Below are 115,917 nucleotides of genomic sequence, written 5' to 3'. Positions count from 1 at the left end.
TTTTCTAATTGTTTTAAGCATTAAGGAGTGATACAGCTGGCACAACCACTTAGTTTTAAAAACATAGAATTTATTTGCAAGATTACCAGATGAAACAGAAACAAATGAGAACAGAACATAGAATAAATTGACTATATATAAACCCAGGTGCTTTATTCCTGATGAAGGGCTTTTGCCCGAAACGTCGATTTCGAAGCTCCTTGGATGCTGCCTGAACTGCTGTGCTCTTCCAGCACCACTAATCCAGAATCTGGTTTCCAGCATCTGCAGTCATTGTTTTTACCTCGTTTATATATAAACCCAATTGACTATCACAACTTAATGATGCTGTTCCAAATAATTGCAACATTCCCACAAGCATACCCTTGACAAAAGAGATAAAATCAAACACAGGTTCTTACGGGAGAAATGTCAGAGAGGATCAGCATGGAACGGTTTATTTGACCAGCAGCCCCAAAACACTTCATAAAACCAAATTAAACCAGAGACAACGGAGCTGGGAGAAACTGGTCAATCCACTTTCATTTTACCAGTGTATATTTTTTTAAAAGCCTAACGTCTTTTGCCTGAGGCAGTATATGTTAGCTGTAATCAAATTGGCACTAAAACCTATACAAACCAGACACATCATAATCCATGCATTTACAATCCCTCTGAAAAATAACCCAAGGACAACCTAACCTTGTAAAAGGAGCAGCGTCATCACACTCATGTCAGGAAACAAATTAACAAGCCTTTCACTCAACTTCAGTCTAGCGATATACTTCCTCAAATATGGAAACTGAAATTGCACGAGTCCCCATGTACTCAAAGCCTCCTTTCTTCCTAATTGCTTACTGAACTTGCATACTAACTTTCTGAGTGCCTTGTCTAACATATATAAGGCCATTTCAACCTCAATACTTGTAAGTTTTACACTTTTTAACAGATTATTCTGCTAGTGCTGTTGCAAGGACAGCATCAGTGACCCAAGTTTGATCCCAGCCTCAGGCATCTGTATATCTGTGTGGAGTTTGCGCATTCTCCCTGTGTCTGCGTGGGTTTCCTCAAGGTGCTCCGGTTTCATCCCATAGGTCCAAAGATGTGCAGGTTCAGTGAATTGGCCATGCCAAACTACCGACGTTGTTCAGGAATGTGTAGGCTGGTTGCATTAGTCAGGGAAAATGTACAGCAATAGGGTAGGGGAATGGGTTTGGATGGGATACTTTTCAGAGGGTCCGTGTCGATTTGTTAGGCCAAATGGCCTGTTTCCACACTGTAGGGTCTCTATGAATTCTTCTGATTAAAGTGAATATCGTCAAACTTCTCCACATTATACTCCATCCACCAGTTGTGTCAAATCACTTAAAAGTTCATATCTCTTTTCAGCTTCTTTGTGTACCACTCCTCACAGCTCACAGTCCCACCCAATGTTCTACTATAAGCAAATATAGATGGATAATCACTCCATTAAAGTCATTAATGTGCATCATAAATCTCTGCCTGTCTCAAACATAAGGATGTTTCATTACACTTACCTCTTTGATCAAACATTTGGTCAAGTGTCCTAATGTCTTCTCCTTTGGATTGGTGTCAATTTACTTTCCTATTTGGTGCATTGGAATGTTTTGTTAAAAACACTACATAAAATAGAATCACTGTATGAAAGTTTAACTTAATTTGTTAAGGCTGTGTGGGATAGTGGGTCACACAAATAGCTCAGGAAAATCACCAATGTGATTGCATAGAACTTTCATTCCCTTGGTTATTCATATCAACATATATTGGTGCATTTTCCAGTAAGTTAGCAGCTGCCTGTCATGTCATATTAGTGCAGAAAATTCTGTTCTTTAATTCTGCTGATGTATTTCTTTTCAGGAAAATCATCCCTGAAATTTATTGTTGATGATGAGAAAAATGATAAAGAAGCAAGTGAAGAATTTGATGTAGAACATGCAACAATAGCAAAATACTATGATAAAATGCACGTTTTTGAGGAAAATGATCCCAATGACCAGAATGAATGGAACCAAGAGGAAATTTGTAACTTCAACAGATATCTGACGGCTTTCAATAGAATTATAGTAATTAGTACCTTATAAAGTGCAATCAAGTTTATTAGGAGAAAGTGAGGACTGCAGATGCTGGAGATCAGAGCTGAAAATGTGTTGCTGGAAAAGCACAGCAGGTCAGGCAGCATCCAAGGAGCAGGAGAATCGACGTTTCGGGCATAAGCGCTTCTTCAGGAATGAGGAAAGTGTGCCCAGCAGGCTAAGATAAAAGGTAGGGAGGAGGGACTTGGGAGAGGAGCGTTGGAAGTGCGATAGGTGGAAGGAGGTCAAGGTGAGGGTGATAGGCCAGAGTGGGGGTGGGCGCGGAGAGGTCAGGAAGATGATTGCAGGTTAGGAAGGCGGTGCTGAGTTCGAGGGATTTGACTGAGACAAGGTGGGGGGAGGGGAAATGAGGAAACTGGAGAAATCTGAGTTCATCCCTTGTGGTTGGAGGGTTCCTAGGCGGAAGATGAGTCGCTCTTCCTCCAACCGTCGTGTTGCTATGGTCTGGCGATGGAGAGTCCAAGGTCCTGCATGTCCTTGGCGGAGTGGGAGGGGGAGTTGAAGTGTTGAGCCACAGGGTGGTTGGGTTGGTTGCTCCGGGTGTCCCAGAGGTGTTCTCTGAAACATTCCGCAAGTAGGCGGCCTGTCTCCCCAATATACAGGAGGCCACATCGGGTGCAGCGGATGCAATAGATTATGTGTGTGGAGGTGCAGGTGAATTTGTGGCGGATATGGAAGGATCCCTTGGGGCCTTGGAGGGAAGTAAGGGGGGAGTAAATGCAAAAAAAACGACCAACTCCCACAGCTACCTAGACTACACCTCCTCCCACCCTGCCCCCTGTAAAAACGGCATCCCATATTCCCAATTCCTTCGTCTCGGCCGCATCTGCTCCCAGGAGGACCAGTTCCAAATCCGTACAACCCAGATGGCCTCCTTCTTCAAGGACCGCAATTTCCCCCCAGACATGGTCGACGATGTCCTCCACCGCATCTCTTCCACTTCCCGCTCCTCCGCCCTTGAGCCCCGCCCCTTCAACCTCCATGTACAGCGGATCATCCGCCGTAATTTGCGCCACCTCCAAACAGACCCCACCACCAGGGATATATTTCCCTCCCCTCCCTTATCAGCGTTCCAAAAAGACCACTCCCTCTGTGACTCCCTCATCAGGTCCACACCCCCCACCAACCCAACCTCCACTCCCGGCACCTTCCGCTGCAACCGCAAGAAATGCAAAACTTGCGCCCACACCACCCCCCTTACTTCCCTCCAAGGCCCCAAGGGATCCTTCCATATCTGCCACAAATTCACCTGCACCTCCACACACATCATCTATTGCATCCGTTGCACCCGATGTGGCCTCCTCTATATTGGGGAGACAGGCCGCCTACTTGCGGAATGGTTCAGAGAACACCTCTGGGACACCCGGAGCAACCAACCCAACCACCCCGTGGCTCAACACTTCAACTCCCCCTCCCACTCCACCAAGGACATGCAGGTCCTTGGACTCCTCCATCGCCAGACCATAGCAACACGACGGTTGGAGGAAGAGCACCTCATCTTCCACCTAGGAACCCTCCAACCACAAGGGATGAACTCAGATTTCTCCAATTTCCTCATTTCCCCTCCCCCCACCTTGTCTCAGTCAAATCCCTCGAACTCAGCACTGCCTTCCTAACCTGCAATCCTCTTCCTGACCTCTCCGCCCCCACCCCACTCCGGCCTATCACCCTCACCTTGACCTCCTTCCACCTATCGCATTTCCAACGCCTCCTCCCAAGTCCCTCCTCCCTACCTTTTATCTTAGCCTGCTGGGCACACTTTCCTCATTCCTGAAGAAGGGCTCATGCCCGAAACGTCGATTCTCCTGTTCCTTGCATGCTGCCTGACCTGCTGCGCTTTTCCAGCAACACATTTTCAATCAAGTTTATTATGCAAGCTTTCATTTTGCATCAGCAAAATAGCCAAATACATAATTGCTTATGTTGGAATAGTAATAACTATTTTAATTTTGATGGTTGAGATACCCTTCAGGTTGTGAATTTTAAACTAAACAATAGAGCTATGGTTGCAGAAGATTTCAATCTCCTAAAGTCATACATCAGAAAGAATCCACTGGAAAACCATGTTGAACAGCTACAAATATTTAGTGTTAAGAGAAAGTAGGGAAGATGGTGTGAGCTGAATTATAGTTCTGCCTGATGGAAGAGGTTGTAAGAGATCACCTTTCATCTATTTAATTACTTCTGCTTTCACCTGTTCACAGTCCGTCCATTTTCTAGTATATTTTCCTCCCTTGTGCCTCTTTCCTGGAACCCAATTGCTTAAAATTATGTCTTTTTTTTCGCACTTTGCAGTTTAACTTTTACAGCACTGTACTGGGAAGTCACTCAACATATTGAGAAAAATGGCTGCAGTTGCTATTAAGACTTTTGCATGTAGTTTGTAGAGGTTTTTCTCAAATCAATTTCCTGTCATCTACTATTTAACTAGACTTTGCCATATGAATCTGCAACATTTCATTTGAAACACAGTTTTTCCCTGAGTTCCACTCTGTCTCCAAATCATTGCCTGATGCATGGTTTTAATACGAGGAAGTGAGGACTGCAGATCCTGGAGATCATTCTTGACTTGCATTCCTGATGAAGGGCTTATGCCCGAAACATCGACTCTTCTGGTCCTCAGATGCAGCCTGACTTGCTGTGCTTTTCCAGTGCCACACTTTTTGACACATTGTTTCAATAGCCATCCAGGGAATTTTTAATCCGTCTAAATGTAGAAATGATAAAACAAAATGAAGAAATAAAACAAATAACAGCAGGTGCTGGAGATCTGAAATAAACAGAAGCATAAATTGCTGGAGAAACTCAGCTGGCCAGGGAGCCTCTGTGAAGAGAAAACAGAGTTAATGTTTCAAGTCCAGTAACCATTCTTGAAGAAACATTAATTCTGTTAAGTTTGAAGCATTAAAATGTTTTCTCTTCACAAATGCTGCCAGAGCTCGAGTTATTCCAGCACATTCTGTTTTTGTTTGTTTTGATTGCAGAAGTGATGGCTTTTAATTTGTAATGAAAATGCTAATTTTAATTTCTCCACTGATTAACTCAGCTGAAATATCCTAATGCTCAGTCTCTACTCATTGTTCAGGGTTGGACCTGACCGTGGTGCTGTCCATTATTTTTAGTGTGACTGGTAAAGCTAGCATTTGCTACCCACCCATAATTGTCCTTAAATAAGAGATTGTGAGTTGAACCATTATAGTCCATGGAATACTGACAGTACTGTTAGCAAGGAAGTTACAGAGTTTGATCTTGTGCAAAGGAAAAAGCAGAAATATAATTCCAGGTTTGATGGTGTGTTAGAGATGATGTGAAGAAAAGCAAATAACAATGTTGAGATGCTCTTTATAATTTAATGTGATTTACAATGCATGAAGATGTTTTTCTTTCTTTAGCTAAAGTTTTACGTGGCGGAAGTGTTGTTCTTCCCGGATGTGAAGCAATAGTAATTTTGATACATTTTACAGAAATAATACTTTTCAGCATAAATCAGATTTTCAATTGGATAACACAAACATAAAGTGTTTCCTTCATGGCCAGATCAATTCGAGTTGTTATCCTTTCTTATATAGTATCAAAAATCATTACTAAACATTTAGAAGAACTTTCAACTTTTATTAATGCCATTTTGTATAACTGACACAGAAAGCATAAAAAGTTAAATAACCAAATATGTTTACGAAATAAAGTTTCAGTGTAAAGACAAAACAGTAAATGAAGTACAACTGTGACATCAGATAATTTTCTATATTTGATTAGTATAAGCAGCATGACTGTGACATTTCTTTAACATATCCTTTACACGTTTACCAAAGGTGTTTGTACTGAGTATTTGGTATATTTAATGTTCAATAATCTTGCCCAATCGTTTGCACTCTGGATTCAGAGTGGGTATTTTCCCCACCTTTGATGCTAACAAGGTCATGTAATGCCATGTAAATCCATTAAAGCCCTGGGGCTTACTCCTTTATCCAAGTGTTGAACAGTTAAATGCACACTTTTAAAAAATACATTTCTTAAGAGAATAGTTTATCATGGTCAACTTAAAGCCCTGCGGTGAAAAAATTTTCAAAACACCCTTACTGCATAGATTGAATTGCACTGGCTACACCTCTGCACAGTAAAAGGAAGCATGTCTGTGAATATGAGATTAGTAGAACAATTGGCCTGATTTGCATTATTCTGGTTTTGAAATGATGCTTTAAGATTAAGTCTGTCAGATTTTGTTCCTATTGCAATTTGTGGTGGCTGCTTATAAATAGCTAATTTGCAATTTGTAATTTATAAATAGAACAAACTTCCCAGTGTCTGAATGACGACATCAATAATGAGAAATTTGAAAAAAATGCAGCAAGGATGAAAGAATGAGCTTTTTGATATCCATTCTAAAAATGTTTAATTTTCCCCTATTTGAAAACCATGGTAATGAGAGGCAAGGATCCCCATTCCTTGTATTTGCATCTTATTAGCAGCTAAGTATCTCTTAATATATGTAGGAACAAATTAGTGCAGAGCTAGAATCTGAAAACAACAAATGCTGGAGATCACAGCAGGTCAGGCAATATCCACGGAGACATAGCACTGATGAAGAGTCAGCTAGACTCGGAACATTAGCTTGCTCTTTCTCCATGGATGACCCATTGCGACCTTCAGCATTTGATGTTTTCAGTCCTTCATTTATATGCCATTTGTGATTCTCCCGGGTGAGAATCTAGATGGATTCAAATTGAAAAATGGCCAAATGGAAGTCTGTATATTTATCTGTTGGGGATTTTCTCTGCTCTTTATATTGACCATCATTTTCCAATATCTCTGCTGGATGACTGGGGTTTGGTTAAGAGAAACTGGGGTTTGGTTAAGAGAAAGAAGGAAGCATATGTTAGGTATAGACAGGCTACATCTAGTGAATCCTTAGAAGAGTATAAAGGCAGTATGAGTATATTTAAGAGAGAAATCAGGAGGACATAAAGGGGACATAAGATAGCTTTGACAAATAGAGTTAAGGAGAATCCAAAGGGATTTTTACAAATACATTAAGGAAAAAAGGGTAACTAGGGAGAGAATAGGGCCCCTCAAAGGTCAGCAAGGTGGCCTTTATGAGATGCCGCAGGAGATGGGGGAGATACTAAACAAGTGTTTTGCATCAGTATTTACTGTGGAAAAGGATATGGAAGATATAGAATGTAGGGAAATAGATGATGACATCTTGAAAAACAGAAAAGGAAGTGCTGGATATTTTGAAAAGCATAAAAGTGGATAAATCCCCAGGTCCTGATCAGGTGTACCCTAGACCTCTGTGGGAAGCTAGAGAAGTGATTGCTGGGCCTCTTACTGAGATATTTGTATCATCGATAGTCAAAGGTGAGGTGCCAGAAGACTGGAGGTTGGCACGTGGAGCCACTGTTTAAGAAAGGTGGTAAGGACAAGCCAGGGAACTATAGACCAGTGAGCCTGACGTTGGTGGTGGGCAAGTTGTTGGAGGGAATCCTGAGGGACAGGATGTACATGTATTTGGAAAGGCAAGGCCTGATTAGGGATAGTCAACATGGCTTTGTGTATGGGAAATCATGTGTCACAAACTTGATTGAGATTTTTAAGAAGTAACAAAGAGGATCAATGTGGGCAGAGTAGGACATGGGAGACTGGTTAGGAAGGTTAGATCTCATGGAATACAGGGAGAACTAGCCATTTGGATACAGAACTGGCTCAAAGGTAGAAGACAGAGAGTGGTGGTGGAGGACTGTTTTTCAGACTGGAGGCCTGTGACCAGTGGAGTGCCACAAGGATCGGTTCTGGGTCCTCTATTTTTCATTATTTATATAAATGATTTGGATTTGAGCATAAGAGATACAGTTAGCAAGTTTGCAGATGATACCAAAATTGGAGGTGTTGTGGTCAGCGAAGAAGGTTACCTCAGATTACAACAGGATCTTGTTCAGATGGACCAATGGGCTGCGAAGTGGCAGATGGAGTTTAATTTCGATAAATGTGAGGTGCTGCATTTTGGGAAAGCAAATCTTAGCAAGACTTATACACTTAATGGTAAGGTCTGAGGGAGTGTTGCTGAACAAAGAGACCTTGGAGTGCAGGTTCATAGCTCCTTGAAAGTGGAGGCATAGGTAGATAGGACAGTGAAGGCGGCGTTTGGTATGCTTTCCTTTATTGGTCAGAGTATTGAGTACAGGAGTTGGGAGGTCATGTTGCAGCTGTACAGGACATTGGTTAGGCCACTGTTGGAATATTGCGTGCAATTCTGGTCTCCTTCCTATCGGAAAGATGTTGTGAAACTTGAAAGGGTTCAGAAAAGATTTAGAAGCATGTTGCCAGAGTTGGAGGATTTGAGCTAAAGGTTAGGGCTGTTTTTCATGAAGCGTCAGATGCTGAGGGGTGACCTTATAAAAGTTTACAAAATCATGAGGGGCATGGATAGGATAAGTTGACAAAGTCTTTTCCCTGGGGTGGGGGGAGTCCAGAACTAGAGGGCATAGGTTTAGGGTGAGAGGGGAAAGATATGAAAAAGACCTAAGGGGCAACGTTTTCATGCAGAGGGTGGTACGTATATGGAATGAGTTGCCAAAAGAAGTGGTGGAGGCTGGTACAATTGCAAGATTTAAAAGGCATCTGGATAGGTATATGAATAGTAAGTGTTTGGAAGGATATGGGCTGGCAGGTGGGACTCGATTGGGTTGGGATATCTGATTGGCATGGACAAGTTGGACCAAAGGGTCTGTTTCCATGCTGTACATCTCTATGACTATCTCCAATTCAGTGATCATCTCCAATTCATCGAAGTTGGCAATGGCAATACACCAGCCTCGCCATACCATCATGGCTAATCTCAGAATTGCAATGCACTTTGGCATTTCACCACTGTCCAATGGAGCACAGAGACCTTACATATATTCACCTACATGGTCACTCTGCATGTAGTGTCACGCACCCATCAAATACATTAGGACAGGTTGAGTCTCATGTCCTTTAGCTTGCACTCATAGAACTCACTCTTTTGCACCGAGTTGGATGCTTGTAACATCTCTGCCTTGAGCCAGGCAGTTTTTCACGTTTGGAAAAAGTGAGGACTGCAGATGCTGGAGATCAGATTCGAGAGTATGGTGCTGGAAAAGTCCAGCATGTTAGGCAGCATCCAAGGAGCAGGAGAGTTGATGTGTCGGGTATAGGCCCTACATGCAGAGTGACCTTGTAGGTGAATATATGGAAGGTCTATGTGCTCAAGTTTGTCAGTATTACACAGTCAAGAGGGTAGGCCACTTGCAAAGGTGCAACCCTTTTCTGCAGTCTTCATTTGGCTCATAGTTATTACCAGTTTCTAATTCTTTGTTGGCTTGTTGTATTTGACCTTTTTTTTGTAATAAATTACTGGTTTATTACTAAAACCAATTTGTAGCATTGCCTAATTGAATTTCAATGATAGACTATGTAATTAAATGAAAAACAACACAAAATATAATGTCAATCCAGATTTCAGTCTGTGATCATACTTGTTTTGTTTTCGATTGATTGATTTTGTTTGAATAATGAATTGATTGATTATTTGTTATGTGTACTGAAGTACAGTGAAAAGCTTTGTTTATGAGCAGTATAGGCAGATCATAATAAGCAAGGATGTACAGATCAAAATGACTTAGACAGAGCATACGTTGCACAAATATTACATTGCAAAAGGTGCGCACTAGGCAAGATCAGCATCATTTAAAGCGAGAGAGAGTCCATTCATCCATCTAAAACCAGCTGGGAAGAAGCTGTTCCTGAACCAGCTAGTGCATGTGTTTCCTTTCCCTTACAGAAGAAGTTGTAGGAGATCGTTACCGGGGTGCAATTGGATATCAATTCGGATCATAAAATTTTGCACGAGCAGTTTTCAAATCCTCTAGAACCTTTCCAGACTGTAATGATTATGTATTGATTATACCAATGTTTCTAGCTTTCCTGTAGCTAGTTTCTTTCATATCTAGGTTATACTTTATCAGTCCCAAAGGTCTTACTGGTGTTCAGCCCCAGTAACTTCTCAAGTACTTTTCCCTCTAGTTATAGTAACTGTATTTATTACCTGACCACCCCACAATCACATGTACTTCTTTTATTATGTCATATTTTTGCACATCCTTGAACCTCATTTACTGGATCAATGCTCTCGAGGTGGTTCCTCTCCATCAGAGAGACCAAGCACAAACTCGCAGAATGGTTTAGGAACATCTCTGGTCATATTTTGCAATTAGTATTTATTTGCTGTGGTTCTGTTCACCGAGCTGGAAGTTTTTGTTGCAAACCTTTCGTCCCCGGTCTAGGTGACATCCTCAGTGCTTAGGAGCCTCCTGTGAAACGCTTCTGTGGTGTTTCCTCCGGCATTTATAGTGGCCTGTCCCTGCCGCTTCCGGTTGTCAGTTTCAGCTGTCCGCTGTAGTGGCCGGTATATTGGGTCCAGGTCGATGTGTTTGTTTATGGAGTTTGTGGATGAGTGCCATGCTTCTAGGAATTCCCTGGCTGTTCTTTGTTTGGCTTACCCTATAATGGTAGTGTTGTCCCAGTCGAATTCATGTTGCTTGTCGTCTGCGTGTGTGGCTACTAGGGATAGCTGGTCGTGTCGTTTCGTGGCTAGTTGATGTTCGTGGATGCGGATCGTTAGCTGTCTTCCTGTTTGTCCTATATAGTGTTTTGTGCAGTCCTTGCATGGGATTTTGTACACTACATTAGTTTTGCTCATGCTGGGTATCGGGTCCTTCATTCTGGTGAGTTGTTGTCTGAGTGTGGCTGTTGGTTTGTGTGCTGTTATAAGTCCTAGTGGTCGCAGTAGTCTGGCTGTCAGTTCAGAGATGTTCTTGATGTATGGTAGTGTGGCTAGTCCTTTGGGTTGCGGCATGTCCTCGTTCCATTGTCTTTCCCTTAGGCATCTGTTGATGAAATTGCGCGGGTATCCGTTTTTGGCGAATACCTTGTATAGGTGTTCCTCTTCCTCTTTTTGCAGTTCTGGTGTGCTGCAGTGTGTTGTGGCCCTTTTGAATAGTGTCTTGATGCAACTTTGTTTGTGTGTATTGGGGTGGTTGCTTTCATAGTTCAGGACTTGGTCTGTGTGTGTGGCTTTCCTGTATACCTTTGTGGTGAATTCTCCGTTTGGTGTTCTCTGTACCATCACGTCTAGGAATGGGAGTTGGTTGTCCTTTTCTTCCTCTCTCGTGAATCGGATTCCTGTGAGTGTGGAGTTGATGATCCGGTGTGTTTTCTCTATTTCCGTGTTTTTAATGATTACAAAGGTGTCATCAACGTATCTGACCCAGAGTTTGGGTTGAATTTGTGGTAAGACTGTTTGTTCTAACCTTTGCATTACTGCTTCTGCTATGAGTCCCGAGATTGGTGAGCCCATGGGTGTTCCAAAACACTATATAGGACAAACAGGAAGACAGCTAACGATCCGCATCCACGAACATCAACTAGCCACGAAACGACACGACCAGCTATCCCTAGTAGCCACACACGCAGACGACAAGCAACATGAATTCGACTGGGACAACACTACCATTATAGGGCAAGCCAAACAAAGAACAGCCAGGGAATTCCTAGAAGCATGGCACTCATCCACAAACTCCATCAACAAACACATCGACCTGGACCCAATATACCGGCCACTACAGCGGACAGCTGAAACGGACAACCGGAAGCGGCAGGGACAGGCCACTATAAATGCCGGAGGAAACATCACAGAAGCGCTTCACAGGAGGCTCCCAAGCACTGAGGATGTCACCTAGACCGGGGTACGAAAGGTTTGCAACAAAAACTTCCAGCTCGGCGAACAGAACCACAGCAACGAGCACCCGAGCTACAAATCTTCTCACAAACTTTGAATTAGTATTTATTTCCTTAAAGGGTAATACAAAGTATTTATTTAATTTCTTTGCCATTTCATGGTTGCCTATTATTTTTACCCAACTATTTTTTGCTAGTTTATCCTCAAACTTTATTTTTCCCCCCTTTATTATTTACTTGATCATTTGTCCACCCTTATGTTCCTTAGCTAATTATGGTTAGTTTATTTCTTTCCGAGGTTTCTTCTTCCCCACTGAAATATATCCAAGTTGTGAGTCATTAAGTATTTTCTTAAATGTCTGCTGTTCTTCCTCAACTGTGTTCTTTGCTAAAAGCCTTTTCCCAGCCCACTCCAGTCAACTCCTCTCTGAGCCATTGTAATCAGCTTTTGCTTTTTTTTTAGGTTCAGCACAATTCTTGCAGGTCCTAGTTTCTCACTCTCAAACTGAGTAAGGTATTCTGCCATTTTATTATTCACTGTTTTGAGAAGATCTTTTACTCTGAAATAATTTATTAAACCTGCACATTACCAAATCTAGAACAGGTTGATCTCTAAATTAGATCTACAATTTTTTTTCAAGTCAACTAATCTGAACAAATTCCATTTCTTCTTTGTGGCTCCTTCTGGCAATTTGATTTTCGAATCGTCATGAAGATTAAATGTAGTGCCTTTATTATATGCTCTCATTATCTCTTAATATCCTGTACATATTTTAAATCCTACTGTAGTAACTATTATGGAACCACAAATTATATTCACCAATGTCTTATTCCTCTTTTCATTTCTTACCCCAACCATAGGATTCTACAACTTCTGATTCAAAAATGTCAAAGATAGAAGATTGGCTGACTGGTAGAAGGCAGAAAATAGGAATAAAGCAGCCAGTGACAAATGGAGTTCCGCAGGAGTCAGTGCTGGAACCACAGCTATTCATATTATACCTTATCTGGACAAAGGAACTGAGGACATTGTGACGATACAGCGATCCAAAGATAGGTGGAGGGACAGGTAATGGTGAGGAGATGGGGAAGATGCATTAGGATTTGGACAGACTAGTAGACTGGGCAAAGACTTGGTTGATAGAATACAATATGGGAAAGTGCAAGGTTATGCACTTTGGTAGGAAGAGTAGAGACATAGACTATATTCTGAATGGGGAAAGGCTTCAGAAATCTTAAGGGACTTGGGCATCCCAGTTTAGGATTCCTTTTAAGGTTAACATGTAGAATCAGTTGTCGATTAAAAAGGTAAAGTCAATAACTGTGGCACTGGAAAGAGCATAGCAGGTCAGGCAGCATCTGAGGAGCAGGATAGTCAATGTTTTGGGCTTAACCCTTCAAGACTGAGGAGGGAATGTGGGGGCTGAGAAGTAAATGGGGGGTGGACTAGGGGAAAGATTGTTGGGATGGTGATAGGTCAGTGAAAAGTGTCGAGCGGATAGGTGGGAAGGAAAATTGACAGGTCAAACAGGTCAAGAGGGCAGAGCCATGTTGGAGAGATGGATCTGGGATCGGGCTGGGGGGAGGGGGCAGGGGAGACAGGAGGGAAGATTTGGAAACTGATGAATTCAATAATGAGGCCGTGCGGTTGTAGGCTCCCAAGGCAGAACACGAGATGTTTCTCCTCTACTTTGTGGGTGGAGGAGGCCCCGAATGGACATGTCATAGGGGGAGTTGAAATGCATGGCCACAGGAAGGTGGAGTTTGTTGATGTTTATAGACCAGAGATGTTCCCTGAGCCATTCTATGAGTTTGTGCTCGGTCTGTCCAATGTAGAGGAAACCACATCAAGAGCACCGGTTCAGTAAAAGAGGCTCGAGGATGTGCAAGTAAATCTCTGCCAGATATGGAATGATCCTTTTTGGCCTTGAATGGAGGTGAGGTGGGAGGTGTGGGCACAGGTTTTCCACCCCTTACGGCAACAGGGAAAGGTGTGGAGAGGGGGTTGGTTGGTTACACCTAACAAGGGATTCACGGAGGGAATGGTCCCAATGGAATGCAGATAGGAGTGGGGAGGGGAAATATATTTTTTGTAGTAGGTCTGACTGTACGTGGTGAAATTGTGGAGAATAATATGCTGGATTTGGAGATTAGTGGGGTGGAATGTGAGAACCAGGAAATTCTATCCTTGTTATGGTTGGGGGTTGAGGCTCGAGGGCAGAGGAACAGGAAATGGAGGAGATGCAAGTAAGGGCATTGTTGATAATAGTGAAGGTTAATTATGGTCCTAGAAGGAGGAGGACATCTGGGATTTCCTGGAATGGAATCACTCATCCTGGGAGCAAATACAGTGGAGGCAGAGGAATTGGGAGTAAGGGGTTGTGTCTTTACCGGGGGAGGTGAGCTCAGGGAAGCTGTGGGACTCAGTGGCTTTGAAGCAGATGTCAGTGTTAAGTTGGCTGCCAGAGACGGAGACAGAGAGGTTCAGGAAGGGGAAGGAGGTGTTGGAAATGGTCCAGGTGAATTTGAGGTCAGGATGGAAGTTATTGGTGTGATAGATAAACTGTTCAATCTCCTCATAGGAGTACGGGGCAGTGGCAATACAGTAATCGTGTAGTACCAAAATGGCTGAAAAAGTAGGGATGGTGCCAGCGTAGCTGTGGAAGAGGGACTGTTCCATATAAAGAGGCAGACATAGGTAGCAGGTACCCATAACCACCTCTTTGGTTTGCAGGACTTGCGAGGATTGAAATAAGTTGTCCCTAATCAGGACATGCTCCAAACATCAACTCTCCTGCTTCTCGAATGCTACCTGACTGGCTGTGCTTTTCTAATGCCACACGTTTTGTGACTCTGAGGACCAGTTCCACCAATCGAATGAGAGTGTAGGTGGAGAGGGATTGGGTGGATCAGTGGGAGAGGAAGAAACAGAGGGTTTTGGGGCCTTCCTCATGGAGAATGCAGGTGTAGAGGGACTGAATGTATATGGTAAAGAATAGGTGTTGGGGGCTGAGGAATTGGAAATCCTTTCCTGGAACTCTGTCCTGTCCTCCTTGGTCCAGGGACTCCCCACATACTTTCAAGACTCCATCCCTGCCTTCCAGCTCCTCCACAACTTCTTCTCTCGCTGACCCACCCAGGCCTCCTCCACCGACAGTCTCATTAGTAAATGTTTAAATATCTGACATTTCTTGCTGGTTGACAGAGTACTGGCTCAGAATGCTCTCTTGGCTAGGTTGGCTCAATAAATAATTGTTAAAACTGTACCTAAGATTATTTCCTAAAATAATGTTGGGTGGCATGGTGCCTCAGTGGTTAGCACTGCTGCCTCACAACTCCAGTTCAAACCCACCCTTGAGTGACTTCCTGTGTGTAGTTTGCACATTCTCCCTGTGCCTGTGCAGGTTTCCTCTGGATGTTCTGGTTGGGTTGCTCTTCCAAGAGTTGGCATAGACTGAATGACCTGCGACCACATTTGGGGATTTGATGATTCTGAATGTCCTTAAACAATTGGTACTGCAGGCAGGTTGTTCATACTGGATCATCAGAAAGTGACTGCAAAAGGGGTCAGCGTACTTTATTTACTATCCATAGTTAGTGCAGTGGGCCTGAAATTGATCTGGTCAAGTGCTAAATCAATTTGAAAGGAGTACTCAAGTTAGGAGATATTGGACAGAAACCCAGAGAGGTTAAACCAATTCCGCATTGGATAATCCATGCTGGGGTCAAGGGTGTGAGAGAAGCCAAATCAACGCTAGACAGGCCATGCTGGAGTTAGTCAGATCTGCGTAAGATTAACTGCACCTGGACCAAAGATAGAATTGTGCATGTTCAGGCAGGAGTAACTGTGCTAGGATGGGAGGAATTCAGGAAAGAGGTGCAGGCAAGGTTATCTTATGTATATAAATGATTTGAAAACCGACCACAAGGCGATAGGCAGGAAAGTGAAAAAGGAAAATCGGAATATTCCATCACAAGTTTCATCACAGAACAGGCAAAAATTAGTTAAGAAAATGCACAATGATGGTGGAACCCGTATAACGCACTTGCGGAACAGAGTAGCTGGTGGATAGATCAAAAGAGGGAAAGAGAAGAGAAGGAAATGATCACCACCATTTTAAGTTTGCAATTATGCGGATGAGTTCATGTTTATATAAGGTGAACCTTTAAGTCAGTTACTGCAGCTGGTACCAATGACGATAAGGTAGAAAATACAGGGAGAAGGCATCCACCCCGATATACTAAATCACAACCACCCACTGCAATATAGTGTGAGGTGGTGGTAACCCACCCGATAGTTAAAAAGAATTCAAGGAAAATTAGGGCATCCTTCATAGAACACTTGTTAAAATTTTTGGAAATACTTGTAATGTGTTTCAGCTTTAATTTTAAAGCAGAAGTTTATGGTTATAAACTGAGGATGTTCTCACAGCATAGGTAAATTCATTTTAGAAACATCTTATTTGTATTTAGAATTTGGAGTAAGAAATATTTTGTCCGTACAAAAGTGCTGTAGTTGATTTGTTCTCAAAATATAGAGGTGAGGGGAAGGTGGAGGGGAGAGAGGGAGGGGATGGTGGAGAGGAGAGGGACGGATGGGGAGAGGGGCAAGGGAAGGTTCTGGGGGGAGAGAGGTGGGGGAGATGTAGGAAGGAGGAGGGAGGGTATGTGAGGGAGAGGGCTGGGGGAGGTGTGTTGGGGAGAGAGGTAGTGTGTCGGGGAGAGGAACGAAGGAGGTAGGATATGGGTGAAAGGGATGGGGGAGATGTGTGGGGGAGGAGGGAGGGGCATGGGTGTGGGGGAGGAGACATGGGGGCAAACAGGGGTCATGGTGGGGCAATGAGGGGATGGGATAGGGTAAGTGGGGAGGATCAGGTGGGTGGGAGGGAGGGGCAGGTGGGATGTTTGGTTGGAAATCGGGAAGCTTGAGAGAGAGCTAGAGGCGTAAGCATATGTGAGGGGAGAGCGATGAAGTGGATAGGGAAGGTGAGAAGGTGTGCGGAGTTGGGAATGGGTGTAGGACCAAGTAAGAGCAGGAGAAAATACAAAGAACAAGATGAGAGAGCAAGACTCAAAGGGAAGAGATGGGGAGTGAACATAGAAGTTGATAAAGCGAGGGGGAGTGACACAGGAAATGAGAAAGGAGAATCGGGGAAGAGGGAGGAAGGGTCCTTTTACAAAGGGGGTTGAGATTGTGGGAGAAGGAAATGTTGTTGAGGAAGATGGAAGGTCAGGAATGGAGGGCGAGAAAAGGCACACAAAAGAGAGAGAGATTGAGGACGGGAAATAGGAAAAAAGGCAGAGTCTGGAAAGTAGGGAGGAGGGAAGAAAACACTTGGGACAAGGTGTTGTAGATCGTGGCTAAGAGAGATGATTTGGAGATGCCAGTGTTAGACTGTCCAGCTTTCAGGACAACACCATACAATCGTGGTTAGGAGACATGATTTGGAGGTGCCGGTGTTGGAGTGGGGTGTACAAAGTTACAAATCACACGACACCAAATTGTAGTCCAACAGGTTTAATTGGAAGCACTAGCTTTGGAAGCACTGCTGCTTCATCAGGTGGTGCTTCCAATTAAACCTGTTGGACTATAACCTGGTGTTGTGTGATTTGTAACGTGGTTAGGAGAGTTTGAGTTATGGGATGGCTTATAGGGATTTGGGGGAGGGTTGTCAAATGTGGGATATAGGTAAAGCAGTGTTACTTCTGCAATCATAATTGCTTATGCAAGGTAAAAGAACTAACACCAGTGTATAATTGTTTCAGCCAAGAGCTGAGTTAACAAGAATAAAAACTATGTGAAGAAAATACATAATTGCTTTTGCATTAGCTAAAATGTGCATACAAGAATGAAAACTATGCGAAGGAAATACATAATTGCTTTTGCATTGGCTAAAATGTATATACAAGAATGAAATGTGCCTGCAAACAATGGAAGATGTTACAGGCAAATAGATAAGGTGCAAAGAACATTGCGTTATGCCAACTTGACATATTGCCCTCATGTAAGCACTGAAACGAGCCAAATTAGCTACAAATAAGGGATAGAGTAAATAAGAGTAAGGGTCGCCCGGCTTGGTGTAGGGGGAGAAGTAAACAAGGGTGGAATGCAACTAGGCGGGGCAGAACACAATAAGGAATATTGATAGGCTGGAAGGCCAATGAGGTAAACGGGGAAGTACTGAGAGAGACTCAATTAAACTGTATAAACTGTGGAGTAATTTTTGGATTGGGGTGCCTACCTGTTCGACACCCGTCTTGCAACAACGTTTCAATAAAATTTGCTGCTTCAGAATTTGACTCGGACTGAAATTTATTACATTGTGAGCTCTGTTTCTCACAATTTGAGCGCTCGTTCAGGGTGTCCATCATCACCAGTGAGGTAGGCACCGTCGATGGCTGGGAAGACGCATCCCGTTCCTTTTAGAACGGTCCCGTGTTCCTCGGAGGTGGGTTCCCCCTTCTGGTTGACTGATCGAGATCTGATGAGAGTCTATCTGAACCAGGCGAAAGGTTGTGAAATAGAAAATTTAAGTAGGCACAGGGGGACGTTGAGCCAGGCAATTCTGTGCACGGACCAAGGTAGGAAAATTGACTTTTAAGTACTGCCTTGGTGGCTGGGATTGAGTTCTAGTAGTTAATAAGGGACTAACGAAGGAACTCAATCTGGGCTGTGCCGAGGGTAAAGAAAAAGCCTCTGGTAAAAAAAAGGAAATGGAAATGGAGGCGGGGTCCCTGACAACATACCTCCAGAAAGTCCGTTGGGCAGGATGTTGTGGAATTGGAAAAATAATACTTGTACAGGGGGAAAAGTTATGAAAAGGGTGATGAAATATTGTTGCTTTGTATGGACTAAGGAATCCATTCTTCATCCCATCATCTTCTGGCCAAAGTACGGGTCGGACGAAGACTATGTTTGTAAATATTTGAATTTATATGTCAACAGAAAACAGCCTTAGAGTCAGGAGGGATCAGATTATGCTTTGTGTCGGAAGGGCTAGTAGCTGAAGGGCTACTGAGGGTACGCTTTGTAACTAAATCATGGCCAGACATCCAGAAAAAGATTCAAAAGCTAGAGGGGAGGAGCAAGGAGCCTCTACAGGAGTTGTTGCGGAAAGCTCAGAAAGTGTCTGAGATATGGTATGTGTGTATGTGTGAGAGAGAGAAAGGAGCTGTACAGCTGGTAGAAAGTTTAACCCTTTGTGATTCGGTTTCAATGCATATTTGTTTGTTGGTGATTGAATGTTTGTGCTTTGTTCCCTGGAGCTTGAGATCCGGGACTGTTTTGAATCTGATTTCTATTATGGAAATTTAACATGATTTCTTTTAACGTTAAGGACTTACGGCGATTATGAAATAAAATGTTAACTCCTGTTCTTTTTATGACTGCCTATCAGTTTCTAACTAATCTCTTTTAAAAGTGATTTATGGAGGACAGTTGAAGTTTCAGTTCAACATTAGGTTGCAATAAATTATCAAAAAAAATCCTACACTTAATATCTGTGACCTTGGATTCGGCCATTATTCATGCACTAGAAGTCTTTTTTAACTTGAATAGACACATCCTTTTAAGGCAGCTCTGGTTATTTAACGGAGTATGAATTATGGGATGGCTTATAGGGATTTGGGGGAGGGTTGTCAAATGTCAACACCACGGTCACTGGAGAGATTATCTACCAATTTATTTTTCACCTCAGGCAGACCGAGTCACAAAGCAGTTTCGAGAATTAAGATTAATTCTGACCCACTCCGGTATCTCATTCTCGCGCATCACTTACTTATCGATTTCATTCGCTTCGCTCGACGCGCTTCGGGTGTTTTGCTTTTCCTCTTTCTGGGATTTCTTTCATCCGAGATTTCTTTCTTCCTGATTTTTGCTTTAAATTACTCTGTTTGAAGGAATGGGGGGGTAAAGAGAATTCTCCGTGATGGTACCTGTGGGATATAGGTAAAGTAGTGTTACTTCTGCAATTATAATTACTTATGCAAGGTAAATGAACTCACACCAGTGTGTAATTGTTTCAACTAAGAGCTGAGTCAACGAGAATGCAAACTATGTGGAGGAAATTCATAATTGTTATTGTATTAGCTAAAATTGTATGCAAGAATGAAACGTGACTGCAAAACAATGGTAGATGTTACAGACAAATAGATAAGGTGCTGTGAGGATGTAGATTAAGCCAGATATGCTTGTACAGCAGTAGTTATAAGCATCTTTTTCCCACTTTTACAGAAACACAGGAACAAACCCCAATTAGAAGGTCATAAGGATCAGTATGGTTGGGGAAAGCACAGATGGAGGGAGTAGATAATACCTAACAATGGGCCACAGTGGGATGTGGTCAAACGGCCTTGTGAGGCCAGAATAAGCATTTTGTCACAGACAAGGCCGGATAAGGCAAGAGATAAACAGGAGTAATGGGCGCCGGTCTTAGAGAGGTGGGAGATGTAAACGGGGAGGAGCAATGGGATAAAAAAATAGGAACCAAATTACATAAATATTGTGTATTCGTTGAATTCAGTGTGTGTGTCCCTGCCTTGTAGACAGTGGACATCGCACCCTCTTGCAAGGGCAACATAAATGACACAACTGATTCAGATCTTGTCTCAGACTGAAACTATTGAAGTGAGTGAGCTTTGTTTCTCACAGTACCCGCTCCCCATCCATCTCCTCCCCTCTCCTCCCTTGCCCAGCTTTCCAGTGACCGTGGTCGCTCCTTTGCTCCTCGGATTTACGAATGTGAGCGGAAAGGGTTTTATATTTCGTTATCAGCGGAGGGAGAAGGGGGAGGGGGAGGACATCGCCACCTCCCCCGCGGCACAGACCGAGTCAATTGCCAGGTCGGCGGAGCTCGAGCTCCAGGTTCAAATCCTAACGGAACGGGAGGGAAGGGCGCGCGAGGGAAGGGGGACTGAGGCGCTGATTGGAGGAGCGGAAAGCGCGGGCGGTTTGAACCCCAACGGCCGAGCCTCGAGCGCCCCGAGGGAGCGGCGGCGGGTTCGGGGAGAGGAGAAGCCGTGAGAACCAGCAACAGCGTCAGACCCCCCCGCCCGGCTACTGGAGTCTACTGACCCTTCCTTCCAGCATTCCTGATGAAACATCGATTTTCCTGCTCCTTCGGATGCTGCCTGGCCTGCTGTGCATTTCCAGCACCACTCTAATCTTGACTCTAATCTGCAGTCCTCACTTTCGACATTCCTTCCAGCTACAAACCGGATTCCTTCCTCCCAGCTCTCGTTACATCCACCGCAGTTCTGAAGAACCGTTACACCCGAAACGTTCACTTCACTTCCTGATGGTGTCTGGCTTGCTTTGTTCTACCAGCCTCCTGCTTGTCTACTTCAATAAGGTTATGGCTGATGTGATATTCCTCAAATTCCGCCCACCCTTCCACCCCACACACACGGATGAAGAGTTTTAAATGTACACAGTGACTCTGCCTCAGTAGCTCTCTGTGGCAATGAGTTCCAATGACACACATCCCTCCAGAGAGAAGATAGATGGTGACATCTTGCAAAATGTGCAGATTACAGAGGAGGAAGTGCTGGATATCTTGAAATGGTTAAAAGTGGATAAATCCCCTGGACCTGATCAGGTGTACCCGAGAACTCTGTGGGAAGCTAGAGAAGTGATTGCTGAGATATTTGTATCATTGATAGTCACAGGTGAGGTGCCGGAAGACTGGAGGTTGGCAAACGTGGTGCCACTGTTTAAGAAGTGTGGTAAAGACAAACCAGGGAACTATAGACCGGTGAGCCTGACCTCGGTGGTGGACATGTTGTTGGAGGCAATCCTGAGGGACAGGATGTACATGTATTTGGAAAGGCAAGGACTGATTCAGGATAGTCAACATGACTTTGTGCGTGGGAAATCATGTCTCACGAATTGAGTTTTTTGAAGAAGTAACAAAGAAGATTGATGAGGGCAGAGCAGTAGCTGTGATCTATATGGACTTCAGTAAGGGGTTCGACAAGGTTCCCCATGGGAGACTGCTTAGCAAGGTTAGATCTCATGGAATACAGGGAGAACTAGCCATTTGGATACAGAACTGGCTCAAAGGTAGAAGACAGAGGGTGGTGGTGGAGGGTTGTTTTTCAGACTGGAGGCCTGTGCCCAGTGGAGTGCCACAAGGATCGGTGCTGGGCCCTCTACTTTTTGTCATTTACATAAATGATTTGGATGCAAGCATAAGAGGTACAGTTAGTAAGTTTGCAGATGACACCAAAATTGGAGGTGTAGTGGACAGCGAAGAGGGTTACCTCAGATTACAACAGGATCTGGACCAGATGGGCCAATGGGCTGAGAAGTGGCTGATGGAGTTTAATTCAGATAAATGTGAGGTGCTGCATTTTGGGAAATCAAATCTTAGCAGGACGTATACACTTAATGGTAAGATCCTAGGGAGTGTTACTGAACAAAGAGACCTTGGAGTGCAGGTTCATAGCTCCTTGAAAGTGGAGTTGCAGGTAGATAGGATAGTGAAGAAAGTGTTTGGTTTGCTTTCCTTTATTGGTCAGAGTATTGAGCACAGGAGTTGGGAGGTCATGTTGCGGCTGTACAGGACATTGGTTAGGCCACTGTTGGAATATTGCATGCATTTCTGGTCTCCTTATTATCGGAAAGATGTTGTGAAACTTGAAAGGGTTCAGAAAAGATTTGCAAGGATGTTGCCAGGGTTGAAGGATCTGAGCTACAGGGAAAGGCTGAACAGGCTGGGACTGTTTTCCCTGGAGCGTCGGAGGCTGAGGAGTGACCTTATAGAGTTTTGCAAAATTATGAGGGGCATGGATAGGGTAAATCGGCAAAATCTTTTCCCTGGGGTCAGGGAGTCCAGAACTAGAGGGCATAGGTTTAGAGTGAGAGGGGAAAGATATAAAAGGGACCTAAGGGGCAACTCTTTCACGCAAAGGGTGGTACGTGTATGGAATGAGCTGCCAGAGGAAGTGGTGGAGGCTGGTACAATTGCAACATTTAAGAAGCATTTGGATGAGTATATGAATAGGAAGGGTTTGGAGGGATATGGGCCAGGTGCTGGCAGATGGGACTAGATTGGGTTGGGATATCTGGTCGGCATGGACGGGTTGGACCGAAGGGTATGTTTCCATGCTGTACATCTCTATGATTCGAAGAAAATCATCCTCTTCGCAGTCTCAGCTTCTTCCCTGCTGCTATTAGCCTTATTAAACTCACTAACTTCAAATAAAGTTAAAAATCACACAACACCAGGTTATAGTCCAACAGGTTTAATTGGAAGCACACTAGCTTTCGAAGTGTGGACTATAACCTGGTGTTGTGTGAGTTTTAACTTTGTACACCCCAGTCCAACACCGGCATCTCCAAATCATAACTTCAAATAATGTTGATCTTGCTTGGAGGCACCTCCTGTGCAGTGTAACCTTGTATGCCTCACTCTGTCTAAGCATCCTGTGATCTGTATGTCATGCTTACATAAGATCTACCTGTACTGCTCACAAACAAAATTTTTCACTACACTTCGATACACGTGACAATAAATTAATTGAAGGTAGTACACCTTTACTCTGAGATTATGCCCCCAGTCTGAGACTCTCCTATGAAGGGAAACATTATCTCAGCATTTTGGTGTTTAGCCCTTTGAGACTCCTATATGTCTCAATGACATCACTTCCCAATCTTCTAAATTCCAGTGAGTGGAGTCCAAACCAGTCTAACCTTTGCTCGTAAGACAATCCTTCAAATACTGTGGATCATCCCAGTGAGCCTGCTCTGAGCTGCCTCCAATGAAATATCTTTCCTTAAATAATGGAACTAAAATTGCTCACGGTTCTCCAGGATGATCTCACCAGAACCTTGTACAGATGCCACTTTCTCCTTTTTGTCGCATCTCTTCTGATGATACCACCATCCATCAGGCTGTCTCTGACATAACCTCATTTTATCCTCAACATAGGACTCCCTCCACACATTGAGGTTGACAGAGCATTCAGTTCCGTCCAGCCCACCTCCGACACTTGCACCCTCACCGGCACTCTTCCTTTCCAGGACAACAATAGGATTCCCCTTGCTCTGACTTGACAATCCACTGATGTCAACATTCAAAGGATCATCCTCCACCATTTCTGCCACCTCCAGCAGCACTCCCATCAAACACACTTCCCCTTTTATCCACTCAATATTCTGCAGGAACCATTCCCACTGTAAAACCCTTGTTAACACCTCCATCACTTCTCACACGTCCTCAGTTCCCCATCGCAATTCCAATGCAATCACATAATGCATAGCACTTGTTCATTCACCACCTCCCTCATCACTGTCCAAGACTCCAGAGTCAACGTTCAAGTGAAGGAGGTATTGTTTGTAGTTTTTTCAATGCAGTTTACTGAATTTGGTGTTTACAATGCAGTCTCCTTTTACATTGATGCCACCAAACACAGACAGGGTGACCACTTTGTCTCTATGTCTTCAGGAATGATCCTGACCTCTCCAGTTGCTTACCATATCACTAAACACCTTGCTCTCATGCTAAGACTTCTGTCCCTGGATAGCTGAAATGTTCTAATGAAAGCTCAAGAAAAAACATTTTCCACTCGGACACTTAACAGCCTAAAGATCTTAACATTGAATAATTCGAGTTCAGAAACTAACAACATTATTTTGTCACATTATTTCCTCCCCACTCCCTCCCACAGTCTTGTCTGTGTCTTGAGAGAAACAGAATTAATGCTTCAAGTCTTGTATGACTACTTCTGTTCCGAAGCAGAGTCATATCAAACTCAAAATATTAACTATTTCTCTCTCCATAGATACTCCCAGTTCTGCTGAGTTTCTACAACATTCTCTGTTTGTTTCAGACTTGTAGTCTCCACAATGTTTTGTTTAGATTTCCAGCTTCTGCATTATTTTGCCTTCATATGTGGCTGTATTTTCTTTGCTCTTAGTAGAGATGATTCATTCTGTTCCTTTCACGCCTTCTTTCACGTCAATTTAACATCTATTCTTGTTTTTCATCACCATTATCAAGCCCTTTGACATAAACCAACCTCTTGCTCTTCCTCTGTCTCCATCAAAAGTATAAAAAGGATAATTTAATCAAAAACATAAGTAATGTTTAGGAAACATTACTGTTGAGGAATGTAAAGGAAGTAAGAAATAAATCAAACAAGAAATTAAGAGAGCTAAAAGTCACCATGAAATGTCCTTGGCAAAAAAATTAAGGAGAATCCTAAGGCATTTTACATGTTTATTAGGAGTTAGGGTGTAGCTAGGCTCAGGGTAGGCCTATTCAAGGAGAAAGGAGGGAATTTATACATGGAGCCAGAGGAAGCAATTGAGGTCTTTAAGTGAGTACTTCACTTTCATTTTCATTAACAAGGACATGGATGATGGTAAGATTGAGGGGAGGGGGCGTATTTTGACATCTCGGGGTGTGTCGATATTAAGAAGGAGGAAGGGTCAAAAACTTTAATGTAAATATTTCCTGATAGCCTGATGGGATCTTTGAAAGGATACTGAGAGAGACAGAGAAAGAGATTGCATGGGGTCTTGGCAGAGATCTTTATATTCACTTTAGTCACATGTCACATCCCAGAAGAATGGAGAATAGCCAATGTTCCTTAGTTGCAATTCACATGGAATTTATGGTGAGTTGTGATGCTGGATACAAAATTGGCTTGTTTGTAGATACAGAGGATAGATGTGGAGTTATGTTATGAGGGTGTCAGTCTGACTAGATGTCTGTGATAATGCTCTGATTAGTAAGTTTGCAGAAAATTAGTGGAGTTGTAACCAGCAAGAATGGTTATTAAGGAATGCAGGAGGATATACATCATTTGGAAAGTTGGGCAGAGAAATGGCAGATGGAGTTTAATCTGCTCACGTGAGGTAATGCCTTTTGCGCGAGTAAATGCAAGAGGAATATAAACAGGAACTGACAGGACCCTTAGGAGCATTTATCAATGGAGGAATATTGGGGGTTACATGTCCTTGGTTCCCCAAAAATTGGAACACAAGTGGTTGAGGTCATTACAAAAAAAGATGCATGGCATGCTGGCATTAATTTGTTGGGGCATTGAGTATTAAAGTTGGTAAGTCATGTTGCAGCTGTGTAAAACTTTAATTAAGCTACATTGCAAGATTGTGTGAGGTCTGGTTGCCATGCTGGAGGAAGAATGTGGAGGCTTTGGAGTAAAAGAGTGTTTACCAGGACTTTGCCCGGACTTGAATGTATTAGCTGTAAGGAGTGGTTGGACAAACTTGGATTGTTTTCGCAATCGCATCAGAGGCTGAGGATTGGCCTGATAGAAATATGTGAAATTATGAGGGAACATGAGGGTGAATAGCCAGAGTTTTTTTTTCTAGAGTGGAAATGTCAAATAGCATATGTTTAAGGAAAGTGAGGAAAAGTTGAAAGGAAATGTGCAAGGCAAGTTTTTTTACATGGGGGTATTGGTGCCTGGAGCACATGGTAAATATGCTCCATAAGTAAATATAATACCAATATTTAAGAAACGTTTAGACACACATGAACAGTAAGGGAATAGAAATATGGACCATGTGTAAGCAGATGGGATTAGTTTAGACTGGCATCATGGTCAGCACAGATGTGGTGGGCCGAAGGACCTGTTCCTGTGCTCTACTGTATTATGCTCTATTTTCCGGTTTGAAGAAGAGTCATACTGAATACAAATTGTTAATTCTGTGTATCTCTCCACAGATACTGCGAGACCTGCTGAGTTTCTCCAGCATTTTCCATGTTTATTCCTTGAATTCAACTCCTTTTTTAACCAAGTTAAGAGGGAAGTGGGTATGATAGTACTCAAACTGAGCATCACTGAGCAGATTAGTGTGGTTATAACTGCTGTTGGATAACACTTAGAGGTACCACTCATTCCCCTTCATGAAAACCTTGTGCTAAATACATAAAGGACACTAGAGGGCAACAATTTGCAACAAGAGATACAACCATAAGAAAGAAAAGTATAACTATAAATCACTGAAGTATCTTCTAAGTGTGGAATAATATTGGGATTTTGGAAACTGCAAGGGCGATTTAACATTCTAGATATATGCAAATGGTCTGGGCCGAAAAAAAGTTAACATTTCAGGTCGAGGATCTTTATTTCAGGTCGAGAGAGAAGCAACTGGTGGTGATTTAACCTGAGGGCCACCAGACCTCAGGTGAAGGAAGACAGGTTGAGAAAGAGAGTCCTTCATGGTAACCTCAAATCGGTGATGGAAACACAACCTATGCTGTTAGCATTAGACTGCTCTGAAGACCAGGGATCCAGCCAACTGAGCTAAATCAATTCCCCATGAGATGCACAGTTAGAAGCGTACGAAAAGTCTTTTCACTAAAGTAAGGAGTTCAAAAGTAGGGAGTATATTTTTAAGGTGAGAGCAGAAATATTTGAAAAGGACATGCGGGGCAACGTTTTTTACACAGGGAGTGGTTAATGTGTGGAATAAACTGCCAGAGGAAGTGAAGGGTGCAAATATAGTTCCAATATTTAAAAAGACATTTGGATAAGTATATGAATAAGAAAGGTTTGCAAGTATATAACCAAATACAGACAGGTGGGACTAGTTTAGTTTCAGAACATAGTCAGCATGGACTAGTTGGACCAGAGGATCTGTTTTCATGCTGGATGGCTCCAATTACCCTCCCAGGGAGTGCATTTGATTCCAATCACCTTCTGGGTGAAAAACAAATTCCCAATTCCCCTCTAAATCTCCTGCCTTTCACCTTAAAGTTATTTTATTGACTGTTCATACAAAGTAAATCAAAGCATTACTTAACAAGCCAGGTTTCTTTCTGGAATCTGATTTGTTCAATAATACCGTCAGTTGGAATTATTTTGTTCATTTAATTTGTTAGAAAGGCAAGATTGCACAAATAATAAATATTGCACAATTATTATACATTTCCATTTCAAATCTATAAGTACATATTTTGCTAGCTTACGATAAATAGATTTTTCACATGTTGGTTCCAATATGGGGTCATGAGAAAAGCTGAACTAACAAAGTTGACTTTGAATGATTCAAACTGAACAGATGATGAATGAAGATAAAAGTTTCCAACTGAAAATCTGATATTCAGTTACAAATTGGGGTCCATTCCAATGTTTTCACAAGAAAAATATCAAATAGGCACAGTCATTCATCTTCACAGTGATACACATTGTAAAGGATATCGCTGCTAGACTTGGTCTGCAGCAGAGCCAATAAGATAGAAAACATATCTGACCTCATCCTCACCAATCTGCTGGCTGCAGATGCATCTGTCCATGACAGAATCAGCAAGAGTGACCACCGCACAGCCCTTGTGGAGAAAGGTCCTAGCTTCACATTGAGAATACCTTATATTGTGTTGTGTGTCACTATCACCATGCTAAATGGGACAGACTTCAAACAGATCTAGCAACTCAAGACTGAGAATCCATGAGGTGCTGTGGTCCATTAACAGCAGCAGAATTGTACTCCAGTATGGTTTGGTATATCTCCCACTCAGCCATTACCATCAAGCCAAGGGATCAACCCTGGTTCAATAGACAGTTGAGGAAATCATGCGAGGAACAATAGCAGACCAATTTAAAAATGAGGTGACAACTTGGTGAAACTACAAACTACTGCCATGCAAAACAGCATAAACAGCAAATGATAGACAGAACTAAGCGATCCCACAACTGATGGATCAGATCTAAGCTCTCCAGTCCTGCCACATCCAGGCTTGAATGCTGGTGGACAATTAAACAACTCATTGAAGAAGGAAGCTCCACAAATATCTCCATATATCAATGATGTAAGAGATGAACACATCTGATAAGGCTAACCCATTAGAGCAATCTTCAGCCAGAAGTGCCAAGTTGAAGATTCATCTCAGCCTCCTCCAGTGATCATGTGTTGCTGGAAAAGCGCAGCAGGTCAGGCAGCATCCAAGAAACAGGAGAATCGATGTTTCGGGCATAAGCCCTTCTTCAGGAACGAAACGTAGATTCTCCTGTTCCTTGGATGCTGCCTAACCTGCTGCGCTTTTCCAGCAACACATTTTCAGCTCTGATCTCCAGCATCTGCAGTCCTCACTTTCTCCTCCTCCAGTGATCCGTAGCATCACAGATACTAGACTTCGGCCAATTCAGTTAATTCCACGTGATATCAAGAAATGAATAGAAGCACTATATACTGCAAAGGCTTTGGGCCCTGACAATATTCCAGCAATAATACTGAAGATGTGTGCTCCAAAACTTGCTGCTCCCCTACCCAAGCTGTTCTAGTGCAGCTACAACACTGGCATCTACCTGACAATATGGAAATTTATACAGGTATGCCCTGTACACAAAAAGAAGCACAAATTCAAACTGATCAATTACCATCCCCTCAGTCTACTCTTGATCATCAGTAAAGTGACGGAAAATGTCAGCAACTGTGCTATTAAGCAGCACCTGCTCAGTGATGCCCAGTTTGGGTTCCACCAGGACCACTTCGCTCCTGACCACATTACAATCTTGGATCAAACATGGACGAAAGAGCTGAATTCCAGAGGGGAGGTAAGAGTGACAGCCCTTGGTATCAAGGCCTCATTCGACCCAGTGTGGCATCAAGGTGCCATAGCAAAACTGGAATCAATGCATATCAGGATTAAGCCTCCCACTAGTTGGAGTCATAACTGACACATAGGAAGGTGGTTGTGTTCATTGGAGATCAGTTTTCTCAACTCCAGGACATCTGAACTCCACCCCTACATTACTGCACGCCAGTCCCAGAGTAACCTGCCACACAGTGGGTATCCTAGAATTCACCGGCCTCTCTTGTATCTGCACCATCTTTAAGAGTCCATTGCACATCTGGAGTCAGGAGCTGTCATAGAGTGGTAACGTCATGGAAACAGATCCTCCGATCCAACTCATCCATGCTGCCCAGACAACCCAATGTGATCTCGTCCCATTTGCCAGTACTTGGCTCGTATCCCTCCAAACTCTTCCTATTCATATACCCATCCAGATGCCTTTTAAATATTGTAATTGTACCAGCCTCCACCACTTCCTCTGGCAGCTCATCGCATACATGCAACCACTCTGCGTGAAAACGTGCCCCTTAGGTCTCTTTTAAATCTTTCCACTCTCACCTTTTAACCTTTACTCCCAAGTTTTGGACTCCTTTACCTTGGGAAAAGACCTCTGGCTGTTCACTGTATCTGAGCCTCTCGTGATTTGAAAAACCTCTATAAGATCACTCCTCAGCCTCTGACACTTCAGGGAAAATAGTCCCAGCCGATTCAGCCTCTTCCTGTGGCTCAAACCTGGCATCATCCTTGTAAATGTTTTCTGTGCCAAGACCAGAATTGAACACAGTATTCCAAAAGTGGATGAACAAATGTCTTGTACAGCCATAGCATAACATCCCAACTCCTATACTCAATGTTCTGACCAATCAAGGCAAGTATTCCAAATGCCTTCTCAATTACCCTGCCTATCCACAACTCTGCTTTTAGGGAGCTATGAACCTGCATTTCGAAGGTCTGTTTATTCAGCAACACTGCCCAGAACCTCACCATTAAGTGTGTAAGTCCTGCCTGATTTTCCCTCCTGAAGTGCAACACTTGACATTTATCTAAATTAAACTCTGTCTAAGAGTCAACGTCATAGCTGTGGGTCTGGAGTCACATATCAGCCAGATCAGGTAAGGTCAGCAGATTTCCTGTCCTCAAGGACATTAGTGAACCAGATAGGTTTTCCCCTACCAGCAGTTTCATGGTCATCATTAGACTCATCATTCTAGATTTTTGTTGAATTGAAATCTCACCATTGGCTATGGCAGGATTCAAACCTGAACCCTCAGAACATTGCCTGGCTCTCTGACTTAACAGTCTAATGCCTTTGGCTGCCCAGCTCAGGTGAGTGAGTGTGTGCTTTGACAATGAGTGAACAGCCCATAGATAAGGCCTGGTCCAATCTCTGAGCTGGGTGTATGGCACTCAGTGCACAGTGTCTTTGCTGCAGCATTACAATAATAGTTGCCAGGGCAGCCAGAGATGCAGCATGTCAATCCAAAAATGTGTTGTAAATGGATGGGAGATGTCCCATGAAGTTCTTCGGTGCATTGCATGTGACTTGGTGTCCATGGAGTGCACCCTGAAATGTTGATGTCTGGTTTCCAACATGGAGCTAGCTCAGAGCAAATGGTGAGCTGAAGCAGCCGGGTAGTGTGACAGTGTAAACATTAGAAATTTAATAACTGTTCATAGATTGAAAAAGCAACAGGATCTCTGTCTGCCATGAAGTATTAAGTGACAAAGACAAACTTATACAAGAATTGAAAGCTGTTACCATGCCTGGGAGAAGCAGGAATCTAAGCTACATCAACAAAACTGTTTTTGACATTTGTTTGTTCACTGTTTGTTGTATGTCACAAGGACAAACATTTGCCCTGCAGGATTGTAAGGAGTTAATTTCAGGAAAGTTGACTCTTTCAGCAGACGGTCAATGGCAAATGTAACAAGGAACAAAGAAGTTACTTCTGATTAGAAGGCAAGCTGTACACTCAATGGTTTCAGAGAAATGGTTAACATTTTGAATGAAAGAATCGAGAAGATCATCAATAATGTCACACCATAGACCTGAAGGACGAGAAACCATGAAAGAATCGAATGCCAGGACCCTTTGACTGCAGAGCCTTGAAGAGCAACACTGCATGAAGGTCAAACTCTGGATGTCAGAGACAGACACTGGTGGTTAAACTCAGCCAAACTACACTATTAATCAGGTAATAGCCAAATTGGGTCGTAAGGCTTAACTTGCTTACTTGATGGGTCTTACTTTGTATGCTACATGCAATGAAGATTAATCATTGGTTCATTATTTGATTGCTTGTGAGATTTCTTCATGAGCAGCCAAATTAAAGGTAGCTCATGGTGATTTACGCAGAACAGTAGCCGCTCTGATTTCTATGTCAAGTTTTCTGGAATTTGGTAAGATCAGAAGCAAAACATTAATGAGTTGACAGGGGGATTAATAAGGAGATTAATCTGTCAATTAGAAACCCTCTGCTGCTTAATGAGTATCTCGCTGTGCCTCTTGTGCAAAGCATAAAAGATGGAGCCAGATTGTTGAGATCAAGGTTGGCATTACTGCATTTCTCATCTAATCCTCACTTTAACCCACTTCACTCTGACCCTGATAAACATCTGTCCCTGGAAACTGAAAGGTTGCTGGGATCACAGAATCCACTGCTAACGCAAATTATGCTAAGGTCTTTGCTTAAGGTCAGTCAATGTCACAATCAAAGTCAAAATTTAATATTGATCAAATTAGTGATGCTGAGAGGGCAAAATCAAACTCATGGAAATAGGGAAAGATACAATGTAATGGAGAGAACCCAGCAGAGAGATTAGTCGAAAACATGTAGAACGAAGAAGATAAAAACTGTTTCTTTCATTATTTCTTGTCAAATGATGGTATGTTTGTCAACTACACATTAGTGTGAAGGAAGAATTATTTATACATGTAACTTAATCTGCAAACATGGGTCATTTGTCTGTCATAGTTGTAATTATATACAAACAAATGTGCAACCTAATCTGTAAAATTGCAGGCAATTTTGATATCGGTTTCGTCTTACATTCTGGCAAATTTTCTTCATGTACATTTAAATTGGTTTTTTTTCAGCAGGAAGGAAATGTTATTGGTGCCTCCCTGCTGAACTCTGATTGCAAGGCTGGGAAATGGCTAGTTACATTTCAAACACACAGAATGTTCAAGTTTGCTCTTAACTTGAAGAAGGTGTTCTGAACAAGGGTCACTGGACCTGAAACATTAACTGTGCTTTCTCTCCACGATGCTCCAGACCTGCTGAGTTTTTCCATCAATTTCTGTGTTTGTTTCTGATTTCCAAAAGCCACAATTCTTTGGATTGTTTGTTTGTTTCTCTTGCCCAATTTTGGTTTTGAATTGATTTGAATTCTCATTGATGCTTCCTTTTCACCTGAACTTCCCTCAGAAGTTTTGATTTACTTTAGTCAACTTTCTGCAGTCAATTCTTCGCCTATGCCAAGTATTGAAATTCTCACTCGAGTTCCAGCCACATAACCTCTAATCCCAGATACTTTTACAGTTACATACCCAACTGAATCCTCAGATTCCCCTTTTAACATATTGCTGCCCTGGTTTTTTATTCCTCCATGACTATGCTCCAATGAATCCCACAGCCTTCTTTGTTTTTATTTTACTTCATTTTGTAAGAGCATCTGTTTGGAGTTTGCTCCAAAGTAATGCTAGCATCAGAGCGCTGTCACTGGATCTACCAGCCTTGATTTAAGGTAACATTAAGATTGTCAACTCCACTTGTATACTGTATATTCTAGGATGGTTGATAACATGACCAACCAGTTTCCAATCACTCTGCCCAAAACCATCCTGTCATTGGCTTTTTTAACTTATCAATCTTTGTGGTGCATTGCCAATTGAAAAGTGAACATTAAACATAATGTTGAGCATTAAAGAACTGTAATCCATCCCCCTTCTATCCAAAGTGTAAGATAAACATTGGTACTCTCACTCATTGTTTATGGTCTTGCCACAGGCCCGTACGTGTTGGAGTTCTGTGGCAGGGGTTATAGAGAGGGTCTTGAAGGCCAAGGTTAAGACGGCCCTTTCTCTCTCTTCCTGGGCCGACCCAATATTCCCTCTCTGAATGCTCATGGGAAGAAACTTTTTAATACCTTCACTTTCTAGTCTAGGAAAAATATTTAATGTGTTGAGTTTCTGAACCCCTCCCCGCCACAGGTCTGTTGGGTTGGCATAGCCTTATTATGGAACATATCCCTCTGTGCTTTTTTTCCAAATATCATAGAATTGAATCCCTACAGTGTGGAACCAGGCAACATCCAGACCGACCCTTCAAAGAGTAACCCACCCAGACCCCCTACCCTACATTTACCCCTGATTAATGTGCCTAACCTATACCTCACTCAACACTATGGTTAATTTAGCATGGCCAATTCACCTAACTTGCACATCTTTGGACAGCGAGAGGAAACCCACGCAGACTGGGAAGAACATAGACAATCACCCGAGGCCGGAATCAAACTCATGTCCCTTGCGCTGTGAGGCAACAGCACTAACCACTAAGCTACCTGAAGTGGGAGATGGCACGGGGCAGGGTGACACTAGGCACACAGACACACAAGATGGCCACTGAGCCATCAGTTGGCCACTTGACACACAAGATGGCCGCCGGACCACAATATGGAGAGAGACAGCAGAGCAAACTGATACTGCCTGGAGCCACCTGGATGCAGCACAATGCACCCACAATCTCTCTCTCTCCCCCCAGAGCACTGGTATTTCCTTGTACAATAAACTCTGTTGTTGGACCCGACTCTGGTTCCAAGGCTGATGATTTTCCCCACAATGTTCCCAAAATAGTGCACTGGAAAACAGGAAATCTCTGGAATATTCCTGTAGCCCTTCCTGGAATACTTGGATACAGATTTATCTGCCATTTTAACTAGGGCTTTCATGTAGCCATGACATTCTAAGTTAGTATACTTGATGTCCTTGAAGGAAGGATTCCGAATATTGTGTGTACAATACTGAGCATTCCTGGAGGCGAGAGCTAATGTTTTGTTGTGCTGAGCAGTTTTGTTTATCTGTTCATTAACTTCCTTTACTGATGTGTCTGTTTTGCACATGGTAGAGTTGTGTTTTGGTTGTATTGGTTGTTGCTGTTGATTTTTGTTGTTAATTGTATATTGAATAATATTTGCTGATGTAAATTTTTTATGGTATATTGTAAAGAAAGAAAAGTTGAATTAAAAAGAATCGATGTTAGGGAGGGAGTTCCAGGATTTTGACCTCACCACACTAAATGTACAGCGATATAGTTCCAAGTCAGAATGGTGAGTGGCTTGGTGGTGGTGGTGCTCGCATGTATCTGAATTAGTGAGATGTGGTTTTTTTTGTGTGTTTCAAAGAGTTTGATGACTGATTTGTAAGTATGTATGGAGCCATGGCAATTCTTTGAAAACAACTTGATACAGAGGTAGCTTTCTGAATGAATGGAGTTTTATTTGTACATTAAGAGAATTTACTAAGAGATGTAGGAGCAGATGTAGGCCATTCAGCCCATCAAGATTCAATGAGATTGTGGCTGATCTGATTATCTTCAATTCCATTTTCCTGCTTTTTCCCCACAACTCTTGATTCTCCAGATTTGGAGGTGCTTGTGGCGGACTGTGGTGTACAAGATTAAAAATCACACAACACCAGGTTATAGTCCAATGGATTCATTTGGAAGCACTAGCTTTTGGAGCGCTGCTCCTTCATCAGATGGTTGTGGAGTATAAGATCATAAGACACAGAATTAATACCCAAGGTTTACAGTGTGATGCAACTGAAATTATATATTGAAAAAGATCTGGATTGTTTGCTAACTCTCTCATCTTTTAGAATGAACATGTTGGTTTCAGTTCTTTCATGTGTAAATCACAGAACGTTTATGAAGTTACATTCTCAAGTGAACTTTAACAATTGGTGTCATGTCGGTCCAGATAATGCATTGAATGTGTGTAGTGCCCTGTGTGTGACTGTCTGTGCCACAATGTTCAGACTGATTCTCATCTAAAATATGGATTTACATAATCTTACATGGATTCATGCAGTTTTTGAGCAAAATAAAATGGAACTCTGCAAGTACAAATTCACCCGAACAAATGTATATGTGTATGTGTGCATGTAGGTGTGTGTGTGGGAGTGGGGTTATGAGTGTCTGTCAGAGAGTGTGTGTACATGTGTGAGTGTAAAGGGATATAAGTCTGTGAGAGGGTGTGTGTGTGCATGTGAGTGTGGGAGTGTATGTGTGAGTGTATCAGAGAGAGCTTATGTATGAGAGAGGGTGTGTATGGGTCTGTAGGAGTGTGTGTGTGTGTGTGTAGTGCAGTGGGCTCACCTGTAGTGTGACCAGGTTTGTTACCCAAGGGGATGGCCTCATCCAGGAACTTGGGTTCATATCACAATTCAGGTGACCCCACTGCACTACACAGACACAGAATAGAGTAGCTTCTATTTGTCATTTCTACCATATACAGCTGATTCGGTGAAAACAAGACAGCATTCCTCCAGGACCGAGGGTGCTAACATGGACAGCACAAACTACAGAATCGTACGCTGCATAAAGTGCATACAAAGTGCAAAACACACAAGTTATGATGTAATAGAAGAATGATGAACAATAGACATTTTCCTAGCATCAATTCAAAGTTGTGCCAAGAATTGCAGATGGGAAAGAACCCAATCTTACAGTGTTAAGGAGCCTGATGGCCTGGGGGAAGAAACTGTTGCACAGTCTGGCCATGAGAGACCGAATGCTCAGGTATCTACTGCCAGATGGCAGGAGGGGAAAGAGTCTGAATGAGGGGTGTCTGGGGTCTTCCACCATGCTCTTAGCCTTTTGGATGCAGCGTGTGGAGTAAATATCTGTAATGGAGGGAGGAAAGACCCTGATGATCTTCTCAGCTGAGCCGGAAAGGAATTTTCACTCAGAGGTTATGAGCCTTTGGAACTCCTTGTCACAGAGACCTGTGGTGATGGTGTCCTTGTGCGCATTTAAGGCTGATATAGATTGATTGTTGGTTAGTAGCGGAATCAAGGGTTATGGGGAAAAGGATGTGGGGTGTGTGGAATTAGCTAAATTCCTATTGAATGGGGAAGCTGACTTGAGGGGCTGAACGACCACTCTTCTTCCTATTTCTCATGGTGTTCTGGTTGGAACTATTGAGATAGTTCTTTTAAAGAGCTGAACAGGCATGATGGGCTGACTGATTGCCCTCTGTATTTTGTTTACATTGTATGACTCAAAGGATCATTGTTTAATTTAATTCCTTATTTCTCTACTCTCACCCTAATAGCTCATCAGTAGTGTGATATTGGTCTTATTTTTGCTTATACTGTCAGTTGCCCACTATCTTCATTGCAAGTGTAGTGACCAGAAAACTGAATATTGGTTGGAGTATGATTACAGCATGAAAAGGAGGAGAGAAATCTGATGAGGGACAAATTGAAAAAAAAAGCGCTTGATATCGCAGAAGACAAAAGAGAAAAGACAATGTCAGAAATGTTCCCATCTTCTCCTGAGTGTCAACAACATCGAGACAGTGAAAGTATTCCGCTGAATGAAACAGTAAGTATTATGCATGGGAATACTCACCAACATGATTGGAATGATTCTGATAGGTGCTGTTTGTGGAAAACAAGACTGAGACCTCTGCCCAGACTCCCTTGTGGAACAGCAGACACAAACTGATTCCATATTCCCATCCATCCTGATTTCCAGTTAGTTTTGCAGGGATATGCTGATAGATGGTAATGATGCTGGCAGCCTGCCATTACTGGGTTACTGGGATGGACAGCTCAATTCATCCCCTGACAATGTTTGTACATCCAAGCCCCACATATGAGCCATAGGCTAACCCCAAATGCAGAACAAAAGGGAAAGTAAATCACTTGGTACTATGCATAAATGGAAAAAAGATCTTTTTTCTTTCCAAACTCTAGATGTCATGATTTAAAGTGAATTAAATCTCCAGTCCTTTAAAAATTGAATGATAAGTCTGTCACTCTAACTGAGGGAAAGAACACAGACACCAGCTGCCAGAGTTCATTGGTTGAGGTGTGGTCTGCTGTCATTACCGCTGACAGCACCTTCCAAGCTCCTGACCTCTGCCAGTTAGAGGGACAAGAGCATCATCACCACCCATGAGTTCCCTTCCACGCCACACACCATCACAGCTTGAATCAAAATTGTGGAATTACCATTGCTGACACCATTCAGTCAAAGTCATAGAACTCCCGCCCAACAGCATCATGGCTACAACCTACAGCCCAGCAATTGTAACAGCTCATTACAACCTTCTCAAGGGCAATGAGGAATGGGCTGTGATTGCTGGCTTAGCTAGTGATCCTCCCATCCCATGAATACATATTACAAAGTTTAAAAAGCCATCTGTTTTTTGCAATTTAAATAGGATTCATTGACCTGTAGCTCCAAGGTTTTATTTATTGAAGCTGAGACTATTATGAATACTTGGCTGAGTCCCAAAACCTGAGGAATCATTTATCTCACTGAGACGCACAGTTGACAGTTTGATTGACAGTCTTAAGAAGTTATTAAAGGATTGCCTTTGATATATTTGGCATGATAGAGGTTAATATGCTTTTATAAGAGGGATATAAATATTTCTGAGTGACATTTTCAAGGAGAGAGCCATAACAGTTCCGTTTTGAGTCAGCGGTGCTGTCTCAATCGAGCTCTGTCTCAGTGTTTGGGTGTTCCTGATACAAAAAATATTAAAGGGTCAGCTTCACTCATCTTCTAAAAACAGTTAGATAAAATGCTTGTCCGAACAGCTGAGAAAACACAGGCAAAGCATGGATTTGAAACTGACTGAATCACAGGAATTATGGAGTAGAGATGATTGGTGGAGTTTTTCAAATTGAAACAAGTTATACAATAAGGCACCACAGGAATCTCTGCACAACCTTGACTATAACTAAGAGTTTGAGATTTGTGAACACGGCATAATTTCAAATTTTGTGGATGTCACCAAATTTTGAAGTGTGGTGAAGTGAGGAGGATAGGGAAAGGTCTCAACAGGAGGTAGATCAATAGGTGGAGTGGAGGGTGACCTTTTCATTTATTGGATGAGGTTTGACTGCCTGGGCCAGCATTTATTGCCCATCCTTCATTACCCAAGGGTAGGTAAGCATCAATCACATTGCTGTGAGTCTGGAGTCACACGTAGACCAGACCAGGTAAGGATGGCAGTATCCGTCCTGACATTACTGTACAGATGCTGATATCTCATCACCAAGTCACCCTTTATTTACTTGTGCAGTGGCTGTGACCAGCCAGCTCAGAGTCAGTCGCCTGAAGTGAGGAGGTTCTAGTCTCCTGATTTTTTTTTTGTGCTCTGTGACTTTCATTCTACACACAGGCTTTTGGCCTACACATAGTACTTTTGGCCTGCACATGGTGCTTTCAGCCAACACACGGTACTTTTGGCCTACACACAGGCTTTCGGCCTACACACGGTACTTTAGGCCTACACACAGTGCTTTTGGCCTGCACACAGTACTGCTTGACAGCAAGCAAAAGCCCACCATATACAATCGCAAATACTTTACAGATCATCTCCTAGTTTTACATACACACATGTAAATACATGTATTTATATCTTTTCAATTTTTAGCTGAACACAGCCCAAAAAAAACAAAACAAAACACAAAAACAAAAAAGGAAGGCAATGTCTCAAATCAAGAGAACTTCCCCCGCAGTACAGCCAGCTCAGAGTCACTCTGCAACTGAAGCGATTCTAAACTCCTGGTTATATAATTTCTTTTCTTATGAAAAACTCACACATTACAGCTTCTTTATTCCACAGCACCCATGTCAGGTATGTGCAGGCGTAGGACACAGTGAAGAAGCAATGAGTACAGAACACTTTATTCATATTCCGCCACCAAAAAAAACCCAGAATGCCAATGACAAGCAGTGCCCTGCTCATCAAGTGGTCAAAACAGTGAAGTGGAGGGGAGGGCAGGGGTCAAATCGAAATCGAACCAGAGAGGGAAATAAAACACTCCACACCCCACGGTGCCCACATCTCCCTAAAAACCTCGAGAATGTTGGTAGACACCGCGTGCTCCTTCTCCAGGGACACCCAGGCCTATCTCCCGATTAATTTTTTTTTGCAGGTGTGGGACGCAGTGAAAAACAACTCTGTTTCTCTCCATACAGTCTGCTGCTTCTACTTGTAACTAATCTTAATAGAAAATCTGGCATGGCTTGTCACACATGTCAGGCCCTCTAGGTTCACCGTTAGTACCACAACCATCATTCTCCATTATACCTGTCTCTGCCATTCTGCATCCTCCACAGCACAGTGCCCCCTTACGTTCTTTGATCAGATTTGGCTATTCTGCCACTCCATAAGTATCTTAGATGGCAATGATGTAATGATAATGAGACTGGACAAGTAATCCAGAAGCTAATGCTCTGGAGATGGATTTGCATCCCACCAAAACAGATGATGAAACTAGAATTCAAATAAAATTCTGGAATTAAAACCTAATCTAATGACGACCATGAAACCATTGCCATAAAAATCCATCAGGTTCACTAATTCTTTCAGGGAAGGTAATCTTTCAAAATTATCTGGTCTGCCTTACATATGACTCCAAATACACAGTAATGTTGTTGATTCTTAATGGCATAGCAAGTCACTCAGTTGTGAGAAATTGCTACATCTAATGGAAGGAATTAAACCAAATGGACTTAGACACATGAAATGACAATGACAAACCTAAAATTACTCCACAGAGGCCAGTATTCTGCAATCAAGTCACCCTTTATTACACGTGAAAAGTCCTTGACACTGATCCAGATTACTCAGAGCAGGCTGTCAGAGCAAACAGAATCTCTGACACTCCTGTTTATGTCTATCAGCTGGACCAGATTAACAGCCCCAACAGGGGAACTCATATTCTATCAGGTCCACTTGACTGACCTTATTACAAGCACTGCAAAACCTATCACTCCTAAGGTCTGTGCAAAAATTGGGAGAACAGTTCCGTTAGCCTGTTACAGTCATACTCATGAATTTATGTCTTACAGACAATGTCTAAAACACCATCCAATCCTATATAAGTCCTATCTTATCAGCAGAAGACACATACCAGAGAGGTGGTGTTACAAAGGATACAGTCAGAAGTGAAATGTGCTCTGCGTTCTTAACAGGACCCCATGAGCCCATGATGTCTCATGGCAACTTCCTTCTGATTTTTACCTATAATACCTCTTGAATGCTGAAACATGATTTCACACAATTAGACACCATTTGAAACAGCATTGAAGGTTTCAAGGGCACAGTGTGTACTCTGAAGTTAACACCAGGATTACTTGCGTACCAGGCGATGGAAACAGCTATAATGGAGAGGGTTAATGCATTCCACCATCAATGGATCATTTCTAAGCTCTTTAGTCCTGCTACATGCAGTTATGAATGGTAGTGGACAATCAAAGTAGGAGATAGACAGTCCACAAATATTCCCATCCTAAACAATAGAGGAGCTCAGCATATCAGTACAAAAGCCAAAGCTGAAAAATTTGGATCCATCTCCAGTCAAAAGTGATCAATGGATGATCCATTTCTGCTTCCTAGGATATCCCTAGCATCATATTCACTAGTTTGCACTCAATTTGATTCATACCTAGTAATAGCAAGGAACAGCTAAAGGCATTGGATATTGCAAAGATTATGAGTCCCAAATAACTTTCTGGCAATAGTATTGCAAACTTGCTAGCCAAAACTGGCAAGTTCCTGTACAGTTGCAAATCTGGCATCCAACCAACAATGTGATAATTTGTATACAAGAAGCAGGTCAAATTGAAGCTGGCCAATTACTGCATTATCAACCCTCAGTAAAATGCTGAAAGGGTTGCCAACAGTGCTATTTAGAAGCAATTGCTAAGAAAAGGTTTGTTCACTGATGGTAAGCTGGGGTTCGACCAGGGTCACTCAGTTCCTGACCTCATTTTGGCTTGGTTCATGGACATGAACTGAAGAGGTGAGATATGTGATAAAAAGGCATATAATATATATTATCTCATTTGGGGTGATTTTTTTTAGAATCGAGGCAGATGGATTTTGTCATTTGTTACACATCCACCATTGGAAAATTATTAGAGTTTATTATAAAGGATGTAATAGCTAGTAGGCAAAAGGTTGCCTAACTCATAGAAGACAGAGGTGGGATAAAAGGAACTATTTCAGGATAGCCACCTGTAACCAGTGGACTGCCAGAGTGATCAGTGCTGAAGCTACGATTATTTACAACATTAGTGAATGTACTATCGCCAAGATTGGGGATGATACAAAAACAGATGGGAAATCAAGTAACGAGAATGACAGAAGCAGCCTATAGAAAGATTTGAACAGTTTAAACTTGGCAGACAGAATATAATGTGGGAAAATGTAAGGTAATGCACTTTGGCAGGATGAAGAAAAAAGAGCTGAATATTATTTAAATGGGGAAAGATTGCACAATACTACAGCACAGAGGGGTTTGAGGATCCTAGTTCGTAATTCATAAAAAGGTAACACCTATGTTCAGTGCGTAATAGGAAAGGGAAATGGAATGTCAGCTTTTATTTCAAAGAGAGTTAAATATAAAAATAAGGAGGTCTTGCTGAAACAAGGATAGACAATGCTGGAGAAGCTCAACAACTCTTGGAACATCTTTGGAGAGAGTAACAGAGTTAACATTTCAAGTCCAGTATGACTTTGAAGAAGAGTCAGACTGAATTTGGATTATTAAATTTGTTTCTCTCTCCACAGATTCTGCCGGACCTGCTGAGTTTCTGCAGCATGTTTTGCGTTGGTTTCAGATTTCCACCATCTACAAGATTTTGCTTTGATTTGAGGTCCTGCTAAAATTATACAAGGTGTTGGTCAGACCAGAACTGGAATACTGTGAATATTTTTGGGCCCCTTATTTAAAGAAAGATAGACTGGCATTGGAGGCACTGCAGAGAAAGTTCACTCAGGTTTCTTCTGAGGAGAAGTTGAAAAGAATGGGCTTGAAGTCATTGGAGTTTAGAAGAATGAGAGGAGACCTTATTGAAACATTTAAGATTTAGAGAGGTTTCACAGGATAGATGTAGAGAGATTGCTTCCCCTTGTGGAGAGTCTAAGACCACAACATTTTCAGATTAAGGAGTTGTCAAATTTAAGATAAAAGTCATAGAGTCATACAGTATAGAAACAGGTCCTTCAGCCCACTATTTCTACGCCAACCAACAAGCACCAAACTGCACTAATCCCATTTACCTGCATTTGGTCCATAGTTTTCTATGCCCTGGCATTTTAAATATTCATCCAGATGTTCTTCAATGTCACTAGTAGAGCTGTCTCCACGAGCCTACGAGGCTCTTATTTTTCACACATTTTGGGTGAAATTGTCTTTTCTCAGATCTCTTTTAAGCCACTTACACCTCACCTTAAACTTTTCCCACTTGATCTGAGGCACATCCACCATGGTGAAAAGATTCTCACAATTTACTCGATCTATATCTGTCATAATGTTATATAAAACAATCAGATCCAACCCTCAGCCACCTCATTTCCAAGGAAAACAAACACAGCTGATCCAAGCTCCCCATATAACCGAAACATGTCATCCCAGGCAACATGCTAGTGAATCTCCTTCACACCCTCACCAGTGCAATGACATTCTTCCAATAGTGTGGTGACCAGAGCTGCACACAGTATTTATGGCTGAACTATAGGACTTGCTGGCTCCTATATTTTACACTCTTGCTACTGAAGGCAAGTATCCTTATGGTTTCTTCACCATCTTACCTACCCATGCTGACACATTCAGAGATCTATGGACCTGCACACCAAGAGACCCTTGTTCTTCAGTAGTGTACATCCTTCACTTATTAAACCTCTTAAAAAGTTCATGATGGCTCAGTGGTTAGCGCTACTGCCTCACAGTGCTAGGGACCCAAGTTCGATTCCTGCCTCGGGTGACTGTCTGTGTGGAGTTTGCACATTCTCCCTATGTCTGCATGGGTTTCCTCCGACAATCTAAAGATGTGCAGGTTAGGTGAACTGGCTATGCTAAATTGTCCAAAGTGTAAGGTGCATTAGTCAGGGGTAAATATAAGGTGGGGAAATGGGTCTGGGTGGGTTACTCTTTGGAGGATCAGTGTGGATGTGTTGGGCCAAAGGGCTAAAATTCCATCTGCCATTGCTCTGCTCAATTTACAAGATATCATTATCATTCATTCTGTAGCCTCAGACCATCTACAATTTCTCCTTCGACCTCACCCTTAACAATTTCTCCTTCGACCTCACCCTAAACAATTTCTCCTTCGAACCTCACCCTTAACAATTACTCCTTCCAATCCTCCCACTTCCTCCAGACCAAAGGGGTAGCCATGGGCACCCGTATGGGCCTCAGCTATGCCTGTCTTTTTGTTGGCGACGTAGAACAGTCAATCTTCCATAATTACACCGGCACCACTCCCCACCTCTTCCTCCGCTACATTGATGACTGCATCGGCGCCACCTTGTGCTCTCGCAAGGAGGTTGAGCAATTCATCAACTTCACCAACACATTGCACCCTGACCTTAAATCTACCTGGACCATCTCTGACACCTCCCTCCCCTTCCTGGACCTCTCCATCTCCATTAATGACGACCGACTTGACACCGACATTTTTTACAAACCCACTGACTCCCATAGCTACCTGGATTACACCTCTTCCCACCCTACCTCCTGCAAAAATGCCATCCCGTATTCCCAATTCCTCTGCCTCTGCCGTATCTGCTCCCAGGAGGACCAGTTCCACCACAGAACACACCAGATGGCCTCCTTCTTTAGAGACCGCAATTTCCCTTCCCATGTGGTTAAAGATGCCCTCCAACACATCCCGTCCACATCCCGCACCTCTGCCCTCAGACCCCATCCCTCCAACCTTAACAAGGACAGAACGCCCCTGGTGCTCACCTTCCACCCTACCAACCCACTAAATCATCCGCCGACATTTCCGTCACCTCCAAACAGACCCCACCACCAGGGATATATTTCCCTTTCCGCCTTCCACAAAGACCGTTCCCTCTGTGACTACCTGGTCAGGTCCATGCCCCCCTTCAACCCACCCTCCCATCCTGGCACCTTCCCCTGCCACCGCAGGAATTGCAAAACCTGCGCCCACACCTCCTCCCTCACCTCCATCCGAGGCCCTAAAGAAGCCTTCCACATCTATCAAAGTTTTACCTGCACATCCACCAATATCATCTATTGTATCCGTTGCTCCCGATGCAGTCTCCTCTACATTGGGGAGACTGGGCGCCTCCTAGCAGACCGCTTTAGGGAACATCTCCGGGACACCCGAACCAATCAACCCCACCGCCCTGTGGTCCAACATTTCAACTCTCCCTCCCACTCTGCTGAGAACCTGAGGGTCCTTTACCGCCGCTCCCTCACCACCAGAGAAGTGGAACCGCAGGATGAAGAATTTCCGTTAGGAGAGGATCAAGAATCGGAGAACTGTGCACTTTAGAACAGAGAAGGTTAAAGATAGTGCTGTTCAAAATCATAGCAGGTTTGCCAAAGCAGATAAGGATAAAATGATTCCAGAGTCTAAAGGGTGAGCAATCAGAGGACACAGATTTAAGATAATTGGCAAAAGTACCATAAGGCCGAATACATTATACATGGCTTTTCTGACATGGTATGCACCACCTAAAAAGGTGATGGAAGCAAAAAACAAATTGAAAATTTGAATAACCACTCAAACACATGAATCAAAATAAGGTTGTGAGTAAATAACAGTGAGCATAGTCTCGGAATTAAGACTGGGAGGAGGAGGAGGTGTTTTCAGACTGTTGTGAACCTTTGGAACTCCTTGCCATAGAGAGCTATGGCGATGGTGTCCTTGTGCACATTTAAGGTTGATATAGATTGATTGTTGGTTAGTAGTGGAATCAAGGGTTATGGGGAAAAGGAGGCGAGGAGTGTGGAATTAGCTAAAATCCTCGATGGTGAAGCTGACTTGAGGGGCTGAATGGCCCACTCTTCTTCCTATGTCTCATGGTATTCTGGTTGGGACTATTGAGATAGTTCTTTTAAAGAGCTGAGCAGGCATGATGGACTGACTGATTGTCCTCTGTGTGCTGTATGTTTCCACAGATTATTTTTTCATTCAATTCCTTATTTCTCTACTCTCACCTTAATAACAATTGGTGGTGTGGTATTGGTCTTAATTTTGATTGTACTGTCTGTCTCCATTGGAAGTACAGTGACTAAAACATTGAAAATCAGTTGGAGTGTAAAAATGTCTGTGAAAAGAAGGAAGTAGATCTGGTGAGGGAACAATTGAAAGGCAAAGCCCTTCAGGGTGTAAAAGAAAAATGTGAAAACATGATGTCAGCACCGTTCCGCAGCAACACACCATCTCCTGCTCTGGATCAACCAACATCAGACGATGAGAGTACTCTGCTAAATATAACAGCATTATGCAAAGGAACACTCACTCATGTGATTGGAATGATTCTGATAAGTGTTGTGTGTGGAGAACAAGACCAAAATCATTGCCCAAGTTAAGTTGACCCAGAAACCCTTGGGAAACAGCAGGCATGGCCTGACTCTAGATTCCCATCCATCCTGGTTTCCAGTTAGTTTTGCAGGGATATACTGAAAGAGGGTAATGATGCTGGGAGCCTGCCATTATTGGGTTGCCGCGATGGGCATTTCAGACGTTCCTCTGACAATGTTTGTACATCCAAGCCCAACGTAGAGGATTCACATGAGTCAGAGGAATCATGAACCATGGGGTAAACCCTGTCTCAAATGCAGAATAAAAGGAAAAGCAACTCACTTGGTACTATGCACCATCAGAAAAAAAATCTTTTTTTTCCAAACTCTAGGTGTCATGACTTAAAGTGAATTAAATCTCCAGTCCTTTAAAAATTGAATGAAAATTCTGTCACTGTAACTGAGGGAAAAGACACAGCTGCCAGAGTTCATGGATTCATGCACCATCTGCTGTCATTACCGCTGACAGCACCTTCCAAGCCCATGACAGTCTTAAGAAGTTATTAAAGGATTGTCTTTGATAAAGTTGGCATGATAGAAGTTAATATGCTTTTATAAGAGGGACTGAAATATTTCTGAATGACATTTCAAGGAGCTTTTCTTCAGGAGCTGTGTTTTAATTATAACATTAATAGGTTGTTTGATGTATTAAATTATTTTGGCACCCATATGAAAGACATAGCTATTGTGATCTATCTAATGTGGAGTCTGAGTCTGAGTAAATGGTTACAGAGAACACAAGGTAAGTGTGAAGGAATCATGCAGAATATGAGCAGGCATGAAAGAATCCGGTGCTACAGAAAGACATGGCAAGAAGGTGGAGCATTTGAGGGGGCATGGAGGCTTGTAGGATTTTGTTAAGACATGTGGAATATAACAGAAGATGGGATCACTAGGGATATGTGGGTGGGTTATGGAAGGGCTAGGTTAAGGAATATTTGAGGATCTGCTATTCATCATTAAAACCAGGCTCAATGTCTGAATGGAGCTTGGTAATCTGTCTTCCCCATTGCAACCACAGATCTGCCTTTAAAGGCAGTGGACACAACTCCAGCTCATTCCCCTGCCTCCACAGAATGTAGTGGGCCAGTTAAAGAAGGTGGTTAATGACAATCGATAATAAGTTTATGCCCAGAACGTCCGATTCCGCATTATCAGTGCATGGATATTGATTGTGCTTCTGAAAGTGAAATCAAGGAATCTTCTGATTTCTCTGTTCTAGATTTTTAAAGTTCATGTTTTTAGCTGTGATTGTGTTTTCCCAGCAGCAACAAAGCTCTGAAGGATAATTCACAACACCCCGGGGCAGCCAACAGAATGGACTCTATGATGAACAGTGTTGAGAGTGTGGCGCTGGAAAAGCACAGCCGGTCAGGCAGCATCCGAGGAGCAGGAGAGTCAATATTTCGGGCATAAGCCCTTCATCAGGAATGATGAACAGGCCCATCACAAATTAACATTGCAGTTAACAATTTGTAAATGATCGATTTCCAATTCTATTCTGTGTGAAGGCAGGAGGATCCAAAGTGAGAGCTCTTTTATGTCCAATTATTTCCCGAAGACTGTGTTGTATGTATATTGACAGTGGGCATTAAAAAACCCAATAATCAGTGAAAACAATCAACCAAGTTTTTTTCTATACTCCAGCTGCAGGAAATAGAGGAGCAAGTTTGCAAGTAAATTATCGAGAGGTGCAAGAATTTTAGAATACTTATAATAATGGATTGTAATTACCTGAATATAGATGGGATACATAATATTAGGGCAGAATGGGGCAGCGTGTGTAGAAGAGAATTTTATACAGTAACATGTGTCCAGTGCAGTAAGAAACCAGGTACTGCTAAACCTGCTTCCTGGGAATGAGGTGGAACAAGTAGATTGAATCACAGTGGGGGAACAGGTTAATCTTCATCACATAAGATTGAGGATGTAAAAGAGCAATGTCTAATTCTGAGTAAGAATAAGTAACTGGGAGAAAGCTAACATCAATGCGGCTGGGCTGGATGGCCCTGGAAGTCTGAAGGAATAAAACTAGCTGAATAATGGGATATCTTCAAAAAAGGTGGTGGTTTGGATCTAGTCAAGGCATAATACCTGAAAAGACAAAAGTAAGGCAAACAAATTCAGTACTCCTTGGGTGAAAAAGGAGCAAGAATGAAGATAGAGAACTAAATGTTTGCATATGACAGGCAACTTAAACCTGTCAAGGTGCTGGAACAAGGACGCTGGTGTTGTTTTCGGATGGCGAACAGGGTGTCTATGCCAGTCATCAAGCACCTATCTACTGTTTCCCAGCTTTGGTCCTTAGCTTTGCATGCTCAATCGTTCATCTAAACACTTTGAAAATGTTGTGATAATTCCTGGCACTACCATCCTTTGGGACATTTCCAGATACCAAACACCTTCTGGGTGAAAATCACATTCTCCTTAGAACCATTATAAACCTCCTAGCCCTTACTTTAACTGTATATACCCCAGGAATTGATTTTTTTCTGAAAAATAAATTTATTTTGACCCCATCTACACCACACATTAACTCTGTACAACTCAAGAGCCAGTCTCTCATTGGCGCGACATGAGTGCTGAGAGTTTACCCTGAGGGTCAACGTGCTCCAGGCAAGGGGAGAGGCTGAAAAGGGGAGTCCCTCATAGTAACTTCAGTTGGTGCAGGAATTGAACCCATGATGTTAGTATCACTGCATTACATTCCAGCAGTTGAGCCAACTGACATCCTTCAGTTCAACGTGCCAGGAGTGGGTTTTGGTGACAATATAAATGCTGGTTTGCTTTTCACTTAATAAAGAAGTATTTTGTAATGGAATTGAACTTCAAATGTGTTTAAAATTCTTTGAATTTACTTTGTATTACATAACTTGGTTTATTCTGTTTTATCTTCATTTATTTTGCTAATAAACTTTTGTTTCATTATGAAAACAGATGCTGCAGCACTGTGTGTTTCTGTTTCAGTGAGAGATCACTTTGTTAAAACTCAGGGAGGCATACAGCACAGAAAACGCCCTTCAGCCCAACACGTCTGCACTGACAAAAAACTACTCCAACTCTGCCATACACCGGCTTTCCAGCACTTGGCTCAGGGCCTTGCCTGTTTTGACATTTCAACGTTCATCCAAGTACTGTTTACAGGTTGTGTGATCTTGTATTTTGGTGAAACAAAACAAGGGCAAAACTTACACAATTCGTGTTTGGACCCAGAGTAATGTTTTACAATAAAGAGACCCAGGGGCAGGCAGCTAATTCTTTCAAACTTGCGTCACAAGTGGACAGGGTGGTTAAGAAGGTGTTTAGCCAGCTTGCTGTCAGCACTCAGAGCTTTAAGTGTAGCAGTTGGGACATCATATGGAGGTTGCATAGGATGTTGGTGAGGGCTCTTCTGAGATCCTGTGTGCAGTTCTGGTCACCCTGTTATGGGAAGGCTATTAGTAAACTGGAGCGAGATCTGAAAAGATTTGCCAGGGTGCTTCCAGGACTGGAAGGTATGAGTTATAAAGTTAGGCTGTAATAGGCTGGGACTGGAGGGTGCTGTCGAGGAATGAGTCCTTCGAGTGAGTGTTCATTGTTCCTTGAAAGTGGAGTGACAAGTAGACAGGGGAGTGAAGCAGGTGTTTGGTACGCTTACCTTTATTGGTCAGTGGATTGAGCATAAGAGTTGGGAGGACATGTTGTGGCTGTACAGGACATTGGTTTGGCCAAATTTGGAATACTGCATTCAGCTCTGGCCTCTCTGCTGTAGGAAAGATGTTGTGGAATTTGAAATGATTTACAAGGATGTCACCAGAGTTGAAAGTAGAGAGAGGCTGAAGAGGCTGGGGTTATTTTGCCTGGAGTGTTGAAAGCTGAGGGGTCACCTTATAGACATTTCCAGATACCAAACACCCTCTGGGTGAAAAACAATGTTCTCTGGAGATCCACGATAAATGTCCAAGCCCTTTATAAACTGGAGGTTAATAAAATTGTAAGGTGCATGGATAGGATGACAAGACAAGGTCTTTTCCCTGGAGTGGGGGAGTTCAAAACTAGAGGGCATAGGCTTAGGGAGAAAGAGGAAAGATTTAAAAGGGACCTAAGGTGCAACTTTGTCATGCAAAGGGTGGTGCGTGTATGGAATGAACTGCCAGGGGAAGTGGTGGAGCATGGTACAATTACAGCATTTAAAAGGCATCTGGATGGCTATATGAATAGGAAGGATTTATAAGGATATGGGCCAGGTGCTGGCAAATGGGCCCACATTAATTTAGGACTTCAACTCGGCATGAATGAGTTACATCTTTTCTAAGTCCACTCTATCCAGATCTTTCTTTATTATGTTGGTTTCAATGGGACCTCCCCAGCATCCTTTTGAGCTCCATTGTGTTAATGCTCAGTGTCCTCAACTGCTCTTCAGGTGACAAGCCCTTCATCCCCAGGATCATGCTTGTAAATCTTCTGTGGACCCCTTCCAAGGCCAGTACATTCTTCCTGAGATACGGAGCCCAAAACTGCTCACTGTGTTCCGAATGCAATCTGACTAGCGCGTGATAGAGCCTCAGTGGTACATTCCTGCTCTCGGATTCTAGTCCTTGCAAAATGAATGCCAACTTTGCATTTGCCGTCCTAACTGCCAACCGAATCTGCATGTTAATCTTAAGAGAATCCTGAACCAGAACATTTAAGCCCCTTTGTGTTTCAGATTTCTGAAGCCATTCTGCATTTACAAAAGAGTCTACGCCTCTATTCTTCCTATCAAGGTTATGGACCAGGCCTGACTCCTCAAGATATCTTTAAGCACGTAGCCTCGAGCGTAACTTTGCAATTTATTTTTGGTAAGTGTACAGTGAATATTCCCAGAGTGAATTAGCTGATCCAACTGCCAAGTTTCAATCAACCAGAATTTATTCACAAAATTACGGAATGAAACACAAAGAAAAGAAAATTTATCCTATCCCAAGAACCTGACAGACTATCCCGACATAATGATGCTGTTCTGAACAAGTACCTGTGCAGAATTTCACGAACCACTGACTACCAACCTGAAAAAAAACCCTTTATCCGCACTCTCTGCCTTCTGCCAGTCAGCCAATCCTCTATCTATGCCAGGACATTGCCCCTGACACCATGGGCAGATCCCTTAGCACAAAGAGTAAAAATGAAACAAACCAGGGCTTACAGGCTTGATGTTAGAGAGAGAGACTTGCCGCAGAAGCCTTCCTTCACACACATTGCTGCTGAACTGAATCAAAATAACTCTAATCTAAACAAAGGCTAGCTACACAGTCAGCTGGCCACTCTCCTTTGATTATACTGGATTTATTTCTAAGACATGAAAGTCTTAGGTCAGAGGCATTATCTGTTAGGGGTAAACAAGAAAGGGCCCAAACCCAGCCTAGTTGGAGCCTGGCCACTTACCCCTTCTCTGGAAAGAAAAACTCAAGGGCATAGTAACCTTGTAAAAAGACCAACGTGGTGACACCTAAATGCACAACCTCACACTTGTCCACAATGTTTTCCGTCTACGATGTCTTTGCCTACTCTCTCTCTCTCTGCCTTCCGCAGCTTGGCCATCTCAACAGCCACCTGTCCCTCCATCCATCCTTGTGACATCTGCAAACTTAGCAACCTCAATTCCTCCATCCAGAACATTAATGTGTCACATGAATAGTTGTTAACAGTGACCTCTGCAGAACTTCACCAACCACTGACTGCCAGACTGAAAAAGACCCCTTTGTCTGCACTCTCTGCCTTCTGCCAGTCAGCCAATCCTCTATCCATGCAGTACATTGCCCCTGACGCCATGGGCTCTTACTTTATTTCGCAGCCTGTGTGCAGCACCTTGTCAAAGGCTTTCTGGACATCCATTTGTTTTCAGTAAGGGTATAGTGCGTATTCCGAGTGAATTAGTTGATTCGACAGCCAAGTTTTATTCAACCAGAATTTATTCACAAAATTAAGGAATGAAACACAAAGAACAGAAAATAGAACTTATCCTACCCCAAAAACTCGACAGACTATCCCAACGTAATGATGCTATTCCGAACAAGGACCTCTGCAGAATTTCTCGAACCATTGACTGCCGCCCTGATCATGTCTATTGACTCTCCTTTGTCTAAACTGCTCATTATCTCCAATAAAAATTTGGACAGAACTGTCAGGCATGACCTTGATGAAATCATGCTGACTCAGCCCTATTTTACCAAGCACTCTGTAATCTCAGCCTTAACAATGGAATCTAGCATCTTACCTACGACCAAGATCAGGCTAAACAGCCTCTCGTTTCCTTGTAAGGTCTCCCTCCTTTTTTAAACAGGTGTGTCGCATGAACCATTTTCCAGTCCTCTGGGAACCTTCCTGACTCCAGAGATTCCTTAAAGGTCATTGCCAATACCTTTACAATCTCCTCAGCTATCTTCTTCTGAACCCTGAGGTGTTGTGCATTTGTTCTGGGTGATTAATTCACCTCTCAGCTTCTCCAGCACCTTCTCCTTAGTCCAGGTTCCTAATCTCACCTCTGCTCCCTGACTCTCTTGAAGTTCTCTTATGCTGCTGGTGTCTTGCACCATGAAGACTGATGTAAAGTCCCAACTCAGTTCCTTGACCATTCCTTATTTTTCAGTTGCGCAATGTCCACTCTTGCCTCTTCTCACCTTTTAGTTATCTTAAAATTCTTGCAATCTTCTTTTATAATACTAGCGAGCTTCCTGCATATTTCATCTTCTTCCCCTTGTTGCTACTTTACCTATTCTCTAAAGGCTTGGTTTCTCTGGCTTCCCATTGATCTACACCATATTGCAAGCTTTTTCTTCTGCTTTTATGTGATCCCTGACTTCAATTGTCAGCCATATTGCCTCATCCTTCCCTTTGTAAGTCCCTTCTTCCTTCTGATCAATTTCTCCTCTGCCTCCGAAATGACTCCAGAACCTCCTGTCGCTGCTACCTGCCTCCTTCCGTGCTAAACTCCCCTTCCATTCAACTCTGGCCAACTCCTCCCTCATATCTCTGTAGTTCCCTTTCCTCAACTATACTGCCATTACATCGGATTGCAGCTTCTCGCTCTCAAACTGCAGGGTGAGTTCTATCAGCAAATGGTCATACATGGACTTCACTAAGGCATTTAACAAGGTTCCTCATGGGAAACTGGTTTGATCTTATGGAATATAAGGAGAACTTTGGAACCATTTGACCTGAAGGTAGAAGAGAGAGGGTGGTGGTAGAAGGTTGGTTTTCAGACTGGAGGCCTGTGACCAGTGGAGTGTCACAAGGATCGGTGCTGGGTGCACCACTTTTTGTCATTATATAAATGATTTAGATGAGAACTTAGGAGGTATAGTTAGTAAGTTTGCAGATGTATTAGAGTCATAGAGTCATAGAGATGTACAGCATGGAAACAGACCCTTCGGTCCAACCCATCCATGCTGACCAGATATACCAACCCAATCTAGTCCCACCTGCAAGCACCCGGCCCATCTCTCCAAACCCTTCCCATTCATATACTCATCCAAATGCCTCTTAAATGTTGCAATTGTACCAGCCTCCACCACATCCTCTGGCAGCTCATTCCATACATGTACCACCCTCTGCGTGGAAACATTACCCCTTAGGTCTCTTTTATATCTTTCCCCCCTCACCCTAAACCTATGCCCTCTAGTTCTGGACTCCCTGACCCCAGGGAAAAGACTTTGCCTATTTACTCTATCTATGCCCCTCATAATTTTGTAAACCTCTATAAGGTCACCCTTCAGCCTCTGACGCTCCAGGGAAAACAGCCCCAGCCTGTTCAGCCTCTCCCTGTAGCTCAGATCCTCCAACCCTGGCAACATCCATGTAAATCTCTTCTGAACTCTTTCAAGTTTCATAACATCTTTCCAATAGGAACGAGACCAGAATTGCATGCAATATTCCAACAGTGGCCTAACCAATGTCCTATACAGCCACATCATGACCTCCCAACTCCTGTACACAATACTCTGACCAATAAAGGAAAGCATCCCAAATGCCTTCTTCACTAGCTTATCTATCTGTGACTCTCTTTGAAAGAGTTATTAACCTGCACTCCAAGGTCTCTTTGTTCAGCAACTATTCCGAGGACCTTACCATAAAGTGCATAAGTCCTGCTTTGATTTGCTTTTCCAAAATGCAGCACCTCACGTTTATCTAAATTAAACTGCATTTGCCACTCCTCAGCCCAATGGCCCATCTGATCAAGATCCTGTTGTAATCTGAGGTAACCTTCTTCACTGTCCACTACACCTCCAGTTTTGGTGTTATCTGCAAACTTACTAACTATAAAAGGGACTTAAGGGGAAACGTTTCCAACAGAGAGTGGTGCGTGTGTGGAATGAGCTGCTGGAAGAGATGGTGGAGGCTGGTACAACGACACCATTTAAAAGGTATCTTGATGGGTATATGAATAAGAAGGGTTTTGAGGGATATGGGCCAAGTGCTAGCAAATGGGATTACATCAGGTTGGGATGTCTGGTTAGGAACTATACCTCCTATGTTCACATCCAAATCATTTATGAAAATGGTCCTTTCGCTTGTGACCTGCAAATATATCCCCTACTTACCTTCAGTCTGAAAGTAACTAATAGTCCATAGTCAAAGTAGCTATTACTAACAATTCTTCATCTGTAATGTTACTCTTGTTTTGGGCTTTAATTTGTCCTGTTAAAGAGAAACCTTACAACTATGAAATAAACAAAATCAAGTAAAAAACACCTCTTCCTCTCTGCACCAAATTCCCATGTTGCTTCCAAATTCCCTGAACTATATCCTCACTCAGGCTGTATATCACTCCGGACATGATCTCTCCTTCCTGACGAAGCTTACTTAAATGTGTAAACACTTGGAAGTTGAACCTCAGTTGGAGTAAAGCATCTGGTTTTGGGGATGGGACTTTAGGAATGAAGTTGAGACAAAATGACTCCCAAGAATAATTCTCGGGATGAGAAACATTGGAGGAGTAAGGATTGTTTTGTGCCGAGAAGAGAAGGCTAAGAGGAGAGCAGGAAGAAGGTGCAGGGCTACAGGAAAAGTCAGGGGAAAGTGTAATGAAGACGTGGGTGTACTGTACCTTCAAGAGAGTTAAAAGCGAGCAGAACTACCTGACAGCACTAAGTGTTCTGAACAAGATATAGTGTAACAATTCGTCAAACAACTCAATTAACTGGCTGCCTGAAGACAACAAAACAAATTCAAATTAGGCCAATCAGGTTAAATTATACCCCAAAAAATACCAAACTCAAATCCAGTTTGAATTTAGTACATTGACAATCTTAAAAGCCAATGACACAATCCTTTGCTTTGGGAGTATAAGACCAGGGAAATTTGAACAGGTGGGGGGAGAACTGCCAAGCCACCAGCATGTGCAGACTGCCTTAAAAATAGCTCTCTTAAAGGTCCACTTTTCAATCTGTGACCTGTGAAACATAGTCCCTACGAAGAAGACAGAGAAGATATAAAGGAAAGATTCGACATCTAGCTGGTTTTGAAATTTGAATTTTGGTAAATACTAATCGGTGGGGGGGGGGCTTTTAACGGATTAATATTATTGAAGGGAAAGTAAAACATAGATTAGAGAAAGGAATTGTAAAACTAAACCTAACTGAATCGAGATTTGTGCAGAGACTAAATCAAACTGGAGTCCAGTTTCATCCCTGTTGAACATAACTATATCTGAAGAATGATTTGGAGATGCCGGTGTTGGACTGGGGTGTACAACGTTTAAAATCACACCACACCAGGTTATAGTCCAACAGGTTTAATTGGAAGCACACTAGCCATCGGAGCGCCGCTCCTTCATCAGGTGGTTGCATTTCTGTTAAAGGGACTCTAATTGAGTGAATGATTCACCCCTGTGTTCCCTGACTCTGACTGAGTGCGATTATATTTCTGTAATACTCAACTCTACCTGAGATACAGTTTCATTTCTGTGGAGTCATACAGTCATTCAGCACAGAAACAGACCCTTGGGTCCAACCAGTCCCTGCTGAACATAGCCCCAAACTAAACTAATCCCACCCGCCTCCTCCTGGTCCATATCCCTCCAAACATTTCCCACGCAGGTACTTATCCAAATGTCTTTTAAATGTAATCCTGCCCACATCCATCACTTCCTCAGGAAGTTTATTCCACTCTCTGTGTAAAACATTTGCCTCTCATGTCTTTTTTAATCTCGCTCCTCTCACCTTAAAAATGTGACCTCGAGTCTTGAAATCTCCCATCTTAGGGAAAAGTCACCTACCATTTACCTTATCTATACCCCTCATGATTTTATAAACCTCTATAAGGTCACCCCTCAACCTCCTACATTCCAATGAAAAAAGTCCCAGTTTACCCAGCATTTCTTTATAACTCAAACCTTCTATACCTGACAACATTCTGTTAAACCTCTTCTGAACCATTTCCAACTTAATAATATCCTTCCTAAAACTGTGTAACCAACACTAGACACAGCATTCCAGAAGAGCTATCACCAGTGATGTATACACTTGGCAAGCTCACCCTGAATCCTATGTGACCTAACTTTACTAATTAGTCCACCATGTAGAACCTTCTCAAAGGCTTTAGTAAAATCTAAGTTAACAACGTCTCACACTCTGCAGTCATCAATTTTCTTGCTAACTTCATTAAAAAATACACCCCAACTCTAACTGAGATACAGTTTCATTTCTGTAAACCTTGACTCTGATTCTGGATAAACTTGTGAAGCTTGACCCTTACTGAGACACAGTTACAGTGTCACAGACACTTGGGATACTGGCATTGATTGGACTTTTGCCCTTCTGATTTCTCTCACCTAAATTGTGAAGAACCATACATAGAAACGTAGAAATTAGGTGCAGGAGTAGACCATTCGGCCCTTTGAGCCCGCACCACCATTCAATATAATCATGGCTGATCATGTAATCTCAGTATCCCCCTCCTGCTTTCTCTCCATGCCCCTTGTTCTCTCCAGCTCCCTCTTGAATATATCTAATAAACAGGCTCCAATTGCTTCCTGAGGGAGAGAATACCCACAGATTCACAACTCTCTGGATGAAGAAACTCTTCCTCACCTCAGTCCTGAATGGCTGAGCCCTTATTCTATGACTGTGACCATTGTTCTGGACTTGTCCAATGTCGAGAACCTTCTTCTCGCATCCATCCAGCCCAGTCCCATCAGGATTTTATATGTTTCTATGAAATTCCCGCTCATTCTTCTAAATTCCAGTGAATGCGAGCCCAGTTGATCCAGTCTTTCTTCATATGTTATTCCTTATCATGCTAGGAATCAGTCTGGTGGACCTTGCTGGACTCTCACAAAAGCAAGAACGTGTTCGGTATGCTAGAGGTTATTAAGGTGGGCAAATCCCCAGGACTGGATGGGATCTATCCCAGGTTGCTGACGGAGGCGAACGAAGAAATAGCTGGGGCCCTGACAGATGTCTTTGTGGCATCCTTAAATACAGGTGAGGTGCCGGAGGACTGGAAGGTTGCTCATGTTGTCTCCCTGTACAAGAAGGGTAGTAAAAATATTCCGGGTAACTACAGACCGGTGAACCTGACGTCGGTGGTGGGAAAGTTGCTGGAGAGGGTACTGAGAAATAGGATCTATTTATATTTGGAAAGAAATGAGCTTATCAGGCAACATGGTTTTGTGCAGGGGAGATTGTGCCTTACCAATTTGATAGAGTTCTTTGAGGAAGTGACCAAGTTGATAGATGAAGGAAGGGCTGTTGATGTCATCTCCATGGACTTTAGTAAGGCGTTTGATAAGGTTCCCCATGGTAGACTAATGGAGAAAGTGAAGTCACATGGTGTGCAGGGTGTTCTAGCCAGGTGGATAAAGAGCTGGTTGAGCAACTGCAGACAGAGAGGAATAGTTGAAGGGAGTTTCTCATAATGGAGAAAGGTGAGCAGTGGTGTTCCACAGGGGTCAGTATTGGGGCCACTGTTGTTTGTAATTTCCATAAATGATCTGGAGGAGGGCACTGTTGGTATCATCAGCAAATTTGCAGATGACACGAAGATTGGGGGAGTAGCAGAAAGCAGAAGGGACTGTCAGAGAATACAGGAGGATATAGATAGATTGGAGAGTTGGGTGGAGAAGTGGCAGATGGTTTTCAATCCAGACAAATGTGAGGTGATACATTTAGGAAAGACTAATTCTAGAGCAAATTATACAATGAATGGAAGAGCCTTGGAAAAAGTTGATGGGCAGAGAGATCTGGGAGTGCAGGCCCATTGTACCCTGAAGGTTGCTGCACAGGTGGATCGAGTGGTCAAGAAGGCATATAGTATGCTTGCCTTCATTGGACGGGGTATTGAGTATAAGAGCTGGCAAGTCATGTTAAAATTGTACTAGATATTGGTTCGGCTGCACTTAGAATACTGTGTATAGTTCTGGTCGCCACATTACCAAAAGGATGTGGATGCTTTGGAGAGGGTGCAGAGAAGGTTTACGAGGATGCTGCCTGGTGTGGAAGGTGCTAGCTATGAAGAGAGGTTGAGTAGGTTAGGTTTGTTTTCATTAGAAAAAAAAGCAGATTGATGGGGGACCTGATTGAGGTTTACAAAATCATGAAGGGTATAGACAGGGTGCATAGAGACAAGCTTTTTCCCAGGGTGAAGGATTCAATAACGAGAGATCACGCTTTTAAGGTGAGGGATGGAAAGTTTAAGGAGGATACACGCGGTAAGTACTTCACACAGAGGGTGGTGGGTGTCTGGAACGTGTTGCCAGCAGAGGTAGTAGAGGCAGGCATGGTAGCATCATTTAAGATGCGTCTGGACAGATGCATGAGTAGGTGGGGAGCAGAATGATACAGATGCTTAGGAGTTGGGCGACAGGTTTAGACAGTAGATTTGGATCGGCTCAGGCTTGGAGGGACGAAGGGCCTGTTTCTGCACTGTAAATTTTCTTTGTTCTTTGTTCCTCAGACTAGGAGACCAAAACTGCACACAATACTCAAGGTGTGGCCTCACCAAGGCCCTGTATAACTGCAGCAAGACATCCTTACTCCGATACTCAAATCCTCTCACTATGGAGGCCAGCATGCCATTAATTTTCCTCACCGCCTGCTTCACCTGCACGCCAAGCTTCAGCGACTGTTCCACCATGACACACCCAGGTCTCGTTGCACCTCACCTTTTCCAAAACTGCCACCATTCAGATAATAACAAGCTGCTTCCTGATTTTGTGATGACAACAGATAACTCATATTTATCCACATTGTATTGTATTTGCCCACTTAGCCGGTCTGTCCAAGTCACCCTGCAGCCTCTTAGCAACCTCCTCACAGCACACTGCCACCCAGCTTAGTGTCATCTGCAAAATTAGAGATATTGATTTCAAATCCATCATCCACATAGTTAACATGTATTGTCAACAGCTCGGATCCCAGCACTGAACCCTGTGGTACCCCACTCGTCATGGCCTGCCACTCTGAAAAGGACCCGTTTATTCCAACTCTCTGCTTCCTGTCTGCCAACCAGTTCTTTGTTCAAGTCAATACGTTATCTCTGATACCATGAGCTTTAATTCTGCTTAAAAAGTCTCTTGTGTGGAACCTAGTCGAAAGCCTTTTGAAAATCCAGATACATAGCATCCACTGATTCACCCTTATCCTCTTTACTGGTCATATCTTCAAAACATTTCCTAACGGTTGTCAAGCATGATTGCCCTTCATTGAATCCATGCTGACTCAAACCAATCTTGTCACCATTTCACAAAAGCCCAGTTCTTATTCCTGAATGATCAATTCCAGTATTTTCCCCACCACTAAAGTCAGGCTAACAGGCCTATAATTCCCCGTTTTCTCTCCATCCTTTTTTAAAAAGTGTGGTTACGTGAACTAACCTCCAGTCCATTGGAACGGGTTGTACATTACTCACCAGTCCCGGGTACTAGGTGAAACAGTTGGCATTTCACCGATGCAAACATCCTTTTACAATTATTTGTGACCCACTCATTTTTAAAGTAATAAATGTTGCAGCTCACCACCACCTGAACAAGGGCAACTAGGGACGGGCAATAAATGCAACGTCACCCTCCACTGCATTTTCTGATCTATCTCCTCTTAAAACCTCTCACTCTCCTCCTCATTTCACAACCCTTACAAACGTGGTGGCATCCGCAAAATTTGAAATTTTGCCGTGTTCACAAATCTCAAGCTCACTCCTCTTAGATATTGTAAAGGTTGTGGAGAGAGCCCTGTGATATCTTATCATATAACTTGTTCCAAGCTGAGAAATGCAATTGTTCAGCACTACTGGGGTGGCACAGTGGCTAGCACTGCTGCCTCACAGCACTGGGGATCTAGGTTCAATTCCAGCCTCAGGCAACTGTCTGTGTGGATTTTACGTGTTCCCTGTGGCTGTGTGGGCCCACTCTGGGTGCTCTGGTTTCCCCTTACAGTCCAAAGATGTGCAGCTTAGGTGAACTGGCCATATTAAGTTGCCCATAGTGTTCAGGCATGTGGAGGTTGGGTGCATTACTCAACTTACCAGCCCAAGCCTGAATGTTGCCCAGGTCTGTTGCAAATGGAAACTGGTGGCTCAGTTGTTAGCACTGCTGCCTCACAGCGCCAGGGACCCAGGTTCGATTCTAGCCTGCCTGTCTGTGTGGAGTTTGCACATTCTCTCCCTGTGTCTGCGTGGGTTTCCTTCAAGTGGTCCAGTTTCCTGCCACAATCCAAAGACGTGCAGGTCAGGTAAACTAAACTGTCCCACAGTGTTCAGGGATGTGTCCGTTCGGTGCATTAGTCAGGGGGAGGGGGGAGGGGGATGGGTGGGTTACTGTTCGGAAGGTCGGTGTAGACTTGTTGGGCCGAAGGGCCTGTTTCTACACTGTAGACTTTTATTCTGCACTATAATTGCTGTGACTCGGTCAGTTGAATTCCATGCTTCACCTGTGCTTTCTCAGCTGTTCTGAGAAGCCGTTTATCAAACTGTTTTTGGAAGTTGTGCAGAGCTGACCTTTTAACATTGTTTGCAAAAGGAATACCCAGGCTCTGAACCAGGGCTGGATTGAGATAGCACCGCTGACCCAAAATGAAGCTGCCCATGTACCACAAATGAATAAAACAACCCATTGTTCCTGCAGTATCGTGGTCAGTTAATTCCATGACAAAGGTCACAGAGGGCTGTCCACAGGAGTATCATACCTTACAATTACCAGTCTGTGCAGCAATGTTTTTCTCTGTAACTGCACATACTGAGCTCCAGAAATCTTTCCTTCTGTTTGATGGGTAAACCTACCTTGGAATTTTGAATACACTGAACTCATCTCATTTTCCAGTCCTGCCTGGGAAAGGGACCTTCAAGGGACTCACACAATGTCTCATTATCATACCCACAATATGTGCACAATCTCACATCTCAGCTCGCACAAACCTCACACAAATTCATACACGTTGTGGTCAGTGCTTCGTGAGTAGACTGGGTTGCAAACTTGACAAATTTTCCATTAGCTCAGGAACTGTGAGATCGGTGCTGTATTTACAGTCTGCAGTTGGGTGTTTACAACAGTGGAAGAGAACATGTAGCTGCTGGCCTGTCAGGCTTTTACAAGAAGAGCGAGCAATTCCCGTAAACTGCAGTTTCATTTTTGCCGAGAGCCACTACAGTTTCGTTTTGAGTCAGTGGTGCTGTATCAATCCAGCCCTGGCTCAGAGACAAAAATTGTTAAAGAGTCAGCTCTACCCATGTTCCAAAAACAGTTTGATAAAATGCTTGTCCAAACAGCTGAGAAAACACAAGCAAAGCATGGATTCGAAACTGAGTGAATCACAGGAATTATAGAGTAGGGCTGAATGGTGGAGTTTCTCAGATTGAACCAAGTTATACGATAAGATATCACAGGAATCTCTCCACAACATTGACTCTATCTGAGAGTTTGAAATTTGCGAACTTGGCATAATTTCAAATTTTGCAGATGTCACGAAGTTTAGAAGTGTGGTGAAGTGAGGAGGATAGTGAAAGGTTTGGAGGGGAGGGTGACCTTTCCTTAAATTCATTTATTGGATGAGGTGTCACTGGCTGGGCCAGCATTTTTTGCCCAATCTTTCATTGCCCAGAGGGCAGGTAAGCATCAATCACATTGCTGTGAGTCTGGAGTCACACGTAGGCCAGACCAGGTAAGGATGGCAGCTTCCTTCCTAATACAACTGCACAGACACCGATATCCCATCACCAAGTCACCCTTTATTTACTTGTGCACTGTGCAGTGGCTGTGACCAGCCAGCTCAGAGGCAGTCGCCTGAAGTGAGGAGGTTCTAGTCTCCTGGTTTTTTGTTTGTACTCTGTGACCCACACACAAAGAGCACTTTCAGCCTACACACAGTAAATTTGGCCTCCACACAATGCTTTTGGCATACACACGGTATTTTCAGCTTACAAGTGGTAGTTTTGGTCTGCACACAGTGCTTTAGGCCTACACACAGTACTGGAGAAAGTGAGGACTGCAGATGCTGGAGATCAGAGCTGAAAATATGTTGCTGGAAAAGCGCAGCAGGTCAGGCAGCATTCAAGGAGCAGGAGAATCGACGTTTCGGGCATGAGCCCTTCTTCAGTATTCCTGAAGAAGGGCTCATGCCCGAAACGTCGATTCTCCTGCTCCTTGGATGCTGCCTGACCTGCTGCGCTTTTCCAGCAACACATTTTCAGCTACACACAGTACTGTCAGCCTACATACATTACTTTCAGCCTACACACAGTGCTTTCAGCCTACACACAGTGCTTTCAGCCTACACACAGTGCTTTCAGCCTACACACAGTGCTTTCTGCCTACACACAGTACATTTGGTTTCCACTCAGTGCTTTCAGCCTACACATGGTGCTTTCGGCCTTCACACCGTGCGTTAGGCCTACACACGGTGCTGCTTGATGGCAGGCAAAAACCCACATTGTCTCCTAGTTTTATATACATATGTATATATCTTTCCTTTTTTTTAGCTGAACACAGCCCAAAATATAAAACAAAAACACAAAAATGAAAAAGGAAGGCAATGTCTCAAATCAAGAGGACTTTTCCCGCAGTACAGCCAGCTCAGAGTCACTCCGCAACTGAGGAGATTTTCGAATCTTCTGGTTATATTATTTCCTTTTTTTAAAAAATCCCCCACAGTACCGCCAAACAGCTTACTTATTCCCCAGCACCCACGTCATGTGTGTGCAGGCGTAGGTCACAGTGAAGAAACAACAAGCCCAGAACACTTTATTCATATTCCAACCAACGTTTGTAGTTTGCTCTGAAAGAGAGCCATACCAAACTCAAAATGTTAACTCTATTCCTCTCCACAGAAGCTGCCAAACCTGTTGAGTTTCTCCAACAACCTCTGCTTTTGTCTCGGGTACCTGGTATCTATTATCTTGGTTCTGTATTCTGATGTCTGGTGTCACATCTCTGGAAGCTGAGGTCACATACCTACTGCCCATCTTCTGACTGGTGCTTGATGTTTGATGCTTGGTACCTGGTGCATTGCTGACATTTGTTTTATCACATCCATTCAGAGAAAGTATTGGCACCTTTTCAGGCTTCAACAAGGCAGATCACCTTTAAAATCATTGCAAAGCCATTGGACGTCCTGAATGGATCTTCAGGGATGGAGGAGTACTGAACTCTTGTCCAAATATGGTAAAAACAATGACTGCAGATGCTGGAAACCAGATTCTGGATTAGAGTGGTGCTGGAAGAGCACAGCAGTTCAGGCAGCATCCGAGGAGCAGGAAAATCGACGTTTCGGGCAAAAGCCCCACATCAGGAATACAGGCAGAGAGCCTGAAGGGTGGAGAGATAAATGAGAGGAGGGTGGGGGTGGGAGAAAGTAGCATAAAGTGCAATAGGTGAGTGGGGGAGGGGATGAAGGTGAGGGGGGAGGGGGGGGAGTGGATAGGTGGAAAAGAAGATAGGCAGGTAGGACAAGTCATGGGGACAGTGCCTGTCCAGATATGTCTTCTCTATTCATCGTATGTTTAGAGATTTTCAGCGAGAGCTTGCTCTGCAGCTTTCTGTGCTGCTCTGCTGAATCCACAACGTGTCAAATTCAATTTGTTTGTCAACATTTTGGTCACGGAATGGTTTAAAATAAGTGCTGACTGCCGCCCATTTCAAAACCACAAGCGAAGAAAATAACAGCTATCTAAGAGCAGAACTTGTTTTTTAAATGTGATAAATGAAATTGATTTGAATCTTGGCTTTGACCCAGTCAAGAGTGTTTCTGTAAACTGGGGAATTAAAGAGAGAATGTCTCTGCGTAGTGGAGACCAAGGGGAGAGCGACAGAACTGAGGGTTATTAAGTTAAGTGACTGTGAGCTGGGGAGTGAGTGAAAACAAGGCATTCCAGAGAGTGACTGAACTGGGGGATTGAGGGAGGGTGACTGTGAATTGGGGGGTTACAGAGACAGTGATTTAACAGGGGCTATGGGGAACATGAATGAGAACAGAAGATTAAGAGGAGGATTACTGAGAACTGGGAGTGACAGAGAGAGTGACTATGAACTGGGCTTGAAGGAGAGAATGGATGAACTGGGGTTAAGGGGAGAGTGAATATAAATTTGAAGTTAAAGGAAGATTGTTTATTGCCTAACTTTGGCCCTGCATCAGCAAAGGGTTTGTCATTTAGTCTCCCTTCTCTTCAGATCGGTGGATTAGATTTTTATGGACAAAGTTAAAAATCACACAACACCAGGTTATAGTCCAACAGGTTTATTCGGAAGTACTAGCGTTTGGAGTGCTGGTCCTTCATCAGATAACTAGTGGGGCGGGATCATAGGACACAGAACTTATTGTAAAAGATCACAATAAGTTATCTTAGCCTGCTTGGCACACTTTCCTCATTCCTGAAGAAGGGCTCATGCCCGAAACGTCGATTCTCCTGCTCCTTGGATGCTGCCTGACCTGCTGCGCTTTTCCAGCAACACATTTTTCAGCTCTGATCTCCAGCATCTGCAGTCCTCACCTTCTCACAGTTCTGATGAAGTCATGAACCAGAAACATTAACCACACATGTGTTGAGCTTTTCACCACCTTCTGCTTTTATTGCAAAGTTTCAATGAGTGTAGTCTTTGGTTTTTAGATATTTGCAGCTGACCCACTTGCAATATTTGCGGTCTCCTGTTGTCTCGGAGTGATTAGGTGCTGTGATTCTAATTTCTGTATAATCTTTTTTCCAAGAAACCCAGTAGTAGGTTTCAATTTACATTTTCTGCAGCAAGTCAGATGATGTTCTTTTAAAACTGATTGCTTTTATATGAAGATGAAACTGAAATGAAATTTCCACAGTATATACCCTGTACACAATGCGACACATTGTACAGGAATGGCAGTTGCAGTAAAATTTCCACAGTTTGATAGGAGATAAATAATACAGTGCATTGTAAAGAGAGTTGAATATACCTCCCACAGTCTAATAGCTTATAGATGGCATTACATAGAGAGTGGAATATACCTCCCATAGTCTAACAGATTATAGATGGCACTACACAGACAATATTTCTCCCATAATCTAAAGACAATGCAGCACATTGTAAGTGAGTGGGCTGTATCTCCAAGAGCCTGACAGACAACACAGAGTGTGAAGTATAATTTTCAGCGTCTGGTACACAATTTTGACAGATTTCTTTACTTACCTGATGATTTCCATCAAGGTGCCAAAGTGTATCTCAGCGAGACGTTCAAGCTCCAGCCAGAGCCAGGAGTGGGAAGAAGGAAGGTGACTGAGGAATTGATTGATGATCCAGGGCGAGATAAAGCAAGTTGGAGATGGTGAGGCAGAGAATAGGCAAGATGGAGGCAGGGAGCTGCAGAGTGTGGGGGCATGAGGATAGAAAGCTCTGCCGTTGAGATGGGAGACGTAAAGGAGGTGAAGGAGGAGTGAATGGGATAGCAAAACACTCAATGCTAAGTGATAGCAGTTGGGTTGCTGGAGGCTTCAGAGGCAGATTCGTGGTCAGATGAATGAAGTGTGATCAGAATGGTAAGCCGTTGTCCATCACATTAACTACACTGATCATTATATTGTTTGAATAGTGCATTCACTACTTAATTGTTGCTGAGACACTATACTGTGTGAAAATTTACAGAGCAGCTCCCCACTGTATAATGCCTGGCTTCTGAGGAAAGATCTCTCCAGCATGGGCTCTTCATTGTTGAAAGGAGTTTTCATTGAGGTAACAAGATGGCGGCAAGTAGCAGCGCTGTGTTCGGGGCCCATCCCATTCTGTCTGCCTTCTCTGTTTCTTCCTTTCTTCTTCTGACTTTTCTTTTTATTTGTCTCATTGAAAACCTTTTTCAGAATCTCAGGCAGGGTGAGAGTGGGCCTGGCATCTCGTGCACATGCGAGACCAATGGTTTCCCATGCATGGTAGCCTACTTGTGGTGTGGCTTACCAGTATGGTGCGCCCCAGCCCACCCTCTTGGACCAGTCTGGCGGTCTTTCAGCAGAAAGTGGCAGTGTGTCAGCCTGGCTTGGCCTCAGCATTGTCTCAAGGTGATCTGAGCAATCTACCAGCCTTGAGAGATGATGTCCAGTGTGGACTGAAGCCCAGGCATGGTGTGGACTGGAGCCAAAGCCCGGTACAGACTGCAGCCAAAGCGCAGTGCAGACTGCAGCCAAGGCCTGGCATGGACTAGAGCCAAGGCCTGGCATGGACTAGAGCCAAGCCCTGGTGTGGACTGCAGCCAAGGCCTGGTGTGGACTGAAGCCAAAGGCCAGTGCAGATTGGAAACAAAGACCGGTATGGACTGAAGCCAAGGCCTGGAGTGGATTGGAGTCACAGACCGGTGTGGACTGGAGACAAAGCCCGGTGCGGACTGGAGCCAAGGCCCGATGTGGATTGGAGCCAAGGCCCAGTGTGGATTAGAGCCACGGCTCGATGTAGCCAAGGACTGGAGCCAAGGTCTGGTATGGACTGAAGCCAAAGCTCAGTACAGACTGGAGCCAAAGCCCGGTGTAGACTGCAGCCAAAGCGCAGTGCCATCTAGAGCCAAGGCCTAGTGGAGACTGGAGCCAAGGCCCGGTGGAGTGGAGCAAGGCCAGGTGTGGGTTACAGCCAAAGCCCAGTGCGGACTGGAGCTAAGGCCCAGTGTGGACTGGAGTCAGGGCCCGGTGCGGACTACAGCCAAGGCCTGGTGTGGGCTGGAGCCAGGGCCCGGTGTGGACTGCAGCCAAGGCCCGATGTGTACTGGAGCGAGGGCCCAGTGAGGACTACAGCCAAAGCCCAGTGCAGACTGGAGCTAAGGCCCAGTGTGGACTGGAGTCAGGGCCCGGTGCGGACTACAGCCAAGGCCTGGTGTGGGCTGGAGCCAGGGCCCGGTGTGGACTGCAGCCAAGGCACAGTTCAGACTGGAGCCAAGGCCCGGTGTGGACTGGAGCCAGGGCCCAGTGAGGACTACAGCCAAGGCCTGGTGTGGACTGGAGCCAGGGCTTGGTGTGGATTGCAGCCAAGGCACTGTGCAGATTGGAGCCAAGGCCCAGTATAGAATGAAGCCAAGGCTCAGTGCAGACTGGAGCCAGGGCCTGGTGTGGACTGGAGCCTAGGCATGGTGCATACTGGAGCCAGGGCCTGGTGTGGACTGGAGCCTAGGCAGGGTGCAAACTGGAGCCAGGGCCCAATGTGGATGGAGCCTAGGCCGGGTGCAGACTGGAGCCAGGGCCTGGTGTGGACTGGAGCCGAGGCAGGGTGCAAACTGGAGCCAGGGCCCAGTGTGGATGGAGCCTAGGCCGGGTGCAGACTGGGGCCAGGGCCCAGTGTGGACTGGAGACTATGCCCAGTGAGGACTGGAGCCAGGGCCTGGTGCGGACTGCAGACTAGGTGCCAGTGTGGACTGGGTTGGAAGACCTTTGTTCTGAGCTTTTATTTCTGCAATGCTGGATTTATTATTTCTCTATTTTCTAGGATCTTGTAATTGAAGAAGCTGTACCTAAGACAGTGCTGTAAGTGGTGACTTATACATTTTTCACTGTGTTCATTTTACAGAAAGTGATGTTTGGCTAATCATGCTTACCAAATCTAGATAAGGGAGAACCAGTGGTTGTGATGTATTTGGTTATCAGAAAATCTTTGAACAGGTCCCACATAAGAGCAAAAAGTAAAGCACATGTGGGGGATAATGTATTGGCATGGATCGAGAATTGGTTGTCAGACAGGAAACAGAAATAAATAAATGGGTCTTTTTCCACTGGAGATAGTGACTTGAAAACTATCACAAGCATCAGTGCTTGGGCCCCTGTTGTTCATGATATATATAAATGACCTCATTGAGGGAACCAAACACACCATTTCCAAGTTATTGCTGATGACACAAAACTGGGCACGAGCATGAGTTGTGAGAAGAGTGTAAGATTTCAAGATGATTTAAACAAGTTGAGCAAGTGGGAAAACACATAGCAGATGCATTACAATGCCACTAAATGTGAAGCTACACACTTTAGTGTGAAAAACAGAAAGGAAGTGTATTATTTAAATGGTGATATATTGGGATGCGATAGGTGTACAGCAAGGATCAGCCCTTGGAGAAATGCCTTACATTTTGAGTGTGTTGTGGCCTTTGGAACCAGCCAATGAAAGTATACAGGTAGGTGCTGCAAGCAATTGGAAAGGGAAGTGGTATACTTTGTTTATTGCACGAGAATTTGAGTTCTGAAGTTGAGATATCTTATAAAAGCTATACAGGGCTTGGTGTGACCACAGCTGAAATACTGTGTGCAGTTTTGGTGCAGTTTCCCTATCTATATCCTTGTCACGGAGGCGGTGCAGTTGAGGTTCAGTAGGTTGATACTGGGGTTGGTAGGACAACCCATGAGGAGCAATTAGTTCAACCAGGCCTATATTCACTGGAGTTTAGAAAAGTGAGAGGAGATCTGAGTGAAACGTGTACAATGCTAACAGGGCTATACATACACTAAATGTAAGGAAGCTGTTTTCCTGGTTAGAATTAGGGGATACAGTATAAAGGACAGACCATTTAGGATGAGATGAGGAAACATGTCTTCACGCAAAGGGTAGTGGAATTCTCCACCATCGAAGGCTGTGGAAGTTAAGTCACTGAATATATTTAGGAACATGTAGGTCCACTTTTAGAGGTACGTTGGGAGGAAACGAGAACGTGACATTGAGTTAGAGGATCAGCTATAATCAGATAGAGCGGCTGAGCAGGGCTTTCCCCTGCTCCAAGTTGCTAAGCGATAGATATAAGGAAACACAGGGCCAGCTGGAGGAAAGGCAAACCTGGAATTGACTTTAAGTTCCATAAGAATGAGGTGTGGGAATAGAGTTTGAGTAGGAAAATGGGGCAGTTCCTGGAATTATTTAATGGTCATTTTAATTTTGGTGATTATGTAAAATGTTGGAACTATTGACCTGTCCAATATCCTTTTCATGGGCGTTACAGGCTTCTTCCCAGATGTCCCATGGGCAGTAAAATTGATTTTGTGCATCTTGCTCCATCATAAATAATTTATATCAACCTAATTGTTACTCATCTGCAGTGACTGGTTGGAACCATTTCATCAGTTCAGGATCTGATTGGAAATTTGCACACAATGGTTCCATTCAGTGCAGGAGAGAGCCAATGACACGTCAATATTGAGTGGGATGTCCCAATCAGAAAAGCTCTTAGATCTGAATAATACAGATACAAATTAAGAATCCATTGGGATATTTTAATAACACAATTTGGATCAAGAGATCTTCCTTATACCTAGGTCATTCTGAATTGGAAAGGCTACAACAGTCTTAACGTAAAACATTTCTCCAAGGGCTGATCCTTGCTGGAATCAAATGTTCACTGTCAACGGGGGTAGTACCAGGGGACTGGAGAGTGGCGAATGTTGTGCCCCTGTTCAAAAAAGGGAATACGGATAACCCCGGGAATTACAGGCCAGTTAGTCTTACTTCGGTGGTAGGTAAAGTAATGGAAAGGGTACTGAGGGATAGGATTTATGAGTATCTGGAAAGGCACTGCTTGATTAGGGACAGCCAGCACGGATTTGTGAAGGGTAGGTCTTGCCTAACAAGTCTTATTGAATTCTTTGAGTAGGTGACCAAGCATGTGGATGAGGGTAGAGCAGTGGATGTAGTATACATGGATTTTAGTAAGGCATTTGATAAGGTTCCCCATGGTAGGCTAATGCGGGAAGTCAGGAGGCATGGGATAGAGGGAAATTTGGCCAATTGGATAGAAAACTGGCTAACCGGTCGAAGTCAGAGAGTGGTGGTAGATGGTAAATATTCAGCCTGGAGCCCAGTTACAAGTGGAGTTCCGCAGGGATCAGTTCTGGGTCCTCTGCTGTTCGTAATTTTTATTAATGACTTGGATGAGGGAGTCGAAGGGTGGGTCAGTAAATTTGCAGATGATACGAAGATTGGTGGAGTTGTGGATAGTGAGGAGGGCTGTTGTCGGCTGCAAAGGGACTTGGATATGATGCAGAGCTGGGCTGAGGAGTGGCAGATGGAGTTCAACCCTGCCAAGTGTGAGGTTGTCCATTTTGGAAAGACAAATAAGAATGCGGAATACAGGGTTAACGTTAGGGTTCTTAGTGAGGTGGAGGAACAGAGGGATCTTGGGGTCTAAGTTCATAGGTCTTTGAAAGTTGCCACTCAGGTGTATAGAGCTTGTAAGAAGGCATATGGTGTATTGGCGTTCATTAGCAGAGGGATTGAATTCAAGAGTCGTGAAGTGATGTTGCAACTGTACAGGACTTTGGTTAGGCCACATTTGGAGTACTGTGTGCAGTTCTTGTCGCCTCACTTAAGGAAAGATGTGGAAGCTTTGGAGAGGGTGCAGAGAAGATTTACCAGGATGTTGCCTGGAATGGAGAATAGGTCGTACGAGGATAGGTTGAGAGTGCTAGGCCTTTTCTCGTTGGAACGGCGAAGGATGAGGGGTGACTTGATAGAGGTTTATAAGATGATCAGAGGAATAGATAGAGTAGACAGTCAGAAACTTTTTCCCTGGGTACAACAGAGTGTTACAAGGGGACATAAATTTAAGGTGAAGGGTGGAAGGTATAGGGGAGATGTCAGGGGTGGGTTCTTTACCCAGAGAGTGGTGGGGGCATGGAATGCGCTGCCTGTGGGAGTGGTAGAGTCAGAATCTTTGGTGACCTTTAAGCGGCAATTGGATAGGTACATGGATGGGTGCTTAAGCTAGGACAAATGTTCGGCAGAACATCGTGGGCCGAAGGGCCTGTTCTGTGCTGTATTGTTCTATGTTCTATGTTCTAGAATCTCTCACAAGAGAAACTGCCCTTTCTACACACACTCTCTCAAGGCCACTCAGGATCTTAACCATCTCAATCAAGTCATCTGCTACACATCGTAGTACCCTTCGATACAAGCCTAGGTTGTCCAACATTTCATTCTCAGGCATCATGCTCAGGATAGGTGTTTACAAGTCTGGAGCATCAAAGGTGGGACCAAACTTGGAGGGCTTCAAATGTGTCTGTAGGCCTTGAGGGATGAGATGGTTGCGACGACATGAGGAATGCCACGTGGCTGCAGTAGCAAGTTTGTTTCATATGTGGTCAAGGAGCTGGAGGGTTGAGGAGGTTGCAGCGTTGTGACAGTGAGTAAGGAACTCACTGAGCGCATGTCTGAGGGAGGCAGAGAACTTCTTCAAAGTGAGCATCCTTTGAAGAGACTTTGCAAGTGACACAAACTTAGTTGAGACAAAAAAAACTGAAGAAGGCTTACACCAGAAACATTGACTTCTCCACCTCCTGACGCTGCCTGGCTTGCTGTGTTCTCCCAGCCTCCTGCTTGTCTATCTTGGATTCCAGCATCTGCAGTTTTTTTGTCGCTAATCAGGATAGGTATTTGTCTCAGAAACCATCTCAGAATTCAACCTTCTAATGTGTTTACATCTTTCCTTTGCAAGCGGGCATCAGAGCTGCCCCGCATTTGCCACGGGACTATGCCTACATCAGGAAACGATAAGAATTCATTTTTGTGTTTTAAACAGCAGTCGCAGCTTTAAACTTACAAAAACTCAGCAGCTGCCGGTCTGCCCACGTGACTGGGAGATAAAAGGAGACAGAGGACAGATAGAATCCACACTAGACCAATATTACCCATGACTCATGGGCCAAAACTCCGGGATTAATTAAATATGGAAACCCATCTCCTAATCACATCAAGAGACTGACTGAAACACACACATACCCATCGATACAGAGCCATCCTGACACAAAGGACAGACATCCACCAGACAGGTACGGACAGACCAATACACACCAACACCCCAAGGGAACAAAGGGGGGTGCTAGCCCCTGCCCTCACAGAGAGAGACAAGCAGATAGTACCCGGACCCATTTTACATAAACCAATTAGCACCCTATTGTGCGTGCCCTGCAACTCTCCTGGGACGGCAGGAAACAGCTTATTCGCACCTACTCCAGCGATGATGGGGAACTATCATCCCATTCATCCTCAAATCCCACACATCCTGACAACTAAAAGTATATAATATGAAGCTGCGCGCGGGAACAGCAGAGCAGCTGAGATTCGGACCTCGGTTGGTCTCCGCCGGTGTTACTGCAGTAATAAACGTTACCGATTGTTGAACTGCACTCTGGGCTCGGACTGATATCACTTCATCCGCGCTAACACCTTCAATAAAGTACACAGTACCATGTGCGGTCTCACTAATGCCATGTATTGCTGAAGCATAACACCCCTACTTTTGTATCAATTCCTTTTGCAATTAAAAATAACATTGTATTAGCTCCCCTTAATTCCTTACTGTAGCTGCACTGTACTTGACAATACATGAACTAGGATGCCTGGAATCCCCTGAGCACAGAAGTCTCTCACTATTTAGGTACTCTGATTTCTCTTATGCTTCCTGCCAAAAATGGACAAGTTTACATTTTCCCACATTATACTCAATTTTTCCAGATATTTACCTACTCACTCACCCACCTGTATCCTCTGTGGTCCCTAATGACCTATTGTCTATCTATCGTTGTGTGATCAGCCAAATTAACAACCTCACCTGCATACCTTGATCCAAGTGATTATATAAATTGCAAAATGTTGAGCTCCCAGCACTAATCCAAGTATACCACTTATCCCATCTTACCAATCTGAAAATGATCTATTTATGAACTGCACTCTGTTTCCTGTTTGCTGGCCACTTTTCCATTTATGCCCTCTGCACTGGGAATTATTATCTTCCACGATAACATTTGATATGGCAACTGTGCAATCTTTCCTGGAAATCTAAGTATAATACGCCCACCAGTCTTGATATTCTTCCAAGCAATTCTCTGGTAGTTTTTTTCCTTATGCTTTGCACAATGGATGAACCTGGCTCTTGATATATAGGCAACAATAGAACACTGAAGTTGCCAATTGCCTGGCACTGGAGGGGGAGTAAGTGAGGACTGCAGATGCTGGAGATCAGAGCTGAAAATGTGTTGCTGTAAAAGCGCAGCAGGTCAGGCAGCATCCAGGGAACAGGAGAATCGACATTTCGGGCATAAGCCCTTCTTCAGGAATGAGGAAAGTGTATCCAGCAGGCTAAGATAAAAGGTAGGGAGGAGGGACTTGGGGGAGGGGCGTTGGAAATGCGATAGGTGGAAGGAGGTCAAGGTGAGGGTGATAGGCCGGAGTGGGGTGGGGGCGGAGAGGTCAGGAAAAAGATTGCAGGTTAGGAAGGCGGTGCTGAGTTCGAGGGATTTGGCTGAGACAAGGTGGGGGGAGGGGAAATGAGGAAACTGGAGAAATCTGAGTTCATCCCTTGTGGTTGGAGGGTTCCTAGGCAGAAGATGAGGCGCTCTTCCTCCAACCGTCTTGTTGCTATGGTCTGGCGATGGAGGAGTCCAAGGACCTGCATGTCCTTGGTGGAGTGGGAGGGGGAGTTGAAGTGTTCAGCCATGGGGTGGTTGGGTTGGTTGGTCCGGGTGTCCCAGAGGTGTTCTCTGAACCGTCCCGCAAGTAGGCGGCCTGTCTCCCCAATATAGAGGAGGCCACATCGGGTGCAGCGGATGCAATAGATGATGTGTGTGGAGGTGCAGGTGAATTTGTGGCGGATATGGTAGTGTCCCTTGGGGCCTTGGAGGGAAGTAAGGGGGAGGTGTGGGCACAAGTTTTGCGTTTCTTGCGGTTGCAGGGCAAGGTGCCGGGAGTGGAGGTTGGGTTGGTGGGGGGTGTGGACCTGACGAGGGAGTCACAGAGGGAGTGTTCGGAAAGCTGATAGGGGAGGGGAGGGAAATATATTCCTGGTGGTGGGGTCCATTTGGAGGTGGCGGAAATGACGGCGGATGATCCGCTGTACATGGAGGTTGGTGGGGTGGTAGGTGAGGACCAGTGGGGTTCTGTCCTGGTGGCGGTTGGAGTGGTGGGGCTCAAGGGCGGAGGAGCGGGAAGTGGAAGAGATGCGGTGGAGGGCATCGTCGACCACGTCTGGGGGTAAATTGAGGTCCTTGAAGAAGGAGGCCATCTGGGTTGTTCGGATTTGGAACTGGTCCTCCTGGGAGCAGATGCGGCGGAGACGAAGGAATTGGGAATATGGGATGGCGTTTTTACAGGGGGCAGGATGGGAGGAGGTATAGTCTAGGTAGCTGTGGGAGTCGGTCAGTTTATAGTAAATGTCCGTGTTGATTCGGTTGCCCGAGATAGAAATGGAAAGGTCTAGGAAGGGGAGGGAGGAGTCTGAGACGGTCCAGGTAAATTTGAGGTCGGGGTGGAAGGTGTTGGTAAAGTGGATGAACTGTTCAACTTCCTCGTGGGAGCACGAGGCAGCGCCGATACAGTCATCGATGTAGTGGAGGAAAAGGTGGGGGGTGGTGCCAGTGTAGCTGCGGAAGATGGACTGTAGGGGGAGTGTATGGGAGGTGGGGGGAGAGGGGCAGGATCTGTGCCTTCTGCATTGAAACCTCATCACCAATTGCCTCAGCTTCCCAACCCAAAGTCTATTCAGAGGAGAACAAAACAAGTTTAGAGTTGCTCAGTACTTTTCTGATAATTGCCCTCAGGTATGTTGCTTGTCCTGCTTCTCTAGTACATAAAACAAAGAAGGGTCATTTTTAGCAATGGGTAGTGCTCCTGATGTTCCATGGGCTTTCCAGAACATTGGAAGTAATGCATTAATACTGATGCACAATGACTTCTTTTCTCCCTCAACAAACAAGTTGAAACCTGTCTTTGCAAAAGCATAACCAAATTTCTTTGCTGTTGACATGTGCTGACTTATCCAGTGTCGCGCTGAAAACTCCCCGAATATTCCAGGTGTTCAGGAAGAGTTCGAATTGCAAAAGGTGAAAGACAGCCATCAAGTCCTTTCCAGTGAAAACTTGAGACCATTGTCTGTACATTCGAACATCCGAATTAGCAGCAATGGTGGTCCGTTTGGCCCATCAGGCCTGCTGTACTGTTCATTAATATTGTGATTGAGCTATTTGGGTTTTGAATTCTGCATTTGCACCTAACCCCGAGAACCTTTGACTCCCCTGCCTAATGATTATCTGTCTTATTCTCCAACCTCTTCCTTCAAAATATATTCAATGACCCCACTTCCATCATCCTCTGAGGCAGACAGTACCGATGTAGCATGACCCTCAGATGATGGACCATCAATTTTAAACAGTGCTCCCTAGCTCATGGACTCATCCACAAATAGAAACATCCTTTCCACACCCACCTTGCTAAGACCATTCAGGATCTGATATACTTCAGTATAGTTACCCCTCAGTCTTCTAAACACCAGTGAAAACCAGCACAGTCTGGGCATCCTAGCTTCATGAGACTATCTGCATAGTCCAGATATCAAACTGGTAAAACCTCCTCGAGACCACTTTAATGACATTTTTCCATTGATCGGTGATTGCATTGTGGTGTTTAAAATAGAAATAGAATTTGAGCAGATAAATGCCAAGGAACTATTTTCTCTTGTCAGGGAACAGAGTTGTAGAAGATACACATTTAAAATTAGAGCTAAGAACCAAATTAGGGAACAATTTTTCACTGAATGGAAATAGAAATCATGGAATCATTCCCCCACTAAAGGCTATGACTTTTTGGACAATTGGAATTTTCACAGCTTGTTTATTGGGAAAAGATATCAAGTGGATGTGAAGCAAAGGTAGGAATTTGGAGTTGTGGTGCAGATCAGGCAGGATCGACCTCATGACAAAACAGACTCACGCTGATCTGTCCCTAGATTCCAGGCCAGAGTCTAATTCTGAGGCACCTCACCCATCACCCTGAATCCAAACAGCCCTGTTGGTGTATCCCTCATGAGATGTCAAGAAAATTCTTTCTCCCCTTGTCCCATGAAACAACTTAGAATGCACACTGTCTAAGATAAACATAATCAGGAAAACTGAACAGCAACTTGCAATAACGACTCAGACACTCAACGACATCTGTAGAAGTGTTTAATGGAGGGAGTGGGGGGAAGAAAAAGGTTATTTTGATATAGTTGGATGAAGATGTGTCATAGATGCAGGCACCAAAGGAGCGTGGGTCTATCGGTCTGAAAGGCTTGTTTCTGAGCTCTTTATGCTTCCTTTTGATAAACTCTGAAACACAGCACTGACACAGAACTCCATGACGCATTTTTGCTGCTGTTCACAATTTCAGCTCATTAAAGGTCACCAAACACTGCATACCACATTTCAGCGTGCTCATCACAGCACACATGACTAATGCAGATCATAGTCTAGAATTCACTAACTGCATTTCCAAATTATTAGTCGTTATATTAAAACAGGGAAATGTGTTACGAATCAATTAAAAGAAATCAGATTGTCACGTGTATTTATAACTGAGCAGCTGTTGGAGGTAAAATGAGAAAAATGTGGATGCTGGAGATCTATAACAAAAACAGATCTGGCAAAACTCGGCAGGTCTGGCAGATTCTGTTGGAAGAGAGCAAAATTAATGTTCCAAGTCCAGTGACTCTTCATCAACTCTTGGAGATATTGGATGAAACTGGAACTAGAGGGCAGAATTAAAAAGGGATTTTCGAAAGTTCCTGATGAAGGAGCAGTGCTCCGAAAGCTTGTACTTCCAAATAAACCTGTTGGACTCTAACCTGGTGTCATGTGATTTTTAACTTTGTCCATCCCAGTCCAACACTGGCCCCTCCACATCAGAGATTGAGACAGAGATTACTTTGAGGTTAACACTTCCAAGGGAATAGAGCAAAGGTATGCAGATACTGATCATGGAATCCCTACAGCTTGCTTATTGAGCCTGTACTGATGAGCATTCCCACCTTATCCCATATTTCCCACGGTTAACCCACCTAGCCTGTACATCCCCTGGACACTGCAGACAATTTAGCATGGCTATTCCACCTGGCTTGTACAACTTTGGTCTGTGGGAGGAAACCGGAGCAAACCCACACAGACCCGGGGAGAACGTGCAAACTCCACACAGAGAGTGGCTTGAGGGTGGAATCGAACCCGAGTCCCTTGCACTGTGAGGCAGCAGTGCTAACCACTGAGATCTGATTAATTTGCAGAACAGCCTGAAGGGTTCTAAATGACCTGCTGCTGCTGCCCTGTTCTCTGTGGACTCAGACATAGGCCTCGTGCTCAAAACTAATTTTAAGGATGTGAGAGATGTCTGTAAAAAGTGTTGTTTCTGCAAAGAATTGAGTTGCTGGATATGTGGGCGCTACAAAAATTCAGATATGCTAACATGAGTGATAGTTAAAACTGGCATCTTGCATCTGCAGAAATATGACAGTGGTTTTGCAAGGCAGGTACAGTGCATGTTCCAGGAAACAGAAGGGGGTTTTAATTTAGATAAAGAGAAGTCATGTCGTGGCCATTAAGCTGTTAGGTAGGATAAGGGGGTGGGAGAGGTGATCTCGTGCAGCACCAAGGGTATAACTATGGTACATGTTCCAATTTGATTAATGCATTGATGCCCTTACTTGCAAGTTCGTAAATAAATTGCCTTGTTTTCAGCTTTTGGTGGTCTCAGCTAATTTTATTGAGTTTGTTTCTAACATGGATGTTGATGAACAGATCGAGAAATTAAATATTGAGGCATCAAAAGATTTTTCAAGTTTGCAGTATGTTTAAGTTTGAGGTTTCGGACTAATGAGGAAAGCAGAAACAAAACCTTACAATCTATCAAATAAACAGACAGCAGCACAGTAATGTCGGTGATTAGTTAGGGAGTAAAGAATTATTTAAAAGCCTGGAAACACACCATTCAGGAGCCTGTGTTAGTCTCACACCCATCCCCTCCCCCACAGCTTCACAATGCATTACGAAGGGGTTCTGCAAGGTGGAGGGAGTCTGAGGCGAGAGTGCGGTGAGGATCAGTGCTCCTCATAAATGTTCCAGTGCTGAAGAGAAGGAAGGATCCCAAGCTCTTACCTGCCAGTAATTCTCAACATGTCTCTCATGGACTGAGATACACACAATCACTTCATCTTCTCAATGTTCTCTTGTTATTACTACACACTGCTCTATAATTACTTACTTGGGGATGCCCTGAATCTGGTCTGGTTACGAAAGCTCTCGTGAATCTATTGCCATTGTACTCAGTCCTTCTCTATCGCTCTTTATAGTGTAGAATCACTCACAATTGAAGGTCCAGGCTGGTAGAGAGACGCCGGATATACAAATCATCACCGTCTTTGACGAGAAGCCTGCTGAGCTGGAAATGATGTCAGTGACCAGTCCTGCACTGATGGGAAGGTAGGAATTTCTCAAGAAGCTGATGAGGAACATAGCTGCCTGTGCTTCTCAGGCTGTCTCACACATTGGTTTAACTAAAAGATGATGCATCTCCACCAATGAATTATTTCTCATCTCCTCCACAGAACCAGTGGCATACAGGAAAATAAAGGTGCCTGACCTGCCCCAGTAGCAGCCACCACTTCAATCAGCTGCCAGGATGGTGTCTCCGGATATCCCAAAGGATCGACTCGTGCCATTCACCCAGACACTCTAGCACCACAGAGTCATTCATCTCAGTGGGAATCAAGGGGCAAACACTCTGCTCTTTGGAGTCATACCTGGCACATCGGAAGATGGCTGTAGTTGCTGGAGGTCAGTCAGCTCAGCTCCAGCTCATCTCTGCAGGAGTTCCTCAGGGTAATTTCCTAGGCCCAACCATCTTCAGCTGCTTCATAATAACTTTCCATCTGTCATAATGTCAGAAGTGAAAGTTTTTGCCAATGATTGCACAATGTTCAGCACCATTCGCAACCCCTCAGACAATAAATTAGTCATTGTGCGAATGCAACAAGATCTGGATAATATCCAGCTTGGGTTTACAAGTGACAAGTTACATTCACACCACACAAATGACAAGCAGAGACCATCTCCAATAAGAGAGAATCTAACTATCAGGCTTGGACATTCTATAGCGTTACCATCACTGAATCCCCATATTTCAACATCCTGGGGGATACCTTCTACAAGCCGAAGTCCCCACCTGCTTCAAGAGGACCACCATCATCCCAGTACCGAAGAAAGTACATGCAACATGCCTTAATGACTACCGCCCAGTGGCTCTGACCTCAATAATCATGAAATGCTTCAAGAGGTTAGTCATGGCCCACATCAGCTCTAGTCTCCCAGCCGACCTCGATCCCCTGCAATTTGCCTACCAACACAACACGACCACAGCAGATGCCTCATCCCTGGAACATCCAGACACCTGCATCAGACTCCTGCTCATTGACTACAGCTCTGCCTTCAACACCATTATGCCCCCCTCCACCTCCCCCACCCCCACCCCCTCACTAGACTGATCTCAAACCTCCAAGACATTGGTCTCAACTCTGGCCTCTGAAACTGGATCTTTAGCTTCCTGTCCCACAGACCACAATCACTTCAGATAGACAACTGTACCTTTTCCATAACAACCTTCATTGCTCGAGCCCCTTAAGGATGCAGTCTCCTATGGTGAGGACAGTGCAGGAGAGAGAGAGAGAGAGAGAGAAAACCTGCACAGTTACCGCCTTTGCTGTTGGAATTCGTGTATCGCTGGCCATCGGAGTGCATCTGGGAAAATTAACAAACAGTGAAATTCACAACTAATCTTGGAGGAACTGTTGGGCGAAGTTTACAGCACAGAATCTGATACGTTAATTGTTGTTTTAAGTCTGTCCAAGAGAAAGGCTGCAGTAGTGAGTATAGTGGATTCTTTCTTGATTATATGTTTTTGGAGATAAGTCTCTTGATTAAACTTAAAATATAAGCCATAGCTATTAATTTAACCTGGGGCAGTGTTTTGTAGAGGAATAAGACGGTGTTATTTTCTGGGTCTGTAGATTGTGAAGGAGCAAAAATGGCAAAGATGTACTTCTTGTCAGATGTGGGAGTTTAAAGAGAGTTTAAGGCTTACTGTGGATTATATCTGCCATAAATGCTGTTGGATGCGAATCTTATCAGATCGAGTGGATTGGTTGGAGAGACAGATAGAAGCGATGAGGAATTTGCAACAGCAACAGTATGTGATGGATGGCAGTTATAGGAAGGGGGGAAAGTCTCAGATACAGTCACATAAATGGGTTAACTCCAGGAAGGGTAAGAGAGGTAGGCAGCTAGAGCAGGAGTCTTTTGTGGATATACCCATTTCAAACAGGTATGCTGTTTTGGAAAATGTAGAGGGTAATAGATTCTCAGGGGAGCGTAGCACAAACAGCCAAGTTTCTGGTATTGAGACTGGTTCTAATGCAACGAGGGGTACGTCGGCTTCCAAGAGATAAATTGTGTTAGAGGATTCTGTATTCAGAGGTACAGACAGATATTTCTGTGGCCAGCAGAGAAAAAGCAGAATGGTGTGTTGTTTCCCTGGTGCCAGGATCAAGGATGTCTCAGTGAGGGTGCAGAATGTTCTCACGGGGGAGAGGGGCCAGCAAGAGGTCATTGTCTACATTGGAACCAACGATATCGGAAGGGAAAAGGTTGAGATTCTGAAGGGAGATTACAGAGAGTTAGGTAGAAATTTAAAAAGGAGGTCCTCAAGGGTAGTAATATCTGGATTACTCCCAGTGCTACAAGCTAGTGAGGGCAGGAAAAGGAGGATATGGAAGATGAATGCATGGCTGAGGAGCTGGTGTATGGGAAAGGATTCACATTTTTGGATCATTGGAATCTCTCTTGGGTAGAAGTGACCTGTACAAGAAGGACGGATTGCACCTAAATTGGAAGGGGACTAATATACTGGCAGGGAACTTTGCTAGAACTGCTTGGGAGGATTTAAACTAGTAAGGTGGGGGGTGGGACCCAGGGAGATAGTGAGGAAAGAGATTGATCTGAGACGGGTACAGCTGAGAACAGAAGTGAGTCACACAGTCAGGGCAGGCAGGGACAAGGTAGGACTAATAAATTAAACTGCATTTATTTCAAGGGAGGCAAAAGAGGAGGGGGAGTGGCATTTTTGATTAGGGATAGCATTACAGCTGTGCCAAGGGAGGATATTCCCGGAAATACATCCAGGGAAGTTATTTGGGTGGAACTGTGAAATAAGAAAGGGATGGTCACCTCACTGACATTGTACTATAGACCCCCCAATAGTCAGAGGGAAATTGAGAAACAAACTTGTAAGGAGATCTCAGCTATCTGTAAGAATAATAGGGTGGTTATGGTAGGGGATTTTAACTTTCCAAACATCAACTGGGACTGCCATAGTGTTAAAGGTTTAGATGGAGACGAATTTCTTAAGTGTGTACAAGATAATTTTCTGATTCAGTATGTGGATGTACCTATAAGAGAAGGTGCAAAACTTGACCTACTCTTGGGAAGTAAGGCAGGGCAGGTGACTGAGGTGTCAGTGGAGGAGCACTTTGGGGCCAGCGACCATAATTCTAGTTGTTTTAAAATAGTGATGGAAAAGGATAGACCAGATCTAAAAGTTGAAGTTCTAAATTGGAGAAAGGCCAATTTTGACGGTTTTAGGCAAGAACTTTCAAAAGCTGATTGGAGGCAGATGTTCGCAGGTAAAGGGACGGCTGGAAAATGGGAATCCTTCAGAAATGAGATAACAAGAATCCAGAGAAAGTATATTCCTGTCAGGATGAAAGGGAAGGCTGGTCGGTATAGGGAATGCTGGATGACGAAAGAAATTGAGGGTTTGGTTAAGAAAAAGAAGGAAGCATATGTCAGGTATAGACAGCATAGATCGAAGAAAGTAGGAGTATACTTAAGAGGGAAATCAGGAGGGCAAAACGGGGACATGAAATAGCTTTGGCAAATAGAATTAAGGAGAATCCAAAGGGGTTTTACAAATATAGTAAGGACAAAAGGGTAACGGGAGAGAATAGGGCCCCTCAAAGATCAGCAAGGCGACCTTTGTGTGGAGCCACAGAAAATGGGGGAGATACTAAATGAATATTTTGCATCAGCATTTACTGTGGAAAAGGATATGGAAGATAAAGACTGTAGGGAAATAGATGGTGACATCTTGCAAAATGTCCAGATTACAGAGGAGGAAGTGCTGGATGTCTTGAAACGGTTAAAGGTGGATAAATCCCCAGGACCTGATCAGGTGCACCCGAGAACTCTGTGGGAAGCTAGAGAAGTGATTGCTGGGCCTCTTGCTGGATATTTGTATCATCAATAGTTACAGGTGAGGTGCTGGAAGACTGGAGTTTGGCAAACATGGTGCCACTGTTTAAGAAGGGTGGTAAAAACAAGTCAGGGAACTATAGACTGGTGAGCCTGACCTCAGTGGTGGGCAAGTTGTTGGAGGAAATCCTGAGGGACAGGATGTAAATGTATTTGGAAAGGCAAGGACTGATTCGGGATAGTCAACATGGCTTTGTGCGTGGGAAATCATGTCCCACAAACTTGACTGAGTTTTTTGAAGAAGTAACAAAGAAGATTGATGAGGGCAGAGCAGTAGATGTGATCTATATGGACTTCAGTAAGGCATTCGACAAGGTTCCCCATGGGAGACTGATTAGCAAGGTTAGATCTCATGGAATACAGGCAGAACTAGCCATTTGGATACAGAACTGGCTCAAAGGCAGAAGACTTTTGAGCCATGGTGGTGGTGGAGGGTTGTTTTTCAGACTGGAGGCCTGTGACCAGTGGAGAGCCACAAGGATCGGTGCTGGGCCCTCTACATTTTGTCATTCACATAAATGATTTGGATGCGAGCATAAGAGGTACAGTTAGTAAGTTTGCAGATGACATCAAAATTGGAAGTGTAGTGGACAGCGAAGAAGATTACCTCAGATTACAACAGGATCTGGATCAGGTGGGCCAATGGGCTGAGAAGTGGCAGATGGAGTTCAATTCAGTTAAATGTGAGGTGCTGCATTTTGGAAAAGTAAATCTTAGCAGGACTTATACACTTAATTGTTAGGTCCGAGGGAGTGTTGCTGAACAATGAGACCTTGGAGTACAGGTTCATAGCTCCTTGAAAGTGGAGTTGCAGATAGATAGGATAGTGAAGAAGGCGTTTGGTATGCTTTCATTTATTGGTCAGAGTATTGAGTACAGGAGTTGGGAGGTCATGTTGCGGCTGTATAGGACATTGGTTAGGCCACTGTTGGAATATTGCATGCAGTTCTGGTCTCCTTCCCAATTGAAAGATGTTGTGAAACTTGAAAGGGTTCAGAAAAGATTTACAAGGATGTTGCCAGGATTGGAGGATCTGAGAGGAGAGGCTGAACAGGCTGGGGCTATTTTCCCTGGAGCGTCGGAGGCTGAGGAGTGACCTTATGGAGATTTCCAAAATTATGAGGGGCATGGATAGGATAAATAGACAAAGTCTTTTCCCTGGGGTCTGGGAGCCCAGAACTAGAGGGCATAGGTTTAGGGGGAGAGGGGAAAGATATAAAAGAGACCTAAGGGGCAACTTTTTCACGCAGAGAGTGTTACGTGTATGGAATGAGCTGCCAGAGGATGTGGTGGAGGCAGGTACAATTGCAACATTTAAGAGGCATTTGGATGGGTATATGAATAGGAAGGGTTTGGAGGGATATGGGCCGGGCGCAGGCAGGTGGGACTGGATTGGATTGGGATATCTGGTTGGCATGGACGGCTTGGACCGAAGGGTCTGTTTCAATGCTGTACATCTCTGTGACTCTATGACTGTGTTGCCAAATTCTGAATGAATGCCATCTACACGTTTGCTAACGTCACTACCATAGTAGGACAGATATCAAACAATGATGAGTCAGAATACAGAAAGGAGATAGAGGGCTTGGTGATGTGGTGTAATTTTTCAGATTAGATTAGATTAGTGTGGAAACAGGCCCTTCGGCCCAACAAGTCCACAGCGACCCGCCGAAGAGTAACCCCCCCCCCCCCCCCCCCTGACTAATGCACCTCGCACTATGGACAACTTAGCATGGCCTATTCACCTGACCTGCACATCTTTGGATTGCGGGGGGAAACCGGAGCACCCGAAGGAAACCCACGCAGACACAGGGAGAATGTACAAACTCCACACAGACAGTTGCCCGAGGCTGGAATTGGGCTGGTGCTGTGAGGCAGCAGTGCTAACCAATGAGCCATCGTGCCGCCCGTGATGATAACAACTGTATCCCAAAGTCAGCAAAACATAGGAACTGATCATTGTCTTCAGAGAGAATGGAGGAGAACACGCCCCCATCTACATCAACTGAGCAGAGCTTAAGAGGGTGGAGAGCATCAAGTCCCTCCGAGTGACGATAATCAACAAACTGTCCTGGACTTCCCACATAGATGGTATAGTCAATAAGACAAAACAACATCTCTTCTTCCTCAGGTGGCTCAGGAAATTTGGCATGTCCATAAGGACCCTCACCAACCTTTCCAGAAGCACCATAAAAAGCATACTGTCCGGGTGCATAACGGCCTTTTACGGCAACTGCAGAAGGTGGTGTGTATAGCGCAGACCATCATGGAAGCCAACCTATCACCCATGGATACCATTTACACAGCTGGCCGTCATGGAAAAGCTGCCAACATCATCAAAGACCCAGCCCAACCCAGTAATGATCTCCGACAACCTCTTCCGTGAGGTAGAAGATACAGAAGCCTGAACACACACCAAGGACCGAGGAGAAAGATATAAAAGGGACCTAAAGGGCAACTTTTTCACACAGAGGGTGGTATGTGTATGGAATGAGCTGCCAGAGGAAATGGTGGAGGCTGGTACAATTGCAACATTTTAAAGGCATCTGAATGGGCATAGGAAGGGTTTGGAGGGATATGAGCCGGGTGCTGGCAGGTGGGACTAGATTAGGTTGGGGTATCTGGTCGGCTTGGACGGGTTGGACCGAAGGGTCTGTTTCCATGCTGTACATCTCTATGCATCCATCTACCAGGCCCACTGTCAAGGAAAGGCTGCCAGCATTCTCAAAGATCCATCCCACCCTGGCGATGTTTTTCTACAACCTCTACCATCGAGGGAGAAGGTACAGAAGCCTGAACAGTTTCTACCCCACTGTTGTTAGAATACCGAATGGACTCACAAACTCTTAGCATTTGCCTGTACTTGTGTTTTTGTGTTTGCTGTTGTCTACCTATTATTCACTTAGCTGTGCTATTTAACTCTGGGATCTGCCTGTATTGATCGCAAGACAAAGTTTTTTCACTGTGCCCCCAGACAGTAACAATAAATACGATTCAATTCAGGTCTTTTCACTTTCAACTATTCGGGGGGCGGAGCAGAAAATAGGCGTTCTCTGACTGGATATATTAAATAGCAGCAGCATTCAGCGAGCGAGCATTTCTCACGCTGCTCAGCTAAATTTCCATTGGTTGAGGGGTAAGGTGGCGGAACTCAGAGCTCAGGCAGTTAGCACCGTGTCGGGGGTTCGAGTCTCAGGGACACCCCGTTCCACCCGCTTTCCTTCCTGGTTCAGCAGGTCGAATCCCAGCTACAAAACCCAAGGTACGCCAAAGTAAAAGCCTGTAAGACTATCTGATCGTCCGGGAACGGCTGTGTGCGTGTTGGGGCGAGGGGGCTGCTGGCTTGTGATAACACCTCAGAAAACTTCATCTTACTGAGGTGTTGGGGAGGGGAGGGGGTAACTGGAAACAGAGGATTCGTTAACGATAGGCAGAATCTGTCCGTTGGAGAGGAAACAAAAGGCTCAGAGATTAAGCGAATTTTATTTTAAAATGCACCCGTAACGGGGACACAACTGCCTGTTATAAATATTTGTTTGTACTTTATGATTTCCGAGTATAGCAGAGAGAGAGAGAGACACACACACACAGATGTGTCTGGGAGGAAAGAGTTAACAATCTCACAACCCCAGGTTATAGTCCAACAGGTTTATTTGGAAGCACTAGCTTTCGAAGCGCTGCTCCTTCATCGGGCGGTTGTGTGATTTTGTTAACTTTGTCGAACACCGGCTCCTCCCAATCCTGGAAGGTACAAGCAGAGAGAATGGGTAAGGGAGACAGATGGACATTGATTTGGAGAAATGGGCAGATCTGGGCGTAAGATAAGGGAAGTTTCTCTCTCTCTCTCTCTCTCTCTCCACCCCTCTCTTTCTTTCTCTTCCCCCTCTTCCCCCCCCCCCCCCCCCCCCCCGAGAGGGAAAGAAAGACCAACATTCACATTCAGAATATTTATTGCAGGTGACGAACATGACTTCAAAACGAAATCCTGCAAATAACCGAATAGATGTTCGGATTTGGAGAAGGTAAGATATTGCCCGGAATCCCCCCCAAACGCTTTATGAATGTTTAACTTTCCGGTGTTGGGGGATTGGAGCTCGATGGATGATTATTCCTCGGTTTCTAACGTGTTGGTATTTTCCTTGTTAAAAATCACACAACACCAGGTTACAGTCCAACAGGTTTAATCGGAAGCACTAGTTTTCGGAGCGACGCTCCTTCATCAGGTGGTTGTGAGCGATGGTCCGAAAGCTAGTGCTTCCGATTAAACCTGTTGGACTATAACCTGGTGCTGTGTGCTTTGTAACTTTGTCCACCCCAGTCCAACAGCGGCATCTCCGAATCCTGGTATTTTCCTGTTTTGCAGGGTGTGCGAGATACTCCTGGCGGTCAGCGTCTCTGCCTTTCTGGATCGCTGCATTGAAGCTAAATATGAAAAGCCGAGCTAACAGAGGGGATGTCCTCAACACCCAAACCTGAGAGATAGTTCAGTGCAGGAGGGGAAATTCCGTGCGTTGACCCCGGCGGTTGTAATTGTAAGAATATTTTGAGTCGGGGAACGCCAGAAAGGAAATTTCTCAACAGTCCCCCCCACTCCAGCGGGGACTCGGAGTTGAGAGACCCTTTTTAGCTGAGCAGGTTAGAAATGGAGTTAATAACTATATTGTATCAATATTTATTGATGTGCTGTGTGTAACATGCACAGTCAGATGGGGGGGGGGGGGAGGGGTTAGAAGAGAAAGGCGATGCTGAAACTGTGTGGGTGTGTGGGTTTTTGGGGTTTTTTTTTAAACATGGTGTATCAGTTCCTCATCGTCGGGAGAGTGACGAAGCGGGAAGCAACCCAGTGCCAAACGGGCAGGCGGACAATGTGACTGTGTAAAACATGGAGACAGCAGTCTGTGCCAAACAAGAGCAGAAAGCAGCCGGAAAACAGGAAAAGGAAAGGGAGACAGCAAGGTGCTGGAAGGCGGGGTCAATAGATGTGGAGCTGGAAGTTCACAGCTGGGTCAGACAGCATTTCCCAGGAGCAGGAATGTCATTGTTACCAGCCTTGGGAGAGGAGGGGGGGGGGGGGAGACCCGGAAGAAAAAAGAGGGTGTGTGGGGGGAGGTGATAGGTAAGGGCTGATGGTGATGGGTTTGTGTGTTGGGTGCATTCCAGTAGGAAGTGCTTTTCTGCATCATCACTTTATCTACCATGTCTTCCGATATTTCCCTCTGCTCCCAATTGCACACTGTTTCCCAAACACTGCTGTCCAGTCTCGCTGTTGGAATGCACGCTGTTCATTGCCTCGCCTGGCTGGATTTATTGGTCAAAAACAATGACTGCAGATGCTGGAAACCAGATTCAGGATAACTGGAAGAGCACAGCAGTTCAGGCAGCATCCGAGGAGCAGTAAAATCCTGCTACAGGATAAAGGAGGATGGTAAATGTTCCCGATTCAGGAACATTTGAGAATTGAGATTCCGCTGGGAAGGTGAGAAACCTTCAAATGCTTCACTTTCCAGTTCAGACAAGTGACCAGCTTAAGTGTCACATTCAATAGCTGAGCCTGGAGAGCTCACATCTCTATTTTAATTGTCACTCTTTTTAACAGCCAATATTGTAAAAAAAATAAACATTCTTTCATAAAACTGCTTTTTTTGAGTGGCTAGATTTTGTAAGAAACACAGAAATTGCAGGAGAAACTTAAGAGGTCTGGTAGCATCTGTGGAGAGAGAACAGAATCAAGGGTTCGGGTCCAGTGACTTCTTCAGAACTGATGGTAGTTGGGGCAAGGTAATATATGCTGAAGATAAGGGGTGGCTGCTGGTGTAAAGAAGTAAGAGGTGGAGAGGGAACCCCGAGGGGGGGGGAGAGAGGAAAAAAAACAGATGGGTGGCCAATGGGCTGGATAATAGTGACGCAGGGAGAGTGAGGAGCTTGTAATAGGGACTGAAAATGGGTTGGTCATGCTGGAAGTTGATGACAGGGGCCGGGGTGTGGGCAAAGACCATTGAAGGCATGAATTTGGGATCTTTTGAGGGACACACAGCAGAGGAAAGGGGACTACTCTTTGGGAGGAGTGCTGGGGCGAACACATTAGGGACAGAGGCTTGGAACTAGTGAGATGGGCACTGGGAAGGTGGATCTGTTCTGGGTGAGAGGGTGGCTGTAGAGTAAGTCACACCTTTGGAATGGATCACAGGGTCACTATTAGGGTTAGGTCCATGGCTAAGTGTGGGAGGGGGAGAGGATTATTGCTGGAACAGTGGGTCATTGCTGAATAAGGAAGCCACTTCCGGGGAAAGGCTTTATTTTTGTGATGGGAGTTCCACTGTGAAGACAAACTCTTTTCAGTCATGGTGCAGTTAGTTCGGCCAACATTTATTGTCCATCTCAAATACCCTTCAGGAAGCTGGTAGTGAGGTGTGTTCTTGAACATTGCAATCTATGTATTTTAGTCCACTCACAGTGGCATTAGTGAGGGAGCTCTCTGGTAGGGTGAAGGAATTGTGACACACATCCAAGTTCGTGTGATGTATCACTTGGAGGGGAGAGGTTCATTGCACTGTGGGGAGACAGAAGGCCACAACAGAGGGAGAGAGTCATTGCAGCATAGGCGGTTCTTGTTCTTCTGGGTGGTTAAACATTAAATCACAATAATCACCCTTAGCCAGGAATGACCGGTAGCAATTTAGCTGAGGGTAATCATGCCTCATGTGAGGGGAGAGTTTAAGAATGAGAATCCATCACAGTAACCTCAACCAGTGTGGGAATTGAACTCCTGCTGTTAAGTGTTATTCCACATCCTAAGCTTGCTATCCAGCCAATTGAACTAATTTGACCCTTATAATTCTAGATGGTAGAAGTCTCTGGCTTAGAAGGTGTAGCTGAAGGAGCCTTGGTGATTGTGAACCTAGCTATCATTGTGTATTAGCGGTGGAGGGAGTGAATGCGTCAAATGTGTCAGATGAGGGGTTCGTGAAGTGGACTAATCTGTCATGGGTGGCGCTGAGCTTCTTGAGTGTTAATGGAGCAGGCAAGTGGACAGTGTTGCATCACACTCCTGACTTGTGGGTTGTAGATAGTGGACAGTCAGTGATTGGTTGCATACCACAATTGCATCACAATTTCCAGCCTATCATCTGACCTTGTAGTCAGCTGACCCAGTCAAGATTCTGGTCAGTGATAGTTTCCATGATAGAAATGGTGGGCTATTCACTAATGTTAAAGCGATATGAATGCCAAAGGTAGATGGCTATATTCTAATCTAAAATTGGAAATAATCACTGTGAGAAACAAAGCTCACTCACTTCAATAATTTCAGTCCAAGACAAGATCTGAATCAGTAGTGTCATTTATTTTACACATGCAAGCGGGTGTGATGTCCACAAAGCAGGGACAAAACACACCGAATTCAACAAATTCTCGATATTTATATAATTTGGTTCCTACATATTTTTTCTTATTTCATTGTTTTCCCCCCCTGTTTACATCCTCCACTTCCCTAAGACTGACTCCATTACTCCCATTTATCTCCGGCCTTATCCGGCCTTGTCTGTGACAACATGCTTATATCTGGCCTCACAAGGCCGTTTGACCTCATCCCACTGCAGGTCATTGTTAGGCATATTCTTTCTTCATCATTATCTATTCTCTCCATCTGGGCCTCTCTGTAGGCCATACTGATCTCTATGACCTCTTTAGTTGGGGTTTGTTCCTGTGTCTCTGTAAAAGTGGGAAACAGATGTTTGTACAGGCGTATCTGGCCTAAGTTCATCCCCTCACAACATCTTATCTATTTGCCCAGAATATCTACTATTGTTTTGCAATCACGTTTCACGCTGGCATACCACTTTAGCTAATACAAAAACAATTATATATTTCCTCCACCTAGTTTCCATTCTTGTTGACTCAGCTCTTGGCCAAAACAATTACACACTGATGTGAGTTCATTTACTTTACATAGAACATAGAAGAATACAGCGCAGTACAGGCCCTTCGGCCCTCGATGTTGCGCCGATCCAAGCCCACCTAACCTACACTAGCCCACTATCCTCCATATGCCTATCCAATGCCCGTTTAAATGCCCATAATGAGGGAGAGTCCACCACTGCTACTGGCAGGGCATTCCATGAACTCACGACTCGCTGAGTAAAGAACCTACCCCTAACATCTGTCCTATACCTACCCCCCCTTAATTTAAAGCTATGCCCCCTTGTAATAGCTGACTCCATACGTGGAAAAAGATTCTCACTGTCGACCCTATCTAAACCCCTAATCATCTTATACACCTCTATCAAGTCACCCCTAAACCTTCTTTTCTCCAATGAAAACAACCCCAAGTGCCTCAGCCTTTCCTCATACGATCTTCCTACCATACCAGGCAACATCCTGGTAAACCTCCTTTGCACCCGTTCCAGTGCCTCCACATCCTTCCTATAGTATGGCGACCAAAACTGCACACAATACTCCAGATGTGGCCGCACCAGAGTCTTATACAACTGCAACATGACCTCAGTACTCCTGAACTCAATTCCTCTACCAATAAAAGCTAGTACGCCATATGCCTTCTTCACCGCACTATTTACCTGGGTGGCAACTTTCAAAGATTTGTGTACATGGACACCAAGATCCCTCTGCTCATCCACACTACCAAGTATCCCAGTACCCCATCTTTTTATTACTCTTACCAAAGTGAATCACCTCACACTTAGCTACATTGAACTCCATTTGCCACCTTTCTGCCCAGTTCTGCAGCTTATCTATATCCCGCTGTAACCTGCCACATCCTTCCTCACTGTCTACAACTCCTCCGACTTTCGTATCATCCGCAAACTTGCTCACCCAACTTTCTAACCCCTCCTCCAGGTCATTTATAAAAATGACAAACAGCAATGGTCCCAAAACAGATCCTTGCGGAACACCGCTCGTGACGGCACTCCAAGATGAACCTTTGCCATCAACTACTACCCTCTGTCTTCTTCCAGCCAGCCAACTCCTAATCCAAACCTCCAACTCACCCTCAATGCCATACCTCCGTATTTTTTGCAGTAGTCTACCATGGGGAACCTTATCAAACACCTTATTAAAATCCATATACACCACATCTACTGCTTTCCCCTCGTCCACCTCCTTAGTCACCTTCTCAAAGAATTCAATAAGGTTTGTGAGGCACGACCTGCCCTTCACAAAACCATGCTGACTATCCTTGATCACATTATTCCTATCCAGATGTTCATAAATCCTATCCCTTACAATTCTCTCTAAGATTTTGCCCACAACAGAAGTGAGACTCACCGGCCTATAGTTACTAGGGTTATCCCTACTCCCCTTCTTGAACAAGGGAACCACATTTGCTAGCCTCCAATCTTCTGGCACTACTCCTGTAGACAACGAGGACATAAAAATCAAGGCCAATGGCTCTGCAATCTCCTCCCTTGCTTCCCAGAGAATCCTAGGATAAATGCCATCAGCCCAGGGGACTTATCTATTTTCACCCTTTCCAGAATTTCCAACACCTCTTCTCTACATACCTCAAAGCCATCCATTCTACTTAATTGTGACTCAGTACTCACATTGACAACAATGTCCTGTTCCTGATTGAATACTGACGAAAATATTCATTCAGTGTCTCCCCAATCTCTTCAGCCTCCACACGCAACTTCCCACTACTATCCTTGACTGGACCTATTCCTACCCTAGTCATTCTTTTATTCCTGACATACCTATAGAAAGCCTTAGGGTTTTCCCTAATCCTACAACTAAGGACCTTTCATGTCCCCTCCTTGCTGCTCTTAGCTCTCTCTTCAGATCCTTCCTGGCTACCTTATAACTCTCAATCGCCCCAATTCAACCTTCACGCCTCATCTTTACATAGGCCGCCCTCTTCCATTTAACAAGGGATTCCAATTCCTTATTAAACCACGGCTCTCTCACACGACCCTTTCCTCCCTGCCTGACGGGCACATACTTATCAAGGACACTCAATAGTTGCTCCTTGAACAAGCTCCACATATCAATTACACCCTTGCCTTGAAGCTTACTTTTCCAGCTTACTTTGTATCAGAAATTATAATTGCAGAATTACAGAACTGCAGAAGAAACATTAATTTACCTATATCCCACAATTTCCCCTTTTTCTTTTGTTACCATTTGTTATCTTCTGCATTTTTTCTTTTAAACATCGCCCCCAAAATTCGCAAGCATCATTCCGGAGATTTCATCCATCTTGGTCTCACTCATCTCCTCATCATTTAGTCGATCAAGTTCCTCTGTCTGATTTCCTTTTAGGGGCATCTGTTTCATCAAGGCTGTTTCAATCAGTCTTTGGGTGAGCCCTCGTATACAGTGTATGATACAACAGCCAATGGCCACCAATACCCCAACTACTACTATCAGGGAAGTAAGGATAGAAACCATTTTCCAAACCATAATTCAAGCCATCCCGTGAGAGATGTGTCTACTCCTGAATTCTCAGCCAGTTCCTCTGCTAAGGTCGTCAATCCCCTCAAGGCCCGAGTAATTGAACCATCAGGTGCAGTGTTATTAGGAATAAAGGTACAACAGCTTCCTCCTAACATCACACACACACACCCTTTTTCTGCTAAAATCATATCAAGGGCTATTCTGTTTTCCCATGCCATCCTACTTGTCGCATCAAGCTGTTCTGATATTCCTTTAACGACATCTTTTGTATAATTTATAAATCGCTGTTGATTATAGAAAATGTAATTTATCCAATCTACATTTTTATTAATTGTTACCCACCAAAAGAGAGCTGACTCAAAGCCTGCTGCAATCTGATTACGAGCCTTGAATTCATCAGGCACTCCCCTCGGGACTCCTACCGAATCAAGATAAATCCTGTCATCGAAAGAAGTGTCTAACAGTAATCTCTTACCCCTTCCCTTTTTCCCTACTATCTTTTCCTTCTCAAATGCCAGGGTAAATGGAATTGCTAATTGTACAATTGCACATATCCCTCTCCAATCCGGAGGTAGCGTGGGTCTCAATATTTTGCCTCACAATACCACCACAGATCCACTCAGGGAACCTTTAGTGCTGAGTAGTTCCCTCCCTTCTCCGTTTCGGTAACATTCTAAATCTCTGTACATAATTTCAGCTCCCCCAAATCTCTCGACCGACTTGTACCTCGCCCACGCACACACGACGTGTGATTTCCAACTGCGGCGGAAAATGTGGGGGGGACTTTTGCATCTTACTTCTCCAAGGGAGGGGACATCAGAGATAGGGAGGTACAGTTCCTATCATTCCATGCAGCCTCATCCTGATACAGGGCTATCATACATTTCATGCCCTTCCTGTCTCGCTTCCACCCGAGCGGAAAGGGAACCACCTGGGCCACTGGCCTACCGGAGGCACATGCATAGCAATTGCTCTTGTTCAGTATACTTTACCCATTCAACCCAGGCATTTGTATCCCCATACCCAGTTTCTATCTCGATACTCTGTTTCAAATCCTTTACCTCTATAATTTTTACTACTTTAGGGTCATCGGGAGGGGTGAAATGTTGTACCTTATTACCCAGTAATTCTACCCGTTTTCCCTGTCCTACACTAATTCGAAAACAACAGCCCAAGAAATCCTTCCTATTTGCTTTCATTTCTATCCCAAATGTTTCATTTAATTGTATCTCATAGGTGCCCCCCCCCCCGCCCCGAGAATGTGCCATGTGGTTTTCCTTATTGTCAGGTATATTGGGTTACACTTTTTATCGGGACAATCGCGAGCTGGTCGGAAGGGGGCCCGGTGTACTGTGACGAGACCATTATACCAAGTACCATCCCCAAGGCCATCCCCATAGGACTTAAGGTGTATCTCTGAGCTGCGGTACTGTCTCTGATTATCTACATCCCCACAATTTACTGAGCTGCATGCATCAGCGTCTATTACTTGTGGATTATCAGACTCAGGAGCCGTTAATAATACATATGAAAATGATATTTGACAAAATCCCAATACTAAGAGGGCTAGCATCATAACTCTAAGCATTCCCAGTATTCTAAACATCATGCTGGAGCACAAAAAGACTTAATATGCAATCTTACAGAAATAATCCCGCGCCCGCGTCCCCACTGTATCATCAGTTACTCAAAATCTCTTTAGCCTGAGTTTCAGCGGGTCTTGCGTTGATTCGGTTGTCCAGACTTCTTCCTCAACTGGAGGGTCCACTGGCCCTTTGATCCGAGTGTAATGAGTCCAGCCTTTCTCCGCCGTCCTTATTGCCGTTCCGGTCAAAAGAGCCTGGTACGGCCCTTCCCAGTCCGGCTGCAATTTAGTCTCTGTCCATGATTTTACTAAGATCCAATCGACTGGCCGGATGGGGTGAACGGTGAATTCAAGGGGCGGAGTCTGTGCCAATAAACCCTGTTTCCTGAGGAAAGATAAAGAGGAGGACAAGCCCAGTATATACTTCTTTAAAAACAAATCTTTAGTTTCGGGAATTGGCAATTCTCCATTCGTTCCCAGATAAGGTAATCCAAATATAATTTCATAGGGGGATAGTCCCAAATCTTTCCTCCACCAAGGGACAAGCCCAAAAGGCATCCTTTAAATCTATCACACTAAACCATTTGTGGTCATGAGGGATCTTACTTAATAACGTATAGGGGTTTGGCACCACTGGGTGCCTGATCTGTACTATTCGATTTAATGTTCTCAAATCCGGCACCAATCGATAAGTTCCATCAGATTTCCGCACTGGTAGAATTGGGGGATTATAAGGAGACATACATGGCTCCAACAGTCCATCTCTAATCAGTCCTTCAATTACTGGCTGCAGTCCTTCTATGGAAATGGGATATTGTCGCTCACAGATAACATCCCCTTTCCTTGTTAAATTTATTAGAAGGGGAGGGATCTGTAGTTTTCCACGATTCCCTTCCCTAGCCCATACAATAGGGTCTATCTCTCTCTCCACATCCTCTGTCAACATTGCCATTTCTACAACTAATTCTTTTTCCTGAATTCCAATCTCCAGTCCAAAGAGGATAATTAAGTCTCTCCCTAGTAAGTTACTTCCTATATCAGGGATATACAGCAGTTCCCCTATGACCCTATCCTTAGGACCTTCTATCATCATAGGTTTAAATACTGGAACAGTAAATCCTTCCCCTTTTAACCCCGAAACAGTAATTGACCGTGTTAACATTTCTACTTTCTTTGGTTTAAAATTCAGCGATGACCGTGCTGCCCCCGTATCTACTAGGAAGACTGCCTCTTCCCTACAGGGTCCCACCTTCAAGTTTATCAAGGGTTTCTGGTGGGCCCCCGAGGGCAGGAACCCCTGACACCCCTATTCTTCATCAAAATTCATAAGCGGAATTGCCCTTTCTTCCCTTTGTAGATCAGGACACTCCCGCTTAAAATGCCCTATCTTTCCACAATAATAGCATCCTGCCTGTGGAGCCCTCCATCTCTGCCCCTGTCGCTCAAACCCTCTATCAAATGCTCCCCCTTGTCCTCTCCCTCTCCCTCTCTCCCTCTGTCCTACATGCTGCCACCTGCCACTCCGGTTGCTCACTATTGGTTCCATTCTTTTCTTAACTACCTCATCAACCGTAGCTACCATCATTTTCGCCTCCTGTTTTTGTCTCTCATCCTCCCTCTTTACAAACACTTTCTGTGCCTCTCTTAACAATTCATCTAATGGTTTTTCGCTCCATCCTTCTATCTTCTGTATCTTTCTCTGTATGTCTGCCCATGCCTTTGTCACAAAATGTACTTTCAAAAGATCCTGTGCCACTGGGTCCTCAGGGTTCATTCCAGAATATTTCCGCATTGAGTCTCTTAATCTTTGCAAGAAAGCTGAGGGAGTCTCATCTTTCTCCTGTCTAACTTCAAAGGCTTTAGTTAAATTCTGTGACTTCAGAACTGCCTCTCTTATTCTTTTTAGAATCAGGTATTTCAATTCCCTAATTTCTTCTCTATGCTCCGGGTTTTGGTTTTCCCACTGGGGGTCTCTGATGGGAAACTTTACCTCTCCCTGTCCAGCATCCCCATCTCCAATCGGGTGTTCCCTGTCCCATATTTTAATGGCGGCTCCTCGTATAAGTCCCCTTTTGGTACCTCCCGAAGGGGATAAGTCATTACATTCTCCCCTTTTTTCTTTTTTTTTTGTTTAAAGAAATATTGCAATATTTCTAGCTCCCCATAACTTCAAACACCAATTCCTCAATTCATGCTGGACTAACTTTAAAGCCTGTTCCTAACATGTAAATATATTTTTATATTTACATTCATTTATTCAGTATTTAATATTTAAAATGTAAAATGCATACAGTTCCCAATTTTGAAATCCACTGTAATCATCCCGTTTTAGTCCCTTAATTTAAATCCAAAATTAGTTTTCTTAAGTAGTCCTGACCAATCGTTGTTCGATTACAATACTATAGGTCGTGAAATAATCAGAGCTGCCTTAAAAGAATTTGTCTATTCAAGTTTAAAAAAAAAACTTTAAATGCATGAACAATGGCCGAATCCAAGGTCACAGATATTAACCATAGGAGTTTCGTTTTTACTACAATTTAATGTTGAACTGAAACTTCAACTGTCCTCCATAAATCGCTTTTATGTGAAGATAAAAGAGATTAGTTAGAAATGACAGTAAGGCAGTCATGGCCTTTAAAAAGAACAGGAGTTATCATTCTTTTTTTTCATAATCCCTATAGAATCCTTAACCTTAAAAGAAATCATGTTACGTTTCCATAATAAAAATCAGAATTCAAAACAGTCCTGGAACTCAAGCTCCAGGGAATAAAACACAAACATTCAATCACCAACAAACAAATGTTCATTCAAACCAAATCACAAAGGGTTAAACTTTCTACCAGCTGTACAGCTCTTTTCATTCTCTCTCCCTCACACATTGACATATAAATTCAGATATTTACAAACCCAGTCTTCGTCCGACCCGTACTTTGGCCAGAAGACGGCGGGACAAAGAATGGATTCCTTAGTCCATACAAAACAACAATATTTAATTATCTGTCTCCCTTGTACAAGTATTATTTCTCCAATTCCACAACATCCTGCCCAAAGGACTTTCTGGAGGTATGTTGTAAGGGACCCCGCCACCATTTTCATTGCCTTTTTCTTGTTTTGTTTTCCCGGAGGCTTTTTCCTTACCCACGGCACAACCCATATTGAGTCCTTCGTTAGTCCCTTATTAACTACTAAAACTCAATCCCGGCCACCAAGGCAATACTTAAAAGTCAATTTTCTTACCTTGATCTGTGCACAGAGTTGCCTAGCCCCTTGTCGCTGTATTTTCTATTGAGCTCCTATCACTGTCTGATTCAGATGTGTCTCTTGTGGGATCCGTACCAGTCGCCCAAGGGAGCGGACCAAACCAGGACAGGAGACCGCTCCTCAATTGGGAACGGGACGCGTCTTCCCAGTGTCCAAGGCCAGCCACTCCCCCTGGCAATGGAAGAAAATCCCGGACGAGCCCCCAATTGAGAGAAACAAAGCTCACTCACTTCAATAATTTCAGTCCAAGACAAGATCTGAATCAGTAGTGTCATTTATTTTACACATGCAAGTGGGTGTGATGTCCACAAAGCAGGGACAAAACACACCGAATTCAACAAATTCTCAATATTTATATAATTTGGTTCCTACATTTTTTTTCTTATTTCGTTGTTTCCCCCCCTGTTTACATCCTCCACTTCTCTAAGACTGACTCCATTACTCCCATTTATCTCCGGCCATATCCGGCCTTGTCTGTGACAAAATGCTTATATCTGGCCTCACAAGGCCGTTTGACCTCATCCCCCTGCAGGTCATTGTTAGGCATATTCTTTCTTCATCATTATCCATTCTCTCCATCTGGGCCTCTCTGGAGGCCATTCTGATCTCTATGACCTCTTTAGTTGGGGTTTGTTCCTGTGTCTCTGTAAAAGTGGGAAACAGATGTTTGTACAGCCGTATCTGGCCTAAGTTCATCCCCTCACAACATCTTATCTATTTGTCCAGAATATTTACTATTGTTTTGCAATCACGTTTCACGCTGGCATACCACTTTAGCTAATACAAAAACAATTATATATTTCCTCCACCTAGTTTCCATTCTTGTTGACTCAGCTCTTGGCCAAAACAATTACACACTGATGTGAGTTCATTTAGTTTGTACCAGAAATTATAATTGCAGAATTACAGTACTGCAGAAGAAACGAGAACGAGAACGAGGGTAGGTCCGATCAAGGACAGTAGTGGGAGACTGTGTATTGAGTCGGAAGAGATAGGAGAGGTCTTGAATGAGTACTTTTCTTCAGTATTTACGAACGAGAGGGACCGTATTGTTGAAGAGGAGAGTGTGAAATGGACTGGTAAGCTAGAGGAGATACTTGTTAGGAAGGAAGATGTGTTGGACATTTTAACAACTTGAGGATAGACAAGTCCCCCGGGCCTGACGGGATATATCCTAGGATTATGTGGGAAGCAAGAGAGGAAATTGCAGTACCGTTGGCAATGATCTTCTCGTCTTCACTGGCAACGGGGGTGGTACCAGGGGACTGGAGAGTAGCGAATGTTGTGCCCCTGTTCAAAAAAGGGAATAGGGATAACCCCGGGAATTACAGGCCTGTTAGTCTTACGTCTGTGGTAGGCAAAGTAATGGAAAGGGTACTGAGGGATAGGATTTACGAGTATCTGGAAAGACACTGCTTGATTAGGGACAGCCAGCACGGATTTGTGAAGGGTAGGTCTTGCCTTACAAGTCTTATTGAATTCTTCGAGGAGGTGACCAAGCATGTGGATGAGGGTAGAGCAGTGGATGTAGTGTACATGGATTTTAGTAAGGCATTTGATAAGGTTCCCCATGGTAGGCTTATGCGGAAAGTCGGGAGGCATGGGATAGAGGGAAATTTGGCCAATTGGATAGAAAACTGGCTAACCGGTCGAAGGCAGAGAGTGGTGATAGATGGTAAATATTCAACCTGGAGCCCAGTTACAAGTGGAGTTCCGCAGGGATCAGTTCTGGGTCCTCTGCTGTTTGTAATTTTTATTAATGACTTAGATGAGGGAGTCGAAGGGTGGGTCAGTAAATTTGCAGATGATACGAAGATAGGTGGAGTTGTGGACAGTGAGGAGGGCTGTTGTCGGCTGCAGAGGGACTTAGATATGATGCAGAGCTGGGCTGAGGAGTGGCAGATGGAGTTCAACCCTGCCAAGTGTGAGGTTGTCCATTTTGGAAGAACAAATAAGAATGCGGAATACAGGGTTAATGGTAGAGTTCTTAGTCAGGTGAAGGAACAGAGGGATCTTGGGGTCTATGTACATAGATCTTTGAAGGTTGCCACTCAGGTGGATAGAGTTTGTAAGAAGGCCTATGGAGTATTATCGTTCATTAGCAGAGGGATTGAATTCAAGAGTCGTGAAGTGATGTTGCAGCTGTACAGGACTTTGGTTAGGCCACAGTTGGAGTAATGTGTGCAGTTCTGGTCGCCTCACTTTAGGAAAGATGTGGAAGCTTTGGAGAGGGTGCAGAGAAGATTTACCAGGATGTTGCCTGGAATGGAGAGGAAGTCGTATGAGGATAGGTTGAGAGTTCTCGGCCTTTTCTCGTTGGAACGGCGAAGGATGAGGGGTGACTTGATAGAGGTTTATAAGATGATCAGAGGAATAGATAGAGTAGACAGTCAGAAACTTTTTCCCCGGGTACAACAGAGTGTTACAAGGGGACATAAATTTAAGGTGAAGGGTGGAAGGTACAGGGGAGATGTCAGGGGTGGGTTCTTTACCCAGAGAGTGGTGGGGGCATGGAATGCGCTGCCCGTGGGAATGGTAGAGTCAGAATCATTGGCGACCTTTAAGCGGCATTTGGATAGGTACATGGATGGGTACTTAATCTAGGTTAGAAGTTCGGCACAACATCGTGGGCCGAAGGGCCTGTTCTGTGCTGTATTGTTCTATGTTCTATGTTCTATGTTCTATGTACCTATATCCCACAATCACTATCTGGCATTTGTAAGACATGAGTGTCAATTGCAATGGTCACCCAAAGTCTGAATGCTGTCCAAGCCTAACTGCAGAGGATGAGAGTTTCATTGCACTGTGGGGAGACAGAAGGTCACAACAGAGGGAGAGAGTCATTGCAGCATAGGAAAGCCATTACAGAAACTGAATATCTGTTTCATGTATGTGGGAAAAGATTTGCTAATGATAGGCCCACAAAATCAAAATTGGCCAAATTCCCAAGAATTTGGCCCAGAATTCCCAAGCAACTCACAAGCCGAAATTGATAGCACAGAGACAAGGGACTACACTTTGAACTCCCATGGACAATGACAGAGCACCACAGATATCTCAAAGCCCCAAGGGCAGTTTCACAACCCAGCAATACCAAAGCCACACAAAGAGCAGGTCAGACAGAGAGGCACCAGCAAGGACATGCTCCAGGCACAGGACAATGGAGGCACCTCACACCTTCAGAGGAGACATTAACACCTACCTGTGAAGAGGAATGGAACCATTGATACTGTCAGGATGTTGCATTGAAAGAAAGAACAGGACATTCATCCAATATTTGTTTTTCAATTAGTATCCAATTAGCATTACTATAAAACTGGTCTCATCCTCAGCTCTGGGAAGAGAAATCTGATCTACCTATACAGACTGTCAGTTCTGTGTCAGCTGGTCTGTTTTCTCTTCCAGCAATATCACTTGCAATAAACTGTTTATCAATTTCACTTCGAGCTGCGTTTTGTGATCTCTAACCTATTGGGCAAATTTCTCCGACAATGTGGTATGCTAAAAGGCTGTGCACTTTAATGTGAAAACAACTTGCAGCAGAGGTTCGTTGCCTATTGCAAGTTACAGGTATACAGTGTCCTAATTAAGTTGAGAATGTGGTGCTGGAAAAGCACAGCCGGTCAGGAAGCATCCGAGAAGCAGGAAGATCAATGTTTCAAACATAAGCTCTTCACAAATAAGCTTTTCCTAATCAGGAAGAGCTTATTCCTGATGAAGAGCGTACACTTGAAACGTCGATTCTCCTGCCCCTCGGATGCTGCCTGACTGGCTGTGCTTTTCCAGCACCACACTCTTGACTCTGATCTCCAGCATCTCCCAGTGTCCTAATAAATGCATTTTCTCAACTCTCCCCATTGCCATGAAAAATAATGCCTGCACCTTCACTCCATTCACCAAGTTATCAATACGCACAGTCAATGAAGAACATCAGTATGCACGAACAAAGAAATTTTCATCAGTCCCAGTTTTCTCTAAAGCATTCAGGACTTTTAATGGCAATGGTGTGAGTTGGTGTGAGCAATGCATCAGGTGGCTGCTCAGTCCTGGGATGTTATTCCTTCTTCAGTGTTCTGTTTGTATTTGTTGAAGAAAACTTTTGAACTCGGACTATGCGAACTGATTCGTTTATTACACGATATATCAGGGGGAATTCACCGTCCTAACTGTGGCTTGGTGTTATTCCAAAGTACATCAGTATACTACGGGAATATGTTGAGAAAACAGATAGAAGCTGATCGTTAATTACACAGTTTGGCATGGTTACAAGTTGGTACTAAATTAGAGGTTAGTCGTTAAGTTCAAAACTAAAGCACTATTATGCATTCTACAAGTGGACAGATCAAATGGTATCACCACCTGCTCTAGTTACACAGATTGCTAACACTAAGCAGAGATATCCCTAATTGGCTGAATGACTGTGAAGAGGCAGTAACTAGAGAAGGGAGGGTGACTAACTGGAAGGTCTATGTCAGCTTGACTGGTTCTACAGCCTGCGCTGATCATTCAGCAAAGGGAGGAGACACTACCTTGAGAAGGAAGATAAGGACAACCTTTCACATTACCTCACAGTAAGGAATGCACAGCCAGCAATGTTCTGGCTGGGGACACAAAATGGAACTCTCAGCCAAATCAGGAAAATGACCTCCAGGCAAAGAATGTTAACTTTTCCCCAACAGTATTAATGGCCTGTGTGCACATAACAACTGATTGTCCTTGCTGCATAGCTTACTCTAAGTGCTGCTTTGCATGTATCACTGTACAAAGTGACCCCACTCGCCTTAGTCCCACATTTGTCATCACTAGTTGTTTGTTTCAAGTAACAGCAGTTTCTGTGCAGACCGGTGCAAAGTCACTCCACACGATGATTCGAAAAACTCAGCCCCTCAAAGGCACACGCGGGAAAATTACACAGCACAAGAGGACAAATTATGTGTGAGCTCAATGCAACGGGAAGAATAGAGATCTGGAGTTCTGAATAGTAGAAATCTCAGTTAAAATATGTCTAAAGCTACACAGGTCAGAAGAGGTTCACAGTGTTAGCAATTTTTGCAAAGGTTTGCAGATGAGGTTGATGATAAATATGTCAGTTTGCTCGCTGAGATGGAATGTTTGTTTTCAGATGTTATCATAACTCGGTAACATCATCAATGAGTGCGCTGGTGGTATGTCCCACCTCTCTCTTTTTCTCAGTGTTTTGCAGACCACTTGGACTTTGACTGTTAAACCAAGTCATGTTGTGTGGCTTAATACCACGGCATCTTCTTAGCAATGAGTTTGCAATTTTGTTTTTGTTCATGGGACATGGGCATAACCAGGTAAAAACCAGGTAAAAGCAATGACTGCAGATGCTGGAAGCCAGATTCTGGATTAGTGGTGCTGGAAAAGCACAGCAGTTCAGACAGCATCCAGCAAGGCAAACATTCATTGTCCATCCCTACAAAAGATTAGATATTGATGATATGATGATCAGGCTCGAACCTTGCTCGGTGGTTCACTGCTGCATTGCTTTCATACCTGTTGGCCAGTGAACCTTGGGTACAGCTGTCATCTTGTCAGGAGCTGGGTGAGGTCCTTTGGCTGTCATGACCTGTGTACCTCAGGCATCTTAAATAGCTACCTTTCTTTGCTCAACCAAGACTCATCTGGCTGGCTTTCCCTAGTACTGATTGGTGCTAGCAATGCACAGCTACCAGTTCCTGGGAAAATATTCCTTCTCCAGAAGTGCTATTCAGTTTGCATTTATTCTGTAGTTGCAAATGCAACTGTTTGTTCTTGGGACATAAACAACACTCCAAGTACTGCCTCGTTCTAGATTCTGGACATGGTTTTCTCCCACTGTGTCACCATGTCCATAGATTAGCAGACCATCTATGACAGCTTCCACTAAGGGAAGGGGACTAATTATCTCATATTGCCTGCATTGATACGATTCCAGAGCAGTGGAAATGCCAAACAGCTCACACAATCATCTGTATCTCTCAAAGTTCAGCCAAAATGGAGTTGGAAAACTGTTGATTTCATCCACCTTCACTTGGAAGTAACTATCTTCCGAAATAAGGGTAGCAGTGCCCCAGCAAGTGAGTGCAAAATGTTTTCGATAGTTTGCATTGGGTAGTGAAAACTAATCAAAATGTTGAGATCTATGCATATTGGCAGATTTCCAGGTTTCGTTCACTGCTACCAGTGCTGCTCTGCCGGAGTTTTCACTTCCTTGTCCTTACTTCTCTCTCTCTTGACTTTCGGGATGACTTGAGGGCGGTTCTCAGAGTTGGTCTTACAGTCTCAGCCACTTTGAGTTTATTTTCACCAGGAAGAGACTCAACAATCTGTAGCAACATCTTTGTCATCTTTTCGGATCTATTTAGCACTCAATGGCTCAGTAGCTTGTGAAACGTTGCAAATTCTCCTGGCAAATTCAAACTTTTACACCAGTTTCAATCGCGAAATAATAACCTTTGCTTAATGTCCACTAACTGGAGCTGCTGGTCATTTATCTTCTTATTGTGTTGTGCTTGCAGGATGAGTATCATTCCATCTATTGCCTCAACTTTATCTTTGAGGACTTCATTTTTGGGTCTTCACCCTGAATCATTTCTGACAGGTTTATGAAGCTCCTGATGTTGCATGAAGCACTCATATCTACTTGAATCTTCATATTCACTGCTGTGATTTCTTTCAGTCAGTCATACTGTGAGCAGTTATAAACCACTTATCACCCTCAGACTGAAGATGCCAGCCTATTCTATGGTGTCAAGTTTCATCAGAATCATCATCTGACACCTCCCCAGTCACCACCATTATTGGCTTGCTTTCATTCGTTCTTGCATGCAGAGTGACTCAGTTTCTTCAAGTTAAAGCATTGTTTTACCACACCGGGCTAGCCTCCTTTTCCTTTGTGTGGTGCTCTCACAGTGCAGTGTATTTGCATTCTATACTCTGGAAGAAAGTGAGGACTGCAGATGCTGGAGAGTCAGTCAAAAAGTGGGGCGCTGGAAATGTACAGCCGGTCAGGCAGCATTCGAGGAGCAGGAGAGTCGATGTTTGAGGAATAAGCCCTTCATCAAGGATGTCACCCTGACCAAACCTGTGCTGTACCGGGCAGGAAGATCACTGAGAGTCTCGTACTCCTCAGGGATACGATCGCCTACGTGCAGGACAGAGGGTTGGACACCTGCCTGATCAGCTTGATCGCTTCTCGGCCTTTTGGCTAAGATCAAGTGTCTCTTCTTATCAGGACAGGGGTCGAGTTGCGAGTCATCAGAGCTAGTGGAGATCATCGCTGGATCATGATTGGACGTTGGAGGATCGTCTGGTTGTGCTGACCTGCTATTGGCTTCGGCCTAACGCCAATTCAGGGACCAGCCAACCTCAGAGCTATGGCCTCAACAGCTGCGCGCATCCCTGGGCAGGGGGTTCGAAACACTGTCCGGGTGTCTGTCAAGAAGGTGGAGGAGCGTACACCAGTCGATCAGACGGTGTTCGTCAAGAAGGTGTTGTTCGAGTGCTGTGGATTCGCCGCAGCAGACGTGTACTGCCTGCAGGATTTCCCTGGGGCAGGCTACTTCGATGTCACCTTCAGGAGCGTGAAGCAATGTGAGCAGCTCCTGAAGGTCTTCAAAGAAAAGGAAGGGGAGCCGCTGTTCTCCATCTTGTCAGCGGTCCCGTTGTGTGTGCTTCCTGCACAGAGGAGCCGGGTTGTTACAATCCACATGTACAACCCCTACGTGCCAGCAACTGATGTCCTGACATTCCTGGGAAGATATGTGCAGGTCGAGGATCAAAGCACCGATGTAGTTGACCCTTTCGGGATCTGGACCAGCAAACGACAGGTCAAGGTAACCCTGAGGGTGGACGCCAGCGGGAATATCCTCCACCCACCCTCCAGCTTTGCTATCGGAGGGAGCAGAGGGTACCTGACGTATGCAGGGCAGCCGAAAGTGTGCCGAACCTGTGGGAGGTCAGGCCACATGGTGGCGGACTGCAACGTCACGATCTGTCGCAATTGCAAGGAGGGCCACCCGACCAAAGAGTGCAAGGAGGAAAAGAACTGCAATCTGTGCGGGGAGGCGGGCCACGTGTACAGGGCCTGCCCAAGACGAGGGGCTGCCACCTACGCGCAGATGGCCGGAGGCGGGCCACAAAAGGACGGCAAGGCACCACAAACCGACAAGGGAATGATGTCAGGGAGCATGCAACAGAAGGACAGGCCGGAGCAGAGCAGATGACAGTTACCGGAGAGGTACAGCTGCCGAGCGAAGCTCCGACAGGACAGGAGGAGGAGGCGGAGAAGGGAAAGAAGGAGGCAGAGGAATGGACCATGGTGAAAAACAGGAAGAGGAAAACCCACCCGGTCACCAAGACCTCCCAGAAAAAGGGGAAAAGGCAGCTGCAGGTGGAAGACACGGACAGCTCTTCGGAGGGTGAGGACGGAAGAAAGGAGGGTCGTCACCAAAAGAAGAGGCAGAGCGCTGCGAGGAGAAAGGAGAGCAGCAACTGCCAACCAAGGGACGAGCCTCCTGAGGAAAAGGGAAACCACCACCCCCTACCAGGTGAAAGCCAGGAGGGCCCCGCCGCCACACAGCTCCAGGTCACTGGGAGCAGCGACCCTCTGACAGCCCCGCTGTCAGATATAGAAACAGACTGCGTGGACCCTGGTCTCGGCCCGATGACACCGAAGCGGGCAAATGGGCCGAGTGAGGAACTGGACAGCTACCTCAGCCCAGCGAGGGTCCAGCAGTTTGCGTACTGCACGGGGATGCAGACAGCTACCCCAGAGGGGCAAGACCAGCGACAATCAGACATGGGTAAACTTACAACCTGTTAACAAAATGGGGTTTAAAATTGCAACTATCAATGTGCGCAGCATAAAATCTGCTGCGCGATGTGTTTCAACACTGGCCTTCCTGGCCAACGTGAAAGCTGATGTCCTGTTTCTGCAGGAGTGTGGGATACCGCACCTCAGCAGTTACAGGAGATGGTCGAGCTTGTGGGCCCATGGGCCGTCAGTGTGGTCGGGGGGCAACGATAACCGCTCCTCGGGCCTGGGTATTCTGTTACGGGGAGGCAACTTCACCATCTCCGAGGTTAAGGAGGTGGTGGGCGGGCGCCTCCTCGTCGCCGACATCATGTACAGAAACGCTCCCCTGAGACTGATTAATGTGTACGCCCAGTGGGTAAGAGGGAACGGTTGGCCGTCCTGCAACAGCTTCCACTGTTGCTGGCTACGTCCAGGCCGGTCATTCTAGCCGGAGACTTCAACTGTATCATCGATGCAGATGGACGATCCGGCGGGGGGGACAGTAAACTGGACACCACGTCCAGAGCCCTGATGGACATGGTAAAAGATGCCAAGCTGCACGACGTCTTCAGCACCCCTGCTGACGGAGCGCAGCGTAGATATACATGGTCACGGGCAGACGGGTCTATCCGCTCAAGGATAGATTACCTGTTTGTGTCCCGAATGCTCTCGGTCAGATCCACCGACGTCAAGCCGGTGTTCTTCTCTGACCACTGCCTCCTGCTGGCCGACTGTCACCTACAGGACGAGCAGCGGGCTGGTAAGGGAACGTGGAAACTGAACACCAAGCTGTTGACCCCGGGAAACATTGAGGAGCTCAAGAGGGATTACGCAGGTTGGAGAACCGTGAAGCCCCTCTTTGAGTCCCCAGCGGACTGGTGGGAAACAGTAAAAGGGAACATCAAGAGGTTCTTCATCCTCAAAGGTGTTCAGGAGGCGAGAGAGAGTCAGGGAAAACTGTCCCAGCTCCAGGAAAGTATGCAGAACCTGCTCCTGCTGCAGACGATGGGGGTGGATGTCACGGAGGACCTCAAGGAGATGAAGAGCCAGCAAGCCTCGCTCTTTGCCTCGGAGGCATCCAAGATAATTTTCCGGTCCTGGGTCCGCTCGGTGGAGCAGGACGAGACGGGCTCACGTTTCTTCTTCCAGAAGGTGCACAAAGAGAGCTCCGTGCTCAGCAGCCTGAAGGAAGAAGATGGCTCGGTAACGTCATCTCAGGCTGACATCATGAGGATCAGCAAATCCTTCTACGCCAGTCTGTATGACACGAAGCCAACCGACAGCGCGGCCTCCCAGTCGTTCCTGTCCTCTATCACGGAGGTCCTAGACGACGGAACACGAGAGAGGCTGGACCAGCCGCTATCTCTGGACGAGCTGACTAAGGCCCTCGAGTCCTTCGAAAAGAATAAAACTCCCGGAAGCGACGGCTTACCGGTCGAGCTCTATTCCGCTCTGTGGGACTTGATTGGCCGGGACCTGCTGGAGGTGTATGTCAGTATGCTTCGGGCAGGTACCATGAGTGAATCCATGAGGAAAGGCATCATCACCCTCATCTACAAGCAGAAGGGGGAGAGGGAAGAAATTAGAAATTGGAGACCGATCTCACTGTTAAACACAGACTACAAAATCTTGTCAAAGGTCATCGCCAACCGGGTCAGGTCTGCTCTGGGATCGGTGATCCACCCTGGGGTTAAAGTCTTCAACCCCAGGGCATCAATGTGGACTTCAACAGTTTCCTCATTTCCCCTTCCCCCACCTCACCCCAGTTCCAAACTTGCAGCTCAGCACTGTCCCCATGACTTGTCCGGACTTGTCCTACCTGCCTATCTCCTTTTCCACCTATCCACTCCACCCTCTCCTCCCTGACCTATCACCTTCATCCCCTCCCCCACTCACCCATTGTACTCTATGCTACTTTCTCCCCACCCCCACCCTCCTCTAGCTTATCTCTCCACGCTTCAGGCTCTCTGCCTTTATTCCTGATGAAGGGCTTTTGCCCGAAACGTGGATTTCGAAGCTCCTTGGATGCTGCCTGAACTGCTGTGCTCTTCCAGCACCACTGATCCAGACTTTTGGAGAAGGGGTGAGTCAGAGTCACAGTGTCTGCTGGAAGTGAGGGGTGAACTGGGGATTTCTGTTTTTATTTTCAAGAAGCCAGCTAGACATTGTCTTCCCCTTTCGGATATTCAGCTGCTATTACAAAACGTAGATGCAGTGCTGTCCACAGACATAGAGCAACTGGTGCTGGGAGATGGAAACTCTAGCGCCCTCTATGGCCGTTCTAATCTGAGTACTTTTCCTGAACAATGTGTTCAGGACAAAGGAAATGTCCTTGACAGTGAGAACCTAATGAGTAAAGATGACAGCAGTAATGGCACTGCAATAAAGGACTGAGCTAATACCCTGGGGTCATTAATAACTCCAGATTAGCTGGCTGTATTTTAAGTTCAATGAATTATCTGGAAATGCAAGTGAGCCTTAGCAATGGTGACCACGTAAACTCTCAACAGCATTAAAAACAAACCCACCTGGCTCACTAAAATCCTTTAAGGATGAAAATCTGCCACTCTTTCATGCTCTGACCTAGATGCAACTTACATTCACAGCAATGTGATTGACTGGTAGCCTAGCAAGCTTCTTAACAAGCAGCAACTGTTAGTTCACCAGCAATATTCACATCCCATGGAATAGTACATTGCAACTTTCTTCCTGTGGCTCAGCATCAAATGAGACACGTAGAATAATGTCTCACATTTAAAAGTCATACGAGTAATCTTTTAATTTTCAAAGAAATTGCTTTATTCAAGAAGAAAATATGTACAGAGTCATTAAAGCAGTTTTGTCCTGTGCAGAAACACATGAAGAAAACAAACAAATATTGGAGTTTAACTCTTTCCATAAAACACATTTTCTCTAAGCAAGCTGAGAATTTGCGTGTGTGTGTGTGTGTGTATATGTGTCAGCCCCTTTTTAATTCAAAACAGTATTGAAAATGTATTAAGGTACCTCAGAGTGGAGTGTGAAGTATACAGACAATAAAAAATCCTTGATAAACTATAATTTCTAATTTGAAGTGATTTTGCTCTTGGATTCTATATCTGAGGTAGAATGCATTTTGCGAACATTGAGAATGTTATAATGATGTCAAGTTACAGATGCTGCCTGGAGCCAAGCTAAATTTTATTGGAAATTCTATAATGTTCAAGTTATAATTTTTTGTAATGTACATTTGCAAGTTTTAGGAAGAAAGTATAACTTTACATGAAAAACGAAACCAGCAGTCAAGCTTTAAACATAGTACAGGTTGTTTTGCTCCAAACTACTGCTGAAAGTTGTTTAAGAAAGAGGGATAAGGTTAAGTAAAAATAGAGATGCAAAGATGAAACTTCACATGATGTCAATGAATACGGAAAGATAGAGAATCAGATCAGTCACTTTCAGATATGGACCTTTTGCATTAATTCCTTCTGGTCAAAATGAAACCTGAAGTCAGTTCCAGCATCTGCAATGGCTTGAGAGGGAGAATGGTCAGTGATGGATTGTACAAATAGATAAAACAGGTCATCAGACTTGGAGAGAGATAGAAGGAATCATGGTCTGTGGCTGTGAAAACTTATGATAGTCTAAACTCGTTCAAACGATTGGCAGATTAAACCAGGAATATTTTCTCCTTATGGGAATGTAGGAACTGAAGAAGGCCATTCAACCTATCAAGCCTGCCCCACCATTGAATATAATCAGGGGTTAACTCTAACCCTAACTCCAAACCTCACCCTAACCCAAACACTTACTCAACCCTATAATCAACCATAACCATTACCCTAACACCTACATGAAACCCAAACTTAACCCTAACCCTAACACTAGCCCTAAACCCAATGCTAACCCTGAACCCAATTTCAAACCTAACCCTAAACCCAACCCTAACCCTAATGCTAATCCTAACCCTAATACTTGTCCCAAACCAAATTTCAACCCTAACCCTAAACCCAACCTGAAACCCAACCCTAACCCTAACACTAACACTAACCCTAACACTAGTCCTAAACCCAATTCCAACCCTAACCCTAAACCAACCTGAAACCCAACCCTAACACTAACACTAACACTAACCCTAACACTAGTCCTGAAACCAATTCCAAACCTAACCCTAAACCAACCTGAAACCCAACCCTAACCCTAACACTAACACTAACCCTAACACTAGTCCTGAACCCAATTCCAACCCTAACCCTAAACCAACCTGAAACCTAACCCTAACACTAACCCTAAACCCAACCCTAAACCTAACACTAACCCCAACCCTAGCCCTAACCTAACACTAACCCTAACAACCCCAAACTTAATCCTATCTTCAATGTGTTTTCCCCATCCCAATCCCATAATATTGTGATCAGAAATTTCACAATCTTCGCACAGCTTAGTGATAAATAACTCCAAAGCTTCACAATTCTCTGAGTAAATAAAATTTGCCTCATCGCGGATCTGATAGAATCCCCCTTATTTTTAAACTACGCCCATTTAAAAGAAATTGCTCACCTTTGTCGGTTTCAGTGTGCTGAGTCTCTCTTCATAGGACATCCACACCATCCCACAAACAAGTCTGGTGTGCCTTTGTTGCACTCCTTGTATGGCAATGATCTATTTGCTGAGATAAACAGAACCAAACCCCATCCAGATGCAGTGTAACCAAGCTCCTGTATAACTGAAGCAAGACTTCACTGTCCCTGTATATTTTGTTTTACCCCAGGCAAGAACAAACATTCACTGATGATATCTCTGAGAGATCTTCTGACAGGGTGTTCTGTGCAAATGGCAGTTAGTGCAAAACTCTAAACAGTTAGGAGAGAGATTAGATTCCCTACAGTGTGGAAACAGGCCCTTTGGCCCAACCAAACCTCCGAAGAGTAACCCACCCAGACCCATTTCCCTCTGGCTAATGCACTCAACACTATGGGCAATTTGGTAAAAACTATAACCGCAGATGCTGGAAACCAGATTCTGGATCAGTGGTGCTGGAAGAGCACAGCAATTCAGGCAGCATCCAACGAGCAGCGAAATCGACGTTTCGGGCAAAAGCCCTTCATCAGGAATAAAGGCAGAGAGCCTGAAGCGTGGAGAAATAAGCTGGGGGAGGGTAGGAGTGGGGAGAGAGTAGCATAGAGTACAATGGGTGAGTGGGGGAGGAGATGAAGGTGATAGGTCAGGGAGAAGAGGGTGGAGTGGATAGGTGGAAAAGGAGCTAGACAGGTCGGACAAGTCCAGACAAGTCATGGGGATGGTGTTGAGCTGGAAGTTTGAAACTAGGATGAGGTGTGGGAAGGGGAAATGAGGAAGCTGTTGAGGTCTACATTGATGACCTGGGGTTGAAGTGTTCCGAGGCGGAAGATAAGGCGTTCTTCCTCCAGGCGTCTGGTGGTGAGGGAGCGGCGGTGAAGGAGGCCCAGGACCTCCATGTCCTCGGCAGAGTGGGAGGGGGAGTTGAAATGTTGGGCCACAGGGCGGTTTGGTTGATTGGTGCGGGTGTCTCGGAGATGTTCCCTAAAGCGCTCTGCTATGAGGTGCCCAGTCTCCCCAATGTAGAGGAGACCGCATCGGGAGCAACGGATACAATAAATGATATTGGTGGATGTGCAGGTAAAACTTTGATGGATGTGGAAAGCTCCTTTAGGGCCTTGGATAGAGGTGAGGGAGGAGGTGTGTGGGCACAGGTTTTACAGTTCCTGCAGTGGCAGGGGAAAGTGCCAGGATGCGAGGGTGGGTCGTAGGGGGCGCGTGGACCTGACCAGGTAGTCACGGAGGGAACGGTCTTTGCGGAAGGCAGAAAGGGGTGGGGAGGGAAATATATCTCTGGTGGTGGGGTCTTTTTGGAGGTGGCGGAAACATCGGTGGATGATTTGGTTTATGCAAAGGTTTGTAGGGTGGAAGGTGAGCACCAGGGGCGTTCTGTCCTTGTTACGGTTGGAGGGGTCTGAGGGCGGAAGTGCGGGATGTGGACGAGATGCGTTGGAGTGCATCTTTAACCACGTGGGAAGGGAAATTGCGGTCTCTAAAGAAGGAGGCCATCTGGTGTGTTCTATGGTGGAACTGGTCCTGCTGGGAGCAGATACGGCGGAGACGGAGGAATTGGGAATACGGGATGGCATTTTTGCAAGAGATAGGGTGGGAAGAGGTGCAATCCAGGTAGCTGTGGGAGTCGGTGGGTTTGTAAAAAATGTCAGTGTCAAGTCGGTCGTCACTAATGGAGATGGAGAGGTCCAGGAAGGGGAGGGTGGTGTCAGAGATGGTCCAGGTAAATTTAAGGTCAGGGTGGATTTAGCATGGCCAATTCACCTAACCCACACATCTTTGGACTGTGGGAGGAAACCAGAGCAAATCCACGCAGACACAGGGAGAATGCACAAACTCCATTCGGGCAATCACAGACAGAGGCTAGAATTGAACCTGGGACACTGGTGCTGTGAAGCAGCGTTGCTAACCACTGAGCCACCATGTGACTATCCCCAATCACTGAGTCATGTTTCCAAATGTGGAAAGGAGTTCACTCAAGTCTGGGGCATAGTCCCATCCACTATCTTTACACTGAGGTAAGCAGTCAAGATACACATCAGCCCTCCCACACAACTCGCCATTCATGTGAACTGCATTCAAGAAATCCATTCTTCGTCAGATGGAGCTGGCAGTCACAACAGCGGTGGTTTCAGACTCACACGCCAGATTGCACATGTGCCTCAAATATAGTATTGGTCAGCGGCCTGCCAAAATCTGGCAAAAACCCGAAAATGCTTTCATGGTGCCAGCCACTATCCCTATCATCAGTATCCACCTCCTTAATCTTAATCGCGGTGAAGCAGATTTCCGGGCTGAAGGAGCAGGAATCATTTCCTCCTGACAAGATTGATGGCCCATTGGGATCACCCGTGATTCCTGCTCATAGATGGTAAGACGTAGAAACACAGGATTACCCTTAACCTTGGCAGGGCACCCAAGATCGTGCTGCAGTGTTAACAATACACAAATTGAGTACTAGAATAGAATCATAGAATCCCTCCAGTGTGGGAACAGACCCACACTGACCTTCTGAAGAGTAACCCACTCAGACCCATTCTCCCTACCCTATTACTGCACATTTACCCCTGTCTAATGCACCTAATCTACACGTCCCTGAGCACTATGGGGAATTTAGCACGGTCAATTCACCTGACCTGAAGAAAGTGAGGACTTCAGATGCTGGAGATCAGAGTCGAGAGAGTGGTGCTGGAAAAGCACAGCAGGTTAGGCAGCATCTGAGGAGCAGGAGAATCGACATTTTGGGCAAGAGCCCTTCATCAGGGCTTCATCAATTCACCCAACCTGTACATTGTTGGACTGTGGGAGGAAACCCACACAGACACAGGGAGAATGTGCAAACCCCACACAGACAGTCAACTGTAGCTGACATCGAACCCAGGTCCTTGGTGCTGTGAGGCAGCAGTGGTAACCACTGTGCCACCTCGCCACCATGCCACCCTACATAGTGATGTACAGCATGGAAACAGACCCTTCGGTCCAAATTGTCTGTGCTGACCAGACGTCCTAACCTAAACTAGTCCCATTTGCCAGCACATGGCCCATATCCCTCTCAACCCTTCCTATTCATGAATCTATCCAGATGCCTGCTAAATGTACTAGCCTCCACCACTTTCTCTGGCAGCTCATTCCATACACACACCACCCACTGTGTGTGAAAAAGATGCCCTTTGTGTCCCATTTAAATCTTTTCCCCCTCACCCTAAACCTATGCCCTCTAGTTCTGGACTCCCCCACCCCAGGGCAACCTTGTCTATTTGCCCTATCCACGCCCCTCATGATTTCATAAGCCTCTATAAGGTCATCCCTCAGCCTCCGACGCTCCAGGGAAAATATGAAAGAAACAAAGGGCCCAGTTCACCCCAGACCTGAAACACAATAATGTAATGACTGCATCCCAGTCCCAGGAGCAGCAAAGTCTTTGACCAAGAACAGACGAGATTGACAGCATCATGTGGAGACAAACCAACCCTCGATATCATGTGACCCAGCCAATGTCACCAAGGGGAGTAGTGCACCTGACGGGTTTGAAACCCATTGAAACCATTACAATTAGCTTTACAAGTTCTTGGTGCAGGCTTGCATGTCCTTCATGCTCTTCAGCTGTTGCAGCACTGAAGTAACAGCCAGTCACAGACACTACTCCCCTTGGTGACATTGGCTGGGTCACGGAATAAATAGGCTTGGTTTGTCTCCACATGAAGCTGTCAATCATGTCCATGAAGTGAAAATAAGTTGCTTGGCATTTAGTCTCAGGCCTCCATGATTTTACGGGAAGCTAATTGATGAAGCTTAGAACTGATCGTCACATATTTTACTGGAATTCAGCTCCGTTTCACAAGCTACATCTTCTAACGCAAGAACTATTGACTCAGTCCACCCATTTGCACCAATCTCTTTAAATTCCTATCTTGAAAAGGAGTCTTTGATCTCAACACAACAGAACCAATAAGTCAAATTATATTTACAAACTCAGATTAAAAGGTCAATTCCATTTTCTTTTATTTAATTAAATTATTTTATTTTTGCCCACAAATCAGGCTTTGTTAACAAAACACACCCATCGGTATTCAGAAAAGTATCCAGCTGTGGTGAATTATGAGCAGTTAGGAAACAAACTTTAAGCTTTTAAAGATGACAAACATATCTGCAGTCACTGACTCGACCCTGAAATTCAAAAGATATAATCTATCGTTTGGCAGTTTGTTCATTAAATCAGCTTCTCCACAGTCAATTTCAAGGAAATGAAATTAACAAAAGACAGTGCATTATGCTATTCAGATAAAATTTATTTTCTCTTGTTGGAAAGACATACTAAACCTGTGTGTTGAATAGAACCATCCAATCAGTCAGTACTAGCAAACTGTAAGCATGTGGATTATTCATCTGAACTTTAGACTGATCATCATTTCAGAATAATGTCTTCATTAGCTTCTAATTCTGCTGTTAACTATGCACCACTGCCGCACCACGCCTCTGTTCCCCTCACTCCTCTCCCACCAGCACTCTCCTAGCTTTATCCAATCATTAAGAAACAAGTAGGTTCCCAATTAATTTCTGCGTTACCCGCATGCAACCCATGTGCAATTAATTCTAAGGACATTGAGATAGTCAGATAATGTAAGCCCTCATTCCCAAAAGGAAAAAAAGCTTAATGTTAGTTTTTTTTTGCCCTGTTTTTAAAATGACAGCAATTACAGAAACATGGCTCAAGGATGGACAGCTTAATCTTCCAGGATACAAATGCTACAGGAAGGATAGAAAGGGAGGCAAAAGGGGAGGGGGAG

General features: G+C 44.4%; 2 long non-coding RNA genes across 2 annotated transcripts; one reads left to right on the top strand and one right to left on the bottom strand.

Moving 5' to 3' along the window:
- Nucleotides 1-4,159: 4,159 nt before the first annotated feature.
- Nucleotides 4,160-63,729, bottom strand: LOC122541374 (uncharacterized). Its single transcript, XR_006309586.2, has 3 exons — nucleotides 63,385-63,729; nucleotides 19,628-19,784; nucleotides 4,160-4,800 (listed from the first exon to the last, which is right to left on the bottom strand). It is a non-coding gene; the product is annotated as an uncharacterized LOC122541374 (long non-coding RNA).
- A 21,875-nt stretch (nucleotides 63,730-85,604) lies between these two features.
- LOC122541172 (uncharacterized) lies at nucleotides 85,605-88,141 on the top strand. Its single transcript, XR_006309540.2, has 3 exons — nucleotides 85,605-85,767; nucleotides 86,463-86,527; nucleotides 86,869-88,141. It is a non-coding gene; the product is annotated as an uncharacterized LOC122541172 (long non-coding RNA).
- Nucleotides 88,142-115,917: the final 27,776 nt, after the last annotated feature.

The sequence above is a fragment of the Chiloscyllium plagiosum genome, unplaced genomic scaffold (assembly GCF_037043375.1).
Source record: "Chiloscyllium plagiosum isolate Xiang-an unplaced genomic scaffold, Cpla_swu_hap1 HiC_scaffold_35, whole genome shotgun sequence".
NCBI lineage: Eukaryota > Metazoa > Chordata > Chondrichthyes > Orectolobiformes > Hemiscylliidae > Chiloscyllium > Chiloscyllium plagiosum.
This window is presented reverse-complemented; position numbering and strand designations above follow the sequence as displayed.